This window comes from Carcharhinus amblyrhynchos, chromosome 19 (assembly GCF_965287045.1).
Source record: "Carcharhinus amblyrhynchos chromosome 19, sCarAmb.v2.hapA, whole genome shotgun sequence".
In the NCBI taxonomy this organism is placed as follows: Eukaryota; Metazoa; Chordata; class Chondrichthyes; order Carcharhiniformes; family Carcharhinidae; genus Carcharhinus; species Carcharhinus amblyrhynchos.
The window spans coordinates 7,312,320-7,456,498 of NC_137342.1; the positions used below are offsets into that span (position 1 = coordinate 7,312,320).

The 144,179-nt window shown below is 46.0% G+C and overlaps 1 protein-coding gene across 1 annotated transcript; it reads left to right on the top strand.

The window, feature by feature from the left end:
• The first annotated feature begins 416 nt into the window (after positions 1–416).
• On the top strand, positions 417–72,273 carry st8sia1 (ST8 alpha-N-acetyl-neuraminide alpha-2,8-sialyltransferase 1). Its single transcript, XM_080207207.1, has 5 exons — positions 417–1,124; positions 38,656–38,800; positions 39,315–39,424; positions 51,643–51,735; positions 67,588–72,273. The coding sequence occupies exons 1-5, from the start codon at positions 943–945 to the stop codon at positions 68,060–68,062; spliced, it is 1,005 nt and encodes a 334-aa protein (XP_080063333.1). The 5' UTR covers positions 417–942; the 3' UTR covers positions 68,063–72,273.
• Positions 72,274–144,179: the final 71,906 nt, after the last annotated feature.

The window sequence follows — 144,179 nt, forward strand, 5'->3', positions numbered from 1 at the left end:
AATTATTGTTTCTTGCCTGCTATAGAGACAAAGCATACCATGCATAGAGAAGGAAACGAGAGCGTGCAGAAGACAGTTAGGGTGTGGAGAGAGATCAAAATTCAACATGTTTGACACTCCACTAGAGGGGGGAAAATATATCCCTTCTCCAGCCTAGTAATCCAGACAGAATTATAGAGGCGTGCTGAAAATAAAATTTAAGAGAACACATGATTTAAATTCCCTGTAATAATAAAACATTAGGGGGTTTGATTTACCCTGGCTGTGTAGAAGTCAAAGCTTTTGAAATGTGGCTTGATGAGTGAGCAGTGTGATGAAGTTGGGAGGGTAGGTGGGTGGGGGGGGTGTGGGCTGAGAAATAGCCTGAGTGGGGAGCCCTCCCACTTAACAGCAGGCAGGGCAAGAAGCAAGCGGCTGGTGGATGAGCTTCCCACACAAGGGGAGCTTTGTGCAGTGGGCGAGAGCATTGCATCCCCTGAGTCTACAAGAGCTCCTTTCTTTCTCTCTCTCTCTCTCTCTCTGTGTGTGTGCCTCTCTCCATTGATGCAGCAGCAGTGCTTTATTGGTGATTGCGGCAGATCCTTTGCAAACCTGAGCTGCGTATTTCTGATTTATATATTTCATTCTCATTTTTTTTTGCACTGCCCCACATTACAGGCAACGCACCGGATTTGAAAGGAAGGAGGTGGTGGGGGTGAGAATTCTGAGGCTGTTTTTGTTTCAAGGGACAGCTTCTTATTCTGTCCTCTAACTGGGCATGGGAGCTCTCCCCTTGCGCTCCCCCCTCGATTGCTGCATTGTTACCAACCTTTCGGAGAGGCTCCATCCTTTAATACGAGGAGAGGGGATCATGTGAAGCCGGACCACCACCACCACCACCCTCCTGACTCCCCACCCCTCACCCCCCAGGCAGCTCGCCCCCTCCCCTGTCCTGTAGCAGACATGCTGTGGAGGGGGCTCTGCCCCCGCTCCAGGCTCCCGGTCGGGGTGGCTCTGGGTGTCTTTGTGCTCTGCTGGCTGTACGTCTACCCCGTCTACAGGATCCCCGACGAGAAGGAGCTGATCAGCGAGATCTTGCAGCAGGCGAAGTGGAAGAGGAACCAGACAGCCATCGCCGCATTCAGGTAGGACAGGAGACGGAGGGGAGGGCGGGGTGGTTGGGGGAAAGAGGAATCGGCAGATATAGATTCATCAGTGTACAAATGAGACTCTGTATCCGGTACAATAAAAATACCCAGTCTGTATTATATACTGTAAAAAATACTCAATCCGTATTAGGTACAACAAAATACTCAGTCTGTATCAAATACAACAAAATACTCAATCAGTATTAGATAGAGTAAAAATATTCAGTCTGTATCAAATACAACAGAATACTCAGTCTGTATTAGACTCAGTCAAATACTCAGTCTGTATTAGATACAGGAAAAATAATCAGTCTGTACTAAATACAATAAAATACTCAGTCTGTATGAAATACAACAAAAATAGTCAGCATTAGATGCAAGAAAATACTCAGTCTGTATTAGATGCAAGAAAATACTCAGTCTTATTAGATACAGTAAAATGCTCAGTCTGCATTAGATAGAGGAAAAATAATCAGTCTGTACTAAATACAATAAAATACTCAGTCTGTATTAGATACAACAAAATACTCAGTCTGTATCAAATACAATAAAATACTCAATCTGTGTTAAATACAATATAATACTCACTACGTATTAGATACAATAAAATATTCAGTTTGTATCAAATACGACAAGGTACTCACTCTGTATTAGATACGGGAAATATACTCAGTCTGTATTCAATACAATAGAATACTAGGTCTGTATTAAATACAATAAAATACTCAGTCTGTATTCGATACAACAAAATACTCAGGCTGTATTAAATAAAATACTCAGTCAGTATTGGATAAAATAAAAATAATCAGTCTGTATCAGATACAATTCAATAATAGGTCTGTATTAGATACAATAACATGCTCGGTCATTCCGATACATTAAAATACTCAGTCTGTATTAGATACAATAAATACTCAGTCTGTATTAGATACAATAAATACTCAGTCCGTATTAGATACAATAGAATACTCTGTTTGTATTAGATACAGTAAAAATACTCAGTCTGTATTAGATACAATAAAATACTCAGTCTGTATTAGATACTGTAAAATACTCAGTCAGTATTAGATACAATACAATGCAGTCAGTATTACATACAGTAAAAATACTCAGTCAGTATTAGATACACTAAAAATACTCAGTCTATATTAGATACAATAAAATACACAGTCTGTATTAGATACAATAAAATACTTAGTCTGTGTTAGATACAATAAATACTCAGTCTGTATTAGATACAATACAATGCACAGTCAGTATTACATACAGTAAAATACTCAGTGTTAGATGCTCTAAAAATACTCAGTCTGTATTAGATACAATAAAATACTTAGTCTGTGTTAGATACAATAAAATACTCAGTCTATATTAGATACAATAAATGCTCTGTATTAGATACAACAAGTTACTCTGTCAGTATTAGATACAATGAAATACTCAGTCTGTGTTAGATACAATAACACACTTAGTCTGTATTAGATACAACAAAATACTCAGTCTGCATTAGATACAAGAGAATACTCAGTCTGTATTAGATACAGTAAAATACTCAGTCAGTATTAGATACAATAAAATGCACAGTCAGTATTACATACAGTAAAATAGTCAGTATTACATACAGTAAAAATACTCAATCAGTATTAGATACACTAAAAATACTCAGTCTGTATTAGAAACAATAAAATACTTAGTCTGTGTTAGATACAATAAAATACTCAGTCTATATTAGATACAATGAAATAGTCAGTCCGTATTAGATACAATTAAATACTCAATCTGTATCAAATACAACAAAATACTCAGTCTGTATTAGACACGGTCAAATACTCAGTCTGTATTAGACACGGTCAAATACTCAGTCTGTATTAGACACGGTCAAATACTCAGTCTGTATTAGACACGGTCAAATACTCAGTCTGTATTAGACACGGTCAAATACTCAGTCTGTATTAGACACGGTCAAATACTCAGTCTGTATTAGATGCAGTAAAAATAACCAGTCTGTACTAAATACAATAAAATACTCAGTCTGTATGAAATACAATAAAATACTCAGTCTGTATGAAATACAATAAAATACTCAGTCTGTATGAAATACAATAAAATACTCAGTCTGTATTAGATACAATAACACACTTAGTCTGTATTAGATACAATAACACACTTAGTCTGTATTAGATACAACAAAATACTCAGTCATGATTTGATACAATAAAATACTCAGTCTGAATCAGGTACAAATAACACACTTAGTCTGTATTAGATACAATAAAATACTCAGTCTGTATTAGATACAATGGAATACTCAGTCTGTATTAGATACAGTGGAATACTCAGTAAGTATTAGATAGAATAAAAATACTCTGTCAGTATTAGATACAATAGAATACTCAGTCTGTATTAGATACAATAACACACTTAGTCTGTATTAGATACAACAAAATACTCAGTCATGATTCGATATAATAAAATACTCAGTCTGTCACAAATACAACAAAATACTCAGTCTGTATCAGATACAATAACACACTTAGTCTGTATTAGATACAACAAAATACTCCGTCTGTATTAGATACACGTAAAAACTCAGTCTGCATTAGATACAGTAAAATACTCAATCAGTATTAGATACACTAAACATACTCAGTCTGTATTAGATACAATAAAGTGCTCGGTCTGTATTAGATACAATAATATACTCAGTCTGTATTAGATACAGTAAAATACACAGGCTGTATTAGGTACACTAAAAATACTCAGTCTGTATTAGATACAATACAATGCTCAGTCAGTATTAGATACAGTAAAAATTCTCAGCATTGGATACAGTAAAAATACTCAGTCTGTATCAGATACAATAAAATACTTAGTCTGTATCAGATACAATAAATACTCAGTCTGTATAAGATACAATACATTACTCAGTCTGTATTAGATACAATAAAATACTCTGTATTAGATACAATAAATACTCAGTCTGTATTAGATACAGTAAATACTCAGTCTGTATAAGATACAATACATTACTCAGTCTGTATTAGATACAATAAAATACTCTGTATTAGATACAATAAATACTCAGTCTGTATTAGATACAGTAAATACTCAGTCTGTATAAGATACAATACATTACTCAGTCTGTATTAGATACAATAAGATTCTCAGTCTGTATTAGATACAATAAATTACTCAGTCTGTATTAGAAACAATAAATACTTAGTCTGTATTAGATACAATAAATTACTGAGTCTGTATTAGAAACAATAAATACTCAGTCTGTATTAGATACATTGTAATACTCAGTCTGTGTTAGATACAGTAAAAATACTCAGTCTGTATCAAATGCAACAAAATACTCAGTCTGTATTAGATACAATAAGACACTCAGTCTGTATTAGATACAATAAAATATACAGTCTGTATTAGGTACTGTAAAAATACTCAGTCTGTATTAGATTAAATAAAATACTCAGTCTATATTAGATACAGTAAAATACTCAGTCTGTATTAGATACAATAGAATACACAGTCTGTATTAGATACAGTAAAAATACTCATTCTGTATTAGATACAATAAAATACTGAGTCTGTATTAGATACAAGAAAATACTGAGTCTGTATTAGATACAATAGAATACTCTGTTTGTATTAGATACAGTAAAAATACTCAGTCTGTATTAGATACAATAAAATACTCAGTCTGTATTAGATACTGTAAAAATACTCAGTCTGTATTAGATACAATAAAATACTCAGTCTGTATTAGATACTGTAAAAATACTCAGTCTGTATTAGATACAATACAATGCACAGTCAGTATCACATACACTAAAAATACTCAGTCAGTATTAGATACAACAAAATACTCAGTCAGTATTAGATACAATAAAATACTCAGTCTGTATTAGATACAATAAAATACTCAGTCTGTATTAGATACAATAACATACTCAGTCTGTATTAGATACAATAAAAATACTCAGGGCCCGATTTTACCAAAACGGGTGTGAAATCGCGGTATATTCAGGCATCGGGCCTTTACCGAGATTTGCACTTGAATCCAAACAGATCACGACACCTGATTTGGGCGTGGGTCAAATTGGTGCATTTAAATCGATTTATTGAACCGTGCATCCAACTCTACCGCCAAATCCCACTTTACCGTCTTCGGGTCCATTCCGGTTCCACGCTGTAAACAACCTGCTAAATAAAAATCCAAAACCGTTTCCTATTCTGCAGGGGAACCTCCGGACCCTGTCCACCTCAAACACCCTTCACAGATGCCCCTGCTAACCATCCCGGCAGAATGCCCCCCCCCCACCCCAGAATCGAACCCCCCCAGGAGGCCGGCCCCCCCGGTAGACCCCCTCACCCCGGATCAGACCCCCCTGGGAGGCAGACTCCCCCGGCAGACCCCTTACCTCTTGGATCAGACCCCCCTGGGAGGCATGCCCCCTTTGGCAGAGCGCATCCCCAACCTACCACGATCGCTGGTCTCCCTCCACCATCCTTCTCGACCATCTTCAGTCCTTTGAGAGCCTCCAGCGCCTTCCTGGTCACAGACTCTGAGCCACAGCTAAAGTGACCATTCTGCTGGTGTCCGCCAGAGGAGGAGGGGGCACAGATGGATCTCTGGTTGGGGTGGGGGCGGGGTGTGGGGGGGGGGGGGTAGGGGGAAGGGGGTGTCCACTGCCACTCTGCGGGCGAACCCTCCTCCCCACCGGAGGAATGAATCCCTCCTCCCGGAGTGGAAGTGCAGCCGTGCCATCCCACCAAACCTTCAGGATCAAAGTGATTCCTCACTAAGAAGATGAAGCAGAACCGGCCGATTCCACAGTGGATCCGGCAACAAGATCAGGGACAGAACTCCAAGAGGTGACACTGGAGAAGGACCACCCCCCCCCCCCCTCCCGGGAGTGCGGGGGGTCCGATTCTGGGGGGGGCCTGCCTCCCAGTGGGGTCCGAACCGGTGGGGGGGGGGGTCTGCCAGGGGGGGCCTGCCTCTCAGAGGGGTCCCAAGCTGGGCCTGTAGAGGGATATGCCATCACAGCCCCAGCCATCTCTCCCGCTCTGTTGCCCCTGCAGGGAAGAGTGATGAATGGCTGGGAGTGTACCAGTTATAGTGTATCCCTTTACAGGCCCAGCTTGGTCCTTCTCCAGCGTCTCCTCTTGGAGGAGGGATTCATTCCTCCGGTGGGGAGGAGGGTTCGCCCGCAGAGTGGCAGCGGACCCCCCCCCCCGACCCCTGCCCCCAAACCAGTAAGAAGTCTGACAACACCAGGTTTAAGTCCAACCGATTTATTTGATAGTAAACTCACAAGCTTTCGAGGTTTGTCTCTTCGTCTGGTGCACCGAAAGCTTGTGAGTTTACTATCAAATAAATCGGTTGGACTTAAACCGGGTGTTGTCAGACTTTTTACTGCGTTTACCCCGGTCCAACGCCGGCATCTCCACATCATGACTACTATTGGCCCCCCACCAAAACCAGAGATCCATCTGAGCCCCCTCCCCACCCCCCCCAGACGATGATCTGTGTCAGAGAGCTGCTGTCTCCACTTTCTGCTTTCTTTTCCTCCTGCAACTGGTTTTAATGATACAGCACACAAACAACTAAATATACACAAGTCAAATCCACACAAATGTAGTCAGGAACAGGAGGTACAGACTTAATGTGAATGGGTATTGTCTCATTAACATTCAAAGCATTTTCTCCATGCATTTGTCATGTAATAATAGAAATAAAAACCAGAATCTGTTTTTTGTTTCATTCCCTGTATCCTTCCTGTAGAAACACATTTTAATAAAACAAATGGAGTCGATCATAAATTAAAAAACGTAACTTATTAATGACACAATAATATGTGCAATTGTCAAGTTCCACTGGTGTCAACACCAGTCAAACAGTCCAGTGATGGTTGTTTATAAATTCCAAAATTTTGAAGACTACTTCCTCATCCAGAATTTGATATAATTGTCAACTTTAAATTCATCTTCAAATTGCTTCTCTTTCATTCTAGCTCTTTTGGGAACACGTTTGCACAATCTTGCTTTCCTTTCAGCTTCTGGCAGAAGGGAAACATCGACTAGCATCACTAGTACTAATACTAATTGTTTTAGGCTCCTTGTATCGGATATTGATAGTGGACCCATCAGGTCAAACTACCAAAACAGGATACAGCCTAGCATAGACCTGCATTCCAAAGGGAACGACTGATGTTGTATTGGAATTGTTCCTCCTGGGTACGCTGACACAGGATACACAGCAGGAAGCAATCTTTCAGAAGGCACAAACCACCACAGCTGTGTGCTCCAGCCCAGCACCCAGACGCGCTGCCTCCGATTTTCTTTTGAACTGCTGGAATGAGGATTCCGGGCTCGGATCCATATTACATCTGGATCCAGCCCTTAGGCTCTGATTGGCAAAATCGGGCCCTCAGTCTGTATTAGATACATTAAAATACTCAGTCTGTATTAGATATTATAAAATACATAGTCTGTATTAGATACAACAAAATAGTCAGTCTGTATCAGATGCATTAAAATACTCATTCTGTATCAGATACAGTAAAATACTCAGTCTGCATTAAATACTACAACATACTTAGCCTGTATTAGATACTATAAAATACTCAGTCCGTTATAGATACAATAAAATACTGAGTCTGTATTTGATAGAATAAAATGCTCAGTCTGTATTAGATACAACACAAATGGTCAGTATTCAATACAATAAAAGTACTCAGTCTGTATTAGATACAATAAAATACTCAGTCTGTATTAGATACAATAAAATACTCAGTCTGTATTAGATACAGTAAAAATACTCAGTCTATATTACATGCAATGAAATGCTTAGTCTGTATTAGATACATGAAATATACTCAGTCTGTATTAGATACAATGGTACACTAGGTCAGTATTAGATACAGTAGTATACTAGGTCAGTATTAGATACAATAAAATACTCAATGTGTATTAGATACAACAAAACACCCAGTTCATATTAGATTCAGTAAAATAGTCAGTATTGGATACACTAAAAATACTCAGCATGGATTAGATACAATAAAATGCTCTGTCAGTATTAGATACAGTAAAAATATTCAGTCTGTGATTAGATATAATAAAATACACAGTCTGTATTAAATACAGTAAAAATACTCAGTCTGGGATTATTGGATACAATAAAATGCTCAGTTTGTATTAGATACAATGAAATACTCAGTCTGTATTAGATGCAGTAAAAATATTAAGTCTGTTATTAGATACAATAAAATACTCCGTCTGTTATTAGATACAATAGAATACTCAGTCTGTATTAGATGCAAAAATAATGCTTAGTCTGTATTGGATGCTCTTTATTAGAAACTGGCTGCTTTGCCAAAGTTTTCAGCCTCACAATGCAAGGCGAAGTCTGGGCACTTTATACATTATGGCCGCAATTGTCACAAATTTGAGTCATACTCGTGTGAAAACTGGAGTAAATCAGGCTGTTTTTTCAGTTGGGGTTTCAAAATGAATGTCCCACACTCTGTGCATTGCAGGTTGCACGAGTGTGATTCACTCTGGTGAAGAACCACCGTGCTTCTGTGTACAGCAGTTCCAGGATTTTGATCTATCGACAATGGAGGAATGGTGTAGGGGGCCATACTGAGGTCCCGTTTTTGCCATCAAGTTGTGCCCCTGCTTGTGTGTAAGAACTTGGTAAAGTGGGGTGAGAGGCGTGACCTGCGCCTGCCTCCAGGCCGCTTCCGTCTTTACCAAGGCCCGAAAATGGCTGCGATCGGGACTGCACTCAAAACGGGCATTTGTATGCATTTAAATTGACTTAATATGGTGCATGCCCAGCCTTCTGGGCACCTCCCCCGTTACCACTGCGTTCGCCCATTCAGGTTCAGCACCAAACAGACATGCTGTATGGAAGTCCGATTCAGGCTCCAACTCGTGAGGAGAATAGTGCCGAGTATCCGGCGACTCTCTGCTTGAGATTAGTCAGGGGGAAGGAGGCCTGGGATCCGTCATCAGCCTTGGTGATGGTGGTGGGGGGGATAAGGGGATCAGTAATGTTCTGGGGGTGGGGCAATGTCTGTGGGGGCCAGGGAGAGACATTATCCGGTCTGCGAGGGATGCGGGTGGGCTGCTGCATTTTATCTATAAGGCGAATGGAATGTTGGCCTTTATAGCGAGGGGGATAGAATATAAAAGCAGGGAGGTCTTGCTGCAACTGTACAGGGCACTGGTGAGGCTGCAACTGGAGTACTGTGTGCAGTTTTGGTCCCCTTATTTGCGAAAGGATATAGTGGCCTTGGAGGGAGGTTCACTAGGCTGATACCAGAGATGAGGGGTTGGCTTAAGAGGAGAGATTAAATAGACTGGGTCTGTACTCGTTAGAGTTTAGAAGGCTGAGGGGGGATCTTATAGAGACTTACAAGACAATGAAGGGGATGGATAGGGTAGAGGTAGAGAGATTCTTTCCACTTAGAAAGGAAAACAGAATTAGAGGGCACAGCCTCAAAATAAGAGGGGGGCGGGTGTGGTGGGGTGGCTGCAGTTTAGATCAGAGTTGAGGAGGAACTTCTTCACTCAAAGGGTGGTGAATCTCTGGAATTCTCTGCCCGTTGAAGTGGTGCAGGCTACTTCGCTGAATATATTTAAGTCATGGGTAGATAGGTTTCTGATAGACAGGGGAATTAAGGGTTACGGGTAGAAAGCGGGAAAGTGGAACTGATCCACTTCAGATCAGCCATGATCTTATTGAATGGCGGGGCAGGCTCGAAGGGCTAGATGGCCGACTCCTGCTCCTATTTCTTACGTTCTTATCTTTTCTTTCTGCGTGTGCGCAGTTGGAGGAGCCGATCGGAGCTGCAGCATTTTGGGTGCATTAAGCCCTGCCCACAGGCTTGCGTAGCGCGGTCCGGAATCGCTGATATTTTTTCAGGCAGAGTGTGTATGGGGGTGCCTCAGAACGGGATTAAAAATCGGATCTGAAATGCTCCCAGTTTCAAGTCCACCCAGCACTTAGAATCAAAATGGCAAAGCAGGGCCCAGAGTTCACGTGAAAACTGGAGTAATTCATGCTGGTTTTGTTCAGTGGGAGCTCAGAAAAGAACATTCCACACTCTGGGCCCGATTTTACCACCATTTTCATTCTCAGTGCTGAATCTGGGTGTAATGCAAATCCGAATTAGAAATCTGCTTTCAGGCACCCCCCCCAATATGCACTCAGCCTGAAAAAAAAATAGTGTGTTCCATGTACTGTGGGTGGGGCTTAGCACGGCCGAAATGATGGGAGCTCTGAACTGCGCGTGCGCAGTTAGAAAAACATTTGAATTAGTGTGTCCCTGTCAGATCGCTCCCGAGCTGCAAAAGGCAGAGAAATTGGCCCGGGAACAAAAAGCGGGAGTGATGGCCCCCCCCCCCACCCCCCCCAGACATCATTGTCCCCCTTTATCCACCACCCACCCCACCCCGCTACCCAGACCGATCGTGACCCCCTGGCACCCACCACCGATCGCCCGCGGAGTGGCAGCGGACCCCCGCCTCCCCCCCCCGCCCCTCCACCGCAGACCCATCTGCCAACCCCCCTTCACCAGCGTTCCATCTGTCCCCCCCCCACCACCAGTGAGCGATCGGGCCTGCCTCTTTCCCCCCCACCACCCACCTCCCCCCCCCCCCCCCCCCCACTCCTCAGAGAACGATCTGGCCTCTCTCCCCCTTCACCCCCCCCCCCAAAGAATGGCCTGGCCTCACTTACCACCCCACCCAGAGGAACATCTGGCCCGCCTCCTCCTCCTCCCTCCCCACCAGACAACGATCAGCCCTCCCTGCCACCCCCCCCCCACCACCAGACAACAATTAGCTCTCCCTAGACAACAATCGGCCCTCCCCACCCTCCCCACCAGAGAAAGATCTGACCCATGTCCTCCTCCTCCTCCTCGCACTGTTGAGTGCACTAGAGTGAGTCAAGTAAAAAATCTGTGGGTGGGGTCTGTTCCTGCTGGAGAGGCCGGCAACATACCGCTGAGTGGGCCACTGCACATGCGCCGATCTGTCAGCCCCCAGTTAGGCCTACACGCAGTGGTCCCGCAATCGGGAGACTGGCAGTGTGGCACCGCTGTGCATGCACCTATCTGGGCGCTGACAGATTAGTGCATGTGCAGTGGCCCACTCAGCACTCTGCTGCAGGCCTTACGGACCATCGCTGATCAGCCCATTGAAATCCGGAGTGGATCACGCTAGTGCACTCTACAGCACACAGAGTGTGGGAGATTCAATTTAAAATTCCCGCTGAAAAAACATGGGTGGCACGGTAGCACAGTGGTTAGCACTGCTGCTTCACAGCTCTAGGGTTGTGGGTTCGATTCCCCGCTCAGGTCACTGTCTGTGTGGAGTTTGCACATTCTCCTCGTGTCTGTGTGGGTTTCCTCTGGGTGCTCTGGTTTCCTCCCACAGTCCAAAGACTGGTTAGGTTGATTGGCCATGCTAAGAATTTGCCCCTTAATGCCGAGGGATTAGTGGGCATGATAGGGGGTTAGGGCCTGGGTGGGATTGTGTTCTGTGCAGACTTGATGGGCTGAAGGGCCTCTTTCTGTAGGTTTCTATGATTCTAAAACCAGCATGATTTACTCTCGAACTCACACAAATTCGACACTTAGAACTTTATGGGGAGATAATTTATAAATTGCACAGACTAGTCCTTGCACTGTGGGACTGAGAGCTTTGGCAAAACAACCAGTTCCTAATGAAGAACCCCGCATCCCCACACATGTGGCCCTCCATCTGTAACTTGGATCATTTTTGCACCAGAATTCAAGTTGCCCGAGAGATAAAACCAGCTAACAATTCATTGTGTATCTCAGAGAGGTTTAGTTGTCACTATGGCTAGTTTCGGGGGGTGGGCGGAGGGTGGTACTGAGAGGGATTGATTGTAATTTGGTGCCCTGACTCTGCACCCCTCACCCCCAGGACATTTAATTGTCCACCCTTCCCCTTTATGTCAAAACCACCTAGCTTTTTAGTTGCATAATGCCTCTAATTAAAAAAAATCAGGCAATAGATGATATTTGAAGTTCTGCTTTTTTTCCCCCAGTAAATTAGAGATCTCACATTTAAATGCCCTGCTGGAATACATGCACATGTGGTAAATTTTCACCTAAGTCATATTACATATAAGGTGTCTGTTTCTGGGCCTCATACAAGAATCTAATCACGGCGTCTCGCACACTAAATGAATAAGTTATATGTATGTCCTCAGATACTGGAGCAGTTCATGTTCAAATACAACAAGACAATATCCAGGCTTGGGCTGACAAGTGGCAAATAACGTTCGCATCACACAAATGCCAGGCAATGACCATCACCAATAAGAGACACTCTAACCACCGCCTCTTGACGTTCAATGGTGTAACCATCACTGAATCCCCCGCTGTAAACATCCATGAGTTACCATTGACCAGAAACTCAACTGGACTCACCACATAAACACAGTGGCTACAAAAGTGGGTGGCACGGTAGCACAGTGGGTTAGCAGTGCTGCTGCTTCACAGCTCCAGGGTCCTGGGTTTGATTCCCGGCACGGGTCACTGTCTGTGTGGGAGTTTGCACATTCTCCTCGTGTCTGCGTGGGTTTCCTCCGGGTGCTCCGGTTTCCTCCCTCAGTCCAAAGATGTGCAGGTTAGGTTGATTGGCCGTGCTAAGAAACTGCCCCTTAGTGTCCAGGGATGTGTAGGTTAGAGGGATTAGTGGGTCTAATATGTAGGGATGTGGGGGTAGGGCCTGGGTGGGATTGTGTTCGGTGCAGGCTCGAAGGGCCTCTTTCTGCACTGTAGGGTTCTATGATCAAAAGCAGGTCTGGGGTTAGGAATACTGCGGTGAGTAATAATTGTCAGGAACTGCTGGATACGTTAGGCAGCCCTGTGCCGATTTCTGGGAGACCGTGGAGACTGTAATGTCTAACGTATAGCCTGTGAAATGGCCTCTGCTGGAATCTCCCAGCCCACTGTGCTACACGATGGGATGGGAGAATCACCGTCCCAGTCCCCCGCCCCCCCAACTGCCCCAAGTTTGTACTTCTGCCAGCCTTGTAGTCGCATAACTTAAAAATATGTTTCAAAAGATGTAGGTGTCACTGACTGGATGAGCATTTATTTTCGACACATGAGGGTTTGCTCAGTTGGCTGGATGGCTGCTCCATGATGCACAGCGACACCAGCGACATGGGTTCAGTTCCCGTACCGGCTGAGGTTAGCCGTGGCCCCAACCTTCTCAACCTTGCCTGCGATGTAGTGATCCTCAGGTTAAATCACCAATTGCCATCTAGGACTATGATAACTATCATGTGGAAAGCTTACGGGTTTCAGAGCTATCATTGAGTAAGTGAGTTTTGCCACCAGCTGCGATGATTTCCTGGGGTTCTTTGTGTCGGTTCTTGGCCTTTTGGTTAAGATTAGATGCGTTGTCCTTTCTTGTCAGCTTGGATCTTGTTTGTTGCCTTTGTGAGGACTATGAGTTGGATCCAACTGGAGTTTGAATTTGGTTTTTGGAGCAAGCGAGGAATGGATTTGGGTTTGCCCAGTCCACTAGCATTGGCTTTATACCATTAATAATTACCGATTCGCTTGATTAACAGAATTTTCCACCCTGTAACCTCTGAGACTAGTCAAAACACTGAGCCAGTGAAGGAGAAACCCAAAGGAGAAAATGCTGGAAAATCTTAGCAGGTCTGGTAGCGTTTGTATGGAGAGAAAAGAGCTGACGTTTCGAGTCCAGACAACCCTATTCTCAACTCCTCCATGCCACTCTCACCACCATCCACTGCCAGTCTCACCCCCTCCACTGGGGATGAGAGAGGCAATGGAGGGGGTGGGAGAGGCAGTGGAGGGGGGTGGGAGTGGCAGTGGAGGGGGGTGGGAGTGGCAGTGGAGGGGGGTGGGAGTGGCAGTGGAGGGGGGTGGGAGTGGCAGTGGAGGGGGGTGGGAGTGGCAGTGGAGGGGGGTGGGAGTGGCAGTGGAGGGGGGTGGGAGTGGCAGTGGAGGGGGGTGGGAGTGGCAGTGGAGGGGGGTGGGAGTGGCAGTGGAGGGGGGTGGGAGTGGCAGTGGAGGGGGGTGGGAGTGGCAGTGGAGGGGGGTGGGAGTGGCAGTGGAGGGGGGTGGGAGTGGCAGTGGAGGGGGGTGGGAGTGGCAGTGGAGGGGGGTGGGAGTGGCAGTGGAGGGGGGTGGGAGAGGCAGTGGAGGGGGGTGGGAGAGGCAGTGGAGGGGTGGGAGAGGCAGCGGAGGGGTGGGAGAAGCAGCGGAGGGGTGGGAGAGGCAGCGGAGGGGTGGGAGAAGCAGCGGAGGGGTGGGAGAGGCAGCGGAGGGGTGGGAGAGGCAGTGGAGGGGATGAGAGGGGCAGTAGAGGGGGTGGGAGTGGGAGTGGAGGGGATGAGAGGGGCAGTGGAGGGGGTGGGAGTGACAATGGAGGGGTGAGATATTATTACACTGGCTTGATGTTCAGTAACGTATCTTGGTAATAAGTTTGCCTTTGCGGAAAGTTCCCTTTTGTATATTTTGTTCGATGTATAGTTCATAAAATCCCTACAGTGCAGAAGGAGGCCACTCAGCCCATCGAGACTGTACCAACACAGTATCTTACCCAGGTCCTCCCCACCAGCACAGTGGCACTGTGGTTAGCACTGCGCCAGGGACTCAGGTTCAATTCTTATTTTGGGTCACTGTCTGTGTGGAGTCTGCACATTCTCCCGTATCTGCATGGGTTTCCTCCGGGTGCTCCGGTTCCCCCCCACAGCTTTATGAACCACAACCCCAACTATTTATCTCGCTAATCCCCCTAACCTACACAATCTTGGGGCACAAAGAGGCAACTTAGCACGGCCAATCCAACGAAACTGCACGTTTTTGGACTGTGGGAGGAAACCGACGCATCCGAGGGAAACCCACACAGACATGGGGAGAATGTGCAAACTCCACACAGACAGTGACCCAAGCTGGGAATCGAACCAGGGCCCCTGGTGCTGTGAGGCAGAAGTGCTAACCAGTGTGCCACCGTGCCGCCCCTGTATCCTCTTACAATGCTGGAGTTTATATAAACATCCGCTGTGTTGCACTCCAGAAAGCCAGGTGCTGAAGGATAAAACTGGAGCCAATCTTTACATACTTTTAGATGCATTGGTTTACAGATTCCTCCCCCAACAAACTTTTACTGTAATAAACATGCTAATATCAACACAGACTAAATATTACTAAGTAGGCGATTAATACACTAACCTACAGAAGCTGTACTTTCCCCACTGACTAATTAACTGAGTCAAAAGCTCCCCAACATGTTTACATGTTGCACCACACTCTCGGCAGAAATGTAACCTTGTAGATCAAATCTTGTAGATAAAATCTCCAACTCCCCCCAGTGTTTCAGCGCACTCCCTTCTCTTTGCCTCATTGTGGTGAGTCTTCGAGTGACCCTTTGAAAAGACCCTTCATTCAATCTCCTGAGTTTAATCCAACTGACTTCCAGCAGCAAGGAAACCTCTGGTAACTCCTTGATCTTCAAATCTCTACAAGTCCCATGTCAGGGAATCCATTCCCACCAGCACCCTGCTTGGTTTAGCACAACAGGTCTTTTCCCCTCTGTTTCTCAGAGCATCTCTCTTTCCCTCAATCCAGAGTCTCTCAGTCAGACTGAGTATGAGAGTCTGTGTCCAGCAAGACCAGTCACACCTGGTTTTTGTGTCTAGGTGTGAAAACTTACACCTGAGTTTCTGTGACCATTGGACCTGTGGCTCTTTCCTCATGACAATTAAATCACATTGACCTGTCTTTCAGGCGGTACAGTGGTTAGCACCACTGCCTCACAGTGCCAGAGACCTGGGTTCAATTCCCAGCTTGGATCACTGCCTGTATAGAGTCTACACATTCTCCCTGTGTCTGCAAGAGTTTCCTCCGGGTGAGAGAATCACAGAATCCCTACGGTACAGAAGGAGGCCATTTGTCTCATTGAGTCTGCACTGACCACGATCCCATCCAGCCCCAATCTCCATAGCCCCCCCTGTATTTACCCTGCTAATCTTCCTGACACCAAGTAGCAATTTAGCATGGCCAATCAGCCTAACCCGCACATCTTTGGACCGTGGGAGGAAACCAGAGTATCCGGAAGAAACCTATGCAGACATGGGGAGAACATGCAAGCTCCACACAGATAGTGACCCAAGTCGGGAATTGAACCCAGGTGCTGTGAAGCAGCTGTGCTAACCACTGTGCCACTGTGACACCCTGAAAGGTAGATGCAAAATCAGCAGAGTGCTCCGGTTTCCTCCCACAGTCCAAAGGATGTGCTGGTTAAGTGCATTGGCCATGCTAAATTCTTCTTCAGTGTAACCGAGCAGGGGCCGGAATGTAGTGACTAGTGGGTTTTCACAATAACTTCACTGAAGTGTTAATATAAGCCTATTTGTGACTCTAATAAATAAACTTTAAAACTAAGCAGCGTTTGATATGACGTTACCACCCCCATTCTAGAAATTCTGTTTTACCTTAAATTAAAGAGACGATTTAAAACATAACCATCCTATCAAATTACATTCCTAACATTACCACCAGTACAGTTAAATACAATTAATATACAATTCGCGGTGTTCCTTCCCTTTCTTTAAATGCAAATTAGAGGTTATGTGTAAAACCAAAATTTCAAAATAAAACAAACCAAAAATCTCCATATTCTATACTAAGGCTGGAATTTTCCAGCCGTTCCTGCCAGCAGGGTTCTCCAGTCCCGCTGCAGTAAATGGAGATTTGGCTGAGCGCCAAATTCTCCGTCCTAGTTTGCAGTGGGAGCGTGGCGTGACCCAGCCAGTAAGATTGCGTCCTAAGCATTGCATTGTGAAACTCTGTGACCAGTCACAATTTCCTTGTATTTGCATATTTGTTTTGCAAAAACAATTCAACGCTCGATTACACTCATTTAATCCTAAAGATTTCCTTTCTGGCATTTGTTTTAAGTCAGTAAGGTCAATCCATGACTGTTTCTCACTCACACCTTTTATAGAGCGTGTGCTACCCCACAGGGGAATAATTAGCTACACAATTTTAGATCTTTGTTTGGGGCATTGAATGTAATGAGTCTGAGTTAAAATATTTGACAAATAGAATCCTACATCCACTGTCCTCACAGGAAACAGTGTTTCAACAACCAGAGTACTTTTAACAACCCTTTCTGTTTATTAGCTTCCAAGCTAAAGAAATTGCTCATTTCCACCCCTTGCGAAATATTGAAGCAGCTACACTTCAGTTGAAAGTTTATTTATTAGTGTCACAAGTAGGCTTACATTATCACTGCAATGCAGTTACTGGGAAAATCCCCGAGTGGCCACGCTCCGGCGCCTGTTCGGGTACACTGAGGGAGAATTTAGCACAGCCAGTGCTCCAAAACCAACACGTTTTTCGAACTGTGGGAGGAAACTGGAGCGCCCGGAGGAAACCCACGCAGATACAGGGAGAACGTGCAATCTCCACACAGACAGTGACCAGAGCCAGGACTTGGACCCACGTCCTTGGCACGGCGAAGCAGCAGTGCTAACCACTGAGCCACTGCACTTGAGTCCCTCATCAGGAAGATTAGCATAAAAAGTTACTAATTTCATGTTCGTTGGGTCACCTAAGGATAGAAACTTAGGTATTTTTGCAGATTTAACTTTATTTATGTTTTATTTGCCTTTAAAATATTCTCTACTTTAGAACACAGAACATAGAACAGTACAGCACAGTACAGGCCCTCCGGCCCTCAATGTTGTGCCGAGCTATGTCCAAACCCAAGGTCAAGCTATCCCCACTCCCTATCATTCTGGAGTGCTCCATGTGCCTTTCCAATAACCGCTTGAAAGTTCCTAAAGTGTCCGACTCCACTATCACAGCAGGCAGTCCATTCCACACCCCAACCACTCTCTGAGTAAAGAATCTACCTCGGACATCCCTCCTATATCTCCCACCATGAACCTTATAGTTATACCCCCTAGTAACAGCTACATCCACCCCAGGAAATAGTCTCCGCACGTCCACTATATCTATTCCTCTCATCGTCTTATAAACCTCTATTAAGTTGCCTCTCATCCCCCTCCGCTCTAAATAGAAAAGCCCCAGCTCCCTCAACCTTTCAACCTTTCCTCATAAGACTTTAGGGAGGTTTATTGTTGTACTTAACTGAAACACTTCAAACTCTGAGTTGATTGACCAATTAAGCTTCGCAATTGCTCTCTCTTCTTTAGACATAACCTTATTTGCCTAGTTTGATCATTTGGGATGGGAGTAACACTTCTAAGTATGTTTGTTGATTTAAAGCTATTCCAAACCACTTTGAGGGTCTTGTGGTGCAGTGGGTAGCCTCCCTGACTCTGAGCCAGTTGCTCCGGGTTCAAGCCTCACTGAAGGACATATTCATAACATGGCTGAACAAGTTAATTATCCGTCTAGAAACCTTTCCGATATATGTATAGATGCTGCTATGGGCAAGAGAGATTCCAGGTCAGATTTGCTTCATGTGCTGTTGTTTCCCTCAAGTAACCTCTACCAGGAAAGACAAGCTATGAAAATAGACACATGCGTGTGCTTTATATATCTCACTAATCATTTGATGTGGAATGCTCATAAGTTTAAGACCTACACTGCTTAATATCTAAACCAATATACTTAAAGCAATTTAAAACTTAAGCTTAATTTTATTAGTTGCGCATTTCTAAAATTCTTCAATACGGTCCCATAAGAAATCACAGAGTCCCTACAGAGGCCATTCAGCCCATTGAGTCTGCACTGACCACAATCCCACCCTCTTCCTTTAACCCCACATATTTACCCTGCTAATCTCCATGACTACAATCTCCCTGACACCAGGGTCAATTTAGCATGGCCAATCCACCTATCTTTGGATTGTGGGAGGAAACTAGAGCACCAGGAGAAAACCCACGCAGACATGGGCAGAATGTGCAAACTCCACGCAGTGACCTGAGGCCGGAATTGAACCCAGGTTCCTGGTGCCGTGAGGCAGCAGTGCTAACCACTGTGCTACTGTGTCGCCCATCGACATACACCCACATTGTGTGGCAGGATGGCGCAGCGGTTAGTACTTCTGCCTCACAGCTTCAGGGACGTGGGTTCAATTCTGGTCTCGGGTGACTGTCTGTGTAGAGTTTGCACATTCTCCCCGAGTCTGCATGCGTTTCCTCCCATCCTCAAGATGTGTGGGCTAGGTGGATTGGCCATGCTAAATTGCCCCGTAGTGTCCAAAGATGTGTGGATTAGGTAAACGTGCGGGCTCACGGTGATAGGGTGCAGGTGTGGGTTTGGATGGGATGCTGTGTCAGAGTTGGTGTGGGCTCAGTGGGCCAGATGGTGTCTGTATGCAGTGCACTGTAGGGATTCTGTGATTCTATGATCATGATGGAACCTGAACATTTTTCTTTGTAAAAAAATTGCAAGATCGTCCTTTAGTTGAACGCAGTCTGTTTTCAGCAAAATAGACCTCAGTGAAAAGACGACACTTTGAAGGGATCTTTCTGATCAAAGACAAGCTTCTTTTAATTTTATAGCTCTTCCTTTTGCAGCTTCTCTCCTGCAGGAGTTGGGGGATGGAGGGGAAAGCTCAGAAACACTGCTGTCTAAGAAGCATTGCCCTTCTGAAATGTGCCTTTCACTTTGACTAATTTACATGCTGTGATTAACAGTATTTTGACTTTTGCAGCTAGCAGTGTCCACTGTAACACCTGTACCGCCTAGTTGCACTTGCAAACCACTAGCAAGTAGCTTCATTTTAGCCTAATCAATCCTGTCTGCAAGGCCTTTGTCAGTACGAATCCACCCATATGAAAAAGCTGCTTGAGCCTTATCTCTCCAGCGATCTAACTCCGTTTGTTTTGCCTCTCTTTAGTTTATCCTCAAGGCGGTGGCACAGTGGTTAGCACTGCTGCCTCACACGCTAGGGACCCGGGTTCAGTTCCTGGCCTCAGAGTGACTGGCTGTGGGGAGTCTGCACTTCTTCCCCGTGCCTGCATGGGTTTCCTCCAGGTGCTCCGGTTTCCTCCCACAATCTGAAAGATGTGCTGGTTTGGTGCATTGGCCGTGCTAAATTCTCCCTCGGTGTACCCGAACAGGCACCAGAGAGTGGCGACGACGGGATTTTCACCGTAACTTCATTGAATTGTAATGTCAGCCCACTTGTGACTCCTAAATAAACTTTAAACTCTGTCCTGTATGCAGTGATCACTCACATTACCATCATTAAGCCATTTTTCAATTGAATCCAGTTCCTTGGCAGCCCCATGAGACATGGGAGCATTTGAGGTACCAGGTACCTAATTTATTTCTATTCATTTTTCAGAGTCTGAGATTTTGTAATTAGTTCCAATTACTTACGAGGAATGAACCAAAACAGTTTGATTTTCATGCTTGATAAGAACATTTTTAAATTTGATTTGATTTATTATTGTCACATGTATTAGTATATAGTGAAAAGTATTGTTTCTTGTGCACTGTATAGACAAAGCAGACCGTTCATAGAGAAGGAAAGGAGAGAGTGCAGAGTATAGTGTTACAGTCATAGCTAGGGTGTAGAGAAAGATCAACTTAATGTGAGGTAGGTCCTTTCAAATGTCTGACAGCAGCAGGGAAGAAGCTGTTCTTGCGTCGGTTGGTACGTGACTTCAGACATTTGTATCTTTTTCCAAACGGAAGAAGATGGAAGAGAGAATGTCCGGGGTGCGTGGGGTCCTTAATTATCCTGGCTGTTTTGCCGAGGCAGCGGGAAGTGTAGACAGAGTCAGTGGATGGGAGGCTGGTTTGCGTGATGGACTGGGCTACATTCATGACCTTTTGTTGTCTCTTGCGGTCTTGGGCAGAGCAGGAGCCCATACCAAGCTGTGATACAACCAGAAAGAATGTGTTCTATGGTGCATCTATAAAAGTTTGTGAGAGTCATAGCTGACATGCCAAATTTCCTTGTAGCTATCTTACTTTCATGACCTTTCACTTTACTAGAGCCTTTCCATTCCGTGTGAATTTCTCTTACAGTGTAACAAGTCTCCTCAATTATAGTCTAAGATAGTCAGAACGCCTGCCTCAGCGCTGTCCAACTATTCTCTGAGACCTCAGCCTTGATAAAAGCCTATCATGTAACACACTATACGTGCATGGAAAATTGAACTACTTGTTTCTCCTTCTAGAGCAGGAGGGTAATCATACAGAACAGAAGGCAATTTGGGATAGACTAATTGACAGGGACCATGAGGGGGATTTTCCCATGGGAATTGCAGCAGGCGGGGCAGGGCAGACCATGTAAAGGTCCGTTGACCTTGGGTGGGATGTTCTGGTTTTGGGATTGGAAAACCCTGCCCCATATCGTCAAAATATCTGGAGTGAATTCCTCGCATGAGCGATGTCAACCCGTAAGGTTGCTGGTCAGCGAGGGTTTTACTTTGCTGATGACTGTGTGGTTCCTTTCCTGAAGCTCCATTGCTGAAGGGACTATGAACTGTGACATTCATGAGCAAGGAGAACAAGTCTCCTCCATTACCATATCGCTAATCTCTCGCCGTTGCTCTGTGGTTTGGTCTATGATTACCCTTTCTGCTGTGTTGTTGTAGAAAGATTAAATCTCGTCGCCAGGTCTGCGTTACTATTCAATCCGTGACAACTGCTTTGTTAAAGTCACATGTGAAGGCGAGGCTTACAACAAGACAAAACAACATCCCCTGATTACCCTTACCCATTTCACAAATCTCATTATTGCAATGTGAATTTTCCTGCCGAGGTCATCATTATTATCCGTCCTTAATCGCCTTTGAGCAGGTTGGTTTCTTGAACTGCTGCAGTACGCGAGGTGCAGGTACATCCAAGATGCGCTTAAGGAGGGAGAGACACAATTTTGCCCCAGCGACGGTGAAGAAACATTGATATCATTCCACATTAGGATGGTGAGCAGCTTGGAGGGAAGCCTGTGGGTGGTGGTGTTCCCGGGGGCTCCTCGGGGCGATAGAGATTGCAGGTTTGTAAGGTGTTGTTGAAGGAGATTTGGTGAGCTGGGGGGGTGAACTTTTTAGGTGGTGCGTATTGTAGCTACTGTGCATGGTGACGAAGGGAATGAATGTTTAAGGTGCTGAATGGGCTGCTTTGGCCAAGATGGAGTCCAACTTCTTTGGCCAAGATGGAGTCCAACTTCTTTGGCCAAGATGGAGTCCAACTTCTTTGGCCAAGATGGAGTCCAACTTCTTTCTTTAGTTGGTGCTATTCAATTCCAAGCAATTGGAAAGTGCGCCTCTTGTGCCTTGTAGATGGTGCACAGGACCATACTCGCCATAGAATTCCCCATTCTTGGCTTGATCTTGCAGCTATTGTGTTTATATTTGTGCAGTAGTGGAAGCAGATATACAAAAAACAAAACAAAGAACACAAACAGCCCGGGAAACAGGCCCTTCGGCCCAACGAGCCCACGCCGCCATTTTAACATTCCCAGTCCCCTCTCCACCCATGACCCTTGTCTATGCTTATGGCATTCCACATTGAGGGAAAACTAATTTAGGGACAATTTATTACCTCCAATCAGCCTAACAGCACATCTTTGGGGTGTGGGAGGAAACCAGAGCACCCGGAGAAAACCCACGCAAGCATGGGGAGAATGCGCAAACTCCCACAGACACCGGCCCAAATCCATGTGTCTGCACAGCAAACAGTGATAGTCACTGAGCTGTCGTATTGCCCAGTATCTGGTCCAGTTTAGGCACACACTAACGACGTGAAGCACTAGGCCAATCTCGAACAACCAAGAGCAGCCCAAGTACGACCCGTCGCGTGTATGCCCCTCGTTGGACAACAAGGCGGACCGACTTAAAACCTGTGAATTAAAAGAGAAAAACATTAGTATCATTCCACATCCTTTTACATTACCAGGGATGTCCCAATGCTAATGAACCTTATTTAAAACAGTCTCCTATACCCTTCCATCTCCAACCCACTCATGTGCCTGTCTAAGTAACTCTTAAACAACTCAATATGATAGTGACTTGTTAAGGGGCGTCTGGACAAGTAAACATGAATAGGATGGGAATAGAGGGATATTGTCCCCAGAAGGGGTAGGAGGTTTTAGTTCAGTCGGGCAGCATGGTCGGTGCAGGCTTGGAGGGCTGAAGGGCCTGTTCCTGTGCTGTAATTTTCTTTATTCTTTGTTCAGTTCCATTTCTGATTAATAGTAACCCACAGGATGTGGATGGTGGAGACGAGGGGTGTTTGTGGCTTCTTATTGATGGTCATTGCCTGCATGGCTCTAATGTTACGTGCCACTAATCAGCTCAAGTCTGAACGTTGCCCAGGTTTTGCTGTATATGGGCATGGACTGCTTCAGTATGTGGGGACTGTGAATGGTTTTGAACCATGCAGTCATCACTCCTGACCTTGTGTTAGAGGAAAGGGCTTTGATGAAGTAGCTGAAGATGGGATGGCAGAGTAGTTGGTACTGCGGCCTCACAGCGCCAGGGACCCGGCTTCGATTCTGGCCTTGGTTGACTGTCATCGTAGAGTTTGTCCATTCTCCCCATGTCTGTGTAGGTTTCCTCCGGGTGCAACAGTTCCCTCCCACAGTCTGTAGATGTGTAGGTTAGGTGAATTGGCCATGCTAAATGTGTGGGGTTACCGGGATCGGATAGAGGGGAGGGCCTGAGTAAGATGCTCTTTCGGAGAGTGGGTGTAGACTCGATGGGCCGAGTGGTCTCTTTCTGCATTGTGGGGATTCTATGGTTAGGCCTTAGGATCACACGGGAGATAACGCTGCAGCTTTATAAGACCCTAGTCAGACCCCACTTGGAGTACTGTGCACAGTTCTGGTCGCCTCATTACAGGAAGGATGTGGAAGCCATTGAAAGGGTGCAGAGGAGATTTACAAGGATGTTGCCTGGATTGGGAGGCATGCCTTATGAGGGTAGGCTGAGGGAGCTCGGTCTTTTCTCCTTAGAGAGACGAAGGATGAGAGGTGACCTGGTAGAAGTATATAAGATGTTGAGAGGTATTGATCTCAGAGGCTATTTCCCAGGGCTGGAATGGTCGCTACGAGAGGACACAGGTTTAAGGTGCTGGGGAGCAGGTACAGAGGAGATGTCAGGGGTAAGTTTTTCACTCAGAGGGTGGTGGGTGAGTGGAACCGGCTGAAAGCGGTGGTGGTGGAGGCAAATTCGATAGGGTCTTTTAAGAGACTTTTGGATGAGTAGATGGGATTTAATAGGATTGAGGGTTATAGGTAGGCCTAATAGGGAGGGATATGATCAGTGCAACTTGTGGGCTGAAGGGCCTGTTTGTGCTGTAGTTTTTCTGTGTTCAATGATACTACCTTGAGGAACTCCTGTAATGACAGCGTAAACTGCAGATCAGCTGTCTTTCCAAAAATAATTGCTTGCTCATGCTCAATGTCAGGTTTCATTTGTTCCTTTTTCACAGAAGGTTTGTTCAACAGCATCAGTATCTGACTGGAAGCTACAGCAGCGCTGTTCAAACAGCTTAGCCCAGCTATTTTACATAGAATTACAAGTCTCTTTAGTGACCTCAGTTTGTTGCCATTATTAAAAGTAATGTGTAATAAATTTATGGTCCTTAACCTCGCATTGATCCACGCTACTTAATTTGTTTTTCATCATTATCTTCATCAGAATTCTCTTCTTGTCATTTCAAGCACCATGTTTCTTTGCTTTCAGCAGGTTGTTGCATTATGAAACTTCAGATTACACCCGAATCACCTATTAACTGGTTCTTGGACGTTTTGCGGTTCATTAGCCGATAGTGCTGTTTCAGTTTCACCTTCGACTAACAGAAAGTAGAAGCAGGAGTAGGCCATTCATCCCTTCTAGAGAATACAAGAGCGGGGATGTACTGCTGAGGCTGTATAGGGCTCTGGTCAGACTCCATTTGGAATATCGCGAGCAGTTTCGGGCCCCATATCTAAGGAAGGACGTGCTGGCCTAGGAAGGGGTCCAGAGGAGGTTCACAAGAATGATCGCAGGAACGAAGGGTTTGTCATGTGAGGAGCGGTTGAAAAGTCTGGGTCTGGACTCAATGGAGTTTAGAAAGATGAAGGGGGGATGTAATTGAAACTTACAGGATACTGTGAGGCCTGGATAGAGTGGATGTGGAGAGGATGTTTCCACTAATGGGAGAGACTACAACCAGATGGCACAACCTCAGAGTGAAGGGATGCTCCTTTAAGATTGAGATGAGGAGAAATTTCTCCAGCCAGAGGGTGGTGAATCTGTGGAACTCATTGCCACAGAGAGCTGTGGAGGCCAGGTCGTTGAGTATCTTTGAGACAGAGATAGATAAGTTCTTGGTCAATAAAGGGATCAGCGGTTACAGGGAGGAGGCAGGAGAATGGGGATGAGAATCTATTCAGCCATGATTGAATGACAGAGCAGACTCGATGGGCCGAATGGCCTCATTCTGCTCCTATATTTTACGGTCTTGTGATCAGGACTGATCAGCAAATTCAATATCCTGATCCTGCCTTCACTTCGTCCCATCAGCCCCAAGATCTATGTCTAATTCCTTCTTGAAATCACACAACTACTTAAGAAATTTCTTCTCACCTCAGTTCTAAAAGGTCCTTATGCTTAAACTATGACCTCTGCGTTACTTGCTCAAAGAGGTTACACTTTTGATCAGAATGATGACTTTTGCACTCGAGAACATGCACTGTGACAGACATTTCACAACAGCAGGACAAGCTACCTTCCTTTAACCGAATGCAGCATTGCTTAAATCTGAAACAGTCCCATTTGTATAGTGCAAGCTTGACAATGGCTAATCCCCAGTGAGAAACTGTATTTCAAGGGAAACTGAAGAATAGGAAGGGAAAAAAAAATGGAAGAACATGTTATGGTGTTGAATGAAGGGTGGGAGGAGGCTCACATGGTGTAGAAATACTGGCAGAAACTATTTGGGCCGAATGGCATGTTTCTGTTCTGGGCAGGAAGGTGGCACAGTGGTTAGCACTATTGCCTCACAGTGTTAGGGACCCAGGTTCAATTCCGGCCTCGGGTAGCTGTCTGTGTGGAGACTGCACATTCTCCCCATGTCTGCGTGGGTTTCCTCTGGGAGCTCCGGTTTCCCCCCAGGTGTGCAAGTTAGGTAGATTGGCCAAGCTGAATTGCTGCTTAGTGCCCCAAAATGTGTAGATTAGATAGATTAACCATGGTAAAGGTGTGGGATTCTGGGGATAGGGCAGGGGTAGAGGACCTGGGTAAGATGTTGGCCCTGATTTTACCGGCACTCAGCCTGAGGCTCGTAAGATTGCGCCCAAGGCCAACAGAGAAGGCCGTTCTACCGAGCCTCAGCTGCCCCGATTCTGGGGCGACCGTGCTGGTAAAATCAGGGCCACAGCATCAGAGAATCGGTGTAGGCTCAATGGCCCGAGTGGCCTCCTTCTGCATTGTTGGGATTCTATGGAATACTTTGCAATATTTTGTAATCTGTTCATTTATATGTGTTCTTCAATCCAGACTAGTGGTTTGATGCTCTTGTACTAGCTTGCTGGAGTGCTTTGCAATCTACCAGCTGTAAAGCTGGGACTGGATGACTTGGCATGCGTGCATTTGTTCAATATCGTTCTGAGTTTTGCATTATTGATTTTTCAGTATAAAGTGCACCCTTTTTAATTACTCCTGTACCTAATTGATATTGAGGGACAGAGGGAGCTTGAAGGGAAGACGGATAATGAATAGAAGGATGATAGATGAGACTGTATTAGCCAGCACACTCTACAAGGGCTGTGTGCTACCATCCTTGGGTCATATTATTGTCCAGTGAGATATTGGAGCGCGAAGGCGGTCCCTGGATAACAAAGCACTTGAGAACCACTTTTCTTGGTGGCTGACAAATTGTACAGAGATTGGAGGAATCTGATGAAACTATATGTTCCTGTACACCTTCTCACAGTAAGAAGTCTCACAACACCAGGTTAAAGTCCAACAGGTTTAGAATCATAGAACCCTACAGTGCAGAAAGAGGCCCTTCGGCCCATTGAGTCTGCACCGAACACAATCTCACCGAGGCCCTACCCCCCATATACTACCCACTAATCCCTCTAACCTACGCATCCCTAGACACTAAGGGGCAATTTCTTAGCACGGCCAATCAACCTAACCCGCACATCTTTGGACTGCGAGAGGAAACCGGAGCACCCGGAAGAAACCCACGCAGACATGAGGAGAATGTGCAAACTCCACACAGATAGTGATCCGAGCTGGGAATCGAACCCAGGACCCTGGAGCTGTGAAGCAGCAGTGCTAACCACTGTGCTACCATGCCACCCTTAGTTTATTTGGTAGCAAAAGCTTTCGGGCCTCTGACCCTTCATCAGGGGACCCTTCATCACAAACAGGGGACGTAAAGACACACATTCAGTTTACAGAATACTGTGTAGAAACTTGATGTCTATGTTGATATGTGCAATCTTCTTGGAGATCCTCTCCACTTGGAGCCAGCAGCTTGCGGTGTCGATGCTAGTCATGATGTGGAGGTACCAGCGTTAGACTGGGGTAAACACAATAAAACTTTCTCATCCGACAGCCAAGTCTAGTCACCTTGGCGATAAAGTTTATTTATTAGTGTCGCAGGTAGGCTTACATTAACACTGCAATGAAGTTACTGTGAAAATCCCCTTGTTGCCACACTCTGGCACCTATTACTGGATTCATTCTCTCACCGTTAACTGAGGGAGAATTTAGCACGGCCAACGCACCTAACCAGCACGTCTTTTGGACTGTGGGAGGAAACCGGAGCGCCTGGAGGTAACCCACACAGACACGGGGAGAACGTGCAAACTCCGCACAGACAGTGACCCAAGCCGGGAATCGAACCCGGATCCCTGGCGCTGTGAGGCAGCAGTGCTAACCACTGTGCCACTTGTCACAGATGGCAGGAAGAGCATGACCAATAATGAGGTCGCTCCTCATTGCCTTCTGGGTCAGCCCCTCGAGTGAGTAACTGAGGTGGGTGGCTTACAATGTTAATGGTGAGAGAATGAACCCTCAAGGATGGTGAAGGCATAGCCTCCATTCAGCTGCAGTTTGGTGAAGCAACAAATGGGACGGTCAGTGGTCAGAGTGTGTGATGCCTGGAAGCTGACTGGAACTGCATAAGGCCCAGGCAGTGTGGGGGGGGTTGTGTGGTTTGTATCTAGAGGAAGAAGCATCTGTGCGGAATAGTAACAAGCGAGTTCTGCTTATGTTTAACTGAATAAGGAATTTTCCCACCCCAAAAGGAAGTAAAACCATACGAGTACGTCCTGAGCACAGTCAACGTACCTATTTTTAAATGCCTTGTTAAGGTATTGTAGCGTTAGGCCACTATGTAAATCTGCAGAGAGTATTGTAGTGTTATGTTATAGGACTCATAGTATAGAGGAAGTTCGTAGAATCCGTGGAGTACAGAAGGAGGCCATTCAGCCCATCGTGCCTGCACTGACACAATCATGGCACAGTGGCACAGTGGTTAGCACTGCTGCCTCACAGTGCCAAGGACCTGGGTTCAATTCCCAGCTTGGGTCACTGTCTGTGTGGTCTGCACATTCTCCCTGTGTCTGCGTGGGTTTCCTCCCACAGGTTGAAAGATGTGCTGGTTAGGGTGCATTGGCCATGCTAAATTCTCTCTCAGTGTACCCGAACAGGCACCGGAGTGCGGCAACGAAGGGATTTTCACAGTAACTTTATTGCAGAGTTAATGTAAGCCTACTCATGACACTAATAAATAAACTTTAAAAACAATCCCACCCAGGCTCTATTCTGATAACCCCACCTATTTACTTTACTAATCCCCTGACACTAAGGAGCAACTTAAGAACATAAGAACATAAGAAATAGGAGCAGGAGTAGGCCATCTAGCCCTTTGAGCCTGCCCCGCCATTCAATAAGATCATGGCTGATCTGTCGTGGCTCAGTTCCACTTTCCCGCCCTCTCCCCATAACCCTTAATCCCCTCTCTTATCAAAAACCCATCAACCCGCGTCTTAAAAATATTTAGCGAGGCAGCCTCCACCACTTCAACGGGCAGAGAATTCCAGAGATTCACCACCCTTTGAGTGAAGAAGTTCCTCCTCAACTCCGTTCTAAACCGCCCCCCCTTTATCTTGAGGCTCTGCCCCCTAGTCCTACTGTCTTTTTTGAGCGGGAAGAGTCTCTCCACCTCTATCCTATCCATCCCATTCATCATCTTATACGTCTCAATGAGATCTCCCCTCATTCTTCTAAACTCTAATGAGTACAAGCCTAGTTTATTCAGCCTCTCCTCATAGCTCAACCCCCTCAACTCCGGTATCAGCCTAGTAAACCTCCTCTGCACTCCCTCCAAGGCCAAAATATCTTTGCGCAGGTGCGGCGCCCAAAACTGCACACAGTACTCCAGCTGCGGCCTCACCAATGCCCTATACAGCTGCAGCAAGACCTCCCTACTTTTATATTCAATCCCCCTCACTATGAAGGCCAGCATCCCATTCGCCTTCCTGACCACCTGCTGCACCTGCAAGCTGGGTTTTTGCGACTCATGCACAAGGACCCTGAGGTCCCTCTGCACCGTCGCCTGCTGCAGTTTTTCGCCACGTAAGTAATAGTCCTTCCTACCATTATTCCTACCAAAGTGGACCACCTCACACTTGCCAACATTAAATTCCATTTGCCATTTCCTGGCCCATTCGCCCAGCCTATCTAGATCCTTCTGCAGACTCTCCCCACCCTCCGCACAATTTGCCGTTCCCCCAATCTTGGTGTCATCAGCAAATTTCGACACCCTACACTCGGTTCCCTCCTCCAGATCATCTATATAAATGGTAAAAAGCTGAGGCCCCAGCACCGACCCCTGGGGCACTCCACTAGTCACCATCCGCCAATCCGAATAGCACCCATTGACCCCCACTCTCTGCCTCCTATTTGACAACCAATCCTCTATCCACGCTAACACCCTACCCCCAACTCCATGTCCCTCGACCTTCTGCAATAACCTCTTGTGAGGTACTTTGTCAAACACCTTCTGAAAATCCAGAAAGACCACATCCACCGGCTGTCCTCTATCCACCGCCCTAGACACATCCTCATAGAACTCCAGTAAATTTGTCAGACACGACTTCCCTTTAATGAAACCGTGCTGCGTCTGCTCTATCAAGCAATTCCCTTCAAGATGCCTCGCAATTTCCTCCTTAATGACGGATTCTAACATTTTACCTACCACAGACGTTAAACTAACCGGCCTATAATTCCCCGCCTTTTGCCTGGCACCCTTCTTAAACAACGGCGTAACATTAGCCGTTTTCCAATCTTCCGGCACTTCGCCGGAATCCAGCGACGTCTGGAAAATAACCACCAAGGCATCCACTATCACCTCCGCCATTTCTTTCAGAACCCTCGGATGCATTCCATCCGGTCCTGGGGACTTGTCCACAATCAGCCCCTCCAGTCTGTCGAGCACCGCCTCTCTAGTAACAGTAATGTCATTAAGACCCTCCAGTCCTACCACCTTTCCATCTCTAACACCCGGCAAATTATTCACGTCCTCCTCCGTGAAGACAGAAACAAAAAAGTTATTCAAGACCTTAGCCATCCCCTACCACTAGGTCCCCTTTCTCATCCTCTAAAGGACCAACGTTCACCCTAGCCAGCCTCTTCCTTTTTATATAGCATGGCCAATCCACCCAACCTTCACATCTTTGGAGTGTGGGAGGAAACCGGAGCATCTGGAGAAAACCCATGCAGATACGGGGAGAACGTGCAGTCTCTGCACAAACTGTGACCCGAGGCTGGAATTGAACCCGGGCCTCTGGTGCTGTGAGGCAGCAGTGCTAACCCACTGCCGGATCTGTTCAAATCCAACCATGGCAATTTGAAAACCTGAGTTCCAGTATGAATTAGTTGTTTATAAAGCTGTTATTAAAAACCTCACCAATTCACTAACACCTTTAAGAGAAGGAAAACTGTGTCTTTCTTGTTTCAAAGTTTATTTATTAATGTCACAAGGAGGCTTACATTAACACTGCAACGAAGTTGCTGTGAAAATTCCCTCGGCTGCCACACTGTGGCATCTGTTCGGGTACACTGAGGGAGAATTTAGCACGGCCAGTGTACCTAACCAGCATGTCTTTCAGACTGTGGGAGGAAGCCGGAGGAAACCCACGCAGACACGGGGAGAATGTGCAGACTCCACACGGACAGTGAACCAAGCCGGGAGCTGTTCCTTGGCAGCAGTGCTAACCATTGTGCCACCGTGCCTTTCCACATACGGGTTGGACTTACATGTGTCACAGGAGCTAAAAGGACTTTCCAACATCAGAATAACACCCAAAGCGGCATTGCCAGCGCTCGAGGGAACACCCACATCCACATTTTCAAGAAGGCCGAGTGCTAGACAGGCTGCGGGAACCAAATTCCCTTCCTAGCTCCGTGTGACACTATTTATTCCTATCAGATAGCGAAGCCACAATGACTGCAGTGGGCTGACGCGAACCGGTGATCTGATTATCCTTCTTTCAGTTGAAACCACACATTTCCTCTACGTTCATACTTCTCGTCCCTGCCCAAGGAATCAGGAGAAATCTCACCTGTGCTGCAGCTTTGCTGTGAGGGATTGATCACAGAATTTTACTGAAAGGTTTTGCACCTAACAAAATGCAGCAAAAAAAAGAGTTTAATTGTGCGCATTTTAGAGATCAGACTTGCAAAATTCCAAACCGGGGTTTAAAAAAAAAACAAACAGGACACTGGGGAATATTTTGTGTGCATTCCAAACCAGCAGTGTTCACTCCTTTTGAGTCTCAGGCTCACAAAGTGTTCGGGAATACTGAAGATATGGCTGTGCCATTATCCCGGTTCAGAGGAGGTTTTCACTGACGGATCCTGCATATTCTCCCCGTGTCTGCGTGGGTTTCCTCCGGCTGCTCCAGTTCTCTCCCACAGTCCGAAACACATGCTGGTTAGGTGCACTGGCCCGTGCTAAATTCCCCCTCAGTGTACCCGAACAGGCGCTGGAGTGTGACGATTTGGGGATTTTCACAGTGACTTCAGCAGGATTTTCTACTGACACTAACTGCCGCTGAAATGATGTTTTCTGCAGGCTGTCATTCTTTATAGACGTTTGTCAGCCTTCAGTAGAAAAGTCACAGCCTCAGAAAGTGTATGTTAATGAGCAGAAACCCCGTAGTACATGAGAATATTTATCCAGTGGTGAAATGTGCACAGACCAAACTGTGTATATGCAATAAATAAGATACATAGGGGCCTGAATTTTACCCCCACACCTGCCCCAGTATCAGGCCAGATAAGGCTTGTAGAATGGAATTCTCCATTGGCGTTGGGTGGGATTTATGAGCCTCACCCAAGCAAGGTGATAAAATACTGGCTGTTATTTCTGATCTAGGAGCTAGTAAAAAACATCATTGTCAAGGGGCAGCTGATTTCTTTTAATTCTTTTAAAAATTGTTAAAGTTTATTTATTAGTGTTACAAGTCAGCTTATATTAACACTGCAATGAAGTTACTGTGAAAATCCCCTGATTTTCACACTCCAGTGCCTGTTCAGGTACACTCAAGGAGAATTTAGCACGGCCACTGCACCTAACCAGCATGTATTTCGGACTGTGGGAGGAAACTGGAGCATCCGGAGGAAACCCACGCAGACACGGGGAGAATATGCACAGGCAGAGACCCCAGCCGGGATGTGGGTGTCGCTGGGGCCAGCATTTATCTCCCATCCTTAATGCACTTTGAGAAGATAGTGGTGAGCTGTCTTCTCAAACTGCTGCAGTCCCTGTGGTGTAGGTACACCCAGTAAGAAGTCTCACAACACCAGATTAAAGTCCAACAGGTTTATTTGGTAGTAAAAACCCACAAGCTTTCGGAACGCTGTTCCTTCGTCAGGTGAGTGGAGAGCCAACGCTGGCATCGCCACATCATGTGTAGGTACACCCACAGTGCTGATGGGAGGAAGTTCCAGGATTTTCACTCAGTGACATTGAAGGAACGGTGATACGGGTCAAGGTGGTTGCAACAGGGAGAGAACTTGGAGGTGGTGGTGATCTCATGTGTCTGCTGCCCTTGTCCTTCTATGATACAGGCTGCAGGTTTTGGAGGTGACTTGGTGAGTCACTGCAGTGCATCTTGGAGATGGTACACACTGCTGGCAACGTGCATCAGTGGTGGAGGAGAGTGGATGTTTTAAGAACATAAGAAATAGGAGCATGAGTAGGCCATCTAGCCCTTCGAGCCTGCCCCGCCATTCAATAAGATCATGGCTGATCTGAAGTGGATCAGTTCCACATTCCCGCTTTGTCCCCATAACCCTTAATTCCCTTGTCTATCAGAAACCTATCTACCCGTGACTTAAATATATTCAGCGAGGTAGCCTCCACGACTTCAACAGGCAGAGAATTCCAGAGAATCACCACCCTTTGAGTGAAGAAGTTCCTCCTCAACTCTGATCTAAACTGCACCCCCCCTTATCTTGAGGCTGTGCCCTCTAGTCCTGCTATCCTTTCTAAGCGGGAAGAATCTCTCTACCTCTACCCTATCCATCCCCTTCATTATCTTATACGTCTCTATAAGATCTCCCCTCATCCTTCTAAACTCCAACGAGTACAGACCCAGTCTATTTAGTCTCTCTTCATAGTCCAACCCCCTCATCTCCAGTATCAGCCTAGTGAACCTCCTCTGCACTCCCTCCAAGGCCAATATATTCTTCCGCAAGTGCAGCGACCAAAACTGCACACAGTACTCCAGCTGTGGCCTCACCAGTACCCTGTACAGTTGCAGCAAGACCTCCCTGCTTTTATATTCTATCCCCCTCGCTATAAAGGCCAGCATCCCATTCGCCTTCTTGATCACCTGCTGCACTTGCAGACTGGGTTTTTGCGACTCATGCACAAGGACCCCCAGGTCCCTCTGCACCGTAGCATGCTGCAGCTTTTCGCCCTTTAAATAATAATCCCTCCTACTATTATTTCTGCCAAAGTGGATAATCTCACACTTGCTAACATTATACTCCATCTGCCAGTTCCTCGCCCACTCGCTCAGCCTATCCAGATCTCTCTGCAGACTTTCCACACCCTCCACGCAATTTGCTTTTCCACTCATCTTTGTGTCATCAGCAAATTTCGTCACCCTACACTCAGCCCCCTCCTCCAGATCATCTATATAAATGGTAAATAGTTGAGGCCCCAGCACCAATCCCTGCGGCACTCCACTAGTCACCAACCGCCAACCAGAGTAGCAGCCATTGATACCAACTCTCTGCTTCCTATTAGACAGTCAATCCTCTATCCACGCTAACACCTTACCCCCAACTCCGTGCACCCTAACCTTCTGTAGCAACCTTTTGTGCGGGACCTTATCAAATGACTTCTGGAAATCTAAAAACACCACATCCACAGGTTCCCCTCTGTCTACCCCCTGTCTAAATGCTTCACAAGTTTTCATTTAAATGGAAACATGCCCCTCCATCTTCATCCCAATAATCATTACAATGTGCAGCACGGTGGCACAGTGGTTAGCGATGCTGCCTCTCAGCACCAGGGACCCGGGTTCGATTCCCAGCTTTGGTCACTGTCTGTGCAGAGTTTGCACATTTTTCCCATGTCTGCGTGGGTTTCCTCCGGGTGCTCCGGTTTCCTCCCACAGTCCAAAAGGTATGCTGGTTAAATGCATTGGCCATGCCAAATTCTCCCTCAGCATACTCGAGCACGTGCCAGTAACTAGGGGATTTTCACAGTAACTTCATTGCAGTGTTAATGTAAGCCTAAATAAATGTTCCAATTACTTTTAAATAAATCATGTAATCAAGTGGACAAAAAAATTAAAACTTTACACTGCCATTAATTATTTAATCTGAATTTTCCTCTCATCCCCACCCCCCAACGTAATTAGGCATAAGGACAGTAAGTGAGAACTTTTAGATTTTAAACTGGATTAAGCCAGGTGTAGTGACAATAGTTTCCCAGACTGTCTCCCCCTGAGCAAACTGTCTTACCTCTTTGGAGGGCTAAAAAGTTTTGAATCGAACCTTTCAGATAAAGCAGAAATTAGTATAGTTGTGATGCAGAAAGACATAGTTCAAGAATAAATGGCCAAATAAGGTCCACTCAAATACACCAAGCTGTGTTTTTGCCTAGCAAACTGTTGTATCCTGTGTAGAGATGCCAGCGTTGGACTGGGGTAAATACAGTAAGAAGTCTCACAACACCAGGTTTAAGTCCAACCAGTTTATTTGATAGTAAACTCACAAACACAAGATGCAGACAGCGTGAGTGGAAATAGCATTAGCATAGATTAAAGAGATATGTACTGACTCCAGACAGGACAGTAAGTGAGATTTTACAAGCCCAGGCAAGTCATGGGAGTAACAGATAGTGTGACATGAACCCAAGATCCCGGTTGAGGCCGTCCTCATGTGTGCGCTGTCATGTGTTGTGAAGGCCGCCTTGGAGAACGCTTACCCAAAGATCAGAGACCGAATGCCCATTGGAATCTCCACTCTGCATCTTTAAGACTTGAATAGCAGGTTAGCTGCAAAGACTTGCATTCTAATCAGTATTCTGTAAACTGTGTGTGACTTCATACGCCCTTCTCTGATCAGAACCTTTCAGAGAACTGACGAAGGAACATGCTTTCCGAAAGCTTGTGGGATTACTAACAAATAAACTGGGTGGACTTAAACCTGGTGTTGTGAGACTTCTTACTGTTGTATCCAATGTATGCAGGGCCAGCTGTTCAGTGAACTTGGAGCACCAGATTTTGTAGTAAATTGTAGGTGATTTGGTACTTTGATTATACACTTTGATCCGACATCCTCAAGAAAGGGTTTTATTTTCTGAGTGACTCCTCCTAAAAACGCAGCGGAAGCTCAATTTGTAGACCTAAATTATGCCCTCAGATTGCCCAGTTCAAAGAACTGTACTGAAACACATGAGAAAGGAAATGGAGAGTATAGCATTATATTTGTGAAACTCTCTCAACAGAGCAAATCAGTGGTGAGCTGAAATTCTTCCAAGGTGTTTGACCAACTAAAGACACAACTATGTAGCACAACTATCACCATGTTACTTGCCAGTGAAACAGGGCAACCTTGGGGTCACAGAATCATAGAATCCCTACAGTGCAGAAGCAGATCATTTGGCCCATCAAATCAGCACTGACTCCAAAAGAGCATTTTACCCAGGCTTATCTCCTGCCCTAGCTCCGTAACCCATTCATTTACCCTGCTGATCCCCCTAACCTACACATCTTTTGATATTTAGGGACAATTTAGCATGGCCAGTCCACCTAACCTGCACACTTTTTTGACATTTAGGAACAATTTAGCATGGTCAATCCACCTAACCTACACACCTTTTGACATTAAGGGGCAATTTAGCATGGCCAATCCACCTAACCTACACATCTTTTGATATTTAGGGACAATTTAGCATGGCCAATCCACCTAACCTACACATCTTTTGATATTTAGGGACAATTTAGCATGGCCAATCCACCTAACCTACACATCTTTTGATATTTAGGGACAATTTAGCATGGCCAATCCACCTAACCTACACATCTTTTGATATTTAGGGACAATTTAGCATGGCCAATCCACCTAACCTACACATCTTTTGATATTTAGGGACAATTTAGCATGGCCAATCCACCTAACCTACACATCTTTTGATATTTAGGGACAATTTAGCATGGCCAATCCACCTAACCTACACACCTTTTGACATTTAGGAACAATTTAGCATGGCCAATCCATCTAGCCTACACACCTTTTGACAGTAAGGGACAATTTAGCATCTCCAATCGACCTAACCGACGCATCTTTTGACAGTAAGGGACAACTTAGCATGGCCAATCCACCTAACCTACACATCTTTGCACAGTAAGGGGCAATTTAGCATGTCCAATCCACCTAACCTGCACATCTTTGGAGTGTGGGAGGAAACTGGAGTACTCAGAGGAAACGCACACGGACATGGGGAGAACGCGCAAACTCCACCCAGTCATCCTAGGCGAGAATCGAACCTGGGTCCCTGGCATTATAAGGCAGCAGTGGGCCACCATGAGGCCACTGGGACCACTATGCCAGCAAGTCAGGTCAGCTTCTCCATGAGTTGTGTTTCACTGCCTTTCAAAGGAATCATAACTCATAGTCTGGATTTGGAATCTTTTGAAAGGGAAGGTCAAAAGCCCTTACTCATGCCCCCTTTATGCCAACTTGTACCAACAGATGACCTCCCACCTACCTCCATAGCCACTGATATGGTCCATGCCAACTCATGTCACTCCCATGCCCGCTCATCTCATATACACTCTATATGGAACCAGTGAACACTCTAATAACATGGGCATGTGTGGAATTGCTTACAAAATGCCATTCATAATTTTCTCAACCAAGAGCTGTTGCTGCAACCCTATAAAAGTGTCAACATGCCAGACCTGTAAGGTATCAAGAAACTATTAGTATTTCACACCTCGTTATCATGTGCAAATGAGCATTGTGCCACTGGCAAAAGTGATCACAGGAAAACACGCTTGTTATAATAGCTTAAATATGTCAATCTTCTCTCCAACTATGTCAACAAAGTATGTTCATCCTTTTATAAAGTAAAGTAAATTTATTAGTCACAAGTAAGGTGGCAATAAAGTTACTGTGAAATTCCCTAGTCACCACACGCTGGCACCTGTTTGGGTCAATGCACCTAACCAGCATAGCTTTCAGACTGTGGGAGGAAACCAGAGCACACAAAGGAAACCCATGCAGACATGGGGAGAACGTGCAAACTTCACACAGACAGTGGCCCAAAGGTGGGAATCAAACCCGGGTCCCTGGCGCTGTGCCACCCACTGGGAGCCTGGGCTCTCAGCCCCAAGCATGTAAAATGAGTAAAAGTATCATTCCAACAAGCCATATTTTTATTTAACTGCTCTGTAGTTCTTTTTTAAATATCCAACCCATTATCGCTACTTCATCCTTCCTTTAATTCTGCACTGGCAGCATCCTTTCCTCAAATGAAAATACACAATTAGTACCCCAACCTCCTCACTAACATTTAGTTTTGATCCCTAAACAGCCCAACAGTGGTTAGCACTGCTGCCTCACAGTGCCAGGGACCTGGGTTTGATTCCCGGCTTGGGTGACCGTCTGTGCGGAGTCTGCACGTTCTCCCCGTGTCTGCGTGGGTTTCCTTTCCGAAAGACGTGCTGGTTTTTGTTAACTGGCCAATCTAAATCTCCCCTCAGTGTACCCGAACAAACACCAGAGTGTGGCAACCAGGGGATTTTCACAGTAACTTCATTGCAATGTTAACGTAAGCCTACTTGCGATTGATAATTTAACTTTAAACCTTCCATTGATTGCTTTTTTTATTATTCGCGCGCTTGTAAAAGGATCTTGGGTTCCCCTCTAAATTAGCTGGCCTGGGATTGCCTCCGTGCCATGAGCAGAGATTTGTAAAGTATTCCGTTACGTCTCCGTGTATACCTATTTGAAATGGTTTGTGTTTTGTTGCAGGAGGCTCCTCGAGCAATGCTGTGATGCCCAGCGGCTGTTTGCTGTGACAAAGCTGAACTCTCCCTTGGGAAAGAGCCTCAAGTTTGACGGAGAGTTCCTCTACTCGCTCCCCGTCAACAACGAAATCTTCTCCATGTTTCCCCAGGTTAGCAGCCGATGTTTTGACTTCAGCCCTTATCTCAGTCAAAGTGTTCCGAGCAAACGGAATAAGCATGGGACGGAAGTAGATATGCAAGCTGTACGTATTTACAGAGATGAAAGTTATCTCAGTTTGGGAAACATAATGTCCCTAAGGCATGTTTAATGATTGCCAAACAGGCACCGTTCCTCGCGTTGTGTAAAATAGATCTTAAATGAAAGGCAGACTGAGGGAATTTAAATATGAAAGAGTGAATGAAGCACTTTAAGCATGATGTAGTGCACGAACCGTTTTATACCTGGTGCGGCGTTTCAGCGAGTTTGGATCTTATATAATGCATGAAGGACCTTAGTCGTGGTAGAACCTTCGAAGGATCTTAAAACGAAACTAATGTTTTGTGAAGGAAGTGGATTTAGCAGTTCTGTGTAAAGCTGTCAGGCTTTAAAGACCAAAGGAAACTGATAATGTAACAGAGGGCAGGGTGAATCCAGTGATTGAAAGCGGCTCTCTTTGTTGCTAGGATACACCATTGCAGTTGCCACTGAAGAAGTGCTCAGTGGTGGGAAATGGCGGAATTCTGAAGGAGAGTGATTGTGGCAGGCAGATCGACAAGGCTGACTTTGTCATGCGGTAAGAGAGCTTTTCAATGTTTCTTGCCTGCAGTTAAGAATTAATCCCTACTCTTGAATTTTAACTCCAGGCCTGCCCGTGTTTTGCTCTGTTTTGTGTCCTTCTGCCTTTCACCCTGAAGTTTATTTATTCCGTGTCAAAAAAAAAGGCTTACGTTAACACCGCAATGAAGTTATTGTGATAGTCCCCTAGTCGCCGCACTGTTTGGGAGAGTTTAACATAGCCAATGCCCCGAACCAGCACATCTTTCGGACTGTGGGAGGAAACCGGAGCGCCCGGAAGAAACCCGCGCAGATACGGGGGGGAACGTGCAAACTCCGCACAGACAGTGACCCAAGCTGGGAATCGAACCCGGGTCCCTGGCGCTGTGAGGCAGCAGTGCTAACCACAGCGCCACTGTGCCACCTCTGCAATGGATTTGACGATCAGAACTGTTGAAGTGGGTCCTCCTGCAGTGATAGTGGAGGGGTAGGTGTAATAATAATGTCACTGGAGTAGTAATCCAGAGCCCAGGCCGTTGCTCTGGGGGACGTGGGTTCAAACCCCATCACAACAACTGGGGGAATTTGAATTCCGTGAATTAATTTGGAACGTGTAAGACTGGTGTGAGTGACGGTGACTGTGAAAATATCGTCGATTGTCGTAAAAATACGTCTGGCTCACTAATGTCCTTTAGGGAAGGAAATCTACCGTCCTTACCCGGTCTGGCCTACATGTGATTCTAGAGCCCCAGCAATGTGGCTGACTTGTAGCTGCCCTCTGAAACGGCCTAGCGAGCCAGCCAGTTCAAGGGGCAATTAGGGATGGGGCGATAAATGCTGCCGTTCCAGCGACACCCACATCCCACGAAAGAATTTAAGAGAGACTCTACGCAAAGGCCTGGAGGGAGGACTGTGTAACAGAATGAGTGAAACCCAGCTAAACCCTGTTCCAATGGAAGTAAAAGTAGAAATGTCAGAAATCCCCATCAAATCACCAACTGTAAAACCAGCTAGGCTGAAGTGATACACTCTGGGGGCAGCCTTAACAAGATCAGAATGGGGATTTCCACCACTCAGACACAGGGATCTGGCTGACAGTCAGGTGGTCTGAGCGGTAGGTGAACTCCGTGGTGGCCGCAGCTGGGAGCCGGGGGAAGATTATGGATCGCGGGCTTTGAGCTAAGCCCGGGAAGGGATCACGGACCCTAACACGGAGCGAGGTGAGGGTGGGGGAGGGTGAGGTGTAAGCAGCACAAAGGGAGTTTGGGGGGGGGTGGGCAGGGTGCGGCAAATGGGCCAATTGAAGAAATAAAAGATGGCCCTAAACAAGGGTTAAATGGAAAAGGAGAGTCAGAACTTCAAAAAACACAGGCGCAGTGGTGAGTGCCCAAAATTGGTGAACTCAGTCAGTACGATGCCCAGTCATATGATGTGGGCTGAATTTTTAGATACTGTTGAGCTTCATTGGAACAGTTTGACAGACCGAGGACAGAGAGGTCAGAGTGGGAGTCCAGCGACCAACAGGTGGCCAGAAGCCCAGGGTCACCCTTACAGGTTGATTTAACTGTGCTGCTACTTTGAATGAGTTTGTGGACCTGTGCCCCCTTTTTCCCTTTATCCTTTCCTGGGATGTAGGCGTCACTGGCAAGGACAGCATTCGTTGGCCGTCCCTCATTGCTTGGCACAGAGGGCATTTAAGAGTCAGCGGTGGGACTGGAGGCACGCGCCGGCCAGACCCGGAGCGGACAGCAGCTTTCCTTGCCTCAAGGGCAATGAGCCAGATAGCTTTTTACAGCCACCGGTGATAGTCTCCTGGCCACCACTAGCGAGACCGGCCTTCAAATCGAGATCTTGTGAAGTGAATTTAAATCCCACCGGCCGTCACGGAATGATTCAAAAGAATGCCCCCCGAGGCATTATCCCCGGGCCCTTGAGACCGGCTCAGCGACAATCCCGCTCTCATTTTCCTGCGAGCTTTGATTCCATAGTTGTCCCAACCAGTGCGTTATCGCAAACCTCACTGGTGACTATCATCCTGGAAATCTCTAGCTGCGTTTTGCCCTCAGGATCGCCTGTACCCTTCGCTTACGTGTGAGCGGCAAATTTTAAAAATTATAGTTCTGATTCTCGAGTCCAAATGGTAAGTAGTAAACAACATGGCTCCGAGCGCCAACCCCTTCCCATTTTCCGCCAATCTGAGTAAATAACTTTGTCCCTCCCTCCCCCCCTTACTTCCTGTCTTCTGTTTTGTAGCCGGTTTTACCATCCATTATACTATTTCCCACCCCCCCCTTACTCGACCTTCTCTGGCCTGAGTCATGTGAGATTTCAGATTAAGGTTGGGATTTCCACCCCGCCCCCCCCCCCCCCTGCCCCCCCCGTGTGGGGTGGGTTTTCCCACAGCGGAGGTGGCTCGCCATTGGTCATCCGTGTTGCCAGCAGGCCATACTGCCGGGGAGCCTACCGTAGCAGGGAGGCTGGGGGGGGGTGGGGGGGGGGGGGGGGGGGTGGTGTGGTTGTCTTCAGCGGGAGTGTAAAGGTGATAAGGGCCCAGAAAATTGCAGCCTTAGTCTTTTTTTTTGTGGAACGTTATTCGTTAGCACGACGTCTCTTAGTGAAACAGGAATTGCACTATTTTGTAGCTTGCACAACAAACAACTAATCAGTGAGCCATTTTCCTTGCACACTGAGAGTTGCAAGTTTCTTTTTTTTTTTGTCCCGTGTTCCAACTCTTGCCTCTCTCCAGGAAGGAGGAAATGACTCATGTCTGACACCTTGACTCAGTGGGTCGCATTGCCTCTTCTGAAGGTTGAGGCTTGGGTCTCATTTCAGAGACTTCAGCGCAGCATCCAGGCTTGGCATCCCAATGCAGTGCTGAGGGAGCTTTTCATTGTCGGAAACCGTCCCTTTCGGGTCTAATATTAAACAAGGTCTCGTCTGCTCTCCCAGGTGGATGTAGACTGTCCCATCCCATTCAACAAAGAGTCGTTGCAGTGTAGAAGGTGGCCGTTTGGCCCACCGAGGCAATGCTGACTGTCTAATTGGCCCCATTTCCCTTCTCTACCCCTGTAGCTCTGCAGGTTTACTTTCTTCAAGTGTCCATCCAATCTCCTTTTGGAATCGTTGATAGGTTCCACTTTCACTACCCTCGTTGTCAGTTCAACTTTTTAACAACTCACTGCGTGAAAGTGTTTTTTTTCACACTCCCCCCCCATATCTCTTGTATAAAATTTTAAATCTGTGTCCCCTAGTCTTTGTATGATTAGTCAATGGGAACCTGTTGACCTGCTCGTCATAATCTTGTACACCTCCATAAAATCTTCCCTCAATCTCCTTTGTTCCAAGGAGGTTTCCATCCTGGTAAACCTCCTCTGCACCCTGTCAAGAACATTCTTTCCTAAAATGTGGTGCCCAAAACTGAACGCAATACTCTAGTTGTGGTCTAACTAGAGCTTTATAAACATTCAGCATAAATTGCCTGCTTTTGTATTCAGTAGCTTTACACTTGGTGCTCAAGATCCGTTGACATGTTTTGCTACCTGCTCTCCGGAAGGGTGGGATTTTTTGGCCTCAGTTGGGTGAGAATGGAAGTTCCTGCCCGAGGTCAGTGGAGATTTCCATTGTCGGATCCTCGTTGCGCTGATTCCATGGCGGGCAGGGTGGAAGAGTTCTAGTCAATGTGTCCCGCCAACCTTCACAGATGGATGGACGAGGTCCCTCCGTCCCAGCACACTCTTTAGAACCATGCCAGCAAGTGTCTCCCTACTTCTTCTGCAAAAGTGCATCACTTTACACTTCTCTGCATTAAGTTCTACCTGCCACTTGTCTGGCCATTTTTGTAATCCACCTTTGTTCTGTTTTAGTCAATGATTATCATCCCCAGGGTTTGCTGTTGCTCCAATTTAGATTTCATTGACAAATCTTCCCCAAATGTTAGTGCTAAACCACTGCTTTTTTGACATCTATAAATGGCTTGAATATTGGAGTCAAATTTCAAAATTTGAGAACATAAGAAATAGTTCTTATGTTCTCAAATTTTGAAATTTGACTCTAATATTCAAGCCATTTATAGATGTCAAAAAAGCAGTGGTTTAGCACTAACATTTGGGGAAGACCACTGCTATGTACTAAATTCTCCCTTAGTGTAACCGAACAGGCACCAGAGTGTGGCAACTAGGGGATTTTCAGAGTAATTTCATTGCAGTGTCAATGAAAGCCTACTTGTGATGAATAAATAAAGTTAACTTTGTCTGTTTGAAGGACAAAATAAAGTCAGACAAAGAACTTTCCCAATTGTCACCCAATGAACCTACTGAAATGAACATGTAGGCGGACATCAGATGGAGCAGGATCATGGTGGCTGTGTAGCAGTTCAATGCAGTAGTGTTTAAAGTATATTTATTATTGTCACAAGTCAGCCTACAGTAACACTGCGTTGGAGTCACTGTGAAAATCTCCTAGTCATCACACTCCGGCACCTGTTCGGGTACGTTGAGGGAGAATTTAGCCTGGCCAATGCACCTAACCTTCACATCTTTCGGATTGTAGGAGGAAACCACGCAGACACGGGGAGAACATACAAACTCCACACAGATAGTGACCCAAGACAGGAATCGAACCCGGGTCCCTGGTGCTGTGAGGCAGCAGTGCTAACCACTGTGCCACCATGCCGCCCCACTGTTCTCCTGCAGCACTGACTGTGTTGATTGCAATTAGTGCAACTACTTCTGTGAAGCTAGATTGTTCAGCAGTGACATTAATGAAAATAAATCAACAGCCAGGATGAACACTGACTATGAGATCAGTCATCAGGACATTGCCAGAATCTACAATTAAGACACTTCGAACAGCGTAGAACAAGTTAGTCTTATTGGAAATAAAAATGCCCCTGTCTGTGGCAAAAAAAGGGAACATTTTACAACAATATTTGCTATTGGCACCATTTGAACTTCGGAAGACTGGAAACTGAACTGGACTGGCCACGCAAATACTGTGATCGAAAGAGCGTGTCAGAGGTGGATTCGAATCCCACCACGGCAGGTGGTAGAATTTGAATTCAATAAAAAATATCTGGAGTTAAGAATCCACTGACGGCCATGAAATCATTGTCAGTTGTCAGAAAAACCCATCTGGTTCACTAATGTCCTTTAGGGAAGGAAATCTGCTGTCCTTACCCTGGTCAGACCTACAGGTGACTCCAGACCCACAGCAATGTGGTTGACTCTCAGCTGCCATCAGGCAACTAGGGATGGGCAAGTTCCTCTCCAAGTCTCACAGCCCCCTGGCTTGGAAATGTATCTGTTCCTTCAGTGTCACGATTGGAACTCGCTCCCTAACCGCACCTTGTGATACACTTACACCAGATGAAGTGCAGTTGTTTATGAAGATATCTAAACACTGTCTTTTCAAGGGCAACTAGCGATGGTCTGCTGTGCCATGAACGAATGCAACAAAAACTCCATACCTTTGACTTCATACCTTTGACTTCTTACTGTTTTTCCTAAACACGCCAACTACACATCTCTTATGGATGTTCCCCAACAGCCTCAAAGGTATGGAGTGAGTGCGAGTTCTACTCCCACTCCCACTTCCACTCACCTGACGAAGGGGCAGCCAGCGCTCCGAAGGCTAGTGGCTTTTGCTACCAAATAAACCTGTTGGACTTTAACCTGGTGTTGTGAGACTTCTTACTGTGTTTACCCCAGTCCAACGCCGGCATCTCCACACCGTGGTTAGGAAAGTGCAGAGAGCCAAGAAGGATGGCATAGTCGAAAGTTAGTCAAGGGAAAGAAGGTCAGCAGGATGCTGATCACGGTGCGCTTGATGACATGGAGAAACAATGCCACAGCCACGAGAGGAATCAGGCCACACACTTCCTCTTGTACATTGTCTGGGAGCAATAAAAAAAATGAAACCAGGGTATACCAGCGGAGTGGGAGGTGGGGGTCACAAAATCGTTCAGCTAAAGTTCATTAGTCTGCGTTGAAAAACCATAGAATCCATCGAATCATAGAATCCTGCAGTGCAGAAGGAGGCCATTTGGCCCATCGAGTCTGCACCGATCGCAATCCCACCTAGGCTCTATCCCTATAACCCCACATATTTAACCTGCTAATCCCCTGGCACTAAGGGTCAATTTAGCATGGCCAGTCCGCCTAACCTGCACCCAAGTGAGTGAAGACAAAAATTGGGATTTGGAAGAGAATTCTCTGAAGTCCTTCCATTATTTGGCTAACATCCAAAGGGAAATGATTTGAGGCAAATTTGTCAGAATCTCGAGCCACAGAGTGTAGTGAACACCAAGCCTTTCCACAGCTGAGACAAAGGTTGGGAATGGAGTCTTACTTACCCTGTGGTTCCCAATGAGAATGGACCTGTTTGCAGAGCTGGGGTATGTTGTGGAGAGATGGGAACAAGCCAGCACTAAGGAGATAATATTTTTGTTCCGTTAACAACATGTTGGCAGATGCAGTGTTGAACAGCAAGTGGTAATGGAACACTCTCCCCGTATCAGGGTAGCGGGAGCAGAGGTGGCCAATGATTTCAAAAAGAATTTGGACTTTCACTTAGAGCAAAATAAAATTGGAGGGTGACAGAGATAGAACAGAAGAATGGGATGAACTGGATTATGCTGCAGAAAAATCATAAAATCCCTACTGACAGCTGTGCCAGCCAGGCTATATCCCTGTAACCCAATGTATTTACCCTGTGGGTAATCCCCTGATACTAAGGGGCAATTCTAGCATGGCCAATCCACCTAACTGGCACATCTTTGGACTGTGGGAGAAAACCGGAGCACCCGGAAGAAACCCACGCAGACACAGGGAGAGCGTGCAGACTCCACACAGACAATCACGCAAGCCTGGAATTGAACTCAGGTCCCTTGCACTGTGAGAGAGCAGTGCTAGCCACTGTGCCCCTTTTGGCATGTATTCGATGGTTTCCGTCTGTGCCTTAGTGACTCTGTATGATCAGTTGCTTGAATACAACTAGAATAAGTACATCAGCAATTGGCCAGTCTATTTAAAAGCATCCAATGGTCCCAGCCAGTATAGACTTTCTAAGAGTGTTGAGGGAAACAGCATGAGCTCTTGTGAAGTCTGACAGTGGGGAGCCTCTTTGGGAATGTGTGGAAAAGGCCACACACACATCAAAAACTTCTCGCGAGCTGCAGTCACCCAGATGCTTTTTTTGAAGTGCCATCACTATGATAACATAGGAGATAAGGCAGCCCATTGGGGTACAGTAAGCTGGCACCAACAGCAACGTAATCTGTTCCTTTTTAGGGATGTTTGTTGATTGCGACAAGAATGAGACAGACCAGGACTGTGCAGAGTCATAGAATCCTCATAGAATCCCTCCAGTACAGAAGGAGGCCATTCGGCCCATTGAGTCTCCACTACCCAGATCCTACTCCCATAACCCCACATATTTGCCCTGCTAATCCCCCCACACTAGGATCAATTTAGCTCGGCCAATCAACGTAACCCACACATCTTTGGATTGTGGGAGGAAACCGGAGCACCCGGAGGAAACCCACGCAGACACAGGGAGAATGTGAAAATTCTGCGCAGAATGGTCTAATTATTCTCTAAACTGAACGTGTGCCTTTATACGCCCGGTCTGCTACCACATAAACCTGCTGGACTTTAACCTGGTGTTGTGAGACTTCTTAGAGTGGCCTAAGCCAGGAATCGAACCCGGGTCACTGGCATGGTGAGGCTAAGCACTGTGCCATCCTACAGCCTGAGTCACTATGGGATTGCAGCAAACATCCACACTAACACTGCAGCTCCAACAAGCTCCCCACCCTGCCAGCCTGTCCGACTATTTTCTCCCCATCTACAAACTCAAAACAAAAGCCCACGTCGACTTCTGTGTCTGCTGATGTACACTCAGCACTACTAGCTCAGAATGAAAAAGCTGGAGACCTAGCCGTCTGTGATCTGGACTAGCTACGCCAAAGCCTTAGATAATTGCCAAAAAGCTATCCTGACTGAGTAACCAGAATGTAAATAAAACTGAGTGAAGCCCCAGCTCTGTTTAGGCAACACTTTCCATCCAACACTTTCTGTTAATCATTACACAGACTGATGATAAAGGACCAATTTGTATCTAAGTGACAGGATCTAAGGCTAGTATAACTCCCAGAATGAAGAGGAGGAAAACATTCCAGAATTATCATAGAACCCTACAGTGCAGGAGGAGGCCATTCAGCCCATCGAGTCTGTACTGTCTGCAATCCCATCCAGGCCCTATCCCTGTTAGCCCATGCATTTACCCTGGGTAGTTCCCCTGATACTAAGAAGCAATTTGGCATGGCCAATCCAGCTAACCCACACATCTTTGGACTGTTGGAGGAAACCAGAGCATTCAGAGGAAACCCACTCAGACACGGGGAGAATGTGCAAACTCCACACAGACAGTGATCTGAGGCTGGAATTGAACCTGGGTCCCTGACATTGTGAGGCAGCAGCGCTAATCGTTGTGCCACTGTGCCGCCCCTAATAGATTTAAGGTGGAAGAGTTAGAGATGACATGAGAAGGAACTTCCTCGCCCAGAGGGTGGTGGGCTCAGTGACAGCCCTATGAGCTATGAGTCCGAGGATCATAGGCTCAAGCTACACTGCAGACACTTGAGCACACAATCCAAAGTCAACAAAGCAGTGCCGGACTGAGGAATCATCGAATCCCAACAGTACAGAAGAGGCCATTGGGCCCATTTAGTCTGCGTTGACCCTCTGACAGAGTATCTTATATGGGCCCTCTCCCCATCTCACACCCCCGTAACCCCACACATTCCCCATGACTAATCTATCTAACCTACACATCCTGGCTCAGTGGTAATGATAGAGTGGGGAATATTCCAGGCCACGAGGTTACTGTTTGTGACAAAGTACAATTATGCTGCTGCTAATGGCCCACAATGTCTCATAGATGCCCCGTCCTGAGCTGCTATATCTATTTGAAGTCTATCCCATTTAGTACAATGGTAGTACCACACAATAACATGATGGAGGGTATCTTCGGTGTAAAGACGGGACCCCACAAGGACTGTTCAGTGGTCATTCTTACTGATACTGTCATGTACAGATGGCAGGTTGGTGAGGATGAGGTCAAGTATGCTTTTCCCTCTTGTTGGCTCCCTCACCTCCTGCCGCAGTCCCAGTCTAACAGCGATGTGCTTTAGGATCCAGCCAACTCAGCCTGTGGTGGCGCTACTGAGCCACTCTTTGTGAGGACCATTAAAGTCCCCACCCAGAGTACATTCTGCACCCTTGTCACCGTAAGTCCTTCTTCCAGTTGGTGTTCAGCTTGGAGGGGTGCTGCTTCATCAGCTGAGGGAGGACAGTGTGTGGAAATCAGCGGGAGGTTTCCTTACCCATGTTTGACCTGGCGCCAGGAGAATTCAGTGGGGTCCAGAGGTAATGTTGAGGACTCCCAGGGCAATTGCCTCCCAACCGCATGTCATGGTGCTGCCACCTCTGCTTCTGGTCACATCCAGTGGTGACTGGGACATTATCTGTGCAGTATGATTCTGTGAGAGCGGCTGTGTTAGGCTATTGCTTGACTAATCTGTGGGACAGCTCTCCCAGTTTTGGCACAGGCCCCCAGATGTTAGTAAGGAGGGCTTTGCAGGATTGGATTTGCCATAATTTTTTTATTCATTCTTGGGACTTGGGCGTCACTGGTTGGCCAGCATTTATTGCCCATCTCTAGTTGCTCGAGGGCAGTTGAGACTCAATCACACTGCTATGGTTCTGGTGTCACATGTAGGCCAGACCGGGTAAGGTTGGCAGATTTCTTTCCCTAGTGAACTAGATGCGTTTATTCTGACAATCGATATTGGATTCATGATCATTAGTAGATTCTTAATTTCAAATTTTATTTTTAGCGAACTCAGTTCCAGCATCTGCCGTGGTGGGATTTGAACCCGGGTCCCCAGAACATTGGCTGAGTTCCTGGATTAGTAGTCTAGCCATAATACCACTTGGCCATTGCCTCCCCCATTTAAGGCCATTGTCATTTCCAATGCCTAGAGTGATATCAGGTGGTCTGTCTGGTTTTGTTATGTTTTCTTTGTAGTCATTGGATAAATGACATTTAAAAGCCAACCATATGGATGTGGCTCTGGCGTCACATGTAGGCCAGACTGGGTAAGGACGGCAGATTTCCTTCCGAAAGGACATTAGTGAACCAGATTGATTTTTGTGACAAAGGTTTCATGGTTATCATTCGATTTGTTATACCCAGATTTTTAAAAAAATTGAGTTCCCCTATGATGGGATTTGAACCCAGGTTGCAAGACGATTACGCTGGATCTCTGGCCAGCGACAATACCACTGTGCCACCACTCACCCTGATTCCACCAGCTTCCTTCCTACAGTGCTGCAGTCAAAGTGACCATTTATTAACAAAGCTAGTGGGCAAGTTCGATTAAGTAAAAAGGTACGATACCAAACAGCTCTAAAAAGAAAGTGGGCAATGTAAAACAGCACAACTTGCTTTGAATAATTTATGTTTAATCAAGTCATTCCTTTTCTATTTCCATCATTGTCAATTCACCAGTCATAGCGGCTTTTAATACCCTGTGATAGGGACGGTATTACACATGTGACCTTTACGGGAAGTCACTGTAATACAGAAGTCTCAATATGTTACACGTAATGTGGTGCCATTGTTGATCAGATTTGGACCCTTTAGGATGTGTGAGGTTACAAACTGGCTGATCATTTCATGGTGTAAAATTAACCAATTTAAACTGGGACAGTCTATGTCCAATCTTGATACGGATCGTTCTGCTCCACTTCTGAACTTGTGGAGCCTTTTTCCTCAGACACCTCAGGCAGTCCCCTTAGCTAGTTATGTTTGCCACATTTAAGACTTGTCTTGATAGACATATGAACAACAGGGCAATGGAGGGATATAAATGAAGGGGATGGATAGGGTAGAGGTAGAGAGAGTCTTCCCGCTTAGAAAGGAAAACTGAACTAGAGGGCACAGCCTCAAAATAAGGGGGGGGGAGCAGTTTAGATCAGAGTTGAGGAGGAACTTCTTCACTCAAAGGGTGGTGAATCTCTGGAATTCTCTGCCCGTTGAAGTGGTGGAGACTACCTCGTTGAATATATTTAAGTCACAGGTCGATAGATTTCTGATAGACAAGGGAATTAAGGGCTATGGGGAGAAAGCGGGAAAGTGGAACTGATCCACTTCAGATCAGCCATGATCTTATTGAATGGCGGGGCAGGCTCGAAGGGCTAGATGGCCGACTCCTGCTCCTATTTCTTATGTTCCTATGTTCTTAAATGGTTGGTCTAGACAGAACATGGTTGGTGCAAACTTAGAGGGCCGAAGGGCCTGTTCCTGTGCTGTACTGTTCTTTGTTTAGCTTGGCATAAACATGGAAATGAGGTTCCAATGAATTAAGCAAAGAACAGGACAGACATTGAGGCTAAATTACTTCAATCTCTTCAGCCAGCAACGAAAGTGGAGTTAAATATTGATTTCTTTTAAACCACGGTCTCGTGAAGCTGGGAGGAACTGGAGTGTAACCCCACCCCTCCCCACCCCTACTGGTGATCGCCAATGAGGCAGGCGACCCAATGTCTCTGATGAGGCAAGATTTTTTTTACTCATTCATCAGACATGGGCTTCACTGGCTGGCCAGCATTTATTGCCCATCCCTAGTTGCCATGAGAGCAGTTGAGATTCAACCATATTGCTTTGGGTTTGGAGTCACATATAGGCCTGACCAGGTAAGGATGGCAGATTTCCTTCCGAAAGGTTATGAATGAACCAGGTAGGTTTTTATGACAATGGATGATGGTTTCATGGTCATCAGTAGATTCTTATTTCCAGATATTTTTTAAGTGAATTCAAATTCTACCATCTGCCGTGGTGGGATTTGAACCCTGGTCCGCGGAGCATTAGCTGCGTTTCTGGATTAATAGTCTAGTGATACTATCACTAGGCCATCGTTGGAAGAGACATGGCCAGCACCTGTAGTTGTGTATGTCCCAGCCCAAGGGCCAAATTCCAATGAAATCTAGGCCTCACGGTTCAGACACAGCACCATGCCAATGCCTGAGAAACAGGCCTTGACCAAAATGTGCCCCACCACCTTCTAATGAAACATGGATGGATTCGATCTTTGTTAAAGGGTGTGACCAAGTGAAGAACTTGCAATTCTAGATTATAAAAAAGTACTTGAGTGTCCTGTTCCTTCTCTCTTCGCAGGTGTAACCTCCCTCCTCTGTCTAATGAGTACACCAAGGATGCTGGACACAGGACACACCTCGTGACTGCAAACCCAAGCATCATTGTGAAAAGGTAGGGTGCGGCATTCTTATGGTAACTCAATATTGATATTAAGTACCTGAACTATTAATCGTAGAATCCCTACAGTACAGAGGAAGGCCATTCGGCCCATCAAGCCTGCACCAACAGTATTTCCACTCAGGTCCTATTGCTTTAATGCCAAGTATTTACTCTGCTAATCACCCTGACACTAAGTTGCAATTTATCATGACCAAGGGCAACAGGATGACACACAGTGGTCAGCACTGCTGCCTCACCGTACCAGGGGCCCGGGTCCAATTCCAGCCTTGGGTCACTGTCTGAGTAAAGTTTGCACTTTCCCTCTGTGGGTTTCCTCCCACAGTTCAAAGATGTGTGGGTTAGGCAGATTGGACTTAAACCTGGTGATGTCAGGCTTCTTACTGGGCAGATTGGCCATGCTAAATTGACCTTGGTGTCAAGGAGATTAACAGAGTAAATACTTGGGATTATGGGGATAGGGCCTGAGTAGGATTGTGGTCAGTGCATACTAGATGGGCTGAATGGCCTCTTCCTACACCGTAGAGGATTCTATGGTTCTGTCAGCCTAACCCGCACATCTTTGGAGTGTGGGAGGAAACTGGAGCACCCAGAGGAAACATATGGGGAGAACATGCAAACTCCACACAGTCGCCCGAGAAATTGAACCCAAGAGCTTGGCATTATGAGGCAGCAATGCTAACCACTGTACCACCATGCCGCCCAAAGCAGAATGAGCGAAGGCAGAATCTAGTTTCTTGGTTCTCCTCACTGCACTGTGTTGCATGAAGGTTTGGCTGCCTTTGGGTGGATAACACTGATACCAATATCTATACTAAGGAGTCCAAAAATGTGCGGGTTAGGTTGATTGGCCATGCTAAGAAATTTCCCCTTAGTGTCCAGGGATGTGTAGGTTAGAGGGATTAGTGGGTATAACATGTAGGGATATGGGGGTAGGGCCTGGGTGGGATTGTGTTCGGTGCAGACTCGATGGGCCGAAGAGCCTCTTTCTGCACTGTACAGTCCTGTGATTCTATGACATAGATTATACATCCACCCTACTCATCTGTACCTTTCATTCTGATCTGAAATGGGTAAAGCAGCAGTTAAAGTACCATGTTATAAGTTATGAATATTAATTATAAAGGGACAGCACAGTAGCACAGTGGTTAGCACTGCTGCCAGGGTCTGCTTATCACACTGCCAGGGATCTGGGTTCGATTCCCGACTTGGGTCACTGTCTGTGTGGAGCTTGTACATTCTCCCCGTGTCTGCTTGGGTTTCCTCCGGGTGCTCCGGTTTCTCCCCACGTTCCAAATGACATGCTGGTTAGGGTGCAATGACCCAAACAGGCGCCAGAGTGTGAGCGGCGAGGGGAATTTCACAGTAACTTCATTGCAGTGTTAATGTAAGCCATACCTGTGACTAATAAATAAACTTTATTTTGATGAATCATCAACCATTTGAAACCCATTCCAAACATCAAGTGATAGACTGCAACCCCAACAATTCAGTGAGAGAAAGCAGTAAGGTGTCCTGAGGAATATTAATTGCTTATTCAATTGTAAAACAGCGATGGCTGTTGGCACCGAGGTTTGATGTTGTTTCGGTTTCTCTTTTCTCTCGAGGCTCTGTATTTCCTTCGCTGTTCTTCAGGGAGAAGCAGCTTCTTCCCTGCTGCCATCAGACTTTTGAATGGACCCACCTCGCATTAAGTTGCTCTTTCTCTACACCCTAGCTGTGTCCGTAACACTACATTCTGCACTCTCTCCTTTCCTTCTCGATGAACAGTATGCTTTCTCTGTGTAGTGCAAGAAACAATACCTTTCATTATATACTGATTCACGTGACAATAAATCAAATCAAACCAAATTTTGGGAACACAGCAGTAGGAGGAGGCCATTCAGCCCCTTGAACCTGTCTTGTCATTCAATGATATTAAGGTTGATCTGCACCTTAGCTCCAACTACCCACCGTGGTCCTGGAACCGAGTTACTTGGCTGGGACCAGGACCAGATCAGCCATGATGTTGGATGGTGGAACAGACTCGAATGGCCCAATCCTGATCAAAAGTTCCTTAATCTTTTGTGTGACGAGGGGGCTGAGAGGCTAAGGTGATGGACTGTTAATTCATTGAGCTTTGCATATATGGGTTCAAATCCCATTCCAGTTGATTCTTCATCTATGGGTGGCACAGTGGTTAGCACTGCTGCCTCACAGCACCAGGGTCCTGGGTTCAAATCCTGGCTTGGCTCTCTGTCTGTGCGGAGTCTGCACGTTGTCTGTGTGGGTTTCCTCCGGGGGCCCCAGTTTCCTCCCACAGTCCGAAAGACCTGCTAGTTAGATGCATTGGCCGTGCTAAATTCTCCCTCAGTGTACCCAAACAGGCGCCAGAGTGTGACTACTAAGGGATTTTCACAGTAACTTCATTGCAGTGTTCATGTAAACCTACTTGTGACACTAAGCAATAAACTTTGCCTCGATTGTGTAAGTTTCGATAGCCAGCCTCGCCAGCTTTGTGAGGGAGAGAGTGCCAGACTTCCACTCACCTTTGCATGAGGAATTCACTCACCACATCACTCCTGAATAACAAAGATCTGGACATATCCCTTGTTCTGGACATTCCCAACACAGGAAATTGATTTCCCCTATGTTGGAAGGGGGATTGAGTTAATGTTCAGTTTCTCCGTTGATCCCAATAGCTCAGTTGGTGCAGAGTAGGAGGATCTCTGGTTCGATGGCTCATTTACACTGAATAAATTGTTGAGAGCGATATGGGGAGTGTACCACTGTCGTAGGTTCCCAAACCTACTGGAAGTCTGCAATGATTATGAGAAGAGGGTGAGCATCGGTGGCTATGGTTTCCTGGTTTGCAGACTGCCCAGGATCAGACCTTCATCTGGTGATTAAGTGCCAGTGGTCTTAATGTTTGAGTCTGAGCTTTGCGGCCTCACGTCTGGACTGGAGAACGGGATAACAGAGACACACCCAGTTTATATGCCTTTCTCTGATCAGAACCTTCCACACATCTGACGAAGGAACACTGTTTCTGAAAGCTTGTGGGTTTACTATCAAGTAAACTGGTTGGACTGGTGTTGTGAGACTTCTTACTGTGTTTACCCCAGTCCAACGCCGGCATCTCCTCATCTGGGGAACAGGAGCCAGACTGATGCTGCAGCGCGGTGCTGAGGGAGTGCTGCACTGTTGGAATTGCTGTCTTTTCAATTAGTAATTAAACTCCGTGAGCTCTCTCAATGGATGTGAAAGAACCCGCGACACTCTGATGAAGTGGTCCCCTGCTGAAGGTCTATCCCTCACACAAAAATCCCTAAAGACAGCTTTCTGCTCACGCTGTCACTCTTTGTGGGAGCTGCAGTAAATAAATTACTTCCCAGACTTCCCACATTACAACACAGACTGAGTGTACTTTATTAATTGTGAAGTACTTTGAGTCATTCCAAGGCTGTGATAACCATTACATGAAGACAAGTTCATTCACTTGCTAAAGACCATAAGATTTAGGAGCAGAATTAGGCCATTTGGCCCATCGAGTCCGATCTAACTTTCATCCCCAATTTCCTGCCTTCTCACCATAACCCTTGATCCCCTTATTGATCAAGAACTTATTGATCTCTGTCTTGAAGGCCTCCACAGCCCTCTGTGGATCAGAGTACCACAGATTCACCACTCTCTGGCTGAAGAGATTCCTCCTCATCCCTGTCTTAATGGATTGTCCCTTCACTCTGAGCCGTGGTAAATGTACAGGGTTATGGGAGACGGCCTGGGTGGACCAGGGTCAGATGCTGTGTCGGAGGGTCGGTGTGGACGCGATGGGCCGAATGGCCCCCTTCTGCACCGTAGAGTTGCTATGGTAGTCACCTGTCATCAGAATCCTGTTTTGCTGCTGTGCTTTGTAATAGTGCTGTGTGGTTTGATTTGCAAGTCCAGCCCGATATCAGTGGTTTACAAATAGATCGGATTTTGCGTGGGTTATCACAGCACTGACAGGAGTGAACGAGGAGTGTTGAGCACCGATGTGGAGACGCCGGCGTTGGACTGGGGTAAACACAGTAAGAAGTAGGCCAGAACTCTCCACTCACCTGGCGAAGGGGCAAACCCCGAAAGCTTGTGGGTTTACTATCAGATAAACCTGTCGGACTTTAACCTGGTGTTCTGAGACTTCTTACTGTGTTCTTACTGTGCCAGGTTGCTCTGTGCTGTGGACATGAAGATGAGGCTGGCACAGTGGCACAGTGGTTAGCACTGCTGCCTCACAGCGCCAGGGATCCGGGTTTAATTCCAGCCTTGGGTCACTGTCTCTTTGTGGAGTTTGCACACTCTCTCCGTATCTGCGTGGGTTTCCTCTGGGTGCTCCGGTTTTCTCCCACAGCCCACAGATGTACAGGTTAGGTGGATTGGCCATACTAAATTGCCCCTTAGTGTTCTGGGATGTGTAGGTTAGGGGGATTAGCGGGGTAAATACTTGTGATTATGGGGAACAAGTCTGGGTGGGATTGCCCCTTAGTACCGGGGGGATTATGTGGGTTTACAAGGACAGGGCCTGGGTGGGATTGTTGTCAGTACAGACTTGATGGGCTGAATGGCCTCCTTCTGCACTGTAGGGATTCTGTAATAGCAGTCAAAGCAAAACATGAACACTAATGTCTCAACTATGTTTGTGAAGAACATTAGTTACTCCTGTTAGTCAAGTGATATAATACATAAATACAAGAACTTATAGATAACAATCACACCTGTGTATTCTGTATTTCATTTAACTATTGCAATTAATCATCTCCAAGTGTCGACTGCAGGACTCACTGGAACGTTATAATTTCTTCCAACAGAGACAGCTCTCTGTCAGCTCTGCAGACACGGGGTAGCTGGACTGGTAGGAGTCCATGTAGGCCTTCTCCCAAACCATAGTTAGCTCCCTGGAGATCACAGGAGGAGGTTCAGCTTTAACAGGAATGTGTTGGATTAAGGTCTCCATGTTTATCTGGGACAGGCAACCTCCTACATCCTACGCAACCTGTGACTGGCAACAGGGTGGCACAGTAGTTAGAGATGCCCCCTCACAGTGACAGGGACCCGGGTTCAATCCCAGTCTTGGGTCACTGTCTGCGTGGAGTTTGCACATTCTCCCCGTGTCTGTATGGGTTTCCTCCAGGCACTCCGGTTTCCTCCCACAGTCTGAAGGACATGCAGGTTAGGTGCATTGGCCACGCTAAATTGCCCACTCGGCCAGAACTCTAACACCTCACCCGCCACAGAATCAAGAGCGGGCGAGGGTCCAACAACGGAAAGCTCCTTTGACCTCGGGCGAGAATTTACGACCTTCCCCCGAGTGAGGCCGTGAAATCCCACCCTGGTGTCCCAAGACGTGTGGGTCAGGTGGAGTAGCCATGCTAAATATGAGGGGTTATGGGGAAAAGACAGGAGGTAGTGTTGGGAAAGACACTCTTGTCAGAGAATGGGTGAAAACTCGATGGGCCGAATGGCCTCCTGTACTGTAGGGATTCTACGAAGGCAGCTCATCACCATCTTCTCAGGGGCAGTTAGGGATGGGCAACGACTATTGGCTTTTCTAATGACACTTGTTTGTCTGATTTCGAGAAGAAATTAGAATCAGTTCTTGGCGATAAAGGGACCAAGAGATGGGGAGGGGGGTGGGGGGGGGGGGGGGGGGGGCGGGGGGGAGGGTGGATCAGGATATTGAATTCAATGATCAGCCATGATCATAATGAATGGCAGAGCAGGCTCGAAGAGTCGATTGGCCTGCTCCTGCTTCTCAGTTTCTGTGTTTCTAGCTGTCACTGGGGAAACGCTACAACCACAAAGCTCACCCGCACACTGCAGGGAGACGGCCGATGCATAAAGCGACACTTCCCTGCTAACCGTTGCAGCGTGTAATCTCCAGCAGCTCACGCAGGCAGCTATTCACAGTTCCGCACCTCACGTTTTTTTTTGCGGCGTTCCCTCGACGCTAATTAACATTTTGCTCAGACAATGAGAGTCTGGAGAGGGATTTTCCACGTCGCCGACTGGGTATCTCAACAACCCTCCGCGAAATCGCGGGCTGCTGAAGTCTCTAAGATTCACCAAACAGTTGCCTTTTGTGTTGTTTGAATGCAAACATTTTTCTTTTGGCTGGAGGGCGGGGGAGGTGGTGGGGGTGGGGGGGACAGTGAACTAAAGGCATCAGTAATGAATAGCCCTTGCCAACTATTGTTCACCCCTCTTGTTAGTGACATCAGCCGTCTGAGCCAAGGGTCATTGATTCGGTCGCGAGGGAAATTCTCGTGTGAAGGAACACAAGAGATGGGGATGGGTCAGAGCTGCGCTGGATATTTCTTCCCCTCGTCATCTGTCGCGCAGCTTTAATCGCTCTGCCGGCAGTCTGACATTGTTCGCTTGGCAACACACCTCTCAGTCACGTTTTTAAAGCTGTCCTCAAGTCACCTCCAGGCGTCGAGTTGCCACAAATGAATCACACCACAGTGTACATCAAAATCCTGTTGTTCCAAATTTCGCTGCTAATTTTTTTTTTAAAAGATAAACCTCCTGTTGGGTAAAGAGGCTTTTAATTAACATCTAATTCAATCTGCTGACTCCACGAATTTACCGATAACCATTGGTAAGGACCAACTTGTATTCACGCAGCACAACAATATATCAGGTAGCGCAGTGGTTAGCACTGCTGCTTCACAGCTCCAGGGTCCTGGGTTCGGTTCCCAAGCTCGGGTCACTGTCTGTGTGGAGTTTGCACGTTCTCCTTGTGTCTGCGTGGGTTTCCTCCGGGTGCTCTGGTTTCCTCCCACAGTCCAAAGGTGTGTGCAAGGATATTTTGGCCTTGGAGGGAGTGCAGAGGAGGTTCACTAGGCTGATATCGGAGATGAGGGGGTTGGATTATGAAGACAGACTGAATAGACTGGGTCTGTACTCGTTGGAGTTTAGAAGGATGAGGAGGAATCTTATAGAGACGTATGAGATAATGAAGGGGATGGATAGGGTAGAGGTAGAGAGATTCTTCCCGCTCAGAAAGGATAGCAGGACTAGAGGGCACAGCCTCAAGATAAGGGGGGTGCAGTTTAGAATGGAGTTGAGGAGGAACTTCTTCACTCAAAGGGTGGTGAATCTCTGGAATTCTCTGCCCGTTGAAGTGGTGGAGGCTGCCTCGCTGAATATATTTAAGTCACGGGTAGATAGGTTTCTGATAGACAGGGGAATTAAGGGTTATGGGGAGAAAGCGAGAAAGTGGAACTGATCCACTTCAGATCAGCCATGATCTTATTGAATGGCGGGGCAGGCTCGAAGGGCTAGATGGCCTACTCCTGCTCCTATTTCTTATGTTCTTATTATGTTCATGTGTGGGTTAGGTTGATTGGCCTTGCTAAAAATTGTCCTGGGGTGTGTAGGTTAGCGGGTAAGTGTGTCGGGATAGGGCCTGGGTGGGATTGTGGTCGGTGCAGACTCGATGGGCCGAAGGGCCTATTTCTGCACTGTAGGGTTCTATGATTCTATACCTGCAGGGAGTCTCGCTCTCACTGTGACCAATGCATTCAGCTTTGAAGTACAGTCACCCTCGCTGTGAAGGCAGAGTTGTCTCAGTGCTGAGAAATTCAAGTAGATCTATTCGTGGGAGCGGAGGGTTTATACGGAGAACAGGCGGAGGATGATGTTGCTAGGGTTTGGAGTATTTCACCTTTGAGGGTCTTCATGTTACGTCCTTTAGCAGATTCAGTGCGAGGTGAAGCTGCAGTGTCATTATCGGACCTCACGGAGTGCGAGAATATTTAATACTGCATAGGTCAGCAAGTCTGATTCACAGCCTCGGCAACTTTCCGGTCATCCAGATGAGTAACGGGACAATAGAGAGGGATGGTATATGTTATACATTATTATAGAATCATAGAATACCACAGGGCAGAAGGAGACTCTTTGACCCACCGAGTCTGCACCACACACAATCCCACCCAGGCTCTTTCTGCATAACCCCTTGCGTTTACCCTGCTGGTTCCCCTGACACTAAGGGGGCAATTCAGCACGGCCAAAATCACCTAACTCATGCATCTTTGGACTGTGGGAGGAAACCAGACCGCCCGGGGGAAACCCACACAGACACGGGGAGAATGTGCAAACTCCACACAGGCAGCCAATTGGGGATCGAACGCAGGTCCCTGGCGCTGTGAGGCAGCAGTGCTAATCACCGTGCCACCGTGGTTAGCAGTGCTGCCTCACAGCGCCAGGGAGCCACCTTGAGCCTGTCCGTGCAGAGGCTGCGCATTCTCCCCGTGTCTGGTTGGATTTACTCCGGATGCTCCGGTTTCCTCCCACACCACAAAGGTGTGCAGGTTAGGTGAATTGGCCATGATAAATTGCCCCTTAGTTTCCCAAGATGTGTAGATTAGAGGGTTAGTGGGATAAATGTGTAGGGTCGCGGGGATAAGTGCAGGGTGGAACTGGGTAAGATGCTCTAACAGAGGGTTGAAGCAGACTCAGTGGGTCAAATGGCCTCTTTCTGTGCTGTAGGGATTCAGTGATTCTCCTGATATATTAATGGTCTAGATCTTGATGTGCAGGGCACAATGTCAAAGTTTGTGGATGACAAATTATGAAGAGGATAGTGTAAAGCTTCAGAAGGCCATTGACATTTCGGTGGAATGGGCAGATAGGTGGCAGATGAAGTTCAATGTGGAGAAGTGTGAGGTGATGCATTTGATAGGAAGAACATGGAAAGACAATATAAAATAAGGGATAATATTCTGAAGTGGGTACAGAACCAGAGGGAGCGTATGTGCATACGTTATTGAAGGTGGCAGGATAGGTGGAGAGAACAGCTACTAAAGTATACAGTACCCTGGGCTTTATTAATAGGGGCATAGACTACAAGAGCAAGGAGGTTATGCTGAACCTAGACATTAGTTAGACCTCAGCTGGAGTATTGTGTACAGTTCTGGGCTATAGGAAAGATATGAACATATTGGAGAGAGTGCAGAAAAGGCTCCAGGAATGAGAAACTTCCATGCTGAGGATAGATTGGAGAGGCTGGGACTGTTCTCCTTGGAGAGAAGGCAGCTAAGGAGAAATTTGATAGACATCAAAATTATGAGAGCCTGTTCAGAGGAGACAGTGAAAAACCATTCCTGCTCGTGAAAGGATCAAGAATGAGAGGGCACAGGTTTAAGGTGATTTGCAAGATAAGCCAATGTGACGAGAGAAAAGACTTTTCAACAGAGAATGGTTTGGATCTGGAATGTGCTGCCTGGAAGTATGATGGAGGCAGGTTCAATCAAGGCATTCACAAGATCATTAGATGGTTATTTGAACAGAAACAGTGTGCAGGGGAAAAAGCAAGAGAATGCGGCTGTGGAGAACAGGTGCAGACGTGATGGGCTGAATGGCTTCCTTCTGCACCATAATAATTCTGACAAGTCAATGGAGTATTTTGACTTTCAAAGCCATTTGTCCAGTTGGCCAATGCCACTTGTTGAGTGAGGCTTTGCACCAGGAGCACTAACATGTAAAGTTAGCCTCAACTCCAGCCTTAGAAGAGGACTCCTTACTTAAGCAATGGGAAAGAATATTGTCCACATCTTCCAGCCATCACTGGGCTATAAAGATTTAAGGGTAAGCTTCACCATCCTTATTATTATTGGATGGAAGCTCAAATTGTGAATGGAAGGTCAAGGGCTGCAGGATGTTTTTTGATTTGAATTATTATTGTCACATGTATTAGCGCACAGTGAAAAGTATTGTTTCTTCCGCATTATACAGACAAAGCATACCATTCATTGAATGTGGTGTCACACTCATAGCTAGGCTGAAGAGAAAGATCAATTTAATGCAAGATAAGTCCATTCAAAAGTTTGATGCAGCAGAGAAGAAGCTGCTGTTGAGTTGGTTGGTACGTGACCTCAAACTTTAGTATCTTTTTCGCAATGAAAGAAGGTGGAAAAGAGAATGTCCGGGGTGTGTGGGGTCTTTAATTCTGCTGGCTGCTTTTTTGAGGCAGTGGGAAGTGTAGATAGAGTCCTGTGCTAAGGTGCCAAGTAGAAACTTTCTAATGTTTAGTGTCAATCAGTATTAAACGGTCAACAGTTTGTTTTTACTGTAGATGCACACCCAGTACGATGGCATCTCGTTTCATGTGGAACTTATAAATATAAGAAATAGGCATAATTGCAGATGACATGACCCATTGAGCCTGCTGCACCAACCAGTGCTGTCTAATACCCAATTGAAAAAAAACTTCATTTGCACCTCCCCAACTGAGAGGGCGGTATAGCAAAATGCTCCCAATTTTCCAATACAATTACGATCCTGGCTGATGTTTTGCATCAATTCCACTGCATATTTCCTGGAGGATTTCTTCACTCTTGCACAGTACTCAATCATCTTGCAATAAAGGCAAACATGCCATTTGCCTCCCTTATTGCTTGCTGTACCTCCATATTAACTTTCATGTTCAGAAGGAGTAGCAACATTTTCTCCTTCCTTCTGTTGTGATTAACTTTATATTCTTTCTCACAGCTTCTTGGTCACAAACTTAACCTGTCTGTATTGCTCTTTGCCTTTTGCAAAGAACAAAGAATAGTACAGCACCAGGAACAGGCCCGTCAGCCCACCAAACCCACACATTGTTTCTTCAAAAGGAACTCTTCAAATGCAGACAGTAAAATTAAGTTATTGAAGGTGACAGAACTTACTCCAACTTATAAATCAAAGAAAGGGTTTAATAAAGAAAACAACATTACTCCAAATTTGGGGCCTCACCCTGGACCAATCCAAACTTCCCACAATTCCAAAAAGGGTATTATTTATAGTGAGTCAGCTGGTCAGCTGACTATTACATCAGTCTGCAATTGGTTCCATGGTTTACTGGGTCAGCTGACCCTTATGGCTCATTACAATTGGTCACATTACATCCGATACAAAGTTGTCACCGGTTACATTCTAACACACATGACATTTTTCTAAATGAAAGGCCTTTTGCCTCTACACGCTCCATATCCTGCTACTCCCTGCTGATTCATGTGTCTGGTGAGATGCCTCTTAAATGCTGCTATTGTATCTGCTTCTACCACCTCCTCTGGCAGTGCATTTCCAGGCACTTAAAATCATAGAATCCCTACAATGCAGAAGGAGACCATCGAGTCTGCACTGACAACAATCCCACCCTGGCCCTATTCCCATAACCCCATATATTTACCCTACTAATCCCCATGACACTAAGAAACAATTTAGCATGGCCAATCAAACTAACCTGCTTCTTGGTCACAAACTTAACCTGTCTATATTGCCCTTTGCCGATGTCCTTTTCAAAGAACGTATAGCAGAGGAACAGGCCCTTCAGCCCACCAAACCTACATCCTATCTTTGGACTGTGGAAGGAAACCAGAGCACCCAGAGGAAACCCACACAGACACGGGGAGATTGTGTAAACTCCATACAGTCACCCAAGCTAGGAATCCAACCTGGGGTTCTTGGGTTTGTTGTGAGCCAGCAGAGTCAACCACTGTGCCACCTTGCTGCCCCTACTTACTACTCTCTGTATAAAAACCTTGTCTCTCACGTCTCCTTTAAACTTTACCCCTTTTACCTTGAACCTCTGTCCACTTATAATTGCCATTTTTGCCCCGGGAAGGCTACCCATTCTATCTATGCCTTTCATGAATTCGCACACTGCTATCAGGTCACCCCTCAGCCTTCCCTGTTCAAGCGAAAACAAAGCAAATTTGTCCAATCTCTACTCATAGCTAATACCTGCCAAATCAGGCAACAACCTGGTAAAGCTTTTCTGTACCCTCACCAAAGCCCCCACAAACTCTGGTAATGTGGCAACCAGAGCTGTGTGCAGTATTCCAAATGTGGTCTAACTAAAGTGCTATACAGCTGCAACATAACTTGCCAATTTTTATACTCTATGCCCCGACCAATGAAGGCGAGCACGTCGTACACCTTGTTGACCACCTTATCCATTTGAGTTGCCATTTTTAGTTTTTCTGAGAACTGATGCTAGACTAACTGGCCTGTCATTTCCTGTGTTTTTGCTCTCTTCCTGCTTCCTTGAATAGTGGTGCTTATTTTTAACCAGCTAAGACTATGCCAGAGTTTGGGGAATTTTGGAAGATTAGGATGAGCAAATCCACTATAACTCCAATGACGTCCTTTTGAACCTTAGGACGTGGGCTATCAGGCCCTGGGAATTTATCAGATTTTAGTCACATTGGTTTCTCCAACACTTTATTTTTTGCTAATGTTAACCTGCATCCCTAAATCGTTCTGTATGTTAATGCTTCTAAGAGTTCTGCTATTTACTATATACTTTCCTGCATTAGACATTCAAAAATGCATCATCTCACATTTGTCTGGATTAAATTCCATCTGCCATTTCTCTGTCCAAGTCTCTAGCCTATCAAGATCCTGCTGTGTCCTCTGGCAATCCTACTCTGCAGCCCCCCCAGGTCTTTGAGTCGTACGCAAAAACTTACTAATCGGACCACTTACATAAGAACATAAGAAATAGGAGCAGGAGTAGGCCATCTAGCCCTTAGAGCCTGCCCCGCCATTCAATAAGATCATGGCTGATCTGTCGTGGCTCAGTTCCACTTTCCCGCCCTCTCCCCATAACCCTTAATCCCCTCTCTTATCAAAAACCCATCAACCCGCGTCTTAAAAATATTTAGCGAGGCAGCCTCCACCACTTCAACGGGCAGAGAATTCCAGAGATTCACCACCCTTTGAGTGAAGAAGTTCCTCCTCAACTCCGTTCTAAACCGCCCCCCCTTTATCTTGAGGCTCTGCCCCCTAGTCCTACTGTCTTTTTTGAGCGGGAAGAGTCTCTCCACCTCTATCCTATCCATCCCATTCATCATCTTATACGTCTCAATGAGATCTCCCCTCATTCTTCTAAACTCTAACGAGTACGAGCCTAGTTTATTCAGCCTCTCCTCATAGCTCAACCCCCTCAACTCCGGTATCAGCCTAGTAAACCTCCTCTGCACTCCCTCCAAGGCCAAAATATCTTTGCGCAGGTGCGGCGCCCAAAACTGCACACAGTACTCCAGCTGCGGCCTCACCAATGCCCTATACAGCTGCAGCAAGACCTCCCTACTTTTGTATTCAATCCCCCTCGCTATGAAGGCCAGCATCCCATTCGCCTTCCTGACCACCTGCTGCACCTGCAGGCTGGGTTTTTGCGACTCATGCACAAGGACCCTGAGGTCCCTTTGCACTGTCGCCTGCTGCAGTTTTTCGCCACGTAAGTAATAGTCCTTCCTACCATTATTCCTACCAAAGTGGACCACCTCACACTTGCCAACATTAAATTCCATTTGCCATTTCCTGGCCCATTCGCCCAGCCTATCTAGATCCTTCTGCAGACTCTCCACACCCTCCGCACAATTTGCCGTTCCCCCAATCTTGGTGTCATCAGCAAATTTCAACACCCCACACTCGGTTCCCTCCTCCAGATCATCTATATAAATGGTAAAAAGCTGAGGCCCCAGCACCGACCCCTGGGGCACTCCACTAGTCACCATCCGCCAATCCGAATAGCACCCGTTGACCCCCACTCTCTGCCTCCTATTTGACAACCAATCCTCTATCCACACTAACACCCTACCCCCAACTCCATGTCCCCCGACCTTCTGCAATAACCTCTTGTGAGGTACCTTGTCAAACGCCTTCTGAAAATCCAGAAAGACCACATCCACCAGCTCTCCTCTATCCACTGTCCTAGACACATCCTCATAGAACTCCAGTAAATTTGTCAGACACGACTTCCCTTTAATGAAACCGTGCTGCGTCTGCTCTATCAAGCAATTCCCTTCAAGATGCCTCGTAATTTCCTCCTTAATGACGGATTCTAACATTTTACCTACCACAGACGTTAAACTAACCGGCCTATAATTCCCCGCCTTTTGCCTGGCACCCTTCTTAAACAACGGCGTAACATTAGCCGTTTTCCAATCTTCCGGCACTTCCCCGGAATCCAGCGACATCTGGAAAATAACCACCAAGGCATCCACTATCACCTCCGCCATTTCTTTCAGAACCCTCGGATGCATTCCATCCGGTCCTGGGGACTTGTCCACAAATCATACGTTCTCCTCCAAATCATTTCTAGATATTACAAACAACAGGGATGCCAGCACTGATTCCTGCAGAACGTTACTGATCACAGATCTCCATTCTGGAAAGCACCCTTCCACCGCCACTCTGGCTTCTGTGAACAAGCCAGTTCTGTGTCTACCAGGTCACTGTAGATCCCAGGTGACTTCATCTTCTGCATCAATCTGCCATGAGTGACCTTGTCAAAGGCCTGGCAGGAGTCCATGTAGACAATATTCACTGCCCTGCCCTCATCAGTCATCTTGTATCACTTCCCCAAAAAATTTGTGAGACACAGCCTCCCCCGCACAAACTCATGCTGCTTATCGCAAATAATTCCAAATGTGAGTAAATCCTGCCCCTAAGAATCCTCTCTAATAATTTCCCTAAGGCTCCCCGGCTTATAATTTCCTGGATTATCCCCTGTTGCCCTTAAGTGAAGGAGCAACATTGGCTATTCTCCAGTCCCCTGGGACCTCTCCTGTGACTAAAGAGGATACAAAGATTTTGTAAAAGGACCCCACCATTTTCTTCCTCACTTCCCCCAGTATTCTGGGATAGATCCCGTCAGGTCCTGGGGACATGTCGACCGCGATGCTTTTCAAAACACCAAGCAGTGTTTTTTTTCTCTCATCGCTTGCTTTCTCCCTATTGTCAGAAAACTTGGATGTCGTTACATTTGTCCCCTTCAGTTAAGTCATCAATATGGATTGTAAACCACTGAGATTCCAGGACTAATGCATACAGCACCCAGCTAGTAATAGCGTTCCAGGCAGACAATGAGCCATTTATTCCTAGACTTTGTTTTCTGTTTATTACCAGCTCCCCCATCCAAATATGTTATCCTGAATCCTACGAACCCTTAGCCTGTGTAACAACCTTACACGTGGTATGTTATCCAGTGTCTTTTGAAAATCCAATTAGACTGCACCCATTGGTTCACCTTTCTCTTGAATGCTAGCAACTTGCTTAAAAAAAAGACCTCGTAGATTTGTCAAACAGGTTCTCCTTGATAAAACCAAACTGATTCCGCCAAATCACATTGTGATTTCCTCAGTGCCCTATTAACACCTCCTTAATAATGGATTCCAGCATTTTCCTGAGAACTGATGCTATACTAAGACCTTTGGTTTGCCAATATTTCTGGTAGGCTTTTTTGTGTTTTCTACTGCAAAGACAGACACTTCACGGCTGGAATTTTAATCTTCTGCCCACCATGGGAATCGGAGCAGGAGAGGGGCAGACCTCAGAAAGGTCTGTTGACCTCGGACGGGATTTTATGGCTTCGGAACAAGTGAGACCATAAGAACCCACCCAACATCTCTTTATTCCAATGACAGTAACCTATAAACAGTACCGTTAATGTAATAAAACATTCCAGGGTGCTTCAGAAGAGCATTATAAAACAAAAGCAATGCTAAACCAAGTAAGGAGATACTAGGTCAGTTGACCTAAAGCTTGTTGAAAGGGGCAAGCTTCAAGAAATGTCCTAAAGGAGGAAAGTGAGCTAGCAAGCCGGAAAGGCAATTGCATATTTCAATAGTTCAATCTGTTTGACCCTTTCAATAAACCTTACAATATCTGGAAGCAGTGAAGGTGGATAACCCATGATGATACAAAGATGTGTTTTATAGAGAGCTGAACGGTTGGTGCCATTCATTGTTACCTGTCAAATCGATGCTTTCATAGAAGTTCTCCCGTCAGTTAGCAAATTAGTCCAGACAACTCAATATTTCTATCGTTGTCTTTCAGATTTCAGAACCTCCTGTGGTCCCGGAAGTCCTTTGTGGAAAGTATGAAGGTGTACGGTCGCAGCTACATTTATATGCCAGCCTTCTCCATGAAGACAGGGACAGACCCGTCCTTCCGCACCTACTACACCTTGTCTGACTTCAGTGCCAACCAGACCATACTCTTCGCAAATCCGGATTTCCTGCGCAATGCGGAGAAGTTCTGGAAGAGCAAGGGAATCCATGCCAAACGCCTGTCCACAGGCCTATTCCTCGTCAGTGTTGCCTTGGGCCTCTGTGAAGATGTGACTCTTTATGGGTTTTGGCCATTTTCAATGGACCTGCAAGGAAGGATAATTAGCCATCACTACTATGACAATGTGATGCCTTTTTCAGGCTACCATGCGATGCCGGAGGAGTTCCTACAACTCTGGCTGCTGCATAAAAGTGGCATATTAAAGATGCAGATTGGCAAATGTGAGGACAACGTGAAGTAGCCATCGCTGCCGGTTTCTGGCCCGTCCCTCGGGGACTAATCTACCGACTCGCACAGACATTTCATTTTGGTACTGAACAATACCCCCAGAGAGAAATGGTGACTGAGAACGAAAGCCAGAACATTCTCTCTTCATTACCACAAACTGTGAATGCATTTACTGGAACAAGTGGCGGAGTGACCCTGATCCTTATTGACTTGTACTTCCAACACTTGACCTGCACTGTGCATGGAATATCATGTTGAAAAAAAAGTATAGAGAGGTTGTTAGAGTTGAGGGACTGTGTCGATTTATACCATTTTTAGGACACACCCATAGCTAATGAACAAGTAGACTGCCGGAAGCCCTAGGTTTCTCGATGATTGCCTGTAAATATTGTCTTCAGTTGCTGTTGAAAGATTCCCGTGGAAGCAGTTGGTAGAAAGATCGCCGTTGAAATAGGATTTGTCTTCTCAGTTACATCGGCTCCAGACTAGATCTTCTGAGTTCTTTTACTGGCTTTTGTTTGTTGACAGGATTCTATTCGCAAGCATCAGTGTTAAGGAATTAGCTTTGTACTTTCTTTTAGAGCCAGATGAATGAGCCAGTCTCGTTCAGTTTTTTGTTGCCTTAGATTTGCAGACACGGAGTAAGCTTTGTGTTTTGTTTTTTAACTTTGTTGTGTGTTTTCCTTGTGATTTCCGTTTCACTCCTATCCAATATGCTGTGGCCAACAACGAAAGAACAGCAATTGGTTTATCTGACTATTCCCCACACTGTCAGGATTCAGTTTAAACGTGGACGGAAATCCAGTTGGAGTCATGACTGACACACATACTGACAGCAGTTGAATGCAATCATTTACTTTATAGGCTAGGCATGGCTGAAGGTTTTTTTTTAATTTGGTTAGTATATCCTCAGGCTTGAAACTTTAAACGAAAGATCTTTGTTGCACCTGTCTCGAGCGCAGGAAAAGGTGAGGCTTTAATTCTGAGGTGCAGACGGTGTGTCCCTTCAGAGTCTTGTAACCAGAGCCACGTTGGGAGTGAATTGCTCCTTACAAGTAGCAATAGTACAATGTACATTTTCAGCAAATCGTATTTCAGGCTAAGGATGTAGCCACTTGCTTCATATCATGCCGTGGATTTCTACAGCTTTCCTGTTTTGTTCCTGTGGGAGTTTTGTCTTTGCTTTCTGCTCGGGTATCTTAGGTTAAGTGAGGCTCATGTCCAGAATGCTGGGGAAGAGAGAAGCCTGGTGTCAAATGTTTTTTAAATGCGTTTTCTAACTCAGGTTTTAAACTGTTTCCGATACATCATTCCTTCAGTTTCCAGATTTTCTTGTGGCAAAGTTTTAGTGTTATTTGAAGCAAATTCATGTTAAATCCTGGGAAAAATAACAGGACCCCAATCTCCCCCCAGAAGCATCTGTTCCAGTTAGTCGAATTACTTTGGGCCCATTTTCAGAGTTGCGTTGCGATATTTTGACATCCGTCTCTTTGACTGCTTTCGAGTGATCCATCCCAGCTAAGCTGGGTGTGACGGATACCTTTCCGAGGAAGTTTCGGTTCGAAGAAACGTATTTTGAACTTGCTGAATTGGCGAACAGTTTTGTACATCAGTCCAAGGGGTAGGGTGATCCAGCGGAATGAGTTCACTTGCCACATAACATGAGAAGGGTGAACTCACTGAAAACTGGGATCCCATTACAGTCCACCCACCTAGACAACTGTTCATGGTAGGGTCAACAGTGCGTAAACAAGTGAGGGGATCTTCAAATTGGAGTGCAAACAGAAGGAATTAGCAATTCGGATAGGCGTAAGTTTCAGTCTCAGGAGTTGGCTCTGAGTGCTCAGCGGCTGGGATTTGGCCAAGCTCCACTTTGATACTTTTTGGCTTTAATAAGTGAGCTGGAGTAAGGCCATTGGAGAGAGCAGAATGCTTCACTTCCAGGGCAAAGGTCAATCCCATCCTATGACAGCGTGTTAATCACCGAACACAAATCGATGAATGTTCGGATGAAAGTTTATGACCCAGCCAGGGCCTTGTCTATCAGAGTGGGAGACATCTCTCAGAAGAAGATCGAAAGAGAAAAGAGCCTCTACATTTAAATTCAAAGTGCGTAGCCATCAATTGTGACCAAAATGTTGAAAGCGAGTGAAACAAACTGCCTGTGAAGATTACAAACTCAGCTGGGTGGATTGAATAATATTACCACAGATAGTAAGTGTTAGAAGGGTACCTGTGGATGTGTTGTCTATGAAGTGCTGTAGCGACTCGTCACGGGTTATCCTGTCAAAACTCTCTGTACGTTCCTCAAAGATTTTAGAATAGGTCTCGTAGAACTCTAGTGGAAGAATTACATATCCTGTGGGGTTTTCCTGATTTATCTTGTTAAGCAGGGTAGTCTTTAAACTTTGTAAGATATTTGAAAAGGGTGAAAGCAAACTGTGCTCAGCCATGTCCCGTTGCTTCATGTAGCTGCCGAATAGCCAAGCAACTGCAAACTCCCTCAGTGGGACCAAGGGACTTCAATGCTTTACTAAGGTGCATACCAGCATTTCTCTGTGTGCTGAACTTTATTGTTATATGTTTTTGTTTTAAAACGGGGCAATTAACAGTGTTATGTGTGCCGTGTGCACAGTATTGTGTATATGCCAAATGTTACAGCAGGGTACTACTGTAACAGTGAGAATATTTCAGCTAGCTGGACTGTTCATTTACCACGAACAGCTGACATGATTTCACCTGATATCATATTTGGCTACCTCAGGTATGTATTTGACTACTAGCTGCCTTAATTATTCTCCCAACTGAAAATGAAAAGGGACGGAAATCTGAGAATCTAAATGGACAGAAGATAAAAGGGCAAGATTTGAATTGATTGATCTTAGTGTAGTCCAGTTAATTCATGCCACATTACAACCATCCGCAGACCCTCTTTATTTTGACACCCATTCCAGTAATATGAAAGTTCTTGGTGATAATCGAGTCCAATTGGTGAAACCAAAACCAAAACACAGAACTTTTCTTTATAGGGTTTCGTCTTTATTGAGACGTTGGTCTCACAGCTCTCCTCCCACATGGCCGATTTCCCTGCGACCCCCTGTTTGTATGGGCTTCTGTATGGGGCACTGGAACGCAAATGGAACTTTGAAAGGAATTTTTACTTATTAAGTTAAAATGATGGTCCCCAATACTCACGGGAGGCCTTAAGCGTTCCCGTGGAGACCCCTATAATCATAGAATCCCTACGGTACTGAAGAAGGCCATTCGGTCCATCAAGCCTACACCGATCCCACCCAGGTCCTATTCCTGTAACCCCACATATTTACCCTACTAATCCCCGACACTAATGGACAAGTTATCATGGCCAATCCCACCTCAAGACATTTAATTAAACGATGCCCCTCACCCGTGCGTCCTAACTTAACATTGCATTAGCGCCCGGTTCCTCTTTATGAACAACAGGGTAGTTGTAGACTGGTTCTACTTTGCAAAAGAGTGACTCCTGAGCCCACTAGATTTATCGGAGGCATCGTTTGAGTCACTCCTCCTTTTACAGTAGATTCAAAACTCTATTTTTGTTTTCTTAAAACATGGGAGCAAAAAACAAAAGTGGATCAAATTTACTTCCAGTTTCGATGAGTCCCTTCACGTTTGAATGGATGACGCCATTTCTTACTGGCTCGGTTAGTTCCACAACAGAAAGATACCGCACTGGGAACTGACTTGGTTCACGCGTAGATTAGTGACCTCCACATTCATCATGGTTTTCAGTTTAGGCTGATGGAGCTTTGGTCATCGTAATGCTTTCGTTTGGTATGTGAGAAGTCAGGATTGCATTTTGTTTGCACAAATCAGTGTAACATCAGCCAAAATCTGAGGTCGGCGTCCAGCTATTGGGCAGAAGACTAGTTTTGTTTTTGCTCTTGAAGGTCACAATCGCTCTCTGGTTGTTAGCATTTTTAAGTGTAGCATGTGGATAATAACAAGATCGCAGAATTGCATGAAGATGTAATTTGTTAATACCCTCCTCCTGTTCATTCTGTCCTCTGTTTCCTTTTGTTGGTTTTGTTTCTGGAACAAGGAGCCCCCTTTTTTTTAGCGGCTTGGATTGTTCACGATATTTGTGTTGATGTGGTCTTTTAAGAAGTGCGTGGAATTGTAGCTGGAACTCCACACGCAGAACCAGGTTGGATACTCCCTATCAGCCACTGGTTAAAGTACACTGCCGGGATTGGGGGGAGGGGTGGGGGAGGGTGGGTTGGGTTGTTGTACTGGATGTGAACATATTTCCAAAGAGAGGACGCGTGCAAAATCCTCTGAAAGAGAAAAGATTTCTTGTTGCAAGGTTTTATTGGTGTCTGATGTTTTACATGCAATGTCACTTGTAACAAAATAATCCTTGACAAAGTTTAATTTAAATGGAAGGACCTTTATTTCTGTTTGTATACTGTTCATTCATGAACCCAGACTTGCGAACATGCCTAACATTCAGCCAGCAGCCCTCAAAGAGGGCAAGATTTTCTAACTTCATATCTGAGGGGCCTGATGGTCTGGTAACTTACTGAGTGCAGTGTTATTTTGTGGACATTCAGTACACGGGTGAAGATTTTTCCAACTCTGAGCCTTGATCTGAGGGGTTAGTGGGAGTTTGTTAAGGGACCCCCTCCCATTTTCCTGTTTAATTACAGAGGAGGAAAGGCCATTCAGCTTACTTTGTTGACTCAGAAAGATCCTACTTGCCCCTGTTATAGCGTCCAGTGGTTAAACTGACCCTGGGTGTTTTGCCTCCGCTATTCCCTGCGAGAATTCAGTTGGAAAAATCTCCTGACTTATGATCTAAATCTTGCTTTTTACCAATTTTGACCCGTGTCCAACTTGTCTAACTTTTGCAACTGAAAGTAATATTCTGAAATTATCTTAGATGTAAAGTTAATGTTTATTTATTAGTCACAAGTCAGCTTATGTTCACACTGCAATGAAGTTACTGTGAAAGTCCCCTAGTGGCCACACTCTGGTACCTGTTTGGGTACACTGAGGGAGAACTAACCAGCACGTCCTTGGACTGTGGGAGGAAACCCACACGGACACGGGAAAAATTCCACACGGACGGTGACCCAAGCCGGGAATTGAACCCAGGTCCCTGGTGCTGTGAGGCAGCAGTGCTAACCAATGTGCCATCGTGAGGAGGCTATTCAGCCCATTGAACCTGTCCTTCTATTAATTGAGATAATGGACAGGACTTTACAGCCTCGCTCGTCACAAAACCGCAAAACCCCACCCGAGGTCAGTGGACCTTTCCGTGGTCCACCCCACGTCCTGCTCCGATTCCCATGGCAGGCAGGGCAGTATAATTCCGGCAAACGGCTCATGTTTGTCCTAATTCCCGTGTTTCCACTTTCCCTCACAAGAGCTCAGCTTGTAGATTTTCTATTGATCCTCAAGCTCAAGAACAGTTTTGGGATAGACACCAGAATTCTACCTGCCACAGAATCGGGGTGGGCAAGGGGTGGACAATGGAAATGTCCGTTGTCCTGGGGGGGGGGGCGGGATTTTCCAGTCTTGCTGGAGCAAGCCATAAAATTCCACCCAGAGAGTTCCAGATTTTCACTACCTTCTGTGTGGAGGAGTGCTTCCTGACATCACCCCTGAATGGCCAGTAGATCAAAATTTAACATTGTGGCCCCTAATTCTGGACTTTAGCTACCAAACACTTGGATCAGTTTCTATTCCCTGCTCTGTTGCTGGAGGAGCTAATTCATTTATTCCGTAGACACTTGAAGGCCCGTGTTTGGAGGGAGGAACTTGTCCATGAACGAGCCACGCATACCCGCGATAATATTACCATAAGGAGACGTGTTGTTGAAGCTTTTCATTTTGCGTCCCCTGGGACAAATGCAAGGATACCAAAATTTTGAACCTTCACGACAACCTGTGCCGCAAGTTTGAAATTCGACGTTCTTCTACTTGTCCTGTCGAGGGGCAGGCAAAAAAAGCTTTGGCAGCACGCCTTTCATTTCAAGTTCTGTATGGTCAAGCAACTGTGCAGAAATGTTACTCTCAGTTACTTCCTGGCTCACACCCGGCAGTTCATGACACAGTGCACACCGGTGCCCACGCGAGGAGGTGAATTACAGTCCAACTCCAATGGAGCTCAGCTCAGCGCGCTGGCTAACAGTGTTTATTGTCTAACTTTGTAACGAGAGTTTTTATGGATTCAGAATTCTTACTGGTTTAGGCCTTGTAGTTGTCGGTAGGCCCCGTGTTGTGTCAACATGCAATAAATTTCTGCAACTTATAAAGTGTGATTTTTGTTTGTCGCATTTCTTGACTTCATATCAAGTAATCGAACAGAATGCACTGCACGGTAAATGGCTATTTCACCCAACTACTTGGCGCTGATGTTAATGCTCCATAAGAACATCCTATCCTATTCCTTCCCCTACTTATCCAATGTCCCCTGAAATGCATTTTTTAAAAGTTTATTTACTCGTGTAACATATAGGCTTGCATTAACACAGCAATGAAGTTACTGTGAAAATCCCTGAGCTGCCACACACCGGCGCCTGCTCGGGTACACTGAGGGAGAATTTAGCACGGCCAATGCACCTTACTAGCATGTCTTTCGGACTGTGGGAGGAAACCGGAGCACCCGGAGGAAGCTCACGCAGACACGGGGAGAACGTGCAAACTCCACACAGACGGTGACCCAAGGCAGGAATCGAACCCGGGTCCCTGGTGTTGTGAGACAGCAGTGCTAACCCACTGTGCTGCCCCGATTCGCCTCGACCATTCCATGTGGTTGGAAATTCTGTATGCTCGCCCCTTTCTGGGTAGAGAGGTTTCTCCTGAATCCCTCGCTGGTTTGATTAATGATGTTCTTGTATTTGCGATCTCGAGTTTTTCACTTCTCCACTACATCTGTCTATCCTCACAAATCCTCTCATTAGTTTGAAGACCATTTTTAGGATTTGGTGAGGCACTTGAAGGTGATGTTTCTATGTGTCTGCTGTCCATGTCCTTCTAGGTGGTAGGTTTGGAAGGTGTTGAAGGGGACCAGACTGCTTATATACTCCCAAATGAAACCCAGCCAAGGTTCTACGTAAGTATAACTTGTCTGTCTTTCAATTCTACCCCTCCGGAAATGGACCTTTACTTTGTTCAGGTTTGTTCTATACAAAAGGGGCAAACAATCCTCCGTCTTCCCGCCAACCTGCTACCTTGCCACCCCAATTCACAAAATATCTTAGTACATTAGTTTTCCAATGAGTAACATATAAGGAGGGTCCCATATTGTCCCCTACAGTGCAGGCCATTCAGCCCATTGAGTTTGCACCGACTCATCAGCAGATTATCCCACACAAGCCTTAACCTTGTAACCTCATGTATTTATCCCACTAATCCCCCTAACCTACACATCCTGGGACTCTCAGAGGCAACTTATCATTGCCAATCCACCTAACCTGCAGGTCTTTGGAGTGTGGGAGGAAACCCATGCAGACACAGGGAGAGTGTGCAAACTCCACACAGTCACCCAAGTCGGGGATTGAACCTGGAGCTGTGAGGCAGCAGTGCTAACTGCTGTGCTACCGTGCCACCCATGTTCATTGCATGGTTCTTGTTGAACTAGAGGTCAACATTGTTGGAGCAGTAGCAACACATGCCCCCAAACAGGAAGAATTTCTGGTGGATTGCCATTGAGTGACTCTTGTTGGAGAATATAGATATGGAGTGGAGAGGGGGAACTGTTGCCTTCTCCAAGATTAGTTTCACCAATGATGCTTTATGAGCATGAACATGTGCGGTGGGTACCTAGGACCCATGGTATCAAGCAAATGACTTCATGAGTACAGCTGAGCCACAGGGCTGAACTTTAGGCTGGATGCTGGGTTCCCATTCTGCGGCGTAAATGTCCGGGGTGTGCCCACCCCGGTCTCCTGCCCCATTTATTAGCTGTCGAGCCATTAGTTAGCTTGACATTGACCTTCTGCCTTCATCCAGATGGCCGTGCCTCCTGGTCTCTAGGACTATGCAAAGGGAGCTGCAATGGAACCGGACATCAGGGGATGCCTCGGGTTTTGCCTGGTATAAGTTGGCAAGCTCGGGCAGGAGGGATAGGGCTGGGGTGGATCTGCAGGGAGGAAGGGGAATGACAAGATTTGGAATGAGTTGATTGGGGGAAATCCTTCAATAGGCACATTGGGCCCAAAAAGGATGTACCAGCCTCTTTCCTGGCCAACAATCTGCCCTGTGAAATCTGGTAGGCATATACAATGAGGACAGGTGTTAACTTCCTCAGTAGAACAGGATAGCCTCATTACACAGGCTTGGCTAAGCGCTCAGATTCATAAAGGGCTTTTCTCAGTGGAGGTTCCGTTTGGCAGCTGAAGGGAACTGTTGACTCTATTTGATTGACACCTTTAAGTGGACATAATAATTTGTTTTTGTGCGATCTCTTTTGTCAGTGCTCCAATCTTTACTTAGACAAGATTAAGAGATGTGAAGTGTTTGAAGCCTTTGTTTATTGTTATTTCAATGGTCTGATCAACACTTTTATAGGGTTGTAGCAATGTAAAGTTTTTCGTAAAAGAAGATCTATGACTAGGTTTTTTTTTCTGAGCAGTTAAAGGGGGAGTCAGTTTAGATCGGAGTTGAGGAGGAACTTCTTCTCTCAGAGGGTAGTGAATCTCTGGAATTCTCTGCCCATTGAAGTGGTGGAGGCTACCTCGTTGGTTATGTTTAAGTCACGGGTAGATAGGTTTCTGATCAATATGGGAATTAAGGGTTATGGGGAGCAGGTGGGTAAGTGGAACCAATTTCAGATCAGCCGTGATCTTATTGAATGGCGGGGCAGGCTCGAGGGGCTAGACGGCCTACTCCTGCTCCTATTTCTTATGTTCTTAACACGTGCTATTGTTACTATAGGGTTCCATTGTCTATATATATCATGTATACTGGGTGGTGGGCATGGGAGGGCTACAGGTTGGTATGGAGGATACAAGAGGCTATTAGGGCTGGGTGCAAAGGTATGAACTGGCATTGAGGGTATAAGGGCTCGCAAGGATGGGTAGGGTGTTGAGGACTGAGGGCGAGAGGTCCTAACAGCCTTTAATATAAAGGAGACTGTAACTAGCCCTCCCAGTGCTCAGGACCCTGTGGTCATCTCCAATCTGCCCCTGGAAGCAGACTTCCCAATTATATTCTGCACCATTCTACCCATCTCAGTGGGGTATCTGACTGCAGTAACTGGAAACCTCCCCCTGCCCCCCCACCGAATGTAGAACCACATAAAAGTTCCTGTTTCTATACAAATAGTTTATTTAACAGTATAACATACCCCATTCTTTTACAAAAAAAAGCTCCTGTCTCAATGTAACTGTCCCAATAATGATTTTAAAAATTATCTTGACTAAATATTGACGATTGATTATTATAATTAAACTGCACACCTTACTCAGCTTTTATGGACTGTTTTCTCAAAGTATTATTTGCGGTATTGTTTGGGTGGTAAAATGCTGTGCTTCTGCTTCTGAATAAAAGCAGCTTACTGGAGGCCTTTGACCTGTCAATATTTCTCCTCAAGCTCCCTGTCACAGTTCTGCAGCGTATGTTTCTGTTGCAACCTCTCTAAGCTCCTTTCCTCCACCAGTCTTTCAGCTTTCCGCTTGACCTGGTTTCTTGCATTTCATATTTCCTCTTTTAAAGCCAGCAGTTTGTTACTGGCCTCCAGTAAATCATTGTCCAAACTGTGACGTGGTGCAAAGCTGCGCTTAGCAGTTGACTAATTTGCCGTCTGAGATCAGCATTGCTCTAATCTTTCTCATTCTTTTCCAATTTGAAGTATGCGCAGACCTGACATTCAGGACACACTTGGCATGTCTCCTCTGCTAACTTGTGCAACATGCAGTTTTGCTTCTGTGTGCTTTTTTTTTGTATGCTGTTACATACAAAACAGCCTTTCTAGGCCAGTGGCTTCATTCTCTCACTCCCAACTTTTCATCTTGGAGTTTCTGCAAATCTTCTTTATCCTCTTTTTCTTTCTTTCTGTCTTTCTTTTTCTTTCTTTATCATCTTTAGGGGTGGCACAGTAGCACAGTGGTTAGCACTGCTGCCTCACAGTGCCAGAGACCCATGTTCGATTTCCTGTTTGGGTCACTGTCTGTGCAGAGTTTGCATGTTCTCCCAGTGTCTGCATGGGTTTCCTCCGGGTGCTCTGGTTTCCTCCCACAGTCTGAAAGACATGCTGGTTAGGTGCATTGACCTGAACAGGCACCGGAATGTGACGACCAGGGGAATTTCACAGTAACTTCATTGCAATATTGATATAACTTTGATTTTCTCCCACGATCTGAAAGACGTGCTGGTTAGGTGCATTGACGTGAACAGGCGCCGGAGTGTGGCGACTAGGGGAATTTCACAGTAACGTCATTGCAATTTTAACGTTACTTCTGACTAATAAATAAACTTTTACTTTAGCTGTCTGGACTTTTCAAAATAGCTCTCATCCCATTTCTGTCAGGAACCCTTTCAATCTGGATCTTGAGAATTTCAATATCTGATTGCAATCCGTTCATTCACCTTTGCATATTAACTCTCATAGTGATCGAATTTACCCAATCTGAAGTTGCCATAGCCCTAGATGACCATGGGCTGACTGATGGAGATTTGACCTAAGGATCGCCTCTCCTTAGGCGAGGGGCCAGATTGAGAAGGTATAATCTCAGACTCAGTACAGGAATTGAACCCATGCTATTGGCATCGCTCTGCATCACTAACCAACCATCCAGCCAACTGAGATCATCAGCTCTCCAAGCTCTGTGACCTTCTGATTGGAGGACATTTTTCAATGGGTGAGCTACCTCCAACTCTCAGTATCCTTTCCTTCATCTCATGGTGGCTGGACCATCTATTTCAGTGACATGGAATATACAGTGAACAACTTTTGTGCATTATTCCTGGCCATTGAATCTCAGTTTTCAAAAAATTCTTTCAGTGGATGTGAGTGTTCCTGGCTAGGTTAACATTTATTGCCCATCCCTAATTGCCCTTGAACTTAGTGGTTTGCTGGGCCACTTCAGAGGGCATTTCAGGGTCAACCACTGTAATAACTGAGGAAGGATGACTGGAAGTGAGAAGTATTTACTGTTAAACACAGAGGGCATGATCGTACCCATTCATGTCACGCTCCCACTGCAGCAAAGATGGAAAATTTGGCAGCAAACACATCTCTGTTCACTGCAGTGTGATGGGAAAATTCCGCTGGCGTGAGTGGTTGGAAACTTCCGACCAGAATAAAGCCACTACTCTGTGTTGTTTATATTGATGACCACGCAAATACTGTCATAGTGAGTAACAAACCTTTCAGGCTTAGAGATAGTAAGGCCTTGTATCAATTCATAAACTCCAACTAAATCAAAAATCAACCTTATCTAAACGCTCCTCAAAAGGTATTTCCCTCATGCCTTCCATTTTCCTGGTGTGGTGGCATCCTGGCAAAGTGGTTAGCATTATTGCCTCACAGCGCTAGGGGACCTGGGTTCGATTCCTGGCTTGGGTCACTATCTGTGTGGAGTTTGCACATTCTCCCCATGTCTGTGTGGGTTTCTTCTGGGTGCTATGATTTCCTCCCGCAGTCCGAAAGACTTGGTTAGGTGCATTGCTAAATTCTCTCCCAGTGCACCCAAACAGGTGCCAGAGTGTGGCGATTAGGGGATTTTCACAGCGACTTTATTGCAGTGCTGATGTAAGCCTACTTGTGATTAATAAATACATTAATTAATACATCTTTGTGCACTCTCTATAAGCTGTATATCTCCCTCTGAAAGTGTGGATGGAGATTCCAGATGTGGCCATACCAACTGCTTATAGGGTTTCAGGTAAGTGTTAACATCCTGACACAAAAAGGATATATTCAGCATTCATAATACACGTTCTGCCTGCGCCACTACTCAGAATCATAGAACCCTACAGTGCAGAAAGAGGCCCTTCGGCCCATTGAGTCTGCACCGAACACAATCCCACCCAGGCCCTACCTCCATATCCCTACATATTATACCCACTAATCCCTCTAACCTACGCATCCCTGGACACTAAGGGGCAATTTCTTGGCATGGCCAATCAACCTAACGCACACATCTTTGGACTGTGGGAGGAAACTGGAGCACCTGGAGGAAACCCATGCAGACACGAGGAGAATGTGCAAACTCCACACAGACAGTGACCTGAGCCGGGAATCGAACCCAGGACCCGTGAAGCAGCAGTGCTAACCCACTGTGCTACTGTGCCACCCACTGTGCTACTTGTGTCAGTCGCACCCAAATCCTTTTCAATAGTTTAAAGTGCTAACGCTGGCCATCGCTGTTGTACCGTGAATTAGGATTATTCTTTCAATGTCATTACAGATGCCTATTCAGCACACAGTTGCTCTGGATCTTAGTTCATCCTTTTCCATTCCCTTGTGATATTCATGTATCTTCTGGAGAAGTTTTTCCTGCGTTGTTTTGGATGTGATTATTTGGGATCTGTCTAGCATCACCATCTTCTAGTGAGATGTCACCTCTGGTTAGACCAGTATGGAAGGGGGGGTTTAGGTCAGCTAGTTAGATCCCCAGGCAGATCTTTAGATTTTAGTGACAGTGTAGTGCGAGAGGGTTAAATGATTCCACCTAACAAGATAATGTTAACAGTTTGCTCGTATGTGAAAGCAATAACAGTATTAAAATGAGATGTGTTTCTTAAATATATTTTAGTATATTAAGTGTATTTTTAATATGTAAATGTATTGTTGCCTCAGTTAAATATGCAAACGCTGCAGAAATGATGATAAGGTTCAAAAGTTCAGTAGTTAAAAGTCCATTAGTCAGCAGAATGAACATTATGGGCAGAATTTTACCAGCATGTCTGCGCGAGATTTGTACCATCTTGCCCGAGGCCTCTGGAGAATGTTCTCTGAGCCTCACCTGCTCCCAGAATCGGGAGGGGCGTGCCGGTAAAATTCCATCCTATAAATTCTAAATCCCGGGACAGTTTTTGAAACATAATATATTAAATAGAGGCATTGATTATGCAGACATGGAAAAGTGTCTTTCTTATAAGCCTGGGGAAGATGCTTATCCGAATATCTTCACAATGCGCCTGTGGGAAAGGAACAACAGAAGAAGTGTCCCTAACAACATAGCAACCAGGAAGTGGGCTTAGCCAGTATCAAACGGACAAATTGAATATCATTATGTCAAGTAGCAAATTGCAATTGGCTGAGGTAATCTGTCTTGTACTGGACTGACACGTTAACATGGAATGAAATTGAATCTAAGCTAATTAGAAGGTGTATCTTAGATAACAGAAGGTATAATTGTACCTTATTTTGGCTGAGTGCCTCAGATCTTTGGAGGGGTCTTGTAGAACTGAACCAGAGCTATTCAGCCACCCGAAGGCCTCCCACGTCCATAAGTTAATGTTTGTTAGTCTTGTATGATTTTTGTGTTTTAAATAAATTTTAGTTACGTCTTCTGAAGAAGCTTTGCCTTTGTGAGTTTTTTTAAGTAATTAAAAATTTTTTCAAGAAGTTTGGCCACCACCGTGAAGAGATCTCCACTTCCACCAGGTTATGTCTTCTCCAGGTCATCCCGGGTCACTTGCTGAGAGAGAACCTGTAACTCTTCAACTTAGCTGCTCTCATCTCTAAATTCATTAAGTTTCGATGGTGTTACGTTCACGAGGTGATGGATCTTTATACCAGATCTTTTATTTCATGTTTCCCCTGTAGTATCTTCCAGTACCCTTACTCTGCTGGAGTCCTGGTATTTCTTAGCACAAACCTGCCTCTGAAACCTCGAAAGTAATTTCTGTAAATTGTTGGTGCCCTGCAAAGATTCTTCTTGTCGACATTATCCAGTAGATGATGATCATTCTCCTCTATGATATATCTCCCATACAGATATGAATAGAACTCCTCACATCATTACGCCACTGTCAAAAGCTCTCTTTCTGTGTGCTCTTATCTCAGGTTAAAGCTTTAGATAAGAATCCTATTAGTTTTCTCTCTTGTACCAGATCACAATCCTTTTGTCGATGCAGCTACTCAGAGTGATAGATTTCCCTCACTTGGCATTTAGCAGATTTGCCTCCGTGCGTACTATCAGAGAATCATAGAACCCCTACAGTGCAGATGAAGGCCATTTCACCCATCAAAGCTACACCGACCACAATCCCACCCAAGCCCCATCCCTGTAGCTGCATGCATTCACCCCGCTAATTCCCCTGACACTAAGAGGCAATCAACCTAACTCGCACATCTTTGGAGTGTGGGAAACCGGAGCACCCGGAGGAAACCCACGCAGACACGGGGAGAATGTGCAAACTCCACACAGACAGTGACCCGAGGCCAGAGTTGAACCTGGATCCCTAGCGCTGTGAGACAGCAATGCTAACTGCCGTGCCACCGTGCTGTTCTTTGAGTTTGTTGAAACTTATCTTGTTGACTCTGATCACTAGTACTCAGCATCTCGCATCAGCCCTCGTAGGTTTGCTCTGTTGCTCTTACGCATGAGGAATGAGAGAACTCATCTGCTGGGTCAAGCCAAGGAAACTTCTCAACTCTTTCTTGTCTCTTAGAGCTTCCATCTCAGAGATAGCCTGAGTGTCTTTTCACAAGAGTATTCACTGTACAAAAGGAGATGTAACATTCTCCAAAGTCTCACTTCTTCAGCCTCCGTTGGAAATTCAGTCCCAGATTATCATCATGATGGAGGGCTTCTTTGTTGTGAAAGATTTTTGAACAGTAAAGGAATGAAGGGTCATGGTGAGCGGGCAGGTAAGTGGAGTTGAGTCCATGATGAAATAGTTTTGAAGGGCCAAATGGCCTACTCCTTCTCCTACTTCTGAAAGTCATTTTTTGGGAAAGGTAAACTGCCCTTTGGGTAAGTAAGCATGATTGTGCATAAAAAATATATAACTACATTAGAACTGTCAAACTGTCAAAAAACTGTCAAAAGATACAAGGTGAGTTGGTGTAGAAGGGTCATAGAAAAGGGTGGTGGGTGGGGGGGGCATGGGTTGGCGTGATTTGACACTTAAGGGTCATGGTGATGTGCAGGGGCAAAGGAAATGTGTATGAGGGACAATGGGGACTGGACAGAGGGGTTAGCAATTTGGGTATGAGGGAGCCATGACAGGTTGGTGAAGGAGCATGGGCTGACAATATGATCAGGGATTAGCTCCCTGTAAAAGGTACGTGTAATGACCACAATGTTGGAGCCCTACTGCAGAGTCTAATGTCTTCAAGAGAGAAGGGGAGGGAGGGGAAAGAAAAACTTAAAAAGAAAACCTTAGCTTCATAGTTATCATGAAGATGAGGGCGTGTGTACATCAGCTGTGGCAATCAGGGATCCTCAGCTGAGCCAGAAAACATTAGGGCGTCTTAAGAGGCAACCACGAGAAGGTCATTTCTATCGATACATGGGAGTAATGTAGTTAAGGACTTGAATGCCCTTGCTGTGTTTCAATAGAATAAAGCATTTGACCAGAACTGGCTGAATGTTATTTATAACTCCTGCTGAATGGAGCTGATTCATCTATCTGCTTATCACCAACTCCTCTTCATTCTGTCTCATTAGACTCTCAGATCAACACTGGTCAGATAAGTCTTGAAGTGCTTAGTCTATAACAGTCTGGGATTCATTATTTAACAACAATAGCCTTCTAATAATGCATCTGCTTGAGCATACTGCTGTGTCTCAATGGGTAGCACTCTCTTTGAGTCAGAACCCAGGTCAAAAACATTTGCATTTATATATTCCCCTTTCCCAAACACAGCATACCCGAAAGTGTTTTACAAGCAATGAAGTCCGTTTGGAGCGTAATCACAGCTGTGATGCAGGAAATGTGGCAACAATTTGTACACAGCAAGATCCCACAAACCCCAATGTGATAATGGTGAAATAATCCATTTTTGTTTTTGTTTATACGTTTGTGGGAATCGTGTCGATTCTGGACAGGTGGACGCAGTGATAAAGGGGGAAGTACTGGTAAAGTTGGGTGTGCAGCCCATTAAGTCAATTTAAATGCTTGCAAATGCATTTAAATGGTCATTCTGCCGGTTTCAGCCCTTGGTAAAGGGGGAACCATTCACCTCACACCCAACTTTATCAAGTTTTCACACCGGAAAACAGAAAGTAACTTGATGGTAAAATTGGGCCCACATTTTCTCTCTCTCACACGCACGCACGCACACACATACACGCACGCACGCACACGCACACACACACGCACACATACATACACACGCACACACACGCACGCGCACACACACACACACGCACACACACACGCACGCGCACACACACACATGCGTGCACACACACACATACACACACACACATACACACACACACGTGCACACACGTGCACACACATACACACACACACATACACACACATACACACACACACAAACACACCCAAACAAACTCTTCCCCCCTCACAAACGCACACACAAACACACACACACTCTCCCTCTCTGTCACAAACACACACACACTCTCCCCTCTATCTCTCTGTCACTAACACACACGCAAGCTCTCACATACACACACACACTCTCACATACACACACACTACCCCCCCTCACACACACATACACGCACACACACTTCCTCTCTCTCACACACACACACCTCCACACAAACATTCTCTCTTTCTGTTTCATGCTGTAATAAGGAATGTAAGTATAACGTAAATAGAAGGGAAATGTAGCATTCTCAGTTTCACTTTTATTCTGAGCAGAGCACACGCTCACTGCTCTGATCTCTTCAAGTTTTATACCTACAAGCAACTGTTCTCATGTACCAGGAACCATAATGTATTTATCCAATCCATTGTGAGTGATTACTGCCCTGTGCCTCATACAGTAAATCAAGGCTGATTATAATAATACAACATGGTGATCAGTGATGGTCAGACAGCTGGAGCAAGATTAAGTACAGGTATAATAACTTGGTGAATAGACTTAGATCATGCTACATGGCATGAGAAGACCCATGACATTTTGTCAGACCTCAACTGTTGTGGGAAATTACCACTTTGGAGTCAGACTGCAACAATACAGTTTTATTCAACAAAGCTTCGTGGAGAAAAGGCACTGGCACTCCTCAGTACTAGTACTCAGTACTACCTTCTCTCAATAATACAATAGGAGCGGTTTATTTTTATACCTTTCAGACAATGGATAGTCCGGACATTAGCCATTTAACGCATCGTTACAGTTGAGTAGGATCGATAGTTTAACACATCGTTACATCCAGACATATACGGACATTGGCATTTAACATTGCATTGTTTCATAAAATGGATACATTTCCTCTATCAGTGACTATCAATGACTTAGTTTCGATCTATACATACAGTAATTGTTTTCCTGCATTTATGTATCCCTGTTCCCATTTATGGCTAATCTCCTTATTGTCCTAGGTCTGTCCTTATCTTAAAAGTGCCACAAGTTCTCTACTGGCTTCCTGCAGTATCTGATTCCTGCATGTTTAACTTTAAATAACTGTCTGTCCTGCATGTTTTTAGTTTCAAGTAGCTGTCTGCGCTAAAAATCAGTGCCTGCTTAATGTCTCTCTCCCAGGTAACTTTTTAATGTGCCAGGTAGCCATCTTTGTGATTTTTCCCACTACTGCAACACATTTGTAGGATCAGAATGTGCTGAAAATGCAGACTGTGAAGAGAGATTCCGGTGAAACAGTGATTTGACTTGATTTGATTTATTATTACCACATATAATTGGATACAGTAAGAAGTATTATTTTTTGCGTGCTATACAGACAAAGCATACCGTTCATAGAGAAGGAAAGGAGAGAGTGCAGAATGTAGTGTTACAGTCATAGCTAGGGTGTAGAGAAAGATCAACTTAATGCGAGGTAGGTCCATTCAGAAGTCTGACAGCAGCAGGGAAGAAGCTGTTGGTACGTGATCTCAGATTTTTATATCTTTTTCCCGACGGAAGAAGGTGGAAGAGAGAATGTCTGGGATGTGTGGGGTCCTTAGTTATGCTGGCTGCTTTGCCGAGGCAGTGGGAAGTGTAGACAGCGTCAATGGATGGGAGGCTGGTTTGCGTGATGGACTGGGCTTTGTTCACGATCTTTTGTAGTTTCTTGCGGTTAGTGCAGAGTTAGCGCTCACATAAGGGGCTGGTAAACAGACAGATCCCTCAGGGTAAGGTGACAGTGCGTAGCCTGCCAGTTCGATAAGCGGGGAAGCACATTGAGAAGTTTGACGCCAGGTTAGTTCTGTTGGGGAAGGTGCGTGGTCAGGGTCCGGGGTGGATCGATAGTGAGAGAGTGAGAGTCAAACATTACATAAAACCATCATAAAATTTGGGCCAAAGCAGGTCGTGATTATGATGGATTGCTTCAGGATTTGCTGAACAATAAGTTGAATAAAAAGCAAAAATACCGTTACTCCATAATGCACTCCACAAAAACTCACCTTCATGGCTGGAGCTTTGGAAATACGGGAACAATTGGCTACAGCAACATTCATCTCAGGTTCCAGAGTAAAGTTCATTTATTAGTCACAAGTAGGCTTACATTAACACTGCATTGAAGTCACTGTGAAAATCCCCTAGTTGCCACACTCCAGTGCCTGTTCGGCTACACTGAGGGAGAACTTAGCACAGCCAATCCACCTAACCAGCATGTCTTTCAGGTTGTGGGAAGAAACCGGAGCACCCGGAGGAAACCCACGCAGACATGAGGAGAACATAGAGACTCCACACAGACAGTGACCCAAGCAGGGAATCAAATCCGAGTCCTGGCACTGTAAGGCAGCAATCCTAACTACTGTGACACCAGTTCTATAGAAGAAGGAAGGTCAAAGGAATATTTTCAAAATGTCCTCCCCATTAAGATGCAGCTGGCCTCATTCAAAATGTTTAAACAGCCTGCAGAGCGATAGAACATAGAACATAGAACATAGAACATTACAGCGCAGAACAGGCCCTTCGGCCCACGATGTTGCACCGACCAGTTTTTTTTTAAAAGAAAACACTGACCCACTAATCTAAACCAATCCCTTTTCGTCCATAAACCTATCCACAGATCTCTTAAACGCCCCCAAACTAGGCGCATTTACAACCGCAGCAGGCAGGGCATTCCAATCCCTCACCACCCTCTGGGTAAAGAACCTACCCCTGACATCCGTCCTATAACTACCACCCCTTAATTTAAAGCCATGCCCCCTCGTGCTAGCATTCTCCATCCGAGGAAAAAGGCTATCACTATCCACCCTATCTAAACCTCTAATCATCTTATATGTTTCAATAAGATCCCCTCTTAGCCTCCTTCTTTCCAGCGAAAACAACCCCAAATCCCTCAGTCTCTCCTCATATGACCTCCCCTCCATACCAGGCAACATCCTAGGCTGTGTCTGACCCTGACAAGCAAGCTATAAACATTCAGCTAGCAATTGAGAATGAAGGTCCACACAGGTTGAACACATCAGGGTGAACAGGAGAGGAGCTAAAGGATCTCTTTAAGAAATGGACTACATTGGACGACCAGTTTAGAATCAGATTAAACGTCCACATTGAGTGTTTAAACTTCAGGTCATTTCCTTACACTATCCATAGGTCACTTCATCAGCAGAGAAAATAGTCTGACAACACCAGGTTAACAGGTGTTGTGAGACTAGTTACTGTGCCCACCCCAGTATTGTTTCTTGCGTCACTATACAGGCAGAGCGTAGAGAAGGAAACGCGAGAGTGGAGAATGTAGTGTTATAGTCAAAGCTAGGGCGTAGAGAAAGATCAATTTCGTCAGTAACTCCAATTCACCAGCAGATACAGAGAATTGTTGAGTTCATTCATGAAAGTATTCCAGCTCTATCTGTTAGACAAGTACAAAGTGTATAGTATCAAAGAACTACTCAAGGATGGATATAAGGATAAAGTGATCCTTGCAGGTTGACAGGTGTTTGGTACAATTCCAATTCTGTAGAAATGAATCATAGAAACCCTTACAGTGCAGAAAGAGGTCATTCGGCCCATCGAGTCTGCACCGACCACAATCCCACCCTATCTCCATATACTTACTCGCTAATCTACAAATCCTGGGACACCAAGGGGCAATTTAGCATGGCCAATTAACCCAACCTGCACATCTTTGGACTGGAAAATGGAGCATCCAGTGGAAACCCACATAGATACGAGGAGAATGTGCAAACTCCACATAGACAGTGACCCAAGTTGGGAATCGAACCCAGGTTCCTGGAGCTGTGAAGTAACAGTGCTAGCCACTGTGCTACCGAGATGCCCCGATTGTTAATGCACATTAGAACATCCAAACCTAGCGAGGTGTAGCCTTCTACATTCACTAAGGAAATATCCAGTTTATCAATTCTACGAGACATGTGGGAGAAAGGGCCATGGGCAGTTCCAGGGCACTAAAGCAAAGGCTGATCCAGCTACAAATAGCCATGAACTGATCCCCACACGCTGCACACAATAGATACTTTCAAGCAATAAGAGTGGTCATCCGGTATCCCATTAGAAGCATACACATGAGGTGATTAATAAACCAGAAAATGGTGATGGCATGCCCAACATAACGAACAGCAATGAACACAACACGTTTCACACCATCAATCTCATGGAAAACACAGAAGCAATCACAGTGTCCAAAACATTTGCTAAGGTCAGAATGATATACCCTAAAAAAGTTGGCAATTTGATTTGATTGTCACATGTATTAGTATACAGTGAAAAGTGTGCGCTACGCAGACAGAGCATACCGTTCGTAGAGAAGGGAACGAGAGAGTGGAGAATGTAGTGTTACAGTCATAGCTAGGATGTAGAGAAAGATCAATTTAGTTCGAGGTACGTCCATTCAAACGTCAGATGGCAGCGGAGAAGAAGCTGTTCTTGAGTGAATTAGTATGTTTCCTCAGACTTTTGTATCTTTTTCCCGATGGAAGAAGATAGAAGAGAGAATGTCTGGATTGCGGATGTCCTTAATTATGCTGGCTGCTTTGCCGAGGCAGCGGGAAGTGTAGATGGAGTCAATGAATGGGAGGCTGGTTTTCCTGATGGATTGGGTTTCATTTCCGACCCTTTGTAGATTTTTGGAAGAGCAGGAGACATACCAAGCTGTGATACAACCAGAAAGAATGCTTTCTATGGTGCATCTGGAAAAGTTGGTGAGAGTCGTAGCTGACATGCCAAATTTCCTTAGTCTCCTAAGGAAGTAGAGGCGTTGATGGTCTTTTTTAACTGCAGTATCAGCATGCAGGATTCAGGTCAGGTTGTTGGCGATCTGGGCACCTAGAAACCTGAAGCTCTTGACCATTTCCACTTCACCCCCGTTGATGTAGACAGGGGCATGTCCTCCTTAAGTCGATGACAATTTCCTTAGCTTTGTTGGCATTGAGGGAGAGGTTATCGTCATCGTACCAGATTCTCTATCTCAGTCCTGTACTCTGTCTCATCAGTGTTTGAGATCCAACCCAGTACAGTGGTGTCATTAACAAACTTGAAAATTGGGTCGTAGGGGAATTTGGCCACACAGTCAGAGGTGTATAGTCGGGGGCTGAGGATACAGCCTTGTGGGGCACCGGTGTTGAGGATGATCGTGGAGGAGGTGTTTGTCACTAACTATTTGCCATTGGCCAAGATTGCAACAGGGGCAAGTGCTACCTCTGTGAATTCATAAACACAATATTTTTTATTCATTATTGGGACGTGGACATTGCTGGCTGGCCAGTCTTTATGACCCATCCCTAGTTGCCCTGGAAAAGGTGGTGATGAACCTGCCTTCTTGAATCGCTGCAGTCTACATGCTGTGGGTTGACCCACAATGCCATTAGGGAGGGAATTCCAGGATTTTGATGCAGTGACTGAAAGGGAACGGCAATATATTTCCAAATCAGGATAGCGAGTGGCTTGGAATGGTGGTGTTGCCGTGTATCTGCTGCCCTTGTCCTTCTCTGCATGTAGATCCCTCGTATCCACTCTGTTTGGCCACTTTATAATCTTATGCACCTAAGTTAATCGTCTCGTCAGTCTTCTGTGTTCTCAAGAGTACCAATCGCAGCCTATCCAATCTGTTCGCCTGTCTAAAATGATCTGTTCTTAATCGCATCCTTGTAACAGGCAAAGTCATCACAGCTCCAAATGACAACAGACTGTTGTCCCTGCTGAGGTGGGGGGGAGCTGGCTGGCGGTGATTTTAACCTGAGGATCACCACATCTCAGGTGGGGGGCAATGTTGAGAAGGCAGGGTCTTTATGAATAACCCCAGCTGGTACAGGAATTGAACTGGCACTGTTAGCAGCACTCTGTATCATAAGCCCACTGCCCAGCCAATTGAGCTAAACAAGGGACCTCATACTGAGATACGCTGGAATTACACTGGAAGAAGCCTAACGCCCATTCATATTTGTTTCCTGCTTCTGAACCACTTCATGATCCAATTTTCTGCTCTGCCTTGGATCCCATGGGTTTTGACTTCTCTGATCAGTCTGTCATGGGGGATTTTCTCAAAATTCTTCAAGTCAAAATTTTTAAAAATTTAACATAGACTTAGAGATTCATAGCATGGAAACAGGCCCTTTGGCCCAATGTGTTCATGTGCCCTTTTTTTTCAAACTGCTAAGCAATCCCAATTGCCCCTGTTTGGCCCATATTCCTCTGTAGCCATGTAAATATCTAAACGCTATATAAAAGACAAAATTGTATCCACCTTGATGACTATCTCTGGCAGTGTTAATCGATGTAGATGCCATCGAAAGCTCTACCCTCACTGACCTTCCTGGTGACACCCTTAAAAAATTCCACCAAGTTAATCAGGAACGACCTTTCCTTGGCAAATCCACACTGACTGTCCTTGATTAATCTGCCTCTTTACACATGTTGAAATATTCTGTCCCTCAGATCTTTTTCCAGTGATTACTGAGGTTAGGTTGTCTGGCCTGTAATTCCTCAGCCTCTCTCTTGCTTCCTTTTTGAACAACAATACCACATTAGCAGTCCTCCAATCCTCTGACATGAGCCCGGTAATTAGAGGGATTCGGAAAATAAGGATGGGAGCTGCTGATATTCCATCGCTGGTAGCTTAGGGTACGTTTCCTCTGGTCCTGAAGATTTATCCACTTTCAAAGATGCTTAAACCCCTTCACATTTCCTCTGTGACTATGTTTGTCCCATAATATTACACACGCTTTTTCCTTAATTACAGTGTCTGTATCATCTGACTCCTTTGGAAGTACAGCAGCTGAGAGTTCATTAAAAAACCACGTCTGTGCTTTCCGTCTCCATGGACCAGCGACGGTCTCTAATTGGCCCTACCCTGTTCTTAATTATCTCCTCTTTATAAATTCATAGAACAACTCTGAGTTTCCCTTTATAAGGACAGCAGCAGAAACTGCTGGAAAATGTCGGCGGGTCTGACAGCACTTGTCTGGAGAGAGTAGGACCAACGTTTCGAGTGTAGACGACCCTTTGTCAGACCTGCTGAGATTTTCTAGCATTTTCCGTTCTTGTTTCAGATTCCAGCAACTGCAGTATTTCACTTTTATCTGGGTATTTGTTGATTTTACTTGTGATATTTTTTCCCTGCTAACCCCCCTTCCCCTCCCCACTAGGGATGGCACGGTGGCACAATGGTTAGCACTGCTGCCTCATAGTGCCAGGGACCCAGGTTCACTTTCCCAGCTTGGGTCACTGTCTGTGCGGAATCTGTACGATCTCCTTGTGTCTGTGTGGGCTTCCTCTGGGTGCTCCGGTTTCCTCCCACAGTCTGAAAGACATGCAGGTTTGGTGCATTGGCCATGCTAAATCCTCCCTCAGTGAACCCGAGCAGGCGCTGGAGTGTGGTGACCAGGGAACTTTCACAGTAACTTCATTGTAGTGTTAATATAAGCCTACTTGTGACTAATAAATAAATGTTATACTTTGTCTCTGTTCTGAATGTGATAGCCAAGCTTTAAAATTTGTTTTTCTAAATTCCTTTTTAATTTCACTCCTACATTTCCTAAATTTCTCTGGGCTTTCAATGCTATTGAGTCCTCAAGGTTTCCTTTCGCTTCTTATTCAACTGTATATACTCTATGATCTCCATGACATGGGGATTTGGTGGTGGTCTAGATTTGGAAGTTCTGGCCTTTTCCTCTGTGAGTACATTCTATTTTGAATGCTTTCGTACCTCCTCCTGTGGGAGTTTGCACATTCTCCCCGTGCTTGCGTGGGTTCTCTCCGGGTGCTCTGGGGGGAGCAGTTTAGAACGGAGTTGAGGAGGAACGTCTTCACTCAAAGGGCGGTGAATCTCTGGAATTCTCTGCCCGTTGATGTGGTGGAGGCTGCCTCGCTGAATATATTTAAGACACAGATAGATAGGTTTTTGGTAGGCAAGGGAATTAAGGGTTACGGGTAGAAAGCGGGAAAGTGGAACTGAGCCACTTCAGATCAGCCATGATCTTATTGAATGGCGGGGCAGGCTCGAAGGGCTAGACGGCCTACTCCTGCTCCTGTTTCTTATGTTCTTATGTTTCCTCCCACACCCCAAAAATGTGCTTTTAGGCTGATTGGTGTTAACAAATTGTCTCTAAATTAGATCTCCCCAAATCTGGCGTAGAGAAAAGTCATAGGTTGAAGAAGGTAGATGAGGCTTTCACTGAATGTTAAAATGGCGGCGCGGGCTTGCTGGGCCGAAGGGCCTGTTTCCTGTGCTGTGTTGTTCTTTGTTCTCCTTCTCCGGCTCCCATTCTTCTGAGTACCTGTTTCCAGTCCATGTTTTCCAGGTCACATTTGATCTGACGTCCCACTCTATCCTCAAGACCAAGAATCAAGTCCAGTTCTGTGCTGATTTGATTTGATTTGATTTGGTTTATCACTGTCACATGTATTAGTACACTTACTGAGCTACATGATATTAAATGAATCCAAAGTACTTATTGAGTATCTCAGCTCCAGCCTGATAGTTATAATAAGCTAGCATTAGAGTGCAGCAATTCTAAGTACTAATTACATTTATTCACATATGAAAAGGAATTGGCAACTTTTCTGAGGCCTCTGTGACATATTTTTATGAAGCAGAATCTGCAGTGAACCTTCTAAACAAAAGAGATAAATCTGTGACCTAAATCTCTCATCGAATGTTTACCGAGTTCTTGATTTGCTTTGATTTATTATTGTCACATGTATTAATATACAGTGAAAAATATTGTTTCTTGCATGCTATACAAAGCATACTGTTCATACAGAAGGAAAGGAGAGAGTGCAGAATGTAGTGTTACAGTCATAGCTAGGGTGTAGAGAAAGGTCAACTTAATGTGAGGTAGATCCATTCCAAAGTCTGACGGCAGCAGGGAAGAAGCTGTTCTTGAGTTGGTTGGTACGCGACCTCAGACTTTTGTATCTTTTTCCTGACGGAAGAAGGTGGAACAGAGAATGTCTGGGGTGTGTGGGGTCCTTGATTATGCTGGCTGCTTTTCCGAGACAGCAGGAAGTGTAGACAGAGTCAGTGGATGTGTGGCTGATTTGCACGATGGACTGGGCTACATTCGCGGCCATTTGTCCTTTTTTTGCGGTCTTGGGCAGAGCAGGAGCCATACCAAGCTGTGATACACCAGAAAGAATGCTTTCTATGGTGCACCTGTCAAAATTGGTGAGAGCTGTAGCTGACGTGCCAAATTTCCTCAGTCTTCTGAGAAAGTAGAGGCTTTCGTGGACTTTCTTAACTATAATGTTAGCATGGAGGGACCAGTACAGGTTGTTGGTGAGCTGGACACCTAAAAACTTGAAGCTCTTGACCCTTTCTACTTTGTCCCCGTTGATGTAAAATGGGCATTTTTTTCCCCTAGACTTCCTGAAGTCGATGACAATCTCCCTCGTTTTGTTGGTATTGAGGGAGAGATTTTTGTCATCGCACCTGTTCACCAGATTCTCTATTTCATTGCTTTACTCTGCCTCGTCATTGTTTGATAGAGTTCTGCACTGCCAGTGATGCCAGCTTTGAGATGAGCCATTAAACCAAGGCCCCTTGTGGCTATTCAAGTGGATGCAAAAATCCCATGGCCACTATTTCAAAAATGGGCAAGTGAGTTCTCCCCAGTGTCTAGGCCAACATTCACCCCTCAACCCAACCTGCAAAAACAGTGGATTTGGTCTTTATCACATTGCTGGCTGGGAGAACCTGCTGTACACAAACTTGGCTGCTATGTTTAGACTTGACTACACTTCAAAAGTATTTAATTGGCTGTAAAATACTTTGAGGTGCCTGGTGGTGATAGAAAGCGCTATATATATGCATGTCTTTAATTATGAAGTTGCAATTTCCCCAAATTTAAAATATTTACTCCGTATCTACCCTTTTCCTTTTCCATAATTGCTCTAAATCTAATTAAATTATTATCATTTTCCCTTTACCCCAACGGTATTGGGATGAGCAAGGCCGTAATGTTTTAAACCATACGTTAACATTTGCTAGTAGCAAGGGGGACACCACCCCCGTTGGACACCATCCCGTGACACCACAGTATTCATGATCTGCTCTACACACATGTAGGCAGTCCACTGCTCACCTCTGTAATGGCTGCTTTGCTATTCACCTTAAATCGCTTTCCTCTTGTTCTTAACTCTTACGCCAACGGGAACAGTTTCTCCTTATCTACTCAGTCAAGACCTCTCATTGCTTTGAATAACTCCATCAAATCTGTGTCAACCTTCACTCCTCCAAGGAGAACAATCCCAGCTTCTCAAACCTATAAATGAAATCATTCAACCTTGGAACCATTCTCGTGTAGGTTTGCTGCAGTTACGTACCATTCTGTTCTTCCTGAGGTGCAGTGCCAGGGTCGCAACAGCTAAGTTTTACCATCGACCCTGATGTGGGAGCGTAAGATAAGTGCTGAACCCTGACTTGGCAGCGCTGAGATTACCATCACGATTTTACCACAGTCGCCATTTTAACTTGCCATCTATGGCCCTTGTCGTCCTCTGATAGGGCCTCCAGATACTGCTGACCCAAACAGAGGGCTGCAGGGTCTCCAATCCCTGTGCACGGCCCTATTATAGAATCCCTACAATACAGAGAGAGGCCATTCAGCCAACAATCCCACCCCGGCCCTATCCCTGTAATGTATTTACTCCGCTAATTCCCCCTGACACTAAGGTCAATTTAGCATGGCCAATCATCCTCTCTTCACATCTTTGGACTGTGTGAGGAAACTGGAGCGTTTGGAGGCTAATCTGCTTAACCAACACTTTTTTGGACACTGTGGGGCAATTTAGCATGGTCAATCCACCTAACCTGTGCATCCTTGTGTGGGAGGAGACTCACAAGGACACGAGCAGAATGTGCAAACTCCACACAGTCACCCAAAGTCGGAACTGAACCTGGTCCCTGGAGCTGTGAGGCAGCAATGCTAACCACTGTACCACTGTGCATTCAATTTGAATATGATTTTTAGAGCCAGCAATGAGTGGATTTAGGTCTGCCTGGTCCGCTCTGAGCTCTGGCTTTACAACTTTCACGTGTAAACTCCACACAGAGAGTGACCCAAGCTGGGAATCGAACCTGGGTCCCTGGCGCTGTGAGGCAGTGGTGCTAACCACTGTGCCACCGTGCTGGAGCCTCCAACTCTGGGGAGGGGACCAGGCTGCCACGGTGTCTGGTGGCTTACCCATTTCTCTCTTCCATTCCCCAGTGACAGTCCATCTAAAAGAATAAAGAATTCGCTATACTTAATGCTCAGGATGACACATTCCTCTTTACAAAAAGAAAAATTCGGGAGTGCAGCGCAAATGTGCTCTTACTTCAAGTTAATCGAATGTGATTTGTATTGTGGCCAGTATTCTTCACTGTAAAGTTAAAGAGAAATAACCCTTGATGTATATTTAAACATAAGAATAATTAAAAGTTTGGCCTCGTTCCAAATAAATCAGCAAAGCAATCAGTGTCATTGATCTGGAGCTTTAACCGTGTCTGTCTCTGCATTGTTGCTGTGCAATTGTAGCATTTTCTGCTTTTATTTCAGTTTATGTCAATGTGCTGAATCTTCCCTGTCTGGTGAGATCATTGGCCACGAGGGTTCCACATTCCATCCCTCGATTCACTTCCTGGGACCTGACTTGCTGCGGCCTCTCTCTGGGGAAACACGGGCTCATCCCGCTGATTGGTGTTGATGCCAGCCGAGCTCACTGTGCAAGACTCCACCAGAACGGTTCCACTGGGGCAGGATCTCCAGGAGGTCTTCGGTTATGTTAAAAGGGTGGCACGGTGGCACAGTGGTTAGCACTGCTGCCTCACCGTGCCAGGGACCGGGGTTTGATTCCCAGCTGGGGTCACAGCCTGTGTGGAGTTTGCGCATTCTCCCCATGTCTGCGTGGGTTTCCTCCCACAGTCCAAAAGATGTACTGGTTAGGGTGCATTGGCCATGCTAACTTCTCCCTCAGTGTACCCGAACAGGCGCCAGAGTGTGGCAACTAGGAGATTTTCACAGTAACTTAATTGCAGTGTTAATGTAAGCCTATTTGTGACGAATAATTAAATAGCAATAACATGTTGGCATTATTAAATGTCTTTCTCATACAGCATTCCAAAAGTGATTGCACTCTATAGGTATATAATTGGGTGTAAAGTGCTTTGGGATGTCATGAAATATAATTTATTAATGCCAGTATCTTTCTTTTGTTGTTGGAGTTCTACCAATTAGGCTTCATCTAGATTTCAACTATCAAGACCCTAAATTCTGGAATATCTTCCCTAATTTCTCTCCTTCTCCACCTCTCTCATCCTTCGTACAAAGATATGAAGTAGAAGTAGCCCCCTCGAGCATGCTCCACCACCTAATACTCTGCAGGAATCACTTCACCGGTTCTTTCGTGGCTTCCATCTGTCTCCACAGGAGAAGATCGACCATGATACCCATGAGAGGGCAAAGACTGGGGGTGGTGAGGCAGAGCTCCGGGTCCTCACCTCCTTTGGGGAGTGGGCGCTGGAGCTGTCGAGGGAAGGAAGGGGAGATGTGGGCAGTCGGACTGCCGCCCAGACGTGAGCACCTGTCATTCCTCCACTCACTTTGAGGCAACTTCTCAGGGGCACAGGTTTCGGGTGCGAGAGGCAAGGTTTAAAGCAGATGTACGAGGCACGTTTATCTCCACAGAGAGGGTAGTGGGTGCTTGGAACTTGCTGCCGGGCAGAGTTCGCGGACGCAGATACGATAGTGACCTTTCAGGGCCATCTCTATAGCCATGTGAATGGGGTGGGAATAGAGGCACATGGTCCCGGAAAGGTAGGGGATTACAGATCAGATGGGCAGTCACTACAGGCTTGGAGGGCTGTAGTGACACGTCAGTAAATCAGGTGGAGGAGGGTACAGCCGAGGCCTCTGGCATGGGGGGTGCCTGCCGGAGGTGAGGATTCAGCTGGCCCCGGGCTACATGCTGGGCCTCTGAGATCGCTTCTCCCTCAGCTGCTGGAGATGCAGCAAGAGAACCAGGCAATGCAGGAGGGGGCTGGCGGCCATACTGGACCGACTGCAAGGCTGTTGGAGGAATCCCAAAGCTTTCAGGTGGACCAGCTATTGCCGTCTTGCGTGGTTCCCAGGCCAACACTGCAAGGGTGGTGCCTGCAGTGGGAAGCCTGGTGCAGGGGATTCTCAACATGAGTGGCAGGCTCCAAGCCATGGCTGAGTCACAGTAGGCCACAGCTGAGGGACTGAACAGCATTCTTGAGATTCTGCGGCCCACGGCCGTGAGGCTCGAGAGCTTGCAGGAGACTCAGTGGGACAGCGCTGAGACACAGCGGGCTTTGGCTGTAGCCTAGTCGCAGAGGGAGAGTCATGGCTGAGGGGTTGTGGAGTGTGGCCCAATCTCAGAGTGCACTTGCTATGACCACTGAAAAGTGGCCCCCAACTCAATGGCCATCGCAGTGGGCTTGACCACCATGGGTAGGATACAGGTGTCCTCTAGGACTGGCAGTGCCAGGTAACCCGGGGCTTCTGGAGCTCACTGCAGAGGCACTGCCGTCCCATGGACTGACCCAAGGCCCCACAGGAACCCCAAGGAAGGAGGAAGGGCTCGAGCCCATGCCGGTGACTTCCAGTCAGGAGACTGTGGGCCTCATTATAACGGGTCTTCGCCTCAGACACAGGCCTCCACACAGGCATGATCAACCATGTTGGGTACACATAAGCCATATCACCTACAAACCACCCCCGCAGCCTGGGCTCCTCCTCGAGTGCCTCCGGGGTGTCTGAGCTCCTGACAATGAAGCTGTCGTGCCCACTGCCTAGAGTGTCTTGCGCATAATGTCCATGTTATGGTCGCACATGAGTTGAATAGTCAAGGAGTGGAATCCCTTTCTGTGGACAAATTTCCGTGGATTCTGCAGGGGGGGCCTTGAGGGTGACGTGTGTGCAGTTGATCGCCCCCCTGTACATTAAGCATTCCTGCAACTGCTGTGAACCCTGCAGTCCTGACTGCGTCCATTTTCGGGCCTTGGTAAAAGGGGAAACCTCGCGCTATTCGTCTCACACCCAACTTTACCAAGTTTTCGAGCCTGAAAGTGGGCGCTACGTGATGATAAAACCAGACCCTAAGTGTCTTTGGGATGTTTTACTATATTAAAGATTCAGGTTGTCGTTGCCCTGGTTTCACAGTAACACTCCGTTCCTGCAGTTCTTGGCCTCTTGTTCAGCCCCATTTTCTTCATTACAACGTTGGTGTCCGTAAGCCAAGTGGTCAGGCCCTAAACTCTGCAACTCCCTCCTTAACTCTCTCTCATTCTTTGGGATTCTCCATAAAACCTACCTCCTTTACCAAGCCTTTGGTCACAACCCTTAACATTTCCTTCCGCCTCAGTCTCAGTTACTATTGCCTGATACCATGTTTTGGGATGCTGCCCTGCGTGATGTAAACGCAAGTTGTGGTTGTAGAGCTTTGTAACAAGAGTCGGCCTTTGCACACTTAACCAGAATTGCTCCGGTCTTCGAACACTCTAAACTCAATGTCTTTGACAAGGAAATTGTTTCCCCCCACAGCTCTCCAATTGCTTGGTTACCTCTGGAAAGGAGATTTTGGCACAGTATAATCCCTACAGTGCAGAAGGAGACCATTCGGCCCATCGAGCCTGCACCAACAACTGTCCCACCTGGGCCCTCTCCCTGTAACCCCACGTGCTAGTCCCCCTGACACTCAAGGGCAATTTAGCATGGCCAATCAACCTAAGCTTTGGACTGTGAGAGGAAACCGGAGCACCCGAAGGAGACCCACGCAGACACGGGGAGAATGTGCAAACTCCACACGGACAGTGACCCAGAATTGAATCCAGGTCCGTGGCACCGTGGGACATCAGTGCTAACCATTGGTCCCCCGAAAGAATGTACGCTGGAAAATGATCAACCGGATAGAAACAAAACAAGTAAATAAAAGGGCAGGGTGAAAAATTAGGCTAATAGAGCACACGATAGAATAGTTACAGCACAGGAGGCCACTCAGCCCATTGAGTCCAGCCTAGTTCTTTGACCCATTCCTTTCTTCTCCACTTGCCCCAATTACTTCTTGTTGTAAAGCCACAATTGAACATGATTTGATTCACAGCAATCACCCTCCAAATTCTGCTGGCGTTTTGCTACAGATTTGTTTACTCAATAACGAATCCCAATTGCGTTATAATTGCTCGGAGGCACTGACCTCAATTCCATTGTGGGGTTTAACAAGAGGAGCGGACAATTTTCCTTTTGTAGACTTGACAGAAGACAGAGAGGGTCATCTTCTCCCCGGAGAGTGTCTCGTCAGGAAAACAAGTTCACTTCTGTTGGCCTACATGATGTAACTCGGTTCAAAACCCTTCGAGGGCCAGCGCTAGGGTGAATGTGCTGAGATTAATAGAAAGGTTTATTTTTCATGCTTGGTCACTGTCGGTGCATTGTCAATTGTGTAAACATCAGACATTTGTCATCATTTCTTTGGCATTTTTCCTGAGTTTCTCAATCTCAAGCATGCTTTTGAATCCAGGCTTTTGGGTACGTTTCGTAGCTCCATACAATTTTATGCCTTCTTACATCAGGGGACGCACCTGGAAAACATGGCAAACTATCCAAAATCCCAGTGACCTCAGTGGGAGCGGAACATCCTGCCGGCGGGAAGGGTCAAAAATCCCACACTCGGGAGAAGTACAGCAAATGCATGATGAAGCTATCATTCACTGCGGCTTGCGAACGTGTACAGTCCGATACAAACAATTGACTGAATGCTAGAAAAGGACTGCCAAATCCTCCAAAGTCTCGAAAGGGCCCTGAATACAAGTCAGCTGAAAGAAAGATTTTGACTCCTACGGCATTTCTTGATCCCAGGACCTCCCGGAGTGATTTACAGCCAACATGAAGTTCTTTTCAAAGTGTAGTCACTCTGGTGGTGCATAACATGGAAGCCAATTTGTGCAAGTAAGCTCTCACCAAGCAATAATGTGATAACGAGCAGATAATCTGCTTCAGTATTGTTGGTTGAGGTGATAACTATGCCTTGCTTAGCCCTGTACAAACATAGAATCCTACCAGTGCAGAAAGAGGGCCATTGGCAAGTGTACACTAACCACAATCTCACCCAGGTCCTATCCCTATAACCCCATGCATGTACCCTAGCTAGCCCCCTTGACACTAAGGGGCAATTTTGCATGGCCAATCTGTCTAATCCGCACATCTTTGGACTGTGGGAGGAAACCAGAGCATCAGAGGAAACCCATACAGACACGGGGAGAATGTGCAAACTCTACAGACAGTGACCCAAGGCTGGAATTGAACCCGGGTCCCTGGCACTGTGAGGCAGCAGTGCTAACCACTGTGTTACGATGCTGCCCCGTGTTTGATGTGAAGTGGTACCTCTCATCCTATCTCATCAATTGCCTTTCTCTAACAGATAGAAATACCTATTGTCGATTGTGGACCATGGTTCTTTACTTACTTATTCTTCAGTGAAACAGTGCCAAAGCATTCTTTTCACCACATTGGGAGCAGTTTAGCAAAGGCTCACTGGATTGCTTCTTTTACATCCACCTTAGAAGATACTTTTGGGGTTTTACATCTCATTCAAAAGCTGGCACAGGTACCTGACATGATGTGGAGATGCCGGCGTTGGACTGGGGTAAACACAGTAAGAAGTCTCACAACACCACAGGTTAAAGTCCGACAGGTTTACTTGGTAGTAAACGCCACAAGCTTTCGGTGCGCTGTTCCTTCGTCAGGTGAGTGGAGAACCCTCCACACACCTGACAAAGGAACAGCGTGTTCCAAAAGCTTGTGGCATTTACTACCAAATAAACGTGTTGGACTTTAACCTGGTGTTGTGAGATTTTCAACTGAAGATGGCAAGTGCTGATAAGTATTTCATTTTGAATCATTGGCCTTTTTTTCAGTCTAGCTGGGAAATCATTATGTAACAGTTTAATAATTCCATTCAAAACTACTGAAAAGATGAATTGCAGGAAACTTTATTTATTTCTGACTAGGGGATAGTATATGGAGGGGGCACTTCTTTTCTTTATTTGTAATTATAACCTAGACTAGGTCTACAGGGCAGAATTTCAAAATTTGCAGATGATACAAGGCTTGGAATAACGAGAGATACCGTGAGTCTAGTTAAAAAGAGAAAGGAAGCATTTGTCAGTGCTGGGAACGCATGAAGGGAGTGAGGAATACAAGGAGAGTAGAAAGGAACTTAACCAAGGAGTCAGGAACTCTAAAAGGGGTCACGAAAAGTCATTGGCCAGCAGGAAATTTCAAGGCCTTTTATACATACATGAAGAGCAACAGGGTAGCCGGGGAGAGGGTCGGCCCACTCAAAGACAGGGGAGGGAATCTATGCATGAAGCCAGAGGAAATGGGTGAGGTGTTAAATGAGTACTTTGCGTCAGTATTCACTGAGAAGGACTTGTTGGATGATGTGTCTGGGAAAGGGTGTGTAAATAGTTTGGTTCCTGTTGAGGTCAAAAAGAAGGAGGTATTGGGGGTCTTGAAAAACATTAAGGTAGGCAAGTTCCTAGGGCCTGGTGGGATATACTCCAGAATATTGAGACAGGCAAGGGAGGAAATTGCTGGGGCCCGGAGAGAAATCTTTGTATCCTCACTGGCTACAGGGGAGGCCCCAGAGAATTGGAGAATAGCCAATGTTGTGCCTTTGCTTAAAAAAGGGTAACAAGGATAATCCAGGTAATTACAGGCCGGTGAGCCTTACCTCAGTGGTAGCAAAATTATTGGAGAAGATTCTTTGAGACAGGATTAACTCCCGCTTGGAAATATGTGGACGTATTAGTGAGAAGCAACATGGCTTTGTGAAGGGGAGGCCGTGTCTCACTAATTTGATCGAGTTTTTTGAGGAAGTGATGAAGATGATCGATGAGGGTAGGGCAGTGGATGGTGTCTACGTGAAATTCAGTAAGGCCTTTGATGAGGTCCCTCGTGACACACTGGCAAAGAAGGTGAAGTTGCACGGGACCAGAGGTGAGCTGGCAAGGTGGGTACGGAACTGGCTCGGTCATAGAAAACAGAGTGTAACCGTAAAAAGATGCATTTCTGAATGGAGGGCTGTGACAAGTGATGTTTATCAGGGATCAGTGCTGGGACCTTTGCTGTTTGTAATACATATAAATGATTTGGAGGAAAATGCAACCTGTTTGATTTGTAAGTTTGTGTAAAATGACACAAAGGTTGGTGGATTTGCAGGTAATGATGAGGACCATCAGAGGATACAGCAGGATATAGATCGGTTGGAAACTTGGGCGGAGAGATGGCAGATGGAATTTAATATAGACAAGTGTGAGGTACTGCATTTTGGAAGGTCTAATTCAGACAGGAAATATACAATAAATGTCAGAACCCTTAAGAGTATTGCTAGGCAGAGGAATCTGGGTGTACAGGTACACAAATCACTGAAAGTGGCAATGCAGGTGGAGAAGGTAGTCAAGAAGGCATACGGCATGCTTGCCTTCATCGGCCAGAGCACTGAGTTTAAAAATTGGCAAGTCATGTTGCAGCTTTATAGAACCTTAGTGAGGCTGCACTTGGAATATAGTGTTCAATTCTGGTTGCCACACAACCAGAAGGATGTGGAGGCTTTGGAGAGGGTACAGAACTCTGGGGAGGACAGTGATGGGCTTCAAGAAGATAGGGACAGGCTGGTGGAAGGGGCAATACATGGCAGAAAAAGTTTAATGCAGAGAAGTGTGAAGTGATCCATTTTGGTCAGAAGAAGGAGAAGAGGAATAATAAAGGGTCCAATTCTAAAAGAAATGCAGGAGCAGAGAGACCTGGGTGTGTCTGTGTATAAATCATTGAAGGGCAGGCTGAGAAATGAGTTAATAAATTATATTGTATCCTGGGTTTTATAAATAGGAGCATAGAATTAAAAATCAATTCAGTTATGAAGCTTCATAAAACACTGGTTTGGCCTCAGTGGGAATGAAGAGAAGTTTAAGTTTGTTTATTAGTATCACAAATACTTAAACTTAAACCTCTGAAGGGTTACAGAAAAGATTTACAGGGAATGTTCTGAGGATGGGAGACTTCAGTTGGAATGATTGGTGATGCTGGGACAGGGCTCCTTGGAGAGGGAAAGTTAAGAGAAGGCTTGTTCGATGTGTTCAAAGTACTGAGGGGTCTGGATGAAGCAAATGCCCCCATTAGCAGAAGGTCACCAACCCTAAGGTGATTAACAAAAGAAGCAGAGGCGACATGAGGAAAAATGTTTTTATGGAGGAAATGGTTTGGATCAGGAATGCACTGCCTGAGTGCGTGGTGGAGACTCAATTCAAAAGGGAACTGGGTTATTATCTGAAAAGAGAAAATCTTATTGGACTATATGGAAAATGTCAAGGAAAGGAACTAGGTGAGCTGCGGTTTCAGAGAACCAGCATAATAACAAAGGGCTGAATGGCCTCCTTCTGTGTTGTAACCATTCTATGTTTCCAGTATAGATACATTCAATTTGATTTGATTTATTATTGTCACTGCTTAGTGTACAGTTTTGTTTCTTGTGTGCTATACAGACAAAGCACACCCTTCACAGAGAAGGAAACGAGAGAGTGCAGAATGTAGTGTTACAGCCATAGAGAATGACGTTTTCGAAGCACAGAAAGAGAACAAAAGATAGAATTAGAAGGTATATTGGGAGTGGCTTGCAAGAAGTCACCTCACTCCGACATCATCTTGAAAGAAGGGAAAAAAAGGAAAGGAAGTTGATAAACACATGAGGAAGAAGCTAAAGGTCACCCTGATAGTGTGATCCTGAAGTGTGGGAGGAGGCTGGTGTGGAACATAATCATCAATATAGATGGAGACAGTCAAACGGCCTGTTCCTGTGCTGTACATTCCACGTGAATCCATCAGCAGAGAATATAAACACTATACTGTATCACATCCTCAGGCCAAGACAGCAAGAATTAATGTTTAAAAGGGAAAATATCAGTAAAATACTGATGTTGCTTTAGTCCCTGGTAACCTCGAGCTTCAAAGACCCTGAAATACCAGTTTGTTAGAAAGTTAGTTGTTTGGTCAGTATTTTTTAACAATGACTCAGCAGCAGCAGTCTAAAGCACGGGACCCTTTTCTTGGAAGGCAGTGCAGCACAAGCTCACCAGATTGTTCCTGGATAGGAGGGTTTTCCTATGACAAGAAGCTCCGTAAATGGGACCTACACTCTCTGGAGTTTAGAAGAATGAGAGATGGTTTCATTGAAGCATGCAGGATTGGCATGGTGGCACAGTGGTGAGCACTGCTGCCTCACAGCGCCAGGAATCTGGGTTCGATTTCTGGATCGGGACACTGAGTGCATGGAGCTTGCACATTCTCCCCATGTCTGCGTGGGTTTGCGTCAAGTTTTCTGGTTTCCTCCCACAGTCTGAAAGACGTGTTGGTTAGGCTAAATTCTCCCTCAGAATACCTGAACAGGCACCAGTGTGTAGCGACTAGGGGATTTTCATCTATTAATGTTAATGTAAGTCTACTTGTGACACTAATAATTAAACTTAAGATTCTGAAGGGGCTTGACAGAATGGATAAAAAGCTTGCTTCCCTCTGGCTGGTGTTTCTAAAGATGGAGACACAGTCTCAGGGTAAGAAGATGGTCATTTAGTACTGAGGTGAAGAGTAATTTCTTCACTCTGGGTTGTGAATCATTGAAATTCTCGACCCCCGAGTGTTGAGGATGCACCATCCTCGACTACATTTAAGACCAAGAAGGTCAAATCTCACAAGGCAAGAAGGTCGAGGATGTGAGTAGACAGAAAGAGAAGAATGGATGAATATGGAGGATATGTGGGTGCGAGGAGTGATGGGTTTTACATGAGAAGGCAGACTGAATTAAGGTGGGGATACGCACAGCAGGATTTTCAAAATTCATTCATGGCACACGTGATGCACTGGCTAGGCCAATATTTATTGCCCATCTCTAATCGCCCTTGAGGAGGTGGTAGTGAGCTAACTTCTTGAATCCTGAATTCCAGGGTTTTGACGGAGTGACAGTGAAGGAACGATGATATCTTTCCAAATCAGAATGGTGAGTGTCTTGGAGAGGTGATGGTGTTCCCATGTATTTGCTGCCAATGTCCTTCTAGTTGTGGATTTGGAAGGTGCTGCCTCTGGTGGCTTGGTGAGTTGTTGCAGTGCATCTTGTAAAAGGTGCACACTGCTGCCACTGTTAATCAGTAGCGGAGGGATTGAATGTTTGTTGGAAGGGTACCAATCAAATGGGCTGCTTTATCCTGGATGGTGTCAAGTTTCTTGAATGTGGTTGGAGTTGCACTCATCCAGGCAAGTGGCAAGTGTTTCATTACGCTCTTGACTTGAACCTTGCAGATGGAGACTTTGGTGAGTCAAGAGTTGAGTTACTCACTGCTGGATTCCTAGCCTTTGACCTGCTCTTGCAGTCATAGTATTTATCCGGCTAGCACAGTTCAGTTTCTGGTCAATGGTAACCCTCAGGATGTTGTTGGACAGAGTAATTAGTGGGCTACATGATACTAAATGAGCCTAAAGTACTTATTTAGTATCTCTGATTGTTGTCAAGTTATAATAAGGTAGCATTAGAGTGCAGCAATTCTAAGCAGTAATTACTTTCATTCACATATGAAAATGGAATTGACAACTTTTCTGAGGCCTCTGTGACATTTTTATGAAGCAGAATCTGCAGTGAACCCTCTAAACAAAAGAGATAAATCTGTGACCTAAATCTCTCATCGAAGCCAGCTCTTGATTTGATTTGATTTATCATTGTCACATGTTTGAGTATGCAGTGAAAAATTTTGTTCCCTGCACACTATAAAGACAAAGCATACCGTTCATAGAGAAGGAAAGGAGAGAGTGCAGAATGTAGTGTTACAGTCATACTTAGGGTGTAGAGAAAGATCAACTTAGTGGAAGGTAGGTCCATTCAAAAGTCTGACAGCAGCAGGGAAGAAGCTGTTCTTGAGTCGGTTGGTACGTGACCTCAGAGTTTGGTATCTTCTCCTGACGGAAGAATGTGGAAGAGAGAATATCCAGAGTATGTGGGGTCCTTAATTATTCCAAGGCAGCGGGAAGTGTAGACAGAGTCAATGTATGGGAGGCTAGTTTGTGTGATGGATTGGGCTACATTCACAATCCTTTGTAGCTTCTTGTGTTCGTGGGCAGAGCAGGAGTCAGACTAAGCTGCGATACAACCAGAAAGAATGCTTTCTATGGGGCTTCTGCAGAAGTGGGTGAGAATCGTAGCTTACAAGGGTTCTTGCTTACTGGTAGGGAAAGTTGAAAACTTCTCAAGTATTTTACCTCTTTGCAAAGCTTTAGTGTAAATGAATCAAATTGTGTTTAATCTCTGGGCGCCTGCACAGCGAGTTCGCTGAGAAACTCGCGAGATAGAAAAGCAGCAAACAGCTAAGAAACAGCTATTTTTCCAGACAGAGTGTGAAAGGAGAAACTCATTACGAAACTGTCTGCATCAGGCTCCAGCAGAGAGTTATCTGAAAAATACCACTGGGGTATCCCGCAAATAGTGGAAAATGTGAGAGATCGAATTCACACGCAGACACATTGTCAAGCAATAAACCAACCACTCCCTGAGGAAATGAGATGATAGCTAAGTTGTCACTCAGGTTCCTGGTCAATCTTTTAAGTTAACCTTCTGCAGGGAGATCCAGGAACTGACAAGAGGAAGTAAAATCTGTGTAAGCATAAAGCAATGCAATGACATCTTACAACTACCACAAACAGCTCCTTAAGTGCTGGTGCCAGCCTGGTGATCCTGAGCTGCACTTCCTTCCATAGTCAATATCTTTCCTGACCTTAATCCGAAAATTCATTTATTGATCTTTTTGTGGGCTATTGGCACCAAGGCCAGCATTTATTGCCCATTGAATTATAGAATCACTACAGTGCAAAAAAAGGCCATTTGGTCCATCAAGTTTGCACCGACAACAATCCCACCCAGGCTCTATCCCCGTAACCCAATATATTTGCCCAGCTGATCCCCCTGACACTACTGGGCAATTTAGCATGGCTGACCAACCTAACCTGAACATCTTTGGAGTGTGGGAGGAAACCGGAGCACCTGCACTCAGACACAGGGAGAACTCCACACAATCACCTGAGATCAGGATTGAACCCGGGTCCCTGGTGCTGTGAGGCAGCAGTGCTAACCATTGTGACACCCTGCCGCCCCATCATTAATTGCCCCTTGAGAAGGTGATGGTGAGCTGTCTTCTTGAACCTCTGCAGTCCCTGTGGTGTAGGTACACCCACAGTGCTGTTAGGGAGGGAGCTCTAGTATTTCTAGCGATAGTGAAGGAACAGCGATCGAGACCCGCAACCTCCTGGCTCTTCAGTGTTGAATTTGAGGGGCACCCCAAAGGTGCATTGGGGAATCCCTCGGGGAAGTTCCCAGGTGAGTGTTCACCCAGCATTTGTCCAGAAGCTTCGACTTCCGCCGGACGATTGTGCTGAGCTGGGAAGTATTGAACAAAACGATTGAAATCGCCCTGTCCAAACCCCCACAGTCCAACCCAGTTAGATCCCACCCACAACCTGACCTGACCCCCTCCACCCCACCCCGGCCCGACCCAACTCAACCTGACCCAATCCCCAGCCCCGGCGTTCAATTGCCCCAAACATCCCCCAATGTCCAAACGCCCCCAGTTGTCTATTGCCTCTTGCCTGACACCACTACCCTGCCATTTCCAGCTCTTTCTGATGTCCATTCCCCAACCCACCGCAAGTCATGATGTTAGACTTTCTCCTCATGATATCTGACCTCCACACTCCACGTATCCGATCCCCTACCTTCCCCCTCCCCACCACAGTTCCTGAATCCCTTCCACTTACTTCAGACACTGACTGACCTTCTCCCTGGCCTGTTGTTTCCAACGGGACCTTTAAACTGACCTGCTTTATGGCAGCTACTGCTGTAAAAAGAGGGCAGGTCCTCCTTCACTCTGATTCTTATAGACTCTGCCACTGGTCCCCGTTATCTGAATCCCCTCCGGTCAGAGTCAGGAAGCTTGGGTGAGACAGGAACAGAGGAAATTTGGTGCAGGTTTGTGGGTAACAGTGGCAGAGCAATGCTGACTACCACCCCGAGGTAATTATGGATTATATTTCCAAGTCAGGATGGTGAGTGGCTTAGAGGGGAAAATGCAGGCATTGTGGGAGAGGAGAACTGGGCTCAGCACAGGACCAGCCAGATAACCAGGAAAATTAGTGCATCAACAGCAGCACTCTCATTCTAGACTTGCTGTGTCTGAATGTACATGAAATAGTCAGCGCAAAGGAGATGTTTCACGATATCTATCAATAGGACATAGCTGAATATCCTTGCTAACAGCACCAAAACTGTAATAATGACATGATTAAGTGACCATTGTCTGAACTGACAGTCTATCCGTCTACCACTAAAGATGACAACATTACTGATGGGGTGCAATTAAATAGCTATTGTCTCGGGCTTACTTTGGTAAATTTTTTACGTATGACAAAAAGAAGTAAGCCCGAGACAATAGCTATTTAATCACACCCCATCAGTAATGTCGTCATTCGCTTCCTTAAGCGTTCACTGCCCCCACCCTCAATGCACAGTGGCAGCAGTGTATACTATCTATAAGATGCACTGCAGCAACTCGCCAAGGCTCCTTAGACAGCACCTTCCAAATACACAATCTCTAAGTCTAGAAGATCTGAGCAGAGCAGACTGAAGAAGCTTCAGTTCTCTCCTTATTGATAAGAAGGCAATAAATGATCTATCAAAATAACACAGCAATGAAGTTACTATGAAATATCTTCTTAGCTTTGACAGTATTCCCATTGCAGTGTTAATGTGAGCCTTACTAGTGACTAATAAATAAACTTGAACTATTGATATTCAGAGATATCAGAGCGGCCGCTACTGATGGATCATTTATTACCTTCTTATCGATAAGGAGAGGAAAACTGAAGAATTCCTAAGGCTTCTTCACCTGCTCTGCTCAATTGCATACAGTCAGGTCTTTTATAGGGCACAACTTCTAGTAAAGATAATTGTTTCTAGCCATACACATCTTTTTGTCATATGTAAATAATTTACCGATGTGTATGGCTAGAAACAATTATCTTTACTAGAAGTTGTGCCCTATAAAAGACCTGACTGTATGCAATTGAGCAGAGCAGGTGAAGAAGCCTTAGGAATTCTTCAGTTTTCCTCTCCTTATCGATAAGAAGGTAATAAATGATCCATCAGTAGCGGCCGCTCTGATATCTCTGAATATCAATAGTTCAAGTTTATTTATTAGTCACTAGTAAGGCTCACATTAACACTGCAATGGGAATACTGTCAAAGCTAAGAAGATATTTCATAGTAACTTCATTGCTGTGTTATTTTGATAGATCATTTATTGCCTTCTTATCAATAAGGAGAGAACTGAAGCTTCTTCAGTCTGCTCTGCTCAGATCTTCTAGACTTAGAGATTGTGTATTTGGAAGGTGCTGTCTAAGGAGCCTTGGCGAGTTGCTGCAGTGCGTCTTATAGATAGTATACACTGCTGCCGCTGTGTATTGAGGGTGGGGGGCAGTGAACGCTTAAGATAGCGAATGGCGTAAGAGATTTAGAAGAGTACAGAGGAAAGGGAAACAAAAGTGTTTTCACTCAGAAGTCCTGAGACTGGAATGTGCTTCCAGAGTCAGTGATTGAAACCAGGGCCGTGAGGTTGAGGCGGACAGGATGGTTAAAAGTGAAAAACTCAGGGAACACATACCCAATGTGCTGAGTACCTGCCTTCCACCATTTGATACAAAACAGTGCACTGTATGATGTGTGGATGCCTGCCTTGGAGAGCGGGGAACTTCATCGCTACATTTAAATCAAATTCACACTCAGGATTCCCGGAGCTCAGAACACCAGTAGTGAAATAAAGCTAGGAGCTGCCATCTCCAGGAGATTTTTACTGCACTCCTTGTGGGCTAAGAGAAGCAGAAGTGATTTCTCCCAGTTCCCCGTAAAAGCCTTCAATTGCCTTTTGGTGGATCATGGCTTTTTCTCACTGCTCTGATCAGTCCCTCCACCCCGAAATCTCGCCATTTTCCTGCCTCTCGCTGAGTCCCCAGCCCCTTACTCTCAAAATCCCCACAGCTCTGAGAGTGTGTGTGATCTCAAGCAGATTATGGTGGATAAGATCAGCAAGTTTGGCAGCATCAGAGAAACCATGATGTGCCGGCAGAGACTGGTAGCCAAGTTCCACACACATGAGGACAGCCTCAACCGGGATCTTGGGTTGATGTCACACTATCTGTAACCCCCATGACTTGCCTGGGATTGCAAAATCTCACTAACTGTCCTGGCTGGAGACAATACAGTTCTCTTTAATCTGTGCTTAACTCTCTCTCCACTCACATTGTCTGCACCTTTAAGATTTGATTACCTTTAAAGACTTGCATTCCAACCATTATTTTGTAAATTGAGTTTGTATCTTTATATGCCCGGTTTGTGAACAGAACTACCACTTACCTGATGAAGGAGCAGCGCTCCGAAAGCTAGTGGCATTTGCTACCAAATAAACCTGTAGGACTTTAACCTGGTGTTGTGAGACTTCTTACAACATCAAAGAATCCATAGAATCCATGGAATCCTCCAGCGCAGAAGGAGGCCATTTGGAGCTGTGCTTTCTTTCTGGGCTGTAATCACCTCTGGTCAACTCCCTCAGCGTCTTTGCTCCCTTATAACCCGGAGTCTAAACTCTATGCAGCTGATCTAACCACAATTGCAGCATGGTGGCACAGTGTTTAGTGCTGCCTCACAGCACCAGGGATCTGGGTTCAATTCTGAGCTTGGGTTACTGTCTGTGTGGAGTTTGCCACGTTCTCCTCATGTCTACATGGGTTTCCTTTGGGTGCTCCAGTTTTCTCCCACAGTCTGAAAGGTGTGTGGCTTAGGTGCATTGGTCATGCTAAATTCTCCCTCAGTGTACCCAAACAGGCACCGGAGTGAGGTGACTAGGGGATTATCACAGTAACTTCATTGCATGGTTAATGTAAGCCTATTAAATGAACTTAAAATTTACTTAATTGTCAGCTAATTACCAGAACCCTAACTTGGACATTTTCAGTTGATAGACGGAAAGCATTGGGGGTATTACAATGGGATCTTGGGATTTCCCTCTACACAATCACATCCTGATTAAAAATTGTCAAAACTATTTAGCCTGGAGTCAGCTGGTAGCAATGTCACCCTGGAGTCAACTTGTTTTGGGTGCAAACCTCAGCTCAGATGTTGTGTGGATGGAGTCGCATGTGGGTGGCACAGCAGTACAGTGGTTAGCACTGCTGCTTCACAGCTCCAGGGACCTGGGTTCGATTCCAGGCTTGGGTCACTGCCTGTGTGGAGTTTGCACATTCTCCTCGTGTCTGTGTGGGTTTGCTCTGGTTCCCTCCCACAGTCCAAAGATGTGCGGGTTAGGTTGATTGGCCATGCTAACAAAATTGCCCCTTAGTGTCCTGAGATGCGTAGGTTAGAGGGATTATTGGGTAAATATATGGGGATGGGGCCTGGGTGGGATTGTGGTCAGTGCAGGCTCGATGGGCTGAATGGCCTCTTTCTGCACTGTAGGGATTCTATGATGATTCTATGAATTTTCCCATCTCACCAGCCATGGAAATCATAGCAGGCAGGTTCAGACCATACAAATATCCATTGACCTTGGATGGGAACTTCCAGCTCTGGGACAAGTGCGACAGGAAAATCCTACCCATCATCTCTAGCTCTCACTCCACAGATGTGCGGATAAGGCGGACTGACCACGCTAAATTGCCCCTTAGTGTCAGGGGGACTAGCTAGGATTAAAACGCATGGGATTACGGGGATTGGGCATGGGTGGGACCTGGATTGTGGTCAGTGCAGACTCGATGGGCCAAATGGCCTCCTTCTGCACTGGAGGATTCCATGAATTCTATGGATTCTTTGATGTTGTAAGAAGTCTCACAACAACAGGTTAAAGTCCAACAGGTTTATTTGGTAGCACGAGCTTTCGGAGCGCTGCTCCTTCATCTGGTAAGTGGGAGTTCTGTTCACAAACAGGGCATATAAAGACCCAAACTCAATTTACAAAATAATGAGTGGAATGCCTGTCTTTACAGGTAATCAAGTCTTAAAGGTGCAGACAATGTGAGTGGAGAGAGAGTTAAACACAGGTTAAAGAGATGTGTATTGTCTCCAGACAGGACAGTTAGTGAGATTTTGCAAGCCCAGGCAAGTGATGGGGGTTAGAGATAGTGTGACATGGACCCAAGATCCTGGTTGAGGCTGTCCTCATGTGTGCGGAACTTGGCTATCAGTCTCTGCCGGCACATCGTAGTTTCTTCGATGTTGAGAGACTTGCTGATCTTATCCACCATAATCTGCTTGAGATCACACACACACACTTATGCTCACGATCTTGTGCAGTACTGACAGAGTTCTGCTCTGCTTCTCAGCTGGAATGTTAACCAGAGTAACTGTCTGTCCTCACAAGATAGAGGTAAAAGATCCCCTGGCATTTTTCAGTAAAAGCAGAAGGATTCTCCTTGACGCTCTGACTAAGACTTACCCCTTGAACGAAACCTAATGTGGATTACCTGGTTACTTATTTCATTGTTGTTTGTGGGAGCTTGCTTTGTGCAAATTGGCCGCTGTGTTTGTTACATTGATGTGGTAACTGCATGGTACATTGATGTGGGCAGTACTGTAGCACAGTGGGTTAGCACTGCTGCTTCACAGCTCCAGGGTCCTGGGTTCGATTCCCGGCTCGGGTCACTGTCTGTGTGGAGTTTGCACATTCTCCTCGTGTCTGTGTGGGTTTTCTCCGGGTGCTCCGGTTTCCTCCCACAGTCCAAAGATGTGCGGGTTAGGTTGATTGGCCATGCTAAGAAATCGCCCCTTAGTGTCCGGGGATGTGTAGGTTAGAGGGATTAGTGGGTATAATATGTAGGGATATGGGGGTAGGGCCTGGGTGGGATTGTGTTCGGTGCAGACTCGATGGGCCGAAGGGCCTCTTTCTGCACTGTAGGGTTCTACGAGTAAAAGTTCTTCACTGTTTGTATTGCCGTGAATGGTGCCCTCATCATGACGTGGCTGTCAGACTTTCTTTCAATTCCTTTAGGTATCTTTCAGGGGTTTAAAGAAAAAAAATGAATCAGACCAGAAGCCATTCAAATGCCATTGGGTAAGAAGGTTGCTGGCTGAGTCAGCTGTTTAGCAGGGCAGCAGGGTGGCACGGTGGTTAGCACTGCTGCCTCACAGTGCCAAGGACCTGGGTTCAAATCCTGGCTTCGGTTGCTTTTTATGCGCAGTCTGCACATTCTTTACGTGTCTGCATGGGATTCACAGAAAACCTGCACTGGTATAAAGGGGGCAGTTTGATTGGTAGAATGTGAAACATGATATTTTCAGGCATCCCTGTTGATTCAGCATTTCAAATTTGATTATCTCTGGCAATGACATTCAAACCTTGAGTTCGGAGCCTCTCGTTCCCCATTGTTTTCTCTGTGGCAGCTCCTTGGCCAATCAGAGTGGACTTGCCAACCAATCAACATCCCTTTTCTAAATTTTTTGTGATGATTTGAAATTTGGCATTCTTATGTTTGACCTGATGAGTGCAACTTGAAAAACTTTGACAACATGACTCTCTTTTCAGCAATACTCAAGTTCTGTCCTACCATGTGATTGGGTGAATGAATCGATAGTTTCATATCAGCACTGAGGGAGTGCTGCACTGTCAGAGGGTCAGTACTGAGGGAGTGCTGCACTGTCAGAGGGTCAGTACTGAGGGCGTGCTGCACTGTCAGAGGGTCAGTACTGGAGGAGTGTTGCATTGTCAGAGGGTCAGTACTGAGGACATGCTGCATTGTCAGAGGGTCAGTACTGAGGACGTGCTGCACTGTCAGAGGGTCAGTACTGAGGACGTGCTGCACTGTCAGAGGGTCAGTACTGGAGGAGTGTTGCATTGTCAGAGGGTCAGTACTGAGGGTGTGCTGCACTGTCAGAGGGTCAGTACTGAGGGCGTGCTGCACTGTCAGAGGGTCAGTACTGGAGGAGTGTTGCATTGTCAGAGGGTCAGTACTGAGGACATGCTGCATTGTCAGAGGGTCAGTACTGAGGACATGCTGCATTGTCAGAGGGTCAGTACTGAGGGCGTGCTGCACTGTCAGAGGGTCAGTACTGAGGACATGCTGCATTGTCAGAGGGTCAGTACTGAGGACATGCTGCATTGTCAGAGGGTCAGTACTGAGGGCGTGCTGCACTGTCAGAGGGTCAGTACTGGAGGAGTGTTGCATTGTCAGAGGGTCAGTACTGAGGGTGCGCTGCACTGTCAGAGGGTCAGTACTGAGGACATGCTGCATTGTCAGAGGGTCAGTACTGAGGACGTGCTGCACTGTCAGAGGGTCAGTACTGAGGACGTGCTGCACTGTCAGAGGGTCAGTACTGAGGGAGTGCTGCACTGTCAGAGGGTCAGTACTGAGGGTGTGCTGCACTGTCAGAGGGTCAGTACTGGAGGAGTGTTGCATTGTCAGAGGGTCAGTACTGAGGACATGCTGCATTGTCAGAGGGTCAGTACTGAGGGTGTGCTGCACTGTCAGAGGGTCAGTACTGGAGGAGTGTTGCATTGTCAGAGGGTCAGTACTGAGGACATGCTGCACTGTCAGAGGGTCAGTACTGAGGGAGTGCTGCACTGTCAGAGGGTCAGTACTGGAGGAGTGTTGCATTGTCAGAGGGTCAGTACTGAGGACATGCTGCACTGTCAGAGGGTCAGTACTGAGGGAGTGCTGCACTGTCAGAGAGTCAGTACTGAGGGAGTGCTGCACTGTCAGAGGGTCAGTACTGAGGGAGTGCTGCACTGTCAGAGGGTCAGTACTGAGGGTGTGCTGCACTGTCATAGAACATAGAACATTACAGTGCAGTACAGGCCCTTCGGCCCTCGATCTGTCAAAGAGTTGGTGCAGATTTGGTGTACTGAATGGCCGCCTCCTGCACAGTAGGTATTCTATTTTGTATATGTTTAAATATTTGAAGAATGCCCCTGTATAGTGCAGTCAATCACCCGGTCACCTAAACTTCCCTCCGCGTAAGAGCAACGCTTCTTGACAGAAGTATAAGGATCATCCTGATGCCCGGGCAACTTCAGTGTTAATATGTGAAGTATGTCTGATGACTATAATTCTAGCGTTCAGACAGGTCACACAAATATGTGCTTGTGTAACTAATGCCAGCTTTCTGGGGAAGATTACAATATTTAAAATAGGGACCGTAGCCAGTTTTGACATAATAGTACGCATCTTTAAAAGCCTTTGTTTACTCGTTTAAAAATAAATTTCGGAGTGGTTAAATGTGGGATTGTATTGTGTGAGAATGAGTCAACAAAGAAAGACGTTTTCAAAAATCTGAAAGCAAATGTGTGCAGTTCTGGCCACTGTATCATAAAAGATATGGAGGCACTTGAGAGGATTTACAAGAATGTGCCAGGAGTCTGTGGGTAAATGTATCAGAAAATGGTGATCAGGTTGAGAGGTAAACTCATCTTTAATTTTCCTAAGTTTTTTGAAGAAGTGGTACTCTGGAGAATATGTTGTCTTGTGGGGAAGAGCATACCCTGTGTGGAGTTCGCACATTCTCCTCGTGTCTGCGTGGGTTTCCTCCGGGTGCTCCGGTTTCCTCCCACGGTCCAAAGATGTGCGGGTTAGGTTAATTGGCCGTGTTAAAATTGCCCCTTAGTGTCCTGAGGTGGTTAGGTTAGAGGGATTAGTGGGTAAAATATGCAGGGATATGGAGGTAGGGCCTGGGTGGGATTGTGGTCAGTACAGACTCGATGGGCCGAAGGGCCTCTTTCTGCACTGTAGGGTTCTATGGTTCAATACCTAGTGGCTATTAATGTAAGATAGTCACTGGGAAATCCAATCGGGAATTGAGAAGAAATGTCTTCACCCAAAGAATTATAGAATCCCTACGGTGCAGAAGGAGGCCATTTGACCCATTGAGTCTGCACTGATCACCCGGGCCCTATCCCCTTACCCCCATGTATTTACCCTACTAATCTCCCTGACACTACGGGCAATTTAGCAATCCACCTAACTGGCCAATCCACCTAACTCACACATCTTTGGACTGTGGGAGGATACCAAGCACCCGGAGGAAAACCATACAGACACGGGGAGAATGTGCAAAGACAGTGACCCGAGGCCAGAATCGAACCCTGGTGCTGTGAGGGAGCAACGCTAACCGCTATGCCACCCCTCAGAAAGAGGAAAAAGGAAGGGGTGAATGGAGTGTGGAATTAACTATCACAGGGAGAGAATAGTGGAGATGCAGAAGGGAAAAGAAGTCAGTTTAAAGTTTGTTTATTAGTCACAATTAGGCTTACATTAACACTGCAATGAAGTTACTGTGAAAATCTCCTAGTCACTACACTTTGGCCCCTGTTCGGGTGCACTGAGGGAGAATTTACCATAGCCAATCCACCTAACCAACACATCCTTTGGACTGTGGGAGGAAACCGAAGCACCCGGAGGAAACCCACACAGACACGGGGAGTATGTGCAGACTCCACACAGACACTGATCCAAGCCAGGAATCAAACCCAGGTCCCTAGCGCAGTGAAACAGCAGTGCTAACCACTGGGAGTTGAGGAGGAACTTCTTCACTCAAAGGGTGGTGAATCTCTGGAATTCTCTGCCAGTTGAAATGGTGGAGGCTACCTCGTTAAATATATTTAAGACGCGGGTAGATAGGTTTTTGATAGGCAAGGGGATTAAGGGTTATGGGGAGAAAGCAGGAAAGTGGAACTGAGCCACTTCAGATCAGCCATGATCTTATTGAATGGCGGGGCAGGCTCGAAGGGCTAGATGGCCAACTCCTCCTCCTATTTCTTATGTTCTTATCTTAAGATGTGCCCTGTGTTTGTCAATACTCTTTTGTCAGTGTCAAGAACTTCTTCTTATACTCCTCACCCAAAACCATCCATACATCTGAACAGCTCGATTCAATCTCTTCTTAACCATCTCTGCTCCAAGGGGAACAATCCCAGTTCTTCCAGTCCACATGAATGAAATTTCCCACCTGCGGTACCACTCCAGTAGGCCTCGTTATCCCCTTTTCAATAACTTGATGTTCACCATGGCGCCCAATTTGATGCCAAGTGCAAATTCAAAATGCTCGATCCTAAAGTCTTAGGTCGGAATTCTGCAGTTGTTCCCTTGTCCGCAGGTTTCCCGCCGGCATGGGGTGATGTCAGTGGGAATTCCCATTGATGGTGGTGGGACCAGGGAATCCCATCGCTAGCAAACAAGGTGCTACCTCCTGCTGGTGGGAAGCACGTGACTGGAAGGCCGGAGGATCTAGCCTGTATTGCTAATTTAAACGGTGAACAATGGAACAATATTTCAGCGTGAAGTCAATCCTGTCTGGAAGCGTTTTTTTACTGTTTATCTTTTCAGAGCACGATTGAAAAGTAGAAAATCCTGCAGGGAAAATGTGAAGGAGGGAACGTTATTAGACCTTTCCTTAGAATAAACAATGAAGGGTGGCACAGTGGTTAGCACTGCCGCCTCACAGTGCCAGGGACCTGGGTTCAATTCCCAGCTTGTCTGTGCGGAGTGTGCACGTTCTCCCCGCGTTTGCGTGGGTTTCATCCAGTTTCCTTCCACAGTCCGAAAGACATGCTGGTGAGGTGGATTGGCCACACTAAATTGCCCTTCAGTGTCAGGGGGACTAGCTAGGTTATGGTTATAGGGTCTGGGTGGGCTTGCGGCCGGTGCAGACTCGATGGGCCGAATAGCCTCCTTCAGCACTGTAGGGATTCTAAATATTACAGAACGATTAAATCCGGCTGAGTTTAATTCTTCGCGTTTCACTCCGCTTTTTTTTTGTCTTTCACAGTATATTATCTGTGTTAATAATAGATTTGAGCTGAAGCTAAGCGTGCAGGATTTCGAATGCTCCACAATCACTACTTTCACAGGCTTTGAGCTATTAGTCCATCTTAATGTTTGCTGTGAGCAGTTTGTGCTTATTGTGTGGCTGAATGCCTGATTCAGGCTGTAAAATCGGAGAGGCTGCCATCACTTAAGGCTAGTTTTTGATATTTAAAATCAGCTGGCATCTCTTAAAAGGGAGGTTTTTTTTGGCAGCAGCAGATGTTGGAATGGTTTACGTGCGATTAAGAACCAAACCGAACAAATTGAATTGAGTTGATTTATTCTTGTCGCATTATCGAGATGCAGCGAGAAGTATTGTTTCTTGCACGGTGTACAGGCAAAAACATACCATTCATAGAGTACATAAGGGAGAGGGAAAGGATAGGGTGCAGAATGTAGTGCTGCAGAGTGAAGAGAAAGATCAGCTTAATATGTGATAGGACTATTTAAGAGCCTGATGGCAGCAGGGAAGAAGCAGTTCTTGGGCCAGTTGGTACGTATTTTCAGACTTCTGTATCTTTTTCCTTGAAGGAAGAAGGTGAGTGAGAGTGTGTCCAGGGTGTGTGAGGTCCTTGATTATGCTGGCTGCTTCTCTGAAGCAGTGGGAAGTGTAGACAGAGTCTGTGGCTAGGAGGCTGGTTTGCGTAATGGATTGGGCTTGATTGGGATAAGAGTTTCAAAAGGGCCAGAACTGCTAGATCTAAACCATTGGGATGAGTGGAAGTGGGTCTTGCTGGAACTGTCTGCATCTCAGCATCACCATTCAGTTGTCCAGGAAGACAGCACTGTCTGGGCATAGTCACCCGGTAGTGTTACATTCAAGGCACGCACTCTTGTGTAACATTAATGATTAAAGTACCAGTGATAACGGAACATGCATTCATTGCACAGTTTGATTACTGTCCTCACTGATTGTTGGAGGTCTGGTGGGATAATAATGGGAGAGGGGGTGTCAGAAACCCACGCATGCACTTTAATCTAGTACTTGATGCTATGTCACAAGCTTTTTAACTGTTGTGAATCCCCAGTATATGTTTACCTGTGTACGTGTGTGCAACCGTGAACGAACTGAACAGACTGAAAGGGTATGGGACGTGACCATGCTCATGAGTTTAGAAGTAAAACCACAGATGAACTAGTCGCATGTTGTTAAATTTTGTAATGCACTTCAGTTTGGAAGTTTGGTGGTTCAGGCGGCAGGCGTGCTGGTTGTTCTGGGACTGACTGTAAGTCTGTCACTGCCTCTGACTACCCCTGTTCCTTTCCTGGGCACAGTAAAAAGTCTGACAACACCAGGTTTTAGTCCAACCTATTTATTTGATAATATTCTCACTAGCTTTCGAGGGGACAGCCTCTTCGTCAGGTGAATGGAGAGTTCTGGCCTCAGACAGAGCATATAAAGCACAGACAGTTTAGAGATTACTGATTAAAATGCGAATCCTTACACCTAACCTGCTGTTCAAGACCTGAAGTGGCTGACAATGTGAGTGGTAGGAGCACTGATCACAGTTTAAAGAGATGTGTATTGTCTCCAGACAGTACAGTAAGTGAGGTTTTGCAAACCCAGGCAAGTCACGGGGGTTACAGATAGTGCGACATGAACCCACATCATGACCTTTCCTGGGCTACAGGTCAGTTATCCCCAGTGTCCCATCACCCGCAGATACATTCCACTTCCTGCAGACTGCACCAACTTCAAACAGTGACAGAAAACTCCCTGACAAAGCCAACAGCAAAGAATAGAAATCAGTCAGTAACTATCCGAAAATGGGTTTGACAATCTCTTTAAACGGCACAGGTTGGGGGTCATTCCTGCTGTAAGGGTGTTAGCTGGAGTGCTGAGGTCAAAGAGGGCATTAATGCAGTGTCGTGGTGGCCTTAACGTTGTTTTACAAAGACTCACGCCGCGATCTAGCTACTCTGCATTTTTCGGGCACACGTCCCCAGTGCCCGTCCAAATGCCCTTACCGGATTGGCAGGAAATACTGGGCAGCATCTGCAGAGGATTCTGTAATGCTTTTTTGGAATTGGAAAAAAAAATACAGATGTGGCAGGAGTTGGTTTGATGTACAATTTGACAATCCCCTGCTCTATCTCAACAAAACCCTCAGCCCCAACATTGTCTCAGATTTGTCACACGTTTGTCAACTATCCAGTGTCCCGCATGAACTGAAGTTTCCCGCAATTAAGTATTGGGAAGACTGAAGTCATTCTTTTCTCTGGCAAACAGACAGGTATTGGATGTGTACAGGGGGTCTATTGTTACTAGGAGCCACTCGAAGGTTAGGCCAGTTGGGGAAATCAGTCACTTCTCTGCACACAGCCCCGACTGTGACTCTAGAGTCCAGCTGGGAGATTGTTCATTGGTGAGTAACACTATGAGTCACTTGGCACCAATGCACAACTGACAGCAATTCCTGGAGTCAGTTCATTGGGAGAAATTCAGATGCAGAAAAGCATAAGCAAGCCATTGTCTTTAATCCCTGTGACAAACTTCATTCCAAACCATCCAACTCCCAAGTCACTGTTTTGAGACTAAATTAGACCATTCCCAATCTAGGCATCCTATCTGATGCTGAAATATATTCCAGCCATATATCTGTTCTATCACCAAGACCGCCTACTCCCATATCTGTAACATCGCCCAACTCCACTCCTGTCACAACTCATCTGATGCTGAAACCAACCTCCCTTTGGTGTCTCTAGACTTATTTTGTTTCACTACAAACATAGCTAGCCTCCTATTTTCCACCCTCCTCCAGAACTCATCCAAAATTCTATTGCCTGTATCCAAACTCATGCCAAATCCTAACCATTGTGCTCGTTGACTAATACTGGCTCCTGGTTCGGCAATGTCCCCATTGTAAAATTCTCATCCTTGTTTTCAAACCTTTCCACAGTCTCCTCTTTCCCTATCTCTATAATCTCCTCCAGCCCTACCATTCTATGTGATATCTGCATTCTTCCAATATTATGATGATTATTCCAATGACTTGGAAGAGGGAGTACATGGTGTGACCAGCAAGTTTGGAGATGACATTAAGATGGCTGGACTGACAGACACTGGGGAGCAGTGACAGGCAATACAACAGGATATAGATAGGCTGGTATATTGGGCAGATAAATGGCAGATGGAATTTAATCCTGATAAATGTGAGGTGATGCATTTTGGGAGAAATAATGTAGGGGGGAGTTATATGATAAAGGGTAGACCTATTAAGAGTATAGAAATGCAGAGGGACCTGGGGGTGCAAATGCACAAGTCTTTGAAGGTGGCGGTACAGCTCGAGAAGGTTGTGAAGAAAGCCTATGGTATGTTAGCCTTTATAGGAAGGGGTGTAGAGTACAAGAGCTGGCGTCTAAAGTTGCAGTTGTATAGAACGTTGGTTAGGCCACATTTGGAGTACTGCATCCAGTTCTGGTCGCCTTACTACTGGAAAGATGTGGAGGCCCTGGAGAGAGTGCAGAGGAGGTTTACCAGGATGCTGCCTGGTATGGAAAGAATGGGGTATGCAGAAAGATTGGGCAAATTGGGGCTGTTTTCCCTTGAAAGACAAAGACTGAGGGGGGATCTAATAGAGGTATATAAGATTATGAAGGATATAGATTGAGTAAACAGTGGTAAGCTTTATCCTAGATTGAAAACGCACATTACGAGGGGCCACGGGCTTAGGGGAGTGGGGTGAGGTATAATTCGGATATTAGAGGGAGGTTTTTCACACAGAGGGTAGTGGGGGTATGGAATGCTCTGCCAAGCAAGGTGGTGGAGGCAAACACGCTGGAGTTGGTTAAGAGTTACTTAGATAGGCACATGAGCGGGATGGAGATGGAGGGATATAGGAGACTGTTTTAAATAAGGTTCAGGAGCCTTGGGACATCCCTGGGAATCGATTGATTCCTATGGACCTTCCAACATATTTTCTGGCTCATTTGATTTACTTTTGAGCTTCTGGGGATTCCCTTGAATGTGTGTATAAGGATGTGCATGGTATTGATGTTTTTCTCTTCTAATCCACAGGTGCTTCAGTCCGCCTTGTTGTCCAACGAGGGGCATACACGCGATGGGTCATACAAGGGCTGGTCTTGGATGTTTCGAGAGTAGCCTAGTACTTCACGTTGTTAGTGTACACTTAAACTGGACCAGCTGATGGGCAACACGACAGCTCAGTGACTATCACTGTTTGCTGTGCAGACACATGGATTTGGGCCGGTGTCTGTGGGAGTTTGCGCATTCTCCCCGTGCTTGCGTGGGTTTTCTCCGGGTGCTCCGGTTTCCTCCCACACCCCAAAGATGCGCCGTTAGGCTGATTGGTGTTAACAAATTGTCCCTAAATTAGCCTTCCCTCAATGTGGAATGCCATAAGCGTAGACAAGGGTTATGGGTGGAGAGGGGACTCACAATGTTGAAACGGCGGCGCGGGCTCGTTGGGCCGAAGGGCCTGTTTCCCGTGCTGTGTTGTTCTTTGTTCTTTTATTATTACTTGGCCCGGTCTCACAGGAACTCTTTCTCCCGCGGGCATCTTATCCATCCTCACTTCTTTCTAAGTTTTATTGAGGACCCTGCCTGCAGCTGCCAAACCTCTGGAATTCTTTTCCTAAACCTCTCTACCTCATTATCTCTCTCCTTCTCTAAGACACTTGCTAAAAACAATCTCTGTGACAAAAGCCTTGGTCACCAGTCAGAATACTCCTCATAAGGTTCAGTGTCAAAATTTATTTCACACTCACCTTGGAATGTTGTGGGTGCTTTGTAACTTCAAAGGTGTGAAATGGATCAGAAAAACCTGAAAGAATGGATGGAGACAAATTCTCAGAGGAAATTTCAGAAAGCAGTTTAACACGCAGTTGAGGAGGACTAAGATATCTGTCAATAGAGAAAAAGCTCAGGTGTGGGGTAAATCGGATAGATTTTTTCTAGCAAAGAGCTGGCAAAGCCACAATGGGCTGAATGGCCTCCTTCTGTCCACAATATGACACGGCGCTACATTTGTAAAATTAAAGAACAGAAGCAAAATGCATGATTGTGAAAATGTAGCACAGCGGCACAATGGTTAGCACTGCTGCCTCACAGCCCCAGGAACCCAGGTTCAATTCTGGCCTCGGGTCACTGTCTGTGTGGAGTTTGCACATCCTCCCCATGTCGGCGTGGGTTTCCCCCAGGTGCTCCGGTTTCCTCCCACAGTCCGAAGATGTGCTGGTTAGGTTGATTGGCCGTGCTAAATTGCCCCTGAGCTTTCAAGATGAGTAGGTTTGGTGGATTAGTGAGGGGTTACGGGGATAGGGCCTACGGGGAAGATACTCAGTGCAGACGGGCTGAATGTCCTCCTCCTGCATTGTAGGGATTCTATGATCATAAGGAAGGGCTGCTAATCCCACATGCTGGATTTTGCTATTGCTTTAAACAATAAATCCAGAATTTACATGTGTAACTCCCCTTGTAGCGCGTTTAGATTGAATATTTGGTTCAGTAATAAAACTGGAACATCGGATCACTTTGAAAGAAAAAACCTACCTGCCAATTTACCCCCAAAAAAAGACGCAACTAAATTCAGCAACAACTGCCTATTATTAATGGTCTCTTGGTGAAACTTATCTGTACAGCATCTGGAGAGTGCGGCCCCAGCCACTTACGCCCACGACAGCGTTGGTCTCATTATTAAATACAGCGGTGTTGTAAAAAACAAAAGGTGGTTGTTTTCCTGTGTTCTCCAGTGGCATTTTCTGTTTGACTGATTTTCACTATTGTTGTTGTTTCATCTCACATAGAAAACACACCTCGTAAATTGGAAGTGGATGCCGCTTGTAGTTATATTCAAGAGCAAGAAGTCACATTTTTTTTTCCAGCTTGTATTTGGAATCATTCATTAAAAGAAGCAACAGAACTAAAACAAAGCTTTGGAAACGCGAATCACCCTCTTTACTGGAAGCTGTCTCTCACATCAACGCCTACGGTATTTTGTGAGTTTTAATCGCTACAATTTTACAACCAACTGCTCTATAGCAGGCTATTGCAGCATTCTCTCTCCTTCCTTCACACTGATACTCTCAGGGTGGGGTATGGTTTCACAAGTGCTGGGATTCCTTCTAGTATCTTGTCCATGGGACCACTATCATAGTTGGCATTACCAGCCTAAAGAACTGAGACGACTGGTGTGAGTGCTCTGTTATTGTTCTGGGCAGCACAGTGGCACATTGCTTAGAGCACTGCTGCCCCACAGTGCCAGGGACCCAGGTTCAATTCTGGCCTCGGATCACTGTGTGGAGTTTGCACATTCTCTGCATGTCTGCGTGGGTTTCCTCTGATTTGTGGGGCGGAGCGGGGAGGGTGGATGTCTCTGCCTGAGATCGGTGTGGGGGAAGTGGGGGGGGTCCGCTGCCACTCTGCCTGAGATCGGTGAGGGGAAGGGGGGAGGGGCCCAGGATCATTCTGGGTGGCGGGTGGGTGGGTGGGGAGATAAGCGGCTCAGTAATGTTGTGGGGGTCAGGGGGAGCCATTATCCAGCCTGGGAGGATTGTATAGGGGAACCGCATTCTATCATTTTTTTTCTACGCATGCGCAGTTGGAGGCGCCGATCAGAGCAGCAGGGTTTCGGGTGCATTAGGCCCTGCCCACAGGCTTGTGTAGCGCGATTCGGACTCAATATTTTTTCTGGCAGAGTGTGTATGGGGAGGTCCTGAGAATGGGTCTAAAAGTCAGATGTGAAACACTCCCAGTTTCAAGACTGCCCAGGACATTGAATCAAAATGGTAAAATAGGCCCCTATACTTCCAATTTTGTGCGTGTGTGTGTGTGTTTGGTCCTTGGCAGTTCAACGCAGGAAGGTTTGATTTTAATTTGATTTATTACTGTCACATGTGTTAACATACCGTGAAAACTACTGTTTCTTGCGCGCTATACAGCCAAAGCATACCGTTCATAGAGAAGGAAACGAAAGAGTGCAGAACGTAGTGTTACACTCTTAGCTAGGGTGTAGAGAAAGATCAACTTAATGCGAGGTAAGTCATTCAAAAGTCTGATGGCAGCAGGGAAGAAACTGTTCTTGAGTCAGTTGGAATGTGGCCTCAGACTTTTGTATCTTTTTCCCGACGAAAATGGTGAAAGAGAGTATGTCCAATTGCGTGGGGTCCTTAATTATGCTGGTTGCTTTGCTGTGTCTTCATTTTGACCTTGGACAACATGCAGTGTAGATTCAACGTAACTCATATTTATACAGCGACTTTAACAAAATGAAACTTTACCCGGAAGAAGCCCACGCAGACATGAGGAGAACGTGCAAACTCCACACAGACAGTGACCCAAGCTGGGAATTGAACCCAGGTCTCTGGAGCTGTGAAGCAGCAGTGCTAACCATAGAAAGAGGCCCTTCAGCCCATCGAGTCTACACCGAACACAATCCCACCCAGGCCCTACCCCCATATCCCTACATATTATACCTACTAATCCCTCTAACCTACGCATCCCTGGACATTAAGGGGCAATTTCTTAGCATGGCCAATCAACCTAACCCGCACATCTTTGGACTGTGGGAGGAAACCGGAGCACCCGGAGGAAACCCACGCAGACACGAGGAGAATGTGCAAACTCAACACAGACAGTGACGCGAGCCGGGAATCAAACCCAGGACCCTGGAGCTGTGAAGCAGCAGTGCTAACCCACTGTGCTACAGTACTGCCCACATCAATGTACCATGCAGTTACCACATCAATGTAACAAACACAGCGGCCTATTTGCACAAAGCAAGCTCCCACAAACAACAATGAAATAAGTAACCAGGTAATCCACATTAGGTTTCATTCAAGGGGTAAGTCTTAGTCAGAGCGTCAAGGAGAATCCTTCTGCTTTCACTGAAAAATGCCAGGGGATCTTTTACCTCTATCTTGTGAGGACAGACAGTTACTCTGGTTAACATTCCAGCTGAGAAGCAGAGCAGAACTCTGTCAGTACTGCACGAGATTGTGAGCATAAGTGTGTGTGTGTGAGTACCCGGAGGAAATCCATGCAGACACGAGGAGAACGTGCAAACTTCACACAGACACTGACCCAAGCCAGGAAGTGAACCCAGGTCTCTGGAGCTGTGAAGCATCGGTGCTAACCACTGTGCTGCTGTGCCGCCCATTTCTATCAATAGCACGAAACACTTGTTTAAATGTAACATACTATATGCATAGAAAGATAGATATAGGATTTAATAAAGGTTCATGGATTTCTGGTTACACAGCTAAAATAATACATTCGAAGTTGTCATATATACCACAGAATCTCTACAGTGCAGGAGGAGGCCACTCGGCCCTTCCAGTCTGTACGAACTACCTGACAGAGCATCTCACCCAGAATCCCCCTGCACTTCCCACCGCCCCATCCCCAGAACCCCACACATTCATCCCACCAATCCCCCTAACCTACACATCCTGGGAGACCAAGGGGTAATTTAACATGGCCAATCAACCTAACCCACACATCTTTGGACTGTGGAAGGAAACTGGAGCGCCCAGAGGAAACTCACACAGACAAGCTGAGAATGTGCAGACTACACACAGACAAGCTGAGAATGTGCAGACTACACACAGACAGTCACCTAAAGCCAGAATCAAAACCAGGTTCCTGGTGCTGAGGGGCAGCAGAGCTAACCACTCTGCCACCCATATCCAACTATTAAGTTACAAAACTAAGGACACATGGGAAAGTCAATGAAGTAAAATGTATACATTCAGTTTTCATAACTATAATCATAGATTAAAAATACTGCACATAACAAGTTTCAAGGTCTGGGTGAGATGGCAGCATTGTTACATAATGATTTCAGGATGATTTATATTTTTGTGCTGTCAATTTATGCTTTAATGGACCTCCTGTGTTTCTCTGCATAAATTTGTTTTCTACATCATGCATTTGAAAGCCTGTCTTGACTGTATTAGCAATAAATCTTTGGACTTAATAACGTTCAGATATCCTCAAAGCACATGTAGAACGGGTGTAGGAATCGTGCATGCAACATAATACAAAGTAATAAAGAGACAGAGACATCATTGCAACCTTGTACTTACTCTTTCAGGTCTTTGGATGGGGAGCCACATGGAGGTAGAAGTGACGTTGCTGGGTTACTCAATTTATCGAGTGTACATGCAGTCCCAATAGTACGTACCACCAGCCCTGATTCACCTTCTAAGTCAAAACATTGTAGATAACCCACCACAGCATTGCCTCCCATCTCAAGTACCTTCAAGCCAATTTTTCGCTGCAGTTCCCCTGACATCAGTGATATTAGTTTGGAAAGTGTTTGAATTAAAAGCTGGATAACAAGACTATGTACAGTTAAAGCGCATGGGATTGTGAGTAGTGTCTTCAGATGGATAAAAAGCTGGTTAGCAACCAGGAAACAGAGAGTTGGAATAAATGGGTCTTTTAATCTCTCTTCATAGTCCAACCCCCTCATCTCCGGTATCAGCCTAGTGAACCTCCTCTGCACTCCCTCCAAGGCCATGACTAGTGGGGTATCATGGGGATCTGTGCTCGGATCCCAACTGTTCACATTATATATATTAATGATTTGAAAGAGGGAACTAAATGTATTTCCTCCAAATTTGAAGATGATACAAAGCTGGGAGGGTGAGCTATGAGGAGGATGCAGAGATGCTTCAGTGTGATTTGGACAAGCATTGCTGCCTCACAACTCCAGGGACCTGAGTTTGATTCCCAGCTTGGGTCACTGTCTGTGCAAAGTCCGCACGTTCGCCACGTGTCTGCGTCGGTTTCCTCCGGGTGCTCCGGTTTCATTATACCTCGGCATCAGGGCACATCAGTACATAGGGAGACCAAGAAAAAGGTCCAACCCCAAGGTCAATCAGTCCGGACACCTGCCCAACAAACCTGGAAATATCAAATCCACGTGGGGTTCATATGTATCACCACCACTAATAATTGAGCTGGCTTAACCCTGCTGATTTGAAGAAAACTGAGAGTGCATTTGAGATCGATAACCTACGCTTGGTGAGGAATTTTGCTGGTAGGCCAACTAGGGTGTCAGGAAGGATTGCAGAGAGAGTGGGATGTGTGTCCTACATAGTGGAAGTACAAGGTTGCCATGTGAAAGAACATGTGGATCATTTGAGAAAGAGAGCTGGACCTGATCCAGGGGACCAACGGTTGTGTCCTGCTGTGGGCTCAAGCATGTTGGAACCAGGGATGCCTGCGGCTCCTGCTGAGCCTAGGCAGCTGTAGCCAAGGAGGAGGAGAAAGCTACTGGGGAGGCTGTTGAGCTGGAATGTATGAGTTTGCCTTTCTCTTCAGCTGAGTCAGAATCATTCCGAGTGGAAGGACCCAGTCTCGAGTTGAAGTGTTCCACGAGAGTCCGGAGGTCTCCGGACTGATTAACCTTGGGGTTGGATATTTTTCTTGGTCTCCCTATGTACTAATGTGCCCTGATGCCGGGGTACAATGATGTTTCTCTTTTTTCCTCACTCATAGGTGAACTCAAGCATTGGAGGGGGAAGGAGCATGGTAACATGGTCCCTTTAAAGGGAGATGCTTTGCAGGCCACGTGATTGGGCTGGAACCTCTGGAAAAGCCGTATGGGAAAGGGAGCCAATCGGGGGCATGGGCGTGAGTCCTGGGAGGAGGAGAACCCCCAGTTGGAGCCAGCAAGGAAAAGAGAGATGAAATGTGTGAGAGCTTTCTGTCAGACCCTAAACTTAGAGCAGCACGGTGGCATAGTGTTTAGCATGCTGCCTCACTGCGCTAGGGACCTGGGTTCAATTCCCAGTTTGGGTCACTGTGTGGAGTTTGCACATAAGAAATAGGAGCAGGAGTAGGCCATCCAGCCCTTCGAACCTGCCCCGCCGTTCAATAAGATCATGGCTGATCTGAAGTGGATCAGTTCCACTTTCCCGATCTCTCCCCATAACCCTTAATTCCCTTGTCTATCAGAAATCTATCTATCCGTGACTTAAATATATTTAGCGAGGTAGCCTCCACCACTTCAACGGGCAGAGAATTCCAGAGATTCACCACCCTTTGAGTGAAGAAGTTCCTCCTCAGCTCTGATCGAAACTGCCCCCCCCCCCTATCTTGAGGCTGTGCCCTCTAGTCCTGCTATCCTTTCTAAGCGGGAAGAATCTCTCTGCCTCCACCATCTTATACATCTCTATAAGATCCCCCCTCATCCTTCTAAACTCCAACGAGTACAGACCCAGTCTATTTAATCTCTCTTCATAGTCCAACCCCCTCATCTCCGGTATCAGCCTAGTGAACCTCCTCTGCACTCCCTCCAAGGCCAATATATTCTTCTGCAAGTGTGGCGACCAAAACTGCACACAGTACTCCAGCTGCGGCCTCACCAGTGCCCTGTACAGTTGCAGCAAGACCCCCCCTGCTTTTATAGTCTATCCCCCTCGCTATAAAGGCCAACATTCCATTCACCTTCTTGATCACCTGCTGCACCTGCAGACTGGGTTTTTGCGATTCGTGCACAAGGACCCCCAGGTCCCTCTGCACCATAGCATGCTGCAGCTTTTCGCCATTTAAATAGTAATCCCTCCTACTATTATTTCTGCCAAAGTGGATTTTCCCTGTGTCTATGTGGGTTTCCTCTGGGTGCTTTGATTTCCTCCCACAGTCTGAAGATATACAGTTAGGTGAATTGCCATGCTAAATTGCCCCATAGTGTCAAAGGGACTCATTAAGGTAAATGCATGGAGTTATGGGCAGGGTGGGGTTGTGGTCGGAACAGACATGATGGGTCGAATGGCCTCCTTTTGCAGGGTAGGATTCTATGATTCTATGGGTCCTGGTTGTACATACCGTGGTTAGCACTGCTGCCTCACAGCGCCAGGAACCCAGGTTCGATTCCCAGCTTGGGTCACTATGCGGAGTCTGCACGTTCTCCCTGTGTCTGCATGGGTTTCTTCCAGGTGCCCCAGTTTCCTCCCACAGTCTGAATGGCATGCTGGTTAGATGCACTGGCCATGCTAAGTTCTCCGTCAATGTGCCCTAGCAGGCGGTGGAGTGTGGCGACTAGAGGGATTTTCACAGTAACTTCATTGCAGTGTGAATATAAGCCCACTTGCGACACCAAGGAATAAACTTTAAGCCTGTTGTTGGTTAATAAATCCTTCATCAGTGGAGGCACATCGAATTGGTTCCAGTTATTACACTCTCCAACCCACTAGTGGAGCTGGGAAACTAGCTAAGGTAATTAATGCGTTCATTTGAATGGTTACAAAGAGCATCAGAGATGTTGCTTGGGGAAAAGGCAACTATTACTCATTGAAACAGACTCAGTCAAGATGTACTCACAGTCACGAAGAATGCAACTGGGAAATTTATATTGGAGAAAATGATATGGAGCTTGGAGGAGCAAAAGACTGATTTGATTAGATATCAGATCCCAATTAAGCTGACAGTATCAAGCAAAGCCAGTTCAATTACTCAAAAGAACAAAAGGCTTTTTATCTCATGAAAGGACTAGTTTTCATATCTGTTAGTCAGTTGGCAGACTTTTAATGTGATGTTCAGTTCTCAAAGGCGTTTGCGAATAAATTGTTCAATCATCACAATTTCAACATGTAGGCAATTAATTTTCCAAATGTGCATTTAAAATATCACAATTATTTCTGCACAAATTAAAAATTCAGCGGGCTGGATAGATATATCGCACTGGTTCCAGACTTGCTGTTTCTAATTTAAGTGTGTGATTTGCATGTCGTTGCATATCGATTACCATACAAACTTAACACTCTTTTTCATGTAGAATTCTAACTGATGTGACCATTTCCATTCCAAAGGGATTTCTGTGAAACAGTTTGAGGTGTGATAAGGTGCCAGGCATAAATACACATTCATAAATACACTATCATCTTCACAGTGTCCAGTCTTTGCTTTATGACAATGTGAATAAAGCTGAATAAGTATGTTTTGTTTATTCTTTCATTGGGCCTAGGCATCGCTAGCTAGGTCAGGATTCACATTGCCAAGCAAGGTGGCACAGTGGTTAGTACTGCTGCCTCACAGCACCAGGGTCCTGGTTTGATTCCTGGCTTCGGTCACTGTCTGCATGGAGTCTGCATGTTCTCCTCGTGTCTGCATGGGTTTCCTTCGGGTGCTCCGGTTTCCTCTCACAGTCCAAAAGACGTGCTGGTTAGCTGGATTGACCACGCTAAATTCTCCCTTAATGTATCCGAACAGGTGCCGGAACGTGGTGACTAGAGTCTTTTCACAGTCATTCCATTGCAGTGTTAATCTACCTCTGACACTAATAAATAAACTTAAGAGAAGGTGGTGGTTTTCTTGACCCGCCCCCACCCCCCCCCACCTGCAGTCCAGTTAGTGTAGGTACACCCACAGTGCTGTCAGGGATGGTGTTCCAAACTCCTGACCCAGTGACATTGATATAGTTCCAGTTCAGCATAGTGTGTCGCTTGCAAGGGAAGTTTCAGCTGGAGGTGTTCCCTTGTGTCTGCTGCCCTTGTTTTTCTAGGTTAAGGATATATTGATGGAGCCTTGGTAAGTTACTGCAGTGTATCAAGCAGGCTGAGTTGTCTTGGATGATGTTGAGCTTCTTGAGTTGGACTCATCTAGGCAAGTGAAAAATATTCCACCGTATGCCTTATTTGTGTCTTATAGATGCTAGACAGACACTGAAGAGTCAAGAGGTGAGTTGCTCTCCACAGAATTCCCTTTTGTTGCCTTTTGTAGTGTGCAGTACTTATATGGCTGGTCTAGTTCAGTTTCTGCTCAATGGGTAGTCCCCTGATGAGGGATTCGGCCGTGGTTATGTCATTAAATGTCAAGGGAAGATTGTTGGTTTCTCCCTTATTAGTGATGATCATTTTCTGGCACTTCTGTGGCGCAAATGTTACTTGCTACCTATCAGCCGCAGCCCGAATATTGTCCAGATCTTACTGCAATGGGACTGCTTCAGTATCTGAGGAGTTGCGAATGGTGCTGAAATTTGGGCAGTCATCAGCAAACATCCCCACTCCTGACTTTATGATAGGAGAGTGATTGATGATGCAGTTGAATCGGACTGCACCCTGAGGAACACTTACATTGATGTCCTGGAGCTGAGATGATTGACCTCCAACCAGCACAACCATCTTCCTTTGTGCCAGACACAACTTCAGCCAGCAGAGAGTTTCCCCCTCTGATTCCCATTGACTCCAGTTTTGCTCGGGACTCCGTGATGCCACACTTAGTCAAATACTGCCTTGATATCAAGGACAGTCATTATCACCTCACCTTTGGCGTTCAGCTCTTGGCTCTTATCAAATTCTAAAGATGCACCATAGAAAGAATTCTTTCTGGTTGTATCACAGCTTGATGTGGCTCCTAACTAAACAACTCATTGGGGGAAGAGGCTCCACAACTAACCCCATCCCCAATGGTTGGGGAAGAATGCTAGCAGGCCCGGAGACTTCAGTCCCTTATTCATATTTAAAATTTATGGTAATTTTAATTACCAATATTTATGTCCTTTCCAACAGATTACCGGCATGGATGTGACACTGCCAGGAATCTGGTGCTGGGAAATGCTAGCAGGCTGGGACGCCCAGCGTGGATCCTGTGCACCGAGTGTCACTGGAAGCTCCTGGCCCAGTGCATTAAAAAATTAGCACAGTGGGATTGGCGAATCCCCCCCCCCCACTTCAGTAGCAGATTGAGTGTCAATGGAAAACATCGTTAATGACCCCTTCCATCACTTTGCAGACTGAGAGTAGACTGATGGAGCAGTAATTGGGAAGGTTGGATTGGTAGACAGAGCATACCTGGGCGGTACTATCGCTGGAACATTGTCAGGGCACACAGCCTCTACAGTATCCAATCCCTTCGGCCATTTCTGTACATCATGTGGAGTGGATTGTAATGGCTGAAGACCAGCACCTGTGATACTCAGCACCTTGAGGAGTCCGAGATGGAAAATCCACTCGGCACATCTGGCTTTGTTCTTTACACAGATGTGTTGGGCTCCCCGACCATTGAGGGTGGGGATAGTTGTGGAGCCTCTTCTTCCAATTAGTTGTTTAATTGTTCACCACTATTCACAACTGGATGTGACGGGACTGCAGAGCTTAGATCTGACCCACTGGTCGTGGAGTCTGTCCATCGGATGCTACTTCCACTGTTTGACAAATAGTCCTGTTTTGTACCAGGGTCATTTTCGGGTCTGGTGTTGCTGCTTGTGGTGTAGTCTCCTGTATCCTTCGCTGAGCCAGGGCTGATCCCCGAGTTTGGTAGTAATGATTGGGGGGGATATGCTACAGGTTACAGATTGTGGTTGAGTCCAATTCTGCTGCTGCTGATGGCCCAATTAAGACTTGAATAGCTGTAAAGACTCGCAATCAATATTTTGTAAACTGTGTGTGCCTTTATATGCCCTGTTTCTGATCAGAATTTTCCACTCACCTGACGAAGGAACAGCGTTCCGAAAGCTTGCGGCGTTCACTATCAAATAAACCTGTTGGACTTTAACCTGGTGTTATGAGGCTTCTTACTGGGTCCACATGGGTGTCTAGTCTTGAGTTGCTCAATCTGTTTGGAATCTATCCCATGGTTAGTGCCACATAGCATGATGAAGGGCATCCTCAAGTTGGAATCATCTCCACAAGAATGTGTGGTGGTCATTCCCAGCTTCACAGTAATGGTGGGGGAGTGGGGGGAAGGGGGCTGCGGGGAGTGGGGGTGGGGGTAGTCCGTGGTAGTCAGCAAGTCTCCTTGCCCATGTTTGACCCGATGCCATGAAACTTCATGGGGTCCACAATCAACGTTAGTAACTCCCAGGGCAACTCCCTCCTGACTGTATGCCACACGCTGCCTCATCTGCTAGGTCATTAATCCAGAAACTCAGCTAATATCCTGGGGAGCCGGGTTCGAATCCCACCACGGCAGATGGTGGAATTTGAATTCAATAAAAAAAATCTGGAATTAAGAATCTACTGACGACCATGAAACCGTTGTCAGAAAAACCCACCTAATGTCCGTTAAGGAAGGAAATCTGCCTTCCTTACCTGGTCTGGCCTACATGTGACTCCAGAGCCACAGCAAAGGGGTTGACTTTCAACTACCCTCAGGTGAGTAGGGATGGGCAATGAATGTTGGCCAGCCCACGTCCCGTGAATGAACTTAAAAAAAATTCACATATCAACAATGGTTTTGTGGGTACCATCACTGATGCTAGCTTTCACTTTCAGATTTTACTCATTGAATTAAAATTCCACTAGCTGCCAGCTCCCCAGGGCAATAGCTCAGGATTACTAGCCCAGTGATGCTGCCAGTGTGCCAGCATCTCTACTAAAGCGCTCTCAGCATTTTATTCCATGCCCAGAATGAATAAAGTAATGCTTTATATCGGTGTAGTGATTTCTCACCTACGAAAAAGATGTATCTTTATGAGTATATATGGAAAAGCTCAAACAGTTTAGATTCAGGGCTACAATGCACAACTGATTCATTGTGAGTCAGATAGGGATTTTATAATGGGAACTGTTTACCGGGAGTATTTGCAGATGACTAAGAAGATGCACAGGAAATGAAAATCATGACAACTTTCGGACCACAGTTAAGCTGCAACTTGGAAAGGGCAAGGAACTGAAACTATGCATTTAACTTTAAAAAAGCTAGAGTTCAGAAAGTTAGGGATCAACTTCATCACATTAGTGACCAGATATGGTTCGGAGGCAGTTCACTAGAAAGCAAGTGGAGTGCCTGTAAAGATATGTCCAGCATGTGTGATGGGTCTACATCGAGGATTAGCCAGCTGAAATGTGAGCCTAAAGGGATTCATAGAATCCCTTCAGTGCAGAAGGAGGCCATTCAGCCCATTGAATCTGCACCGACAATAATCCCACCCAGGCCCCATTCACGTAACCCCACATATTTACCCTGTTAATCCCCCGGGGGTCAATTCAGGGTGGGCAAGGGGCAATTTATGTTAGCCATTCCACCTAACCAGTATGTCTTTCGGGCTGTGGGAGGAAACCAGAGCACCTGGAGGAAACCCAAACAGGCAAAAGCCGGGAATTGAACCCAGGTCCCTGGCGCTGTGAGGCAGCAGTGCTAATCACTGTGCCACCGCGCCACCGAGATAGGACCCAGAAGGAAATCATTTAGCTGATTGGCCCAGAAGATACCGCAAAACGCGCTTCCAGCCCCAACACTTTCATTTTGACTTCCCAATTAACGGCCTGGCAGTGTGAAAGATGCGGGCTAAAAGGCGCGTGTGCTGCCCAGGGAGGGCAGGAAGAGGGTGGCCTCTGAGAGAAGTGAGGGTACGGGTGGGCGTTTCTAATGAGCTCCCTGAAGACTGGCAGCTGCCGCAGAGAGCTGCCCTCTTGTTCCAATGACATTGGCACCAGGGCAATGCTGCAAACTTTCGCCATCATGTAGAATCAAGCAACTGAGAGCCCAAGGGCAGCCTGCTAACATTTTTCTTTTATCCCGGGCACTTTGTCCCACCCTGGGTTGGGAATGGTGAGAAACGTGAACGCCACCGGGTTGGTTGACCTGTGGGCCAAGTGTTAAAAGTGTACGGGGCACATAAAAATCAGGCCAATTGCATGTTTATTGGGCCTAAGTGCCCTTCTGATTGGTGGTGGCGCGCTTCTGACACTTGCATGTGTCCGTGACTGAAATATCCCGTGATGGCGCCGTGCCATCTTGCCCAACACCATCCGGTGTGAGTTCAGGTCAGGCGTGGGCCAGTTCAAGCCCCACACCCATTGAGTCCAGCGCTCTGTAGAGTAATCCCATCAGCAAAGACATGAGCTGTAAAAATTCTCCAGGGAAATGGGTGGAAATGTGACCGGGACGAAGAGGAACATGCAGAGACACATCAAAAAAAAACGGACTGGAAGTGCCAACCAAGTGGGAAATACAACGGGTAAGACAAAACCTAACATTAATAAATTTGTAATCAAAATGAGAGCAGGCAGAAAGCTGAGAGCTGTCGGCAGTGCAAATAGACTTGAAACAGCGGAGGAGCAGAACATGTCAAACATTCTGAATGGTCATTTTGCAAAGGAAATCAATGAGCAACATATTCTCTGCAAACAGAGGTAACTTAAACAAAGTAGATTGATGTCTTAAATAAACTGAAGGTTCAAAATAAACAAATCTCATGGAAATGCTGGCATTCATCCCAGCGCACGAAGAAATCTCACATCAGGTTAAAGTTCAACAGGTTTATTTGGTAGCACGAGCCACTAGCTTTCAGAGCGCTGCCCCTTCATCAGGTGAGTGGGAGTTCTGCTCACAAACAGGGCATATAAAGACACAAACTCAATTTATAAAATAGTGGTTGGAATGCGATTCTTTGCAGGTAATCAAGTCTTAAAGGTACAGACAATGTGAGTGGAAAGAGCATTAAGCACAGGTTAAAGAGATGTGTATTGTCTCCAGCGAGGACAGTTAGTGAGATTTTGCAAGCCCAGGCAAGTCTGCGTTGTCATGTGTTGTGAAGACCACCTTGGAGAACACTTACTCGAAGATTAGAGGCCAAATGCCTGTGACCGCTGAAGTGTTACCCAACACAGAGTCACTGAGCAGAGACTGATAGCCAAGTTCCGCATACATGAGGACAGCCTCAACCGGGATCTTGGGTTCATGTCACACTATTTGTAACCCCCACGACTTGCCTGGGCTTGCAAAATCTCACTAACTGTCCTGTCTGGAGACAATACACATCTCTTTAACCTGTGCTTAACCCTCTCTCCACTCACATTGTCCATATCTTTAAGACCTGATTACCTGTAAAGACTCACATTCCAACCATTATTTGGTAAATTGAGTTTGTGTCCTTATTGGCCTGTTTGCGGACAGAACTCCCACTCACCTGATAAAGGGGCAGTGCTCTGAAAGCTAGCGGCGTGTGTTACCAAATAAACCTGTTGGACTTTAAGCTGGTGTTGTGAGACTTCTTACTGTGTTTACCTCAGTCCAATGCTGGCATCTCCACATCATTCATCCCAGTGGCCAGGGAAACAGTAGGCGGGCATTGACAATCAGGAGATGTGAACCGGAAACGTGAAAGTTGAAAGAGCGTGAACTGGATTCTCCGACCTCGCTCACTGTGGAATTCTCCCATCCCATTCCAGTGAATGGAGGTTACGGCTGAGGGTCAAATTCTCCATCCTGGCTGGCACTGGTGGTGGGGTGGGAACGGCCAAATTCCGGCCAATACCTATTTCAATAAGAACCGATTACGGATCTCTCAATCTTTTTTTTAATGTAAAATCACAATATTCAATAATCAAGCATAAATATTGAGATCGTCTAATTATTTAATGATAGCCTAGTAAATGGGGAGGCGATGGTCGAGTGGCGTTATCGCTGGACTATTAATCCAGAAACTCAGCGAATGTTTGAGGGTGACACGGTGGTACAGTGGTTAGAACACTGCTTCCTTGCAGTGCCAGAGACCCGGATTTGATTCCCAGCTCGGGTCACTGTCTGTGCTGAGTCTGCCCGGTTTCCTCCGGTTTGGTCCCGCAGTGTGAGTGGCCTGTCGGTTAGGTGCGTTGGCCGTGCTAAATTCTCCCTCTGTGTACCCGAACAGGCACCCGGAGTGTGGAGACTCGGGGAGCTTCACAGTAACTTCATTGCAGTGTTAATGTAAGCCTACTTGTGACAATAACAAATAAAATAAATGAATAGTAATAGTTCTGATAAAGGTCATCCAGGTGTGAAATGTTAACTCTGCTCTCTCTCCTGTCAGACGTGCTGAGATTTTTCAGCATTTCCTGTTTTTGTGATTAATATAAATAGTAATCACCGTGGATTGAGAGGAGGGAGACCCTCGTCTGACTGAACTCCTTAAGGAACTGATAATCCAACACAACAGTTTAAACCTTTTAATGTGACACATCTGTACTACCAAAAGGCACTTGACAACGTGGCAAACGAAAGACTGTTGGTTAAGCTCAGATTTGTGGGGTTTAAAGGAAAATCTTTGACGTGGATAATGGTTGTAAAGTTAGGAAGAATTCGGAATTTGTTGGTTGAGTTAGGGCACAGCAGGAGAAGATGCAAAGTACTGACTGGGCTTGCTGCTTCTAATCCACATCAAGAAAGAGAGAATTAGGGTGGAATCTCCCAGCCACTCACACCGGCGGGATTTTCCCATCCCGCTGCAGTGAACGGAGATTTGGCCGGGCGCCAAATTCCCCGGCCTCGCTGCAGCCGCGGTAGGGTGTGAACGGCCGGTAAGATCACACTCTTAGAGTGATAAACCCCCCCCCTCCATCGGGAAATGGCACATCCAGCGATGCAGCACTGGAGGGTGGGTTGACATTTTGGACTGAAGTTTGTGGGACAGGAGCTAAGCTCAAAAACCCCTGATTCAAAAGCAAGGGTGCTACCGCTCAGCCCCAACTGTCAAGTTAGTCAGATTTAGTAATTTGACAGCCAATTGGCCATTCTTCGTTGAGTGCCGGTCCAAAGCAGGTTCAGGGTGGTCAGAGAGTTAGGAAGCAATCCGGATTTGTTGGCTGAGTTACGATAGAGCAGGAGTTGGGAAGTATTGACAGGCCTGGCACAGGGATCAAAGATTCAGGATGGCTATTCAACTGGAGGCCACATCATCAGAACTGAGTCCCATCCTGTCTTCACTTAATGCCTACAGAGCTGTCCTTCCAAATGTCAGACACTGGGGGGCAATCAGCAGCAGGGAGTGTGCAACATCATTTCCTCTTCCTTTGCTGGGACTAATTAGATAATGTCATAGAATCCCTACAGTACAGAAAGAGGCCATTTGGCCCATCAAGTCTGCACCGACCATAATCCCACCCAGGCCCTATCTCTACATATTTTACTCACTGATCCCTCTAACCTACGCATCTCATGACACTCGGGGGCAATTTTTAGCATGGCCAATTAACCTAACCCGCACATCTTTTGGACCGTGGGAGGAAACCGGAGCACCCGGAGGAAACCCGCACAGACACGAGGAGAATGGGCAAACTCCAGACAGACAGTGACCCGAGCCGGGAATCGAACCCAGGTCCCTGGAGCTGGGAAGCAGCAGTGCTAACCCACTGTGCTATCGTGCCACCATGATTTAACCCTGATGTAAACTTTGTGATGCTACCAACTTTGGAACTTCAGTAAGAGAGGGAGAGGAGAAGATGGAGGTGGAGAAAGGGATGAAGTCCAGGATGGGGGGGGGGGGGGGGGGAAGTGGGGTTAAATGCTACACTACAAGTTCCACTACATTCCTACCAAAGGCATCAAAAACAAAATGCTCATAGGAATAGATTACTTAAAATTGAGGCCTGTGTTTCCCTTTCAAGCAATTCATAAACACTTTGAGCTTGCAAACACCAGAGGGTGACGGGCAGAGAGAAGAGGCTCTGGTCCACCAGCCACAAGTGCAATGCCTTCTGCACCCCAATAAACATGCTCTCTACTTCACCCAGCATCTCCCGGGATAGACTAAAAATGCACATTTAAAACCCACGGCCAATCTGCAAGATCCACATCTGGAAAATTTCACTCCAACCTCTTTCAAAAGATCAAAATTAGTGTCCAGGAGACCTCTCGATGGCTGATAAATGTTGGATGGTACTAGCGTCTGGGATGAGGTGATTTTCCTCCCAGATAAGTACAAGTTCAGCTCTCAGCTGAAGAAATTGAGCAAATTGGTGGTTGCTTCATGAGCCTGGCAAACTAACCTTATCCTGTCCAGACTGCCCACCTAGTTAACAAGTGTTATAGTTTCATAGAATCTCTACAGTACAGAAGAAAGCCATTGAGTCTGTACTGACCACAATCTCAGCCAGGCCCTATTACCCTGCCAATCCCCCTGGCATTAGGGACAATTTAGCATGGCCAATCCACCCAGCACACATATCTGAAGGAGAGACTTATTGCCATGCTGCCCTTATGGAGCTGTGTTTTGGGAAACAGATTCAACTACAACCTCTTCTGAGTTTCTTCACAAGGGATTTTCAGCATTGAGCCCAAGAGGCAGGATTTCTGTAACAAGTGGGCATTACCCTATGCTGTATTCTGTTTATTTGGAGAGCTTTGAGTTTGGTTGGAACACATTAGAGATATTTCCTTAAGAGTTACACGTTATCGTCATTGTGTTTCTTGCTTGTAATTGTTAAAAGTTCTTGCCAATTATCTTACTACACATGTCAACAATATTCTTAATTAAACTTTGAACAAAGAACAAAGAACAAAACAGCCCAGGAAACAGGCCCTTCGGCCCAACGAGTCCACGCCGCCATTTTAACATTATGAGTCTCCTCTCCATCCATGACCCTTGTCTATGCTTATGGCATTCCACATTGAAGGAAAACTAATTTAGGGACAATTTGTTACACCAATTAGCCTAACAGCTCATCTTTGGGGTGTGGGAGGAAACCAGAGCACCTGGAGAAAACCCACGCAAGCACGGGGAGAATGCGTAAACTCCCACAGACACCGGCCCAAATCCATGTGTCTGCACAGCAAACAGTGATAGTCACTGAGCTGTTGTGCTACCCAGCATCTGGTCCAGTTTAAGCATACACTAATGACGTGAAGAACTAGGTTATTCTTGAAACAACCAAGAGCAGCCCTCGTACGACCCATCGCGTGTATGCCCCTTGTTGGACAACAAGGCGGACCAAAGCACCGGTGGATTAGAAGAGAAAAACATCAGTACCATCCACATCCTTATACACACTTTCAAGGGAATCCCCAAGTGAAACAAGTGAGCCAGAAAATATGTTGGAAGGTCCATAGGAGTCAATTGATTCCCAGGGATGTCCCAAGGCTCCTGAACCTTATTTAAAACAGTCTCCTATATCCCTCCATCTCCATCCTGCTCATGTGCCTATTTAAGTAACTCTTAAGCAACTCCAGCGTGCCTGCCTCCACCACCTTGCTTGGCAGAGCATTCCATACCCCCACTACCCTCTGTATGAAAAACCTCCCTCTAACATCCGAATTATACCTCGCCCCCCCTCACCCTAAGCCCATGGCCCCTCGTAACGTGCATTTCCAATCTAGGAAAAAGCTTACCACTGTTTACTCTATCTATACCCTTCATAATCTTATATACCTCTATTAGATCTCCCCTCAGTCTCTGTCTTTCAAGGGAAAACAGCCCCAATTTGCTCAATCTTTCCACATAACCCAGTCCTTCCATACCAGGCAGCTTCCTGGTAAACCTCCTCTACACTCTCTCCAGGGTCTCCACGTCTTTCCGGTAGTAAGGTGACCAGAACTGGACGCAGTACTCCAAATGTGGCCTAACCAACGTTCTATACAACTGCAACATTAGACTCCAGCTCTTGTACTCTATACCCCTTCCTATAAAGGCTAACATACCGTAAGCTTTCTTCACAACCTTCTCCACTTTGTTTTTCATGAAAGCTCCTGAGGGTCAGCTGATTCATGCCTGAAGTGAAACCTCATCCTAGCCAAATTCAACGTAAAACGTCACAGGTAAGGCGAGATTCATAGAACACCTGCAAGTATCCAACCTGACTTGTAACAGGTAGCTCAGCATCACCTTCTCAAGGGCAATTTGGGATGGACAATAAACGCTGACCTGGCTGGAAATGCCCATAATCCCATGAAAGAATTCAAAAGATATGAATAATCAGTACAAATCTCAATAGAAATGAGCAACAAATATCAGCCTTGCCAGTGATAACACAGCAGCACAGTGGTTAGCACTGCTACCCTCACAGCGCCACGGAACCAGGTTTAATTCACGGCCTTGGGTGATTGTGTGGAGTCCGCACATTCTCCCCATATCTGTGCGGGTTTCCTCCGCGTGCTCTGGTTTCCTCCCACATTCTGAATGATGCGCTGGTTAGGTTCATTGGCCATGCTAAATTCTCCCCCAGATTACCCAAACAGGCATTGGAGTGTGGCAACTAGGGGATTTTCACAGTAACTTCATTGCAGTGTTAATGTAAGCCTACTTGTGACACTAATAAAATAAACTTTAAACTTAACCCCATCCCTAGAAAGAAAACAGAACTGACCCCAACTTCCACGTGGTAACCAGTGCGTCTTAGGAAGTAGCACAGTATGAAGTCTCACAACACCAGGTTAAAATCCAATAGGTTTATTTGGCAGCACAAGCTTTTGGAGCCCTGCTCCTTCATCAGGAGAGTGAGGAGCTGTGTTTACAAACAGGGCATATAAAGACACCAACTCAATTTACAAGATAATGGTTGGAATGCGAGTCTTTATATGTAATCAAGTCTTAAAGGTGCAGACAATGTGAGTGGAGAGAGGGTTAAGCACAGGTTAAAGAGATGTGTATTGTCTCCAGACAGGACAGTTAGTGAGATTTTGCAAACCCAGGCAAGTCATGGGGATTACAGATAGTGTGACATCAACCCAAGATCCCGGTTGAGGCCGTCCTCATGTGTCCACACCTTAGGAAATATGCAGAGCTGTACTTTCCCGTCAGAAACATTGGATTCAGTTCACTCGAGCCACAGTTCAGTCTATAACCGAACCAACAGGCCCAGCCGGGGGTAGGGGAAGGATTGTATCCTATCATTTTGTGACCATTGTTTGAGCATCACAGCTGATGTACTGTCAGTTTTTCCAGTTCAATGTGACATCAGTGGCCTAATAACGTCAACCTGGAAACTTACGAGGCGAACAATTCAATTAGCTTAAGTGATTCCGCGAATTCTGTGATGCACCCTCTCAGGGATTTCAGTCATACCGAGGTCACACATTAATTTACAGATTAAAGTCAGTGTGGCTGCTGGCAACTTTCAGACTGAAATGTGTCAATGCAATATCCTGGGTACCATCCAGCAAGATGCTGGTGCTGTGCCCAACTTGGTGCCAACTATGATATTTTTGTGGAGTCTATTCTGTGTGAGTGCCTTACTCTGCTCAGTGAAAAGGCTTAAAGCTGGAATTGCACATAACTGCGAGGGTAATATGGTAAGATTTCCTCATCTGTCTCAGAAGATTAGCATAATCAGCGCACTGGGCAGGGTTTACTGCGTAACCCATCTTGTGTTTCGTGGCAACGGGAGGTGACCCACCATATCCTGGCAGTGGGAGCAGGAGATGCCACTGTTGCCAATGGGGTTCGCCATTGAATACATCCCTCACTGCGGCGATGGGGGTGCGCTGTTGGCAGCGTGGGAAGATCGCGCTCACTTGATTGGTGGGAAAGTTGGGGCCATTGGCAAAGGGTTCACACGTGTGTTGTCTCCTGGTTTGTGACTATCAATCCCATTCTCAGGGCGACACGGTGGCACAGTGGGTAGCACTGCTGCCTCACAGCGCCAGGGACCCGGGTTCAACTCAGAAACTAAGGGTGGGGTTTTACAGCCTCGCTTGTTCCAAAACAGCAGAATCCCACCCAAGGTCAATGACCTTTCCATGGTCTTCTCCTCGCCCTCTCCGATTCCCATGGCAGGTGGGGCAGTAGAATCCAGGCTAGGGGTCAATTTAGCGTGGCTAATCCACTTAACATGCACATCTTTGGGCTGTGGGAGGAGACCAGAGCACCCGGAGGAAACGCAGACAGACACGCAGAGAATGTGCAAACTCCACACAGACAGTAACCCAAGGCCGGAATTGAACCCAACCACACCTTCCCAACAGCACTTGTGTCACAATTTCAGCCAAACATTTGTTTGCTCTTGTACTTGCAAATTGCTTTGCAAGTTTATGAATCTTGTCATTGGGCTCAATGTTTATCCATCTATCTGAGACACCCAGTGCTTCTCCTTCTACTAATGTCAAGAGT

Coding starts and splice junctions, on each gene's coding strand:
- st8sia1 (XM_080207207.1), top strand. CDS start 943: ATGCTGTGGAGGGGGCTCTGCCCCCGCTCCAGGCTCCCGGTCGGGGTG. Junction 38,801..39,314: donor TCTTCTCCATGTTTCCCCAG/GTTAGCAGCCGA, acceptor CTTTGTTGCTAG/GATACACCATTGCAGTTGCC. Junction 51,736..67,587: donor CCAAGCATCATTGTGAAAAG/GTAGGGTGCGGC, acceptor GTTGTCTTTCAG/ATTTCAGAACCTCCTGTGGT.